Raw genomic sequence first — 144179 nt, 5'->3', positions numbered from 1 at the left:
TTTTTTTAAACAACGTCAACTCGTACACATTAATAATAGTGATTCATACAGAACTTATTGACTCATGTTAGTGTAGTTTGCTCTTGCATTAGTTTTCTTGAATGTACATGATGTGAGTTTTCTCAGCATTCATTTAACATTATGAAAGAATATGGATCATAATAAGTAACTTTCCCACGTCATTTTTGTTAATGTTTATTTAGCTATGCTCCTGAATGGCTTGACTCAGTTTAATGATTTGTTGAATATTTCTGGTGCATGGTGCAAACATTTTTTTTGCACATTTTGTTAATTCCTGACTACAGTTTTACTGGGGAGAACAACTTTTAAAGATCGTTTTAATATGGACAGATAACAGATAAACCAAACAAACACCACTTAACTCATATATGTCTGATATGAATATGATTATTTTATGAAGATTTTGAACAATTTCTACAATATTTGCTGTTTTAAAAGAATATGATTATATTGAATGCTGTACCTCATGTTTGTCTCAGCTCTTGAAGTTGTTGTCTGAGTCTTTTGTTTACTAATTGAAGTTCTGTTATTCTTGCATTCAGCGCTTCAACTTCATCGACATTCCTCGTCATCATCGCCCAGTTTTCTTGAAACTCATTACAGAATCTTTCCAATAAATTCTGTCTACCAGAGAGGTTCATCACATGCCGAATCGGCTGGTTATCAGCATGTTTGAAAGTCCACTGAGCAGAGATGCCAGGATATTGCTCTCGAAGTTTTCTTATCCACCAGCTGTCATTTGTGGGTCTGAAGAGCAGAACCTGCAGATGTTCTTCACAAACAATTTGGAAGAGAATATCTGGGTGTTGGTTCAGCTGATTTATTCTGTGTGCTTTTTCTTCTTTTTTTCTCCTTGCCGTTCTTTGTTCTGCATTTTCTACTGGTTTTCTATAAATACCATATTATCATACATGCCTCTCACTCTTTCCATTTCTAGTCTGCGCTGGTGTTTAAGGATTGTGAAGGTCCTGTTAAAAAAAACTCTTATTCACCAGCTCATCCTTCCTCACAAGCCAAACAGAAGATGACAGGATCTATTGTTCAGTCCAGCACATATTTGATTCAGTGCCCAGATCTACACCTGTCTGTCTGGACTGGTTTGTCCACATGATTCTGAAACTGAAACCATGGTGCATATGTAAAACATGGTATTTTACTGTAATACTGTATTTGCCACAAAATGATAACCATACATTCATGTCAACTATAGTAATCCAAAGCACTGCAACAGGACAATTATAGGTAGGATAGGGTTTTTACACACGTTAACCCGAGACATTAACAGAATCTTAGCTTAACTTTTTCATGTTTCACACTGTTCAGTCTTTATCCTGCATGGGTTATGAATGGGTTAATGAATCCTGGATTTGTAGTTTTGAGTTTGTCTGAAAGTCCCAGATATTGATTGATTGAGCTTTATTATCAACCAATGCTGAAACTGTCCTCTGACTTCTCATAAAAACACAGAAGTTCTACACATATACAATGAAGACGTGAACAATAATTATAATCAACAATAAATAAAACAAAGTTTAAAAAAAACTATTAAAAAAAGGGTTCTTATTCTCACAAAAGATTCTTAATTCCATTCAATATTTGGTAGCTCTTTATTTTGATGGTCCCTTTTGAACATTCTGTTGACTATTATACATACATCAACATGGCGTGCTGTCCGGGGGAGGGCTCCGAGCTCGGAAACTATCTCTCAGAGTATTAGTAGACTGTCTGCTTAATATCTGCTAACACTTTATTGTGATACTCCTTCAACAGATATTTTACTATAAGTATTTTTACAAGTACATGTCAACTTATTCTAACCCGTCTACTAATACTCTAATACTCATTTTGCTCATTTTCAATATCACAACCCCTTTAGAAATTACAAGTGAGAATATGGCTTTAATCTGGACTGGACAGACAGATAAGCAATGGTACTGTATATAGTAAAAAAAAAAAAAAAAAAAAATTTTGGGACCACTATGATTCAATCCGATATCTACAACATACCTAAAAGTGTCTGCCTTACATGAAAATAAAATATCTTTAAAAACTTTTCAGAGAAGAGCTGAAGGTTCATGGGAAGAGCAGAATCACAACTGAACTGCTGGAAACAAACTAAAGAAACAAAACAACACTAAATGATGAAGTGTGTAAATGAGACATATGGTTAAAATCTACAACGCTTGACCTCTATCGAAATGAACACAAATGCAATTAAACATTTACACTTATTAAGTTGACGCTTTTATCCAAAATGAGGAACATCGCAAACACAATTTATCATGTCAACAAGAGCATTTCTTTCATTTTTATAAATAGGAATTATAGTAAGTGTTGTGTGTCTTTAAACTGACTTCAAAAAAACAATATATATATATATATATGTTGTAAGAAGGCTAGACTTGTGAGGAGCTCTTGTCACTTTCATTGTAATAATTTTCAAGTTAAAAGAGAAAAAAATCAAAAAGCTTTCTACATTATCAACTCATTTCTCTGGATGCAGATAAACAAATAAAGTTGATATGAACACAATTACAGTTTTTCTGAATTGCTAAAACACATTTCTTGAAACCATCACTCACTTTCTCAAAACCTTAAACACAAAACCAAATTTTCAAGCCCTCAATTTGTTTTGTGATTAAAAATGTACTTCTCCCAGAGAACTATATGTTTTGAACAATGTGTTTTCTGTTTTTTGGTGTATTGTTTACTGACTGCTTGATAGTGTATATCAATTTTGATCACTTTATGATTTGAGAGCAGTGTTTGATTTTCTGAAATTGTGTTTTAGCAATTGAGAAAAACGGTAAGTGTGAACAATTCACAAATGTGAAAAAAGAGTCGTTGTGTGTAAACAATGACAACTGTGTTGTAGTTTAACTTTTGCCTGCCTGTGTTGAGCGTTTTGAAACACATTACAGTGAGAAATGTGTTTTAGTGAGTGAGAATGTGTTCAGAGTTTTGCTAAAAGAGTGCATGAGATGCAAACAGTGTTTTAGCGACCTGAACTTGTTTAATGTTTTACAGAAAGAGTGATTTATTCGACAAATTGGTTTAGACTATTGAGAATGTTTCAGAGAATGGGGTTTAGTGTTTTAGCAATTCAGAAAAACTGTAAGACGAAAACGTTAATTTTCTTTTTATCATTACAGTTTTTCTTCAATTGCTAAGAAGCGTTTGCCAATTCTTAAAATACTTTTTATAAAGTCTTATCACAGCAACACACCTACATCACACAATTAGCCAAATAGTTCATTTTCTGCCCAATACCAAAATTTCTTAAATAAATACAAACTCTACATTTCAAAATGAAAATAAACTTTTTCAGTATACACTAACTCTATCAAAACACTGCAAACCCGTTTAAAAATCAAATTTTTCGGTCAAAACTCTAACATTCATTTTCTATCGAACATGAACACATAGTCAACCCAAGTATTTTGACAGTCTTATGACTTATATACACAGACTAATTACAAGACAAGGAACACCTGTGAACAATGATCAGATGATTAACCAATGACAAGACACATGGCAGGATCACATGACAAGACACAGAAACATGACACAAGAACAAGAAACAAAACCCAAACCGTGACACATTACTTGTCATGTTTCAGTTCTATATGTATAGAACATACAGTATGAAATCCATTTTTTTTTATTCATTCAGCTGTGTGTGTGAATTCATGGTGCATGTGTACAACATAATATCTAAATGTGAAGGAGTCATCAATACTTTATATATTGTACAACTGAAGAAAAAAAACAGTAAGTGACAGAATTGCTGCAGTAAAGGCTTTATTAGCAATATGAAATTGCTGTCAGTGATCACCAAAACGAAACAAAAAAGACAAACATACATCCTTTGGTTTAAAGTGTGCAAAAATAAAACAAAATGACAGAAAAAAAGGCACAGAAAAAAAGAAGTCCTGTTCTAATCTATACGATCTTCAGCATTTGGCCACATGTTCTCGTCTACATCACACCGTCTGTTGTCTCTCGCTATACACTTTGGATAGAAATGCTTGGCATGTCTTATCCACCCTGAGATGTCTCTACAGCCAGCATCTATGGCATCCAGGAGGGACTTTTGGTCATGTGGCCGATGATCATATACTCTCCACCTCCAAGCAGAAAAAGATTCCTCAATGGGGTTGAGGAAAGGAGAGTCTGGAGGAAGGAAAAGGGAAATCACTCTTGGATGTGCTGCACACCAGTTTGTGATTGCATGTGAATGCTGGAATGCTACACTGTCCCATGTAATCACAAATGTCCTCATGTTTCCTCCCACCTGTTCTGCTTCTGGCACCAGTTGTGGAGGTGGAGGTCATCTAAAAACTAAAGAAGGCGCTCTGTGTTGTTGGGACCAATCTGGCTTTTCTGCGGGACCAAACCAGCACCTGGTGGCCAGTAGTTACTGTAATACAGTAAATAACAACTGCACTGATAGCCCTCATGAAATGCATGACTTACCTGTTGGTTTGTTGAAAAATCCAGATAATGGAAGCAATGGTTAACCATCTGAGATCAGGCTGGACTCTTTCAACAGCCTCTCTCAGTGATAGGCCATGGTTTACCACATGCTCTATGATGGTGGCTCTTATTTCATCTGTGACAACTGCTCTTTCTCTACTTTGAACAGTCAGACTAGAAGGTTTTTCCCTTCGTCTGGCAAAAGCTGACATTGCCATTGATGTGGACAAAGTCCTGAGGCCAGAAGCAGACGGAAGACATGAAGCTGAAGCAGAATCAGTCTCTCATTGACCTTGATTTTGCAGTTGCACAACTTACAGTATTTGAGTGTACCGTAACATGCTTTTCATTTAGAGTTTTATTTAACTTTTTTGTCTTTTGCAGTTGGACTGCAGTATTTTTACAGTATGCAAGTGCTGAATATACAGACATTCAATAGACCTACTATTCAATATTCAGTACAATACTATACTTGCAGTGCATACAACACATTTACCTTACTCAGTTGCAATTACTATACTTTATGTAATTGCAAAAAAATTGTTTGGTGTATACAATATCATTTTTTTTCTGTAATGTTCAGGATGCTGTGTTCTTCATTTTTTGTTGTAGGGTCTAATGAATGTTCTGTTAGTGCTGATTTTATTGATTAATGTGTGTATGATCTGAAAGCATTGTTTGATACAGTTTAAATTGTTTTGAAGCAATTGTTAGATTGCCAGAAGAGTCAACGGCTTTGTGAGTTTAGTTTGAAAATTTGGATTTGTGAAAAAATGAGTGAAGGTTTCTAGAAATGTCTTTTTCTTCTAAAAAGTGTAATATTGCGTTTAAGGAATCAGCTTTCTTGTGTTTGCACCTTTTCATGTAGATTAATGATGTAGTCCACTGTACTTATGAAGTGTATAAACTCAATGAGTCATTATGTCCTCTTATTATGCTATTAAGATTTATATGTTGGTTAGTATGTCTATTTCTAAACATTCTTTAATAACAACCAGGGCTAGTTGTCACACAGAAGAGTAATTATGAGGCTTATCTCTTTTAAAAAATGTGGAAGACTGAGGCTATCTAAAAACTCATATTCATGTCTTCTGCTCATTTTTCTTTATTTTAGTTTTACCATATATTCTCACACACAACCATTTGACCAATGACACTGTTAGAAACACAGGTCAAGTATTACACCACTGAAACAAATGGTGTTGGATTTACTTTGAAACTATTTTCACTCAGAAACTGATTGTACATTTCACAAATAATTACAAAGTAGCTCATTGAGTTAGACGTTACATTTTGAAGTAAGTCTGAAATAGTCACTTCAATAGTCTTTGTTTTATTTTTAACTGCAAATTGTTTTACATTGTAGATACAGTAGGACATCAACACTGTAGTTTGGACAAATATTATTGGACAAACTCAATCCAGAAGAGGGCGCTGTCTAATGCTTTTAATGGCGTGTCTTTGTGGAGATTTGCTCTATAGGATGGTGTGTGTGTGTGTGTGTGTGTGTGTGTGTGTGTGTGTGTGTGTGTGTGTGTGTGAAATACATTACATACACTGAAATACATTATAATAGTTTAATGGCAGGTTCCATTGTGACAAGTTATCCCATACAGCGAGACATCATGTCCTGTCATTGGGGTGTGTGCAAGAGGTTACTGTGTGTTAACAGTGTATTACAGTTTTTTTGTAGTTTAGACTTTAATAAAGTATTTGTTTATACAGAAATTGACTAATAACCACATCCTTAGGAATTTTCACTAGAGTAAAAAGTGTGACAGCTTTCTGACATTTAATCACAGTTGTTCGGCTTGAATATGACAGAAGAGAAATAGAAGTAGATTTATAATTGTTCTGCTTTAAATCTGGTCTAAAGCTGCAGATCTTGAGGTCTTCAAGGGCTTCTTTTAGGTGAAAACATGATCGCTGTGTGGAAGAGATAAAACAAATAAACTGCTGTTCTGTACAGTAATATGCATGGGGGGGGGGGGGGGGGGGGGGTGTTCATCCATGAGGAGGATGAATAACACATCAGCCAATGTGTTATTATAGGACATAAATAGAAACATTTGCTTATTTCCCAATGAAAAGAAAAAAAAAAATCAATATTTCTTTGAACAATATTTGATATAAAAAGGCTGACAATGTTACAATGTAATGTAACATACTAAGCTCAGCTATTCTATTTTAAATTAAATTTAGTTATAATTGAATAAATAATGACAGACAAAACAGAATTCCAGTAAAAGCCATCTAAGGTAAATTAATTACATTGTTTATCTACAGGCATATGTATATTTAAATGTTTATTTAAATCATCATCCATATTTTATTTATTTCACTCAATTAGCCTGTTTCCCTAAAAGTGAAGATTTCGTAAATGTTCATCTAATTAATGGAATTATTGAATAAATACCCCCATGCATTACAGAATTACATTAAAAAATAACAAAATCTTACAAATGTTGACATTCAAATGAAATGACAAAATTAATAATTGCGTAGGCATTCATCAAAAGTGTTGAGACGAGATTTTGTGCAATCATACTGAACTTATTGACACATATTAGTGTATTTAGTTTGCTCTTGCATTGATCTTATTGAATGTATGATGTGAGTTTTCTCAGCATTTATTTAACTCTATTACATGGCTTGGTTGAATTGACCCTTCGCAAAGACCCGCCCACCTTAGTTACTGTCGCTATGTCCGACAAGCTAAGCCGTTCTCACGCCACACCGTGTTCTCACGCAGTGAAAAATACATCGCGGAGCAGAGAGGAGACTGACAACACGCTGACAGACAGGACAGACCAGGTAACTTTTCGGTTACTTTTGATATTAAACATATTAAACAAAGTCTCACCTTTCAAATTTGGTCATTTTTTAAAAGAAATTGAAACGATACATAACGTTTTGTGGCTCTTGAATGTGTCTGACAGATCGCTGTAGAGCATCAGTTAAAGCTGCTCGTCAACCGATCACCTCTTCCTTCTAGTTCATTAATAGCATCAAATAAACATGAATGAACATAAGAAGGAATGTTGTTTTAAACCGCGGAAAGGCGTCAGTACATTCCGTTTTTCAAGTTAAAATCCTCCCATGTTAATCTGCTATCTCTCCTGCCTGCTTTGTCGGACAAAATGGCGGATGGCGGATTATGATTGGTTAGATCGCCTGTCAATCAAGCTCCCTGCGAAGTCATTTTATGAAAAAAGGTTGAACAAATTGCAACAGTAGCAAACTCAACTGATTTTATATCCTCAATATGTCCTGACTGAGTAAGGAAAAAAAAGTCCCGAAGAATCCCATTAGGGGAAAGTTTTGAAAAAGACCCAAATATAGCCTATTCATACACCTATTTATTATTTTTCTTACGTGAATAGGGTAAAGATTTAAACCTTTAGATATCACCATGAAAATGACTGAGTTGATTACTTACATCAAGACAAACAAAAAATGTATTACAAGTTTTTTTTTTTTTTTATTGTTTGTTAACATGGACAAACGGTGCATAATCTAATTACGTATGTGCTAATTTGCATAAATACCACAACAGATCTAAACACTGGGTATAGCCCGGAGAAAATGTCTTGTTGAATCTTGTTGACACATAACAGTAAAATACTTAATATTAAGGTCTGAATGGAACCCATTTAGGATACCCATGAGCATTAATACATGGCACTTTAAGGTACTTTAGAAACCAGTCTTTATACAAACCCAGTATACTTTCAAATAAAGAAAAAAAAAATCTAAATAAAAATCGTATAAAAAAGCAGTCAAAAAAATAATACATTTATAACTCAAATAACTAAAATCAAAGTAGCCTATGTAAATAAAACTGGGATGCTTTTCTAATATTATTGAATCAGTTAAATCTCAGACTCACTCAATAAAAGTGATTTGCTCTGATCTAGTGGCGGTTTTGACAGCAACTTTTTTGCCTAGTAACTGGAAAAAAAAACGTCATTATTGTCGATTAAAATAATGTATTAAACGTTTTTTTTTTTTGTGGAGGGAAAATGTCATTCTTTTATGACAAGAACCGTTTATGAATTAGTCAATTGCTTTTTATGCATTAGAAAATCAAGACATTGTTATTTGAGTAGCATGAAAAAACAAAAGGATTATGAATTAATATCTTATATCATATCTGCACTTTTCAACTCATCTGATTGGGCATTGCATCATTAGATCAACAGAGTCGTGTGTGATTGGCTGTAATGCTCAACAAAAAAAAAAAGTAAAAAAAAAAGTAATCTTGCATGCCATGTGAGCATCTACTGTATAACTGATACTGTAATGGCGCAACACTTTCCATTTATTTTCACATTTCATTTTGAAAGTGACAGTCGTAGATTTATTTTGATTGTGTATGTAGGGGGAATGTTTAACTCTATGCATTTTTGGAGGGAGCAGAGCAATGGTGTCTATCTATCTATCTATCTATCTATAACTCCAAACTAAATTCAGAGTTTGACTGTTGTAGAGGCCCATTAGACTCCATCAGCTGCCATTCTATGTACTATTTCTAATCCATCGAGACTCATTTTACATTCTCCCTAATATTTCTAAACTGAAAACCTTCAAACTTTAAAAAATACTAAACTAAAACTTGAACTATAAAAACCTTCAAACTTCAAGCTTTTAAAACTTCTTCAAACTTTCTGGCAAGGCTTTTTCATGCCAACTGTGGTGAGATCTGGTATTTATCTCATCCCCCTGAAGAACCCCTAGTATCAAAGTAGGTAGTCTTTTGCTGTCAGGTCAGATTATCACTAGCTTGTTTAATTTATACCAGTAAATCTAGGTGTGTCCCTTCACTCTCGTAAACAATAATCATTGACAACTACCTGTATATATGGATCAAATTCATGCTTACTCTCCAGCAGAATCGTTCCTGGATCCTTTGTTGTCTTTTGTCAGGCAAAGTATGATATAATGCTCTGTATATTACTTATAGAGCTGTCTTTAAGCTGAAGTAAGACTTAACAGTGTTTGTCTTTTGAAATAAAAAATTATTTAAACAAAAGGTAAAAAAATACTGGTTACACAATGATTAATATTTGTATATTTATATGAATATATTAAAATTCAAATAATTTCCTACACAGCGTAAAGTTTGTCTACAAACTTTTTTATCTAGTTCACAGTATATTCCTGTAGGCTATTTTCTTGAAAATGACAAATATAACCCAGAATGCATTGCTTTTTAAGGTACTGTTTTAATTGAAAATGGTATGATACTGTCAGAATTTTGCATTTTTTTTACTCCCAAGGGTTAACAGTGTATAGGATACTTGATAACATTTTGTTTTTGAATGCTTTAACAACAACCATTAAACATATAATTCCTAATCTAACACCTTTCACCTTTCAGTCAGTTCTGCTGACTACACAAGTTTACTACATGTACTGTAGAATCAAATATACAAGATTTATATAAGATCTAAAGTAGTATCATTTACATGTACAACATGATCGTATATCACACCCCGTATCCTCATATACTTTATGAAATATTCTGTAGATTACATGACTGCTCACATTTTTACACACATGCACATTCATCTTAGAAACCACATTCTGCTCAGTTGTGTATTGGCAAGAAAATGTAGCGGCAATTTAAAAGTTAAGCAAAGGCTTTTGGTTTCTGCATGAACACAAACTGTGTGACTTTAATGTAGATCAGGTGACTCTACAGAAAGTAGAAAGTGTCCGACTTCACAACTTCTTCATCACAATTCTGGAAAACATGCTGCATTTTTTTTTACATGTAAATTATCTTTGCATCTGAAAGTCTTCAATGATGCCACTTGGTTTGCCACAGAAGTGTCTTTCAAACAGTCAGTTAAATAAAGGTTTGTTACAGGTTTGCCACTACCAGTGAAGACTAGTTTGCAAATAACAAATGTACCACATATTAACATCACCTTTTTTGCAAATAAACTATTTAAACTACTTTTTTTCTCAAACTGCAAATCAAAGACCTTTAAACTTCTTTCATTTATACATTTAAAAGTATATATCCAAACTCTCAATAGCCTCCTTTTTTGTGCATTTTCTCCATCCATCTGGTATCTTACCACTCCCCTCAAATGTTTTGTTGTAGTGTTTTTCCAGATCTTTCTGGAATTTGCACACAAACCACTTCCAGTAGGGCAGCTCAGAGAGATCAGGGGTGATGCTCCACTTTGCAAATTCTCCTCCTGCTGTTCTGTATTGTCTAAATGGGACTACCTTATCTGAGGCATCAGGGTGAAATGATAGATTTTCGCTTGCTACAGATGATGTGCAGATCCAAGGAGACAAGTTTGTTGTATTCCTGAAAAACCACCCTGATATTCCATTCATTCTGTGGAAAGGAACACTGTGATCAGTGTGGTCTGATTTATCATCATTGTTTTGTTTATCATCATCATGGTTTTGTTTATCATCATCATGGTTTTGTTTATCATCATTGTTTTGTTTATCATCATCATGGTTTTGTTTATCATCATTGTTTTGTTTATCATCATCATGGTTTTGTTTATCATCATTGTTTTGTTTATCATCATCATGGTTTTGTTTATCATCATTGTTTTGTTCATCACCAGCATGGTTTTTTATGGTGCTGGTGCAGATGGCTTTACAGAACGGACACTGAACCCAACAGCACTTACAGAAGCAATCAATCAGAATCTCATCTGGTCTGAAATTGTGGTCCAGATTTACAGGAAATGTATTTGTGTTGAATCTACTGCTGATGTCAGACACTATAGCAGGAAGTTCTTGTGTTATCACATCTTTTAAGATGTTGAAATCCTCAACATCTTGATGTTTCACTCCACTGAGGTCTTGTTCAGAGAAGATCAGCTCAGCTGAGAGCTTCTGTGTGAAATTCTCCTTCCACAAACTGACATTTCCTTCGGTTTTTTTTACATATTCAGTAGATTCACTTGCTGCTTTTATTATTTTCTGCTGCAGGAGTTTAATGCTCTCCTTCATCTTGGGTAAAACACTGACACTGAACTTATCATTGATGTACTGACTGACTTCATCTCTGATGAAGCTCTCGAAGTAATCTCTGGGATTATGAATGTAGTTCATGTATTTGCCAAAATCCTTCTCTTTTGCCAGTACCTTCAGGATGTGTTTCTCCAGCTTTGATCTGTTTCCATTCAGTGCTGCAGAGTTTGATTTAATTTCATCTGTCAGATCTTTGGCAGTCTTCTTGTAGACGCTCTGCTCAATGGGCTCTTTAAGTTTCTGACAGATGATCTCACCAAAAATTGCAGCTGAAGCAGATCCATTGCAGTATTTCTGGAAAATACTATAGTACTCCTCTCTCTTCTTATCCAAATAGAGAACAGGATCATTGGCTTCCCTGAACAGTCTCTGTTGTTCAGTGATCATCTCTTTTTCTTTCTTAAAGATGGAGTAAGACAAATCCATGAAGAATTCATTCTTGAACACATATTTTACTCCTTCCTCATGTGCTGATATTCTAGCCTTGATGTAATCTGCAACTTGTTGAATGTAGCTCTTGTTGTAGCCCATCTTTGAAATGTTAAATGACTTAATCATTTCGTTTGTCTTCTGAGCAACATCTGCGACTAATGATCTTATTTGGGCGTCATCTTTTGGAGACAGAGTTTGAGTATATCCAAGTGTTTCTTTAACTGCTTTGTAAACACCCTTTACAGCCTCAAACTTTCCTTTTGTGGACGTTTTGTAAATAGCATAATCTGAGTAACTTGGCACAGTGAAAATGTTGTTGTTCTCACTGCTCTCGCTCCAGTAGTCTACAGGAGCACTTTCATACAGGTTACTGAGCATCTCTCTCACATCTCTCATTATATCAATGTCTTTGATTGCTGGATTGTCTTTGATGATCATCTTCATCCACTCTTTCCAAAACGTATCAAACTCTTTCTTCAGTCTTTCTTCATTGTTACCTTTGCCTTTGAATTGTAAGGCAAGTTCTTCACTCTTTTTATAGAGAGTGTCTTCATGCTTTTTCTTCTTATCATCAAAATCTTTCTTCAGGTCTCGCTGCTGAAGAACCTCATTTAATTTCCTATTTGTTTCTCTCACAATGTTTTCCTGAACATCCTTAATCTTGAGGTCAAATGATGTTTTCCACTGAATCAGCATTTCTTTATCTGTGTCTTTCTCAAAGAATTCTGCCATTGATTTTTTCACTTCTTCACTTGTCTTCTTCAGTTCTCTTTGAAGATCAGTTTCCTCAACCTTATGAATTGCTTTACTTCCTATTTGGTTGTGCAGTTTATTCTCAGTGTCCATCATGGCGCTGCGAAGACTCCAGGACCACTTGCTGTATTCAGTCTCCAGTTTCCTGTAGGCTGAAATCTCCAGAGAATTTCTGAAGCTGAAGACGAATCGTTCATTCAGTAAAGCCTCCCAGAGATCTTTAATACGATATTGTAAGTCTTTAGACTTTATTCCACCTGATTCTGAGGCATGAGATATAATAGTCTTCTTGAGGTCTTGAATATTCTCACAGTAGTTTGGGTTTGGTGGTGCCATGGGTGGGCTTCCCTCCCAGAGCTGAGCAAAATACTTCACATTATTCTGGACATCAAATCTAATAATATCACTGAAACGATCAGCATCATAGACTTCATCTTTAGCAGCGAGTTTAGTCATCTCATCCAGTGTCTCCTGCAGTCGTCTTCTTCCCTCCATGTTTTTCTCTCCAGCTGTGACGTCTGAGACGTTCTGATGCACAAACACACATCTGGGATTCAGTCTGACCTTCTTCATCCTCATGAGGGCCTGAACAACAATCTGAAGAACGTCCTTCATCTCAGATGGGTTTTCTCCAAAGATGTTGATCAAGGTCAGATGTCCAAGACCTACAACAAATGTGGCCAATTCATTGTCATGATGTGTTGTTGATCTTCCAGCCAGTTCTAGAGCACGAAGACCCTCAGTATCAACAACCAGAATATAGTCAGATTTCATTTGTGTTTTCATCTCGTCTGAGACTTTGACCAGCTGCATGAACGCTCCTCTGGTGCACCTGCCGGCACTGACGGCAAACTGGAGTCCAAACATGGCGTTCAGCATGGTGGATTTCCCAGAGCTCTGAATCCCTAAAATTGACAGCACAAAGATTCTCTGGTCTCCCAGTTTCTTTACGAGTTCATCTAGAACAGCAGAGATCCAGATCAGAGGAACATGGACAACATCTCCATCCATCAGCTCCAGTGGAAATCCAGAGATCATCATCTCTGCTGCAAGACTCGGGAGAGAAGAGAAGTGAACCTGCAGGCCTTTCTTGTTCTCCTTCACAGATGAACATGATTCATAGATCTGACCGATCTCCCTCATGATGTGCTCCAAACCAAAGCCTGCAGCCTGAAGATCCTCAGATATTCTCTCAAGTTCAGTTTGTTCAGCTATGAGTTGTTTAGATTGATCAGCTATGAGTTGTTCAGATTTATGTTTCTCTTTCAGTTTTAAGACTGTTGACCACTTTTCATCATATTTGTGATGTATAACAGAAAGATCAGCTGATGTATATTCATCCAGGAGGTTTCCGAGCCACTTAATGAAAAACATCTTCTCATGTTTATCATGTGAGTTCATTTGTCTAATGAAGAGCTTCATAAACTCACTGATGTTAGATGCATGCTGCTTTTTACGGATTTCCTTCAGGTCTGTTTGTTTTCTACTGCTTTCCATTTCTATTTCATCTCCTCGAGGTCGGTGTAGTTCTTTGTTCTTCTCACTCCACTGATGCCACAGTTTTCCCTGATGAGGCAGAATTGATTCTTTGATTCCTATCAGATCTTGCTTCTCCAGCAAACTAATCATCGACTGTGCTGCTTCTCTTCCTCTTCTGCAGTCTTCATTATCTTTCTCATCTACTCTGATGTCTGAGTGTTTGGACAAATCTTCAAGTCTGAAAGTGGAAGATGATTCTGAGAGACAATCATTTATAGCTCTTCTGAGATCTTCAGATACTTCTGATTGATTTCTGTCTTTCATTCCAATCTTGTATTTTCCTTTGCCTGTCTCAATCATAGTAGATTCATCTTCAGTGAAAAGAAATATGAGTGGCTTCGTGTTTGAGTACAGGTTTTGGATTGTTTTTGCACTTCTGGAATTCCTGTCAAGTTGTGCTAGAAGGACAACATTGACTGAGGACATTTCAGTGAGGATCAGCTGCTGTTTCTCATAGTCTCCTGCATCACCGTGTAGATTACAGAACGCAACACAGTCACTGAATTTATCCTTGTTTTTCCCAGAGGGGCAGAACCAGGCGATCTCCACCACTCCATCCATCAGGACTCTGGATCTGCTGCTGCCTGGGCAGTTCCTGTGGAAGAACGTGTTGTGTTTCTCATTGATCAGACTGTTCATCAGCTCAGACTTGGATGAAGACACAGAGTCAAACCTGAAGAATGACACCATTGGAGTTTGTGCCTTGTAGATCAGCTGAGTTTGACTGGTGGTTTCATCGTTGGGGTTTCTCGTCTTCCAGCTCTTGTTGATTTGTCTGAATGTCCAGAGAGGAAACTCAATCTGTTGTGTGAATGGATTAGGAACAAGCAGAGGCAGAGCGTACTGACACTGAGACAGTTTAGTGACCATCAGCTGCTTCAGGAAATCATCAGCACAAAGAAACACAGCCATCTGAACATCCATCGGGTGAATTTGATCAGATCGATTCGTTCCTTTGTTTGACAGAGACATTATTTCAAAAACATCATGAACATTTTCACTCCTGGTTTTCAAGGAGTCTCCCTGTTTTGTTTGATCCTGTTTACTGGTCTCTTTAATGTTGATGTATCTTGCTCTGTAGTTCATCATCAATAGTTTTTGAAGGAAAGTCTGAACCAGCTCTTCCTCAGCACAAGACTCATTGGACTGTAAAGAATGTGTAGTTATCTGAAGAACATCTGCTGGTCTCAGGTTATTGAGACTCCCGACTTCAAGATGAAGTTTGTGAAACAGATTATTCATTTTTTCCATGTCTTTGTCTTTTTCACTATTTTCCTGTTGTAGATTATTCATTTTTTCCATGTCTTTGTCTTTTTCAGTATTTTCCTGTTGTAGATTATTCATTTTTTCCATGTCTTTGTCTTGTTCAGTATTTTCCTGTTGTAGATTATTCATTTTTTCCATGTCTTTGTCTTGTTCAGTATTTTCCTGTTGTAGATTATTCATTTTTTCCATGTCTTTTTCAGTATTTTCCTGTTGTAGATTATTCATTTTGTCCATGTCTTTGTCTTTTTCAGTATTTTCCTGTTGTAGATTATTCATTTTTTCCATGTCTTTGTCTTTTTCAGTATTTTCCTGTTGTAGATTATTCATTTTTTCCATGTCTTTGTCTTTTTCAGTATTTTCCTGTTGTACATTATTAATTTTTTCCATGTCTTTTTCAGTATTTTCCTGTTGTAGATTATTCATTTTGTCCATGTCTTTGTCTTTTTCAGTATTTTCCTGTTGTAGATTATTCATTTTGTCCATGTCTTTGTCTTTTTCAGTATTTTCCTGTTGTAGATTATTCATTTTTTCCATGTCTTTGTCTTTTTCAGTATTTTCCTGTTGTAGATTATTCATTTTTTCCATGTCTTTTTCAGTATTTTCCTGTTGTAGATTATTCATTTTGTCCATGTCTTTGTCTTTTTCAGTATTTTCCTGTTGTAGATTATTCATTTTTTCCATGTCTTTGTCTTTTTCAGTATTTTCCTGTTGTAGATTATTCATTTTGTCCATGTCTTTGTCTTTTTCAGTATTTTCCTGTTGTAGATTATTCATTTTGTCCATGTCTTTGTCTTTTTCAGTATTTTCCTGTTGTAGATTATTCATTTTGTCCATGTCTTTGTCTTTTTCAGTATTTTCCTGTTGTAGATTATTCATTTTTTCCATGTCTTTGTCTTTTTCAGTATTTTCCTGTTGTAGATTATTCATTTTTTCCATGTCTTTGTCTTTTTCAGTATTTTCCTGTTGTAGATTATTCATTTTGTCCATGTCTTTGTCTTTTTCAGTATTTTCCTGTTGTAGATTATTCATTTTGTCCATGTCTTTGTCTTTTTCAGTATTTTCCTGTTGTAGATTATTCATTTTTTCCATGTCTTTGTCTTTTTCAGTATTTTCCTGTTGTAGATTATTCATTTTGTCCATGTCTTTGTCTTTTTCAGTATTTTCCTGTTGTAGATTATTCATTTTGTCCATGTCTTTGTCTTTTTCAGTATTTTCCTGTTGTAGATTATTCATTTTGTCCATGTCTTTGTCTTTTTCAGTATTTTCCTGTTGTAGATTATTCATTTTTTCCATGTCTTTGTCTTTTTCAGTATTTTCCTGTTGTAGATTATTCATTTTTTCCATGTCTTTGTCTTTTTCAGTATTTTCCTGTTGTAGATTATTCATTTTGTCCATGTCTTTGTCTTTTTCAGTATTTTCCTGTTGTAGATTATTCATTTTGTCCATGTCTTTGTCTTTTTCAGTATTTTCCTGTTGTAGATTATTCATTTTTTCCATGTCTTTGTCTTTTTCAGTATTTTCCTGTTGTAGATTATTCATTTTTTCCATGTCTTTTTCAGTATTTTCCTGTTGTAGATTATTCATTTTGTCCATGTCTTTGTCTTTTTCAGTATTTTCCTGTTGTAGATTATTCATTTTTTCCATGTCTTTGTCTTTTTCAGTATTTTCCTGTTGTAGATTATTCATTTTGTCCATGTCTTTGTCTTTTTCAGTATTTTCCTGTTGTAGATTATTCATTTTGTCCATGTCTTTGTCTTTTTCAGTATTTTCCTGTTGTAGATTATTCATTTTGTCCATGTCTTTGTCTTTTTCAGTATTTTCCTGTTGTAGATTATTCATTTTTTCCATGTCTTTGTCTTTTTCAGTATTTTCCTGTTGTAGATTATTCATTTTTTCCATGTCTTTGTCTTTTTCAGTATTTTCCTGTTGTAGATTATTCATTTTGTCCATGTCTTTGTCTTTTTCAGTATTTTCCTGTTGTAGATTATTCATTTTGTCCATGTCTTTGTCTTTTTCAGTATTTTCCTGTTGTAGATTATTCATTTTTTCCATGTCTTTTTCAGTATTTTCCTGTTGTAGATTATTCATTTTTTCCATGTCTTTTTCAGTATTTTCCTGTTGTAATGATGGTGTTGATCAGGACGGACTCCTGATTGTCCACAGTCCTTGTTTCCCCTGTTGATTAAGCAAACATTTAATTTATTTTGAGAAATAACTTTTATACGGAACAAATATACAGTGGAGAAAATAATGATTTGATCCCGTGATGATTTTGTAAGTTTGCCCACTTACAAAGAAAGGAAGGGTCCGTAGTTTTTAAGGTAGGTTTATTTTAACTGATAGAGACGAAATATCAACAATAAAATCCAGAGAAAAACACATTATATAAAGGTTATAAAATGATTAGCAGTTGATTGAGTATTTGATCCCCTACCAACCAGCAATAATTCTGCCTCCCACAGAGTGGTTATGTGCCCATGTGACACAAGATCTCTGAAGATCTCAGCAGAGGAGGATTAAACAACTCCACAACCAGCATTACCAGCTTTACTTATTACTAACCAGACTGACTTTATTTCTGTTAGTAGTCTACAAAAGTTGTTATTGCGAACTAAGAGAGGTTTAACTCTATTTCATTTGAAGTCACCATAACTGATTATTGTTTACATTAGTTGGGCTCTTAACTCTTTTTATATCTTTTGTATGTTTGACCGGTTTCTGTTTTGAAGTCTTTAAAAGTGCATCCATCCATGATAAAAGTGCTCCACACGGCTCTGGGGGGTTAATAAAGAACTCTTGAAGTGAAGCGATACATTTGTGTAAGAAAAATACGCAAGTCGACTCACGCCAAAAGAGTAACACTGGCGATGTATGTCGTAGGAGTAGCGTAAGCTGTGACGACTCACGCGGTTCAAACAAGCAGGGCTGGGCAACAAACTCAAGTTCCTCTGACATTTCTCTCAAAAAGTTCTCTATTTATACTTCTAATTCATGATTGATGTTTTGTTTTGCTCTATCCTCTGCGCTTTTGTGTTCGTCATTACGTTGTGCGTCAAGTTCAAGGGTTAGTCTTTCGCCGTAAATCGATGCGCACAGCTGTCTGTCAGTGCTAGTTATTTTTAAGTTTTAAATATGGATATTTTTCTTACACAAACACATTGCTTTGCTTCACAAGATCTTTATTAACCCCCTGGAGACATGTGGAGTACTTTTATGATGGATAGATGCATTTTTATGATGGATAGATGCATTTTATGGACTTCAAAACATTACAAAACTTGGAAGAGCCAGGGCATTTTTTAATATAACTCTGATTGTATTCGTCTGAAAGAAGAATGTCATTTACACCTAGGATGGCTTGAGGGTGAATAAATCATAGGCTAATTTTAATTTTTGGGTGACCTATCCCTTTAAAAGCCCTTTCACACTAAACTTGACGCAATAAAACAAGGCGAATCGCTGATGAATGGAGCTTTCACACTGAACGCGAAACTATAGATCTCCTTCGGCTAATTCACGCAAGGTGGCGCTGATCGACTGCATTTTTCCTTACACTGAAACCCCCCAAAAGTTCAGCTAACTCATTTCATTTGAGGACACAGATTACCTTAATTTGTTTAATTTTAGATATACATTGCAGTCAAGAAGTTAAGTGATTAATTATGTGAAAAATTAAGTGATTAATTAAGTAATGACAGAGCATTAGTGACGAACACCTGCTGTTAACCAGCAAAATTACAGTAAAATAATAATAAATAATTACAGTAATACAGGCTATGCCACATTAGAAAGTACACGTGCATAACCTAACTTATGTAATTGAATCCATATTGTTTGTAATAGTATCTATCCAGTGTGTTATCGTGAAGCACAGCCATGAGGTTTTGTGGCAGAACAGAGTTTGCTGGCAATGAATACAGTAAATGATTTTGACTATTTGACTGAATATACTGTAGTGGACCTTTACAGATGAAGGTTGAGTTACAGTAATGACAACCATGTCTCTACCATGTTTACAGCATCACATGGCGTAATGTAAAATGCTGTATTTGATGCCGCCCGTCTCCCTTCTACTGATGCATCTCTGATCAATCTGATGTTTTACAGTCATCGACTGTTTCCTCTCCCTTATACTCTATTCTGCTTTACAGTATTTGCACAAATGGCAAATTTCTCTGTATCTTTCTCTCTCTCTCACACACACACACACACACACACACACACACACACACACACACACTTTGTACATCATCAAACAAGTTCTATAGAAACTGTATATTGAATTAATATCTATAGAAATCTATAGGTGTGCCAAATGATTCATTGATTAAAGATTACGATCAGTTGGATTAAATAATAGACAAATGTATTAAACTGAACAAGAAGAGATGCAAATCAAAAGTTTGATAGTGAGAGCTTTATGAAAGGCTGTGACTGTGAATGAAACATTTATGTAGACGAAACACTTATTTTGTGTTGTGAAAAGGATACTTTGTGATTTTGTGAATTGTGCTAACACAATTGAAAACATGATGAAATGTTTGAAAAAAGAGCACTTTTGATGATCTGTTGTGATATTAGCACTAAGAGTTTGGAAAATGCACACCTAACTTGTGAAAATAGTACCAAAGCGAATAAAAAAAAACGGTAACGCTAGATTTTGTCATATAAGTTACAGACATGGCATCTGAAGACCATTTCTAATTTTTCTCAGTTATTTTGCTTTATTACCAGACTCAATATTTGGCTCGTTCTTATATAGTAGAGCACGTTCGCACATGCGCAGTCTTCAAAAACGGTGCTTTAAATCTCTTGACAAACTAAAAGACGTAAATTACATTTGTATGTATTCTAAATAAATAACACGGGTTGTTCTGAATGTCAGCTTGCTTATTTTGCTAAAGATAAGGATTTATTCAGTCTACATCTCATGTAAACTAGAAACTATGCTTTTAACCACAGCTCGAGAGCTGTCGTTCCAACCACACAAGTTTGAGATGCTGTTTGCAAACGTTCGTTGGGACGATGGTTTCGGGAAACACCAAATCGTTGAACTATCTGATAACGACGGAACTTGCGACCATAGCTGGCTAACGATGCTTTCGGGAAACGCACCCCAGACTGACTTTATTTCTGTAAGACGTCTACAAAAGTTATTGAGAATTAGCAGAGGTTTATACTGTATGATGATGATATATTGAGTTTCATTTGATATTACCACAATGGTGATCAGTGTTTGCTTTAGTTGGGTTCTTGACCCTTGATTTTATAACATCAATTTTACTATGTGTGCTGTTACTAAATTTAATAAACTATGTGTTTATTTTATTGCAATCAACAAATGATAACAATTAGTAAAAGACACAGTTTTAAAGCTTCGCAAGGTGCAATTTATACGACGAGTTGAAGTTTGCTGTGCTTTATATAGGCCTCCATGAAGTGAATGCCTGCAATCATTCAGTCATTGATGAATGCATAAAACGTGCAAATTAATAAAAATATTATAAACTCTACGAAACGATACACAATTGTAGTTTAAGTTCGCGCTGAAATATATTTACCTTTTTTGAAATAATGCATTAAACCTGCTGAGAAACGAGGAGCGTGGACTAAAATGATCAGATGCGCATGCCCGGGAAACTCATGAATATTCATGTAGGCTCCGCCCACTGCCTCTACAGATGCACAACTCACTTTTGCTCCACATTTCACATTTATCAATGGTGCAAAAGGGAGAGCGCGCGAAACTTGTCACTTGTAAGCGAAAAACAGTGTTTGAGACTCGTCGCAGCAGATTCAAGCAGTTGTAGTTATGTACTTGTGTTTGTGCTAGAAAAATATACAAGACATTTGTGAGAAAATATTCTACAAGTGTGCAACTCTCATCGGATGAATCCACATACTAATTTGCGGATGAGCAAAACTTCTCTGTGACTTCACATTTTTTGATGCGGGTGTGTGAATGCGTTTTGCACCATATTCACTGCAGCAACTTGTAGCAAATATGAGAGCATACGAGTTTCTTAATTTGTGATTTGTAGAATAGGATTTGTCCATCTGCAGTGAAGAATTTGAGAAGGTGTAACTCCTGTGTTGTGTTTGTGGAAGAGAAAAAAAAGTCTACAAGTTTGCAACTCTTAAAACATTTCTCAAATTTACTAACATGTGTGGCTATTCTCTACAACTACAAATTTCACTGTCACAGATTCACAGGCGTTCAGTTGATTTGCAGCAAAAAAACCTTCATAGGTTTGCATCATTGCTCAGTAACGGTGTGTGTCCACTACAGTGCTAAACTCCACTCAGTGCCGCTGGCAATGCTGTAACGTCTCCGCTTTGGGGTGTGTCTGTTGCGAGTGTGTTTAATCTCTGTTTTTTTTCAACACACACACACACACACACACACAGTATAATCATCAGAGATGCACGCGATTACATTCGGAAATAGACAAGCTTTGTTTCCAAATGATCCAAGCAAATATCCTGTCAATTTTACAAACTTTTATAAACCCAGCCAGTATAATCACAATGATAACATCCAAAATGAAATATTTATAACAACTGCAAAGCATCTAATTTGTAAACAAAATGATTTACGCACTAAATCTAGCATTTAAATTACGGCACATTTGCACATTTTTAGACAGACGTCACATCCCGAACCTCACAGCAATCTGCAATTGTAGTTATTTGATCAATTATCATCTTTACGTGGGTTGTGCATTGGCACGGCTCCTCAGTGCGGAAGAATCTCAAAAATCACACACACACATTCCAGCATTGCAATCTTGACATTGCAGCCTGTTCATTATAGCCTTATTAAAATATAATAATAAAATAGTCAACCTAACATATAAAAATTACACTGCTCTGTTTAAATAGTCAGTAAGTACAATTCGTACCATTCACAGTAAGCACCGCACATTTTTGCGTGTGTGAAGAGGATGATTTTTTTCTGAGATAATTTTTTTTCTAGTAATAATGAGTAATGAAGTCAAACCTGAGTGTGGAAGTCTTCCCTCTCTGTATCTTCAATTCGGTTAGGAGCCGCAAATGAATGTTCTCTGGCTGCTGTGTCTATTTATAAGGTTGTGACGTGGAATGCTGTTGTCTTTTTTAATTTTTTTATTCATGTGACACGGAAGAAAGAAAGTGAAACTGTTTTAGTGTTAGTTGTTTTTGTGTTGAGGATCTTGCAGCTGATTTGAGCTGAGGTTAACTCTTGTATGAAAATGTTTCTCTTTTTTAGGGGTTCAAGCATGAAGTGCTGAAAGACTATTGTAATTGACCGTTCGCAAAGACCCGCCCCCCTTAGTTACTGTCGCCACGCCCGACAAGCTACGCCGCTCTCATGCCCACTCCATGTTATAATGCAGGTAAAATACATCGTGGAGCAGAGAGCAGACTGACAACACGCTGACAGACAGGACAGACCAGGTTACTTTTCGGTTACTTTTGATAGTAAACATATTAAACAAAGGCTCACCTTTCATATTTGAACATTTTTAAAAAGAAATGTAAACAATAAATACCGTTTTGTGGGTTTTTTATGTGTCTGTCACCTCGCTGTAGAGCATCAATTAAAGCTGCTCGTGAACCAATCATCTCTTCCTTCTAGTTCAGTTATAGCATTAAATAAACATGAAAGAAGATAAGAAGGGATGTTGTTTTATCCGCGGAAAGACTTTAGTACACTCAGTTTCTCAAATTTAAATCCTCCCATGTTAATCTCCCATCTCTTCTGACTGAGTTGTCGGACAAAATGGCGGATGGCGAAGTATGATTGGTCAGATCACCTGTCAATCAAGCTCCCTGCGAACGGTCAATTGTAAGGGTTTTTATTATTATTATTCTCCCCTAAAACGCATCGTGCAGCCCAAACCGTAAATGCTGGAGTCTTGAAACTTGGCCAAATGGTAGTCCTCAATTTGGGGAGAAACTATCAAAGTATGACCCCGATTGGCCAATAGGTGGCGCTACAGCAAGCAAAAGTATCAAATTGCTCATAACTCCTAGACTCAAGTGTCTTATATCCCTGTGATCCTTGGCTCAAGCCGGACATAACGTATATCTCCGATTTCGATTCTGAAAAATTTTCTGCCATATTGAATTTTGTCAAAAACCTACTTTTGCGAACTAGTCCTAGGTTTTTCGCCGGATCAGAACCAAACCAGTGCAGAAATGTTCTCTGGAGTCTGAATATAAATAATTATCAAAAAAAAGTTGAAATTTCGATTCACGGTCGCTAAGGGGCGCAAAAGGAACGTTGTGGGAGGAGCCTATTTTAACTCAAAATTTGAGTTATATAACTCAAGAAGTGAATGAGATATCTTCACTAAACTTGGTACACCTATGTATGAGTTCAATCTGGGGTCACCGTAAAAACATTGCGACGATTGAACTCTAGGTGGCGCTATAACATGAAAAAAACATAAAAAGGGCTATGACCACCTGATCGTTTGTCCGATTTACTTGAAAATTAGTATTTATTAATAATTTAATAAATTGGTATGCAGTGTCTTGGTCCAAGGTGCCATGTTTGTCTATGAAAACATTGGCGTATCTCGAAAAACATGGCCGCCCTCGGCCAATGAAATTTGAGTACCAATTAGACAAGGTTAACGGAAGCCGATCAGAATGAAACTCGTTGGGCATGTTCGACTCATGGCCCTAGATGTCTGTAAGAATTTTGAAAGAAATCGGCCACTAGTTGGCGCTAATGAGTTTTACGGCTCTGTAATCACGTGGTGTTACACTCATCTACACAATATGCATATTGTCAATCAAACCGTTCATTAAATATTCACGAATATGTTAAAAATGTACTTTTGCGAACTAGTCCTAGGTTTTTCGCCCGATCGGAACCAGACCAGTCTAGAACAATTCTCTGGACTCTCTAGATCAATAATTATCAAAAGAAAGTTGAACTTTTGCATTTTTCTTATGGCTATAACAGGGTCATTTAGAAAATGGGCGTGGCAAAATGCACTCAAAAGCCAATAAATCCTAAATAAAAACTCTTTTCTTCTCGAAAATTAAACCAGATCATCTCCAGACCATGCCGACAAAAAGTTATGGAATTCAAGTTGTTTCGTCAAACCGTTTTCGATAAACCCACGAACAATTTTTACTTAGCACTTGCGAAAACAGACGTAAGGCTGTATCCCGCTACGCTTTATCGGATTCAGACCAAACTTGTCATCACAAGCATGACTTGAGGCTACATGCTGCGTTTCAGCGCAGTGCCGCCTACTGGTCCGGAGATATGAAAAATGGCTATTTTTGCTTATAACTTCTGAACAGTTTGTCCAAAAATCATAAAATTGCCGAGGGCAACATGCCGAGTCGACTGATATCCAATTTTACCATATCGGCCATTTTGGCTGTAGGCCATTTTGAATTTTGTACTAAAAAGCTGTAATGTAAGAAGGCATGAACGGATTGTTACGAAACTTGGTATGGATCATCAGCACGATGCCCTGAAGGAGTGCCACCTAGTGGTCAAAAGTTATAACAAAATGTCCAAAAAGGCTAATAACTTTTGAATAAATCTGGCTATTGAACTGTCACTGGTCTAGGGCTGCAACGATTCATCGAGTTACTCGAGTTACTCGATTTACTCGATTACAAAAATTCCTCGAGGCAAAAACTCTGCCTCGAAGCCTCGTTAAATTCCAATGACGCGCACTATACGCGCAGGGATCCGATTTCACACGGACCGTTGTTCAGTGTTCAGGAAGCACAATAGCGCGTGATACATTTTGAATTTAGTTGGCGCGATGGCGGAGAGTAAAGATGTCGATAAAGTTTGGGATCGCTTCCTTCCAGCGTCGCTGAAACAAGGTAACGATTCTGTCCCCCGCATTTTTTTTAACCCAGCGCCAACATTTCCGCCCGTGCCGAAGCCTATACATTGATGTTCGCTGATTTTAATCCCATACTGTATTTGTAGTGATGTCGTGATGCGGTTTGACTAGATATGATGTTTAGCTTTGATGTTTTAAAGTAGTAAATGTATTCATGTTCAACTGCAAGAGAGTATAGCCTTAAAAATAACCCCTTCACACACACACACACACACACACACGCACCCTCGTCTCTCTCACGCGCCGGCCAGTCAGACCAATTGCGGCAATGCATCACATATGCTCAAACTTTTATGTAGCCACGCAACAATAATTTCAGCATGCATTCACTGTATACACCGGGACGTGATGGAGGAACAAATATTGCATTGCAGTCTTTGCGAGACCTTGTTTGTCACGTCTGCCAAATAGTTACAGACAACAACAAAAAATTAAACTCCCCAGCCTGCTTCTCCAAATCCACTCGTACTTTTGGGGAAGACATAATCGGCTACCAAAGTAATTGAGCATAGAACATTTTCAATTAACAAAAAAAATATAATGCTACAAAACGTGCTACTATACTTCAACTAGCCTAAGCGAGAAACAAAATGCTGTTCTTTTTAACATATTTGCAATAAAACATTCGCCTTTTTAAAGCTACACTTATTTTTTTTATAAATTGTATACATTGTGTACCTGTTTGGCTTGATATTTTATATTCATTTAATTTATTTTTGTTCTCCGGTGGGTAATTTGCAGAAGGTGCAATCCTTTTTTTGTAATGTTGTATTAAGAAGACAAAACTAAGGCTAAATGGCCTTTACTATTTAAGTTTGTATTCATAGATTTACATGTTATACATGTTTTACAGTATAAAGTTGACTTAACTGTATTGTTATATAATTGTTGGCACTGGCACTTATAAACACTAAATGGGTAAAAAGTACAATAAATAGGCTTAGTTTTGGAGCCAAATGTTGGAGTTGGAATAAATAGCTCTGTTTTTTTTTTTTTTTTTTTTTTTTAAATAAAAGCCAAATGCTTGATTATTTTACAGCCACATCATTTTCGTTATGCATTATTTGTTTTGGTTGTTTAAAAACACACAATTTTTTTTATCCGATTACTCGATTAATCGATCGATAAAGTGCTAGATTAATCGATTACAAAAAGAATCGATAGCTGCAGCCCTACACTGGTCTTAATAAAATTTCAGTCAGGATTCAGGCCGCATCATAGCACAGAAACTGCGCTCGTTAAAATTACAAATTATTTACTTCTAGCTTCTGACCAAGGCTGTATCTCAGTATAGTTTTACTCGATCTTAGCGCTGAGTTCGACACTATAGAGCACAAAATACTATTTGATCGACTACAAAACTACACTGGTGCTCATGGACATTAAGCTGGTTTAGATCGTACTTATCTGACCGCTACCATTTTGTCTGTTTAAATGGGGGAAAATCGAAGATAACAGGGGTGTAACGGTACGCAAAAATCACGGTTCGGCACGTACCTCGGTTTTAAAGTCACGGTTCGGTTTATTTTCGGTACAGTAAGGGAAAGAAATGCAAACATTAAACTGCAGGTTGTTTATTACTATAAACTTTTTTTTAACAATTTGTTTACACTTTTTTAAACACTTTTTAATAAAATATAATAATATATATATAAAATAAAATAAAAGAATAAGAAATAACATACTGCTGCAAAGTTCTCCACTAAATAAAATTCTCTCAGTCTCAAACCAATATCACATAATAAATTTAATGAAAAATATAAATAAATAACTATGATTACAGTGCAGCATTAACAATCCCAGCTTGTAGGCCTGCTCATATTTAAAAATTAAGGCTGGGAATCGATTAAAAAAAATTAACTAATTAATTGCACAATTTGCTGTAATTAATTGCAATTCCTCCAAGCTTGTAATCATCAATAATTAAACTTAGAATCACCTAATTAAATGAAACACCATGGAAAAAAAGGAACAGAAAATAGCCCTATATTAAAAAAATATTAAACATAATTATATCAATGTATATATTTTTCAGTAATCAATCAACATAATCAATTTAAGATTTTTTTAATATATATTTTTCTAATTATCAAAATAAAATATAGTCCTACAAAGCTATTATTACCAGAGCATGTGATCAGAGCCCATTGTTGCCAGCATGACTATACCAGCTCAGCAAACAGAAGTCAACTACTGAGAAATTTCACGTTATTTGAGCGGACTTTGCTTTTCCAGTGCATGATCGGTACATGATTGGAGTGTTTGGGCCATTAACGAAAGAGCAGAACGCGCAGCGCAAACACGGAGTCGAACATTGAACATTGAACATTGAGCAGAGAGCGCAGCGCGCAGATACACACACACACACACACACACACACACACACGGAACGGAGAGTGCGGCGGCGCACACGGAGTGGAAAAGCTTTTTTTCGGCCTGCAGTCGATTTCATTGGCGTAGTACGGGTTACAGTGACGACGGGTAAAACTTTAGAATCAGCTGCAAGGCGGGATATGCGCTGAACCCGGAGACTTCCGCCACTTAATATGTTCGTGTGGAAACACGAAAATGTACCTATGTTCCGCACACAAAATATTGCATTCGGTCATTCGGTACACACGTGCACCGAACCGAAAGCCCTGTACGAATACACGTACCGTTACACCCCTAGAAGATAACTCCACTAAACTATGGAGTGCCGCAAGGATCTGTGTTAGGCCCTCTGCTATTCTCAATTTATATGCTGCCACTTGGTAATATTACAAGAAAACATGGAATTAATTTCCACTGTTATGCTGATGACACTCAATTATATATTTCATCACGACCAGATGAAAACGCTAAATTATCTAAATTGACAGTGTGTTAAAGATATAAAATACTGGATGACGTGTAATTTTCTGCTATTAAATTCAGATAAAACGGAGGTATTACTTATTGGTCCATAAAACCGCCCACAAAACCTCTTACAATACAACTTTAAATTAGAAGGATATCCTGTTACTTTATCCACTACAGTAAAAGACCTGGGTGTTATATTAGACCGCAACTTGTCTTTCGAAAATCATATTTCATATGTTACAAGAACAGCCTTTTTCCACCTTAGAAACATTGCTAAGCTACGTAATATGCTATCTGTTTCTGATGCAGAAAAGCTAGTTCATGCATTCATGACCTCGAGACTAGATTACTGTAATGCCTTATTAGCTGTTTGTCCTGCATCCTCAATAAACAAACTACAGTTAGTCCAAAATGCAGCTGCTAGAGTTCTCTTATTAGGTCAAGACTACACTGGTTACTTATTAAGTTCCGTATCAATTACAAAGTATTACTACTGACCTATAAAGCCCTAAATGGTTTAGCTCCTGGGTATTTAACGGAACTTCTATCGCCCTACAATCCATTGTGCTCTTTAAGATCACTAAATTCAAGGTTTCTGGTCATTCCTAGGATATCTAACTCTACTAAAGGAGGGAGGGTGTTTTCACATTTAGCTCCTAAACTCTGGAATGGCCTTCCTGATATTGTTCTAGACTCGCTGTCCCAGTTTAAAACTAGATTAATGATGCATCTCTTTAGCCAAGCATTCACATAATACTTACCTTTTATACTACAGTTGAATCAGATCGAATGCATTAATATTATGAACAGCAGCTATGCTAATTATTTCCCATCTGCTTTTCTGTTGTTAGCGTCCCGAGGTAAAAAGAGTTCGTCAGCTCCAGTTTGTATCCAGCCTCTCATGGAAACTTCAGATGCCCAAACACCCGTGAAGAGACGACTCGACGCTGGCGATATGTTATGCCCTAAATAAATACATGATTAACTAACTGTATTTTTCTATGTACATCTCTGAAATGCACTTTCTGTAAAGCTGCTTTGAAACAATATTTATTGTGAAAAGCGCTATACAAATATATTTGAATTGAATTGAATTGAATTAATAGATTCCTTGGGTTACGCCGAGACATATACCAAGTTTTCCTTATTTGGCTGAACGTCCTGTCCGCCATCTTGATTTTCATTCAAAACCTACTTTTTCGAACTCCTCCTAGACCGTTTGTCCGTATATGATTTTTCAGCCATTTCGCCTAAAATCCTTTTTAAATGTCTTTAATTGCTCATTGTTGCAGTTGGTCTGACTCTTTCAGCCATGTCTTGTCATCTTATTCTGCTTGGCCCCGATAATGGCTGCTTGCCATTAGCTATATTCGCTGCTGGATTCATTATGTGGTGAGTTCTTCTGTGACGAAGACGGCTGAAGCAGATGCAGAAGCAGGATCCAAGTGCAGCAGGTTTTATTAAAGAAACTCAAAAGATAGCAAACTCAGACAGCGACTCAGGAACAGCCAACAGCCAACATACAACATACAACGCCAAGAACTCACCAAGACTGAAACAAGACTAAACAAGTTAACAAGGGGGTGTGGCTAATGAAAAACACCTGGGGAGACTAATCGACATAACGGGGAACTGCTAAACATAGGATAAGACAGGGGAACACAGACATGAATCGTGACAGTTACATTTGGATGGAGAGAAATTTGAGCTAATTCTGTTATGGTGTTGACTACAGACTGACCACTGTCACAATTTAAATGACTTTCTCTGTTGCACACCTACAAGCAAGCAGTTATTATAAAATTCATAAACATAAATTGGGTTGAAGATATATGGGATAATTATCGACAACGCTCATGATACAGAAGCAGAGAACGCACATTATAAATGCACTTTCTGATTAGAATTATCTGCAGTATTTCTTAATAGTATTTATTTTTACTTTTACAGTGTGTCAGATTTGCACTGACATGTTCGCAGTTCACATTGTGAGCGTATACCGTTCTACCAAATTCTCGTGTAAGACTGGAATAATGAACAGAACTGAAACTATTCACAACTATTCACTTAATCAGCATGTGAACAACTGTAGAGCTTCCTATTAGGGAGATTATGTGATCCCTTCAATAAAGGGAAATACAATTATTTGTAACTTTCCTGTAAACCACTGATATTCAGAACAATAGTTCAATAAACAAGAAGCGAATATTGAGTGACATATATTTTAGACACAGAAGAGGAACCAGAACAAGTTTTGATTTTCCATATCCTAAAATAACAATCTTTCAGAACACAATCCACCCACTGTCACGTCGCATAAACCAGAACTAACTAATGATGCATCTTTAGTGCAGTATTTGCTTGATTACTAATAACATAAATGTTAATGTTTCCAATACACAATACCAATACCCATAAGGATTCATGCTTGAATAACAGAAGCCTTAACTACATGTTAGTACATGTTAGTGCATTTATTAACATTTAGGGGTAAACTTAATCAATTAGGCTCCAAAAGAATAAATAAGATGTAATCTAAATTTGAATGAAACATATTATTTAATACTACTGTAATTTAAACTGTAATATCATAATCTGCAATCTGCAGCTTTGTGAAAAATAATTGGAATGGCACATGATTATTTATCCATTCATTACATAGATCCGTCTATGTAATAGACTACACACTGTAGTTCTGGGAAGAAAAATTGCTATTACCGGTACTAAACATTGGCCTAAATGAACTATGAGAATCAGAAAACGGTTAAGATAAAAAATAATAATAATAATAAAGTATTTGTGATAGTTATTAGTCTAATTAAGTTTGGTTAGACGCATTTATATGTAATGAATGGATAAATAATCATGTGCCATTCCAATAATTTTTTTATGCCTTTAACCTTGAGATAAAAGGCTAACAAGTTACAGAATAAGATTCAGAAACCTTCTGAGACACGTTTACACCTGGTGTTAACATCTGTGTCTGGGAATAGTAATAACTTTTTTTACTCTGCACCTTAAATATATAGTGTACAACAAAATACATCTTTAAAATACACCGTTAAAAATGTGCTCATTAAGATTATTTTTTAATTGATCAAAAGTAACAGTAAAAAAAAAAAATGTTACAAAGGATTTGTTCTTTTGTATTTTGTATTCATCAAAGAATCGTGGAATTTTCTTTATCACGGTTTCCACAAAAATGTAATCATTTTTTTTTTTTTTTACTGTATTTTTGAAAAAAACAAATGCACCCTTGATGAACAAATTAAGAGAACATAATAAGAGGCTTTAAAAAAAAAAAAAATCTTACCAACCCCAATCTTTTGAATGGTATTTTGCCAGTTTTTGTTGCCAGATTTTGAATTCATAAATACCACTATGTATATCAATAATCAATAAAATTAGTTTTTGAAAGGTTTCTATCACAAAATTGTACATCCTGAAAGAACCGTGCCTTGCCAAATTAATTGATATTTTTAAGAGCTTTACTGATCTTGACGCTTTATTTGACAGAAGATACATTTGAGATGCAAGTCAATATTAGATGTACAGTAAACGGCAATATGTCTCATTTGAACACTTGTGATCAGAACACACAGCGTTTTTACTGGAATACCAGAGAGACAATGATCTAGTCTCCTTTGTATTCCAAATTTTAGCTGTTGACATGCTTAGCTGTTGCTGTTGACACTCTGTTAGAGTGAGATGCTAAATAAAATCTCTCTTTGACAGTCACACTAATTTATATAGCGCTTTTAACTATGTAGATTGTTTCAAAGCAGTTTTACAGAGATAAACGTATAATTTAAGGTAATAGAGATTGTTTTGGCTTTATAGTGGTTCTTTAATAAAGTTATTTTCCAGCTAAAGTTAGTTTTGATTGACTCGCTTCAATCCCAACGATCATTTGTTATTAAATTAGGGGCTGCTAAGACAACAACATTCTTTCTACACAGACTTTAAACGCGTACCTGTGAGAAACGCTGATGGCGTTCACATGCGCATTAAGAATTGGTTCTATAGTTATGTGCGTTTGAATATATGTGTGCAGGTTTGGAATTCCCTACAGACCAAGCCTAAACAAAGTACTGGTCTTTCCTTGTAAATTTTGATACAGAATTTTATTTTATTTTGTCACTTCGGGGTAGATACGCGAAACAAATTTTCCCGACAACGCTTTATCTGTAGAGTGGTAAAGGGATCCTCCATAGGGAGAGACTAGTTGGCACTTCAGCACTGCATTGTCATCGGTCCAGGTGAAGGTCCTTCGTCAGATCTGGATACGGCCTGGATCCGGCCGGCTGCGGGAAAACCTTGGGATAAACAAAGACACTAAAATTAGCATAGATGCCATTCTTCTTATGATGTAACGTGTACATCAGGATTTATGGGAAGTGTTCCCGGTTCCAGCTGACCTAATCTATGCAGCCTAATATGGAATTATAGAAGTCTATAATGTGTTATGTGTATGCTAGGTCAAAGAGATGTGTTTTTAGTCAAGCTGACAGAGTGTGTCTGCTTCCCGGACAATGGTAGGAAGACTGTTCCAGAGTTTTGGTGCTAAATAGGAAAAGGATCTACCGCCAGCAGTCGATTTTGATATTCTAGGTATTATTAACTGGCCGGAATTTTGAGATTGCAATAGACGTGACGGACTATAATGCGTTAAGAGCTCGGTCAAGTACTGCAGAGCTAAACCATTTAGTGCTTTATAAGTAATCAGCAATATTTTAACATTTATACGATGTTTAATAAGGAGCCAATGCAGTGTTGACAGAACAGGGCTAATATGGTCATACTTCCTGGTTCTGGTAAGAACTCGAGCTGCTGCATTTTTGTTTATTAAGCGTGCAGGGCAACCACCCAGTAGAGCATTACAATAATCTAGCCTTGAGGTAATGAACACATTAACTAATTGTTCTGCATTTGTCATTGAGAGCATATGGCGTTCCCTTATCGTTCGGTCACTCTCGACGTCTTGTCGTGACCGACGATTTTGGGATCTCGCTCAGAGGACCGATCTACTTCGAGTGTAATTAAACAAGCCAATTTCACATTGGCATGCAATCATTGCATTCAGCTGCTCTGCCTCGTCAGCGCGGGTATAAATGAGCAGCTGGTGCATGATGCAATCAGTCTTTTTGCTTCGGAGTTGAGTTGAGTCAACAAAGAAGGTCTACAACAAGCTGTAAGAGAACGAGTTACCTGCTCTTCTTGAAAGTGTTGGCGATACGGCGTGGCAGCGACTTCCCTCACCGCTCCAGTGAAGATTTAAAAACAATAGCTGTTCTAACAGCTGGTAACAGTAGCGCACTGCGGGATTCCCCTTAGCCGTTGGTGACGCGAGTGGGCGTTTCCCCTGCGTGCTTCAGCACAAACGAGAGAGCAGTTCTCTAAAAGAGCGTTTCTGGTTGCGGTCGTTCCCTGACGACAGGTGATGGTCACGGACGTTGCATTGTATGTTTGGGCATTCGGCATGCAATGTCAGCGTTCGTGGATTAGTTCTCACTGTGTTCTCACTGTGGGAACATGACCATCGCGGAGCTCCGATCGCGGCTCTCACTCCTCAATGGTATGGGAGCCCCCTCGCCTCTGCCTCGATCTAACCCTCCTCGGGGGGCTACTTCGGGCCGTTGCGTGGGAGATCTCAGGGTGAGAGTGAGGTCCGGTTCCGCAGGGCCACCACCCCCGGGACCCCCTCACTCCCCTGTTCCGCAACCAGTTGGGCCGTCGGAGGAACGGGCTGGGCCACCTTTGATTTCTGCACCAGTCGTATCCTTCGGCGCCCCGCCTGATGATCAGATGTCGATCGCAGCATCGGAGGGCGAGCCCTCTCTCTCCGGGGATGATGACTCTGCTGCGCTGCCCCCTTCGGGTGTGGCAGTGTTGCCCGAGACGGACCCAGAGATGATGGCTATGCTATCTCGGGCCGCCGAGAGTGTCGGGCTCATGTGGAACCCTCCACCGTGTCCCGAACCCTCTCGGTTGGATGATTGGTTTCTCGGGGCAGCCCGCGCTGGTTCTCAGCGTCCTGCCCTGGTGCCATTCTTTCCCGAGGTGCATGAGGAGATCACTAGGTCATGGACGGCACCTTTTACTGCCAGAAGTGGTCCTAGGGCCCCCCTAGGGCCAAAGCCCTGAGGGACCTGCACGAGGGTAGTTGCGACCCAGGGGTTCTCCAGGAACTTCGTGCCGCAACGGACCTCGCGCTACGAGCGACGAAGGTCACCGCGCGGTCACTGGGTCGAGCGATGTCCACCCTGGTGGTCCAGGAGCGACACCTCTGGCTGTGCCTGGCAGACATGCCAGACCGGTCTCTTTGGTGAGGCTGTCGAGAGCTGCGCCCAACAGTTCTCGGCAGCACAGAAGCAGACGGAGGCTATTAAACACATCCTGCCCCAGCGGTCGGCTCCAAGTAAGAGGCCGTCGGAGCCAGCGACTGTCGGAGCCAGCGCCCTCCCTCCCGGACGCGCCGCCCCGCCCTTCCAGGCCCCCGCCAAACCAGGAGGGAAGTGTAAGGGTAAGAGGCCCTGAGACGGGCGACCCAGAGGTGGAGAGGACTGCTCTTTGGGAGATGGCGACAGGACCACTCCCTCCCACGGAGGAGGACCGGCGGGAGAATTTTTTTTACAGTTTTCTTTTGTTCTGCCGCTGGCCCAACAGCCAGCGGTACCCACATTTTCAATAAAAGAGCAGTTTCTCTCCTCTCTGGGTCCCAAGAGGACTCGAGGAGTGGTTCATGGTACACTACCCAGACACACTCCCCTTCCTCTGTCGCCAGAGGGCAGTATCAGACAGGTTCAGGACACATTCAAGCATCCTTACGTCCCATCTGCCCTACCACGGAACCAGGTAAGTGACTCACAACACACTCAGACCCCGCCTTCGGCCGCCTCGACAGGAAGAGAGCCCCACGGGCACTTTGCTGCCCCACCCCGGGTATGCCTGTAGTTCCTTTGGTCCCGCTTGTACAGTCTCTGCGAGCCTGGCTAGCGCTCCCCAGGCCGTCTCGCTGGCTCATTCGAACCATCAGGCTCGGCTATGTGATTCAATTCGCCCGGCGTCCCCCAAGGTTCATGGATATTCGGTTCACATCAGTAACCTCAGACAATGCCCCTGTCCTGAGAGCGGAAATCGCGGTCCTACTGGTGAAGGATGCGATAGAGCCGGTTCCTCCAGCCGATATGAAGACAGGGTTCTACAGCCCTTACTTCATTGTACCCAAGAAAGGCGGTGGGTTATGGCCGATCTTGGACCTGCGAGTTTTGAATCGGGCTTTACACAAGCTACCGTTCAAGATGCTGACGCAGAAACGCATTTTCGAATGCATCCGTCCCCAAGATTGGTTTGCAGCGATAGACCTGAAGGACGCGTACTTCCATGTCTCCATCCTCCCGCGACACAGAATATTTCTGAGTTTCGCATTCGAGGGCCGTGCATACCAGTACAAGTGCATACCAGTACAAGGTCCTACCCTTCGGGCTGTCCCTGTCGCCTCGTGTCTTCACCAAGGTCACGGAGGCGGCCCTCGTCCCTCTGAGAGAGCAGGGCGTTCGCATCCTCAACTACCTCGACAACTAGCTCATACTAGCACAGTCCCGAGCTCAGTTGTGCGAACACAGGGACCTGGTGCTCAGTCACCTCAGCCAGCTGGGTCTTCGGGAAAAGAGCAAACTCTTGCCAGTGCAGAGGATCTCTAGATCAGGGAACATTTAGAAATATCAACAGTGTGAGTTTGACAACTATTGATAGAGTCCTTAAACGAGACCATGTCAGAATAACGGAGACGAATCATGAAGGAGGCAAAGTTCCAGTATGTGCGGGTACAGATTTGTTATTGTAATGCCTTGTTATCCCATACATGCAACTGGAATAATTTGCTTTATGAATTATCTTTTTTCTTAGAGAATAGTGGAGCTGGAGGGTCACATCACCATTTCATGTGTGTGGATGAAGTCGGTTTGAAACCTCAGTAAAGTCAGGAGACGTGAGAGGAACATGATTGTGTGCCAGTCTCACCATGTGTGTCGCCATCTCCAATGATCACCAACTATCAGCCCTTACAGTACAGAACGCCTCCTCACATTTCCTAATGCTCTGAACGAAAGACTGTTGGGGGAAACACTTTATAATACTGTTCCTAAATTAATGAGTAACTACACAGGAACAGATGAGTAACGCACTATTAACATTCTAGTAACTACTATTAACTAACAACAAACTGAATGAATACGTCACAAATAGATGAAATGAGAGAAAAAACAGACAGTGTCAAAACATATTTAGTTCTTCTTCTTTCAAAACACAACTCACATTTATCTGACATTACTATGACATTTAAATAATTTCTACAATATTTGCTGTTTTGAAAGAATGTGATTGTATTGATTGTTTTACCTTGTGTTTATGGCAGTTCCTTCTTCAATTGTGTCTTCAAAAGTGTGTTTTCTAATTCAAGTTCTCGAATTCTTGCTTCCAGTTCTTGTATTGTTGCTTTCTGATCTTGTATTGTTGCTTTCTGATCTTGTATTGTTGCTTTCTGATCTTGTATTGTTGCTTTCTGATCTTGTATTGTTGCTTTCTGATCTTGTATTGTTGTTCTCAGATCTTGTATTGATGTTTCCTGATCTTGTATTCTTACTCTCAGATTTTCAGCTTCGACATTGTCAGCAAGTGACATCAAACGATTGTTTGGAAACTCTTCACAGAATCTCAGCAATTCATCCTCATCACCAGAGAGATTCATCACATGCCGAATCGGTTCGTTTTTAACATGTTGGAAAGTCCACTGAGCAGAGATGCCATGATATTGATCTATAATTCTTGTTATCCACCAGTGGTAATTCGTGGGTCTGAAGAGCAGAACATGATTTAGTCGCTGACTTCTGTGAGAGAAACAACTACCGGCAATTCTGAAGAGAATATCTGGATTTCGGTTTAGCTGATATTCTCTGGATGCCTTTGATCTAAAAACCTGCCCTTCATACATATCTCTGACCACTTCTATTTCTGTTTCCATTTCTAGTCTGCGCTGGTGTGTGAAGATTGTGAAGGTTTAAAACCTCTTCTTTACCAGCTCACACTTATAAACTCTAATGATTGCGCAAACCAAACAGAAAACAACAGGAACTTTTGTTCAGTCAGCACATATTTGCTTCAGTGCCCAGATGAACACGTGTCTTTGGACTTTGACAGATCTATTTAAGAAAATACATTACAACATTTGTCCTTTTAGGGAGTGCATTCTTAAATTTAAATATAAATTTTGATTTGAACATGTACATAACAGACATCTTACAATCATTTTATTTTGGTTTCTTGTAAAAGAGAAAAGACAAAGAATTATTTTCGTTTACATTATACACTATTCTAAGAGTAGTTTTCCTGTTTTTCCTGCTCCTTTGCAAAGAAGAAATGCTTGCTTTTTTCCACAATGAAGTACGCTTTTTAATAAAATGAGGAATTGCTGTGTTGATAACCAGATAAGATTTTTATTTATTATTCTGTAGGTTTAATGTGAGTTTTGCGGTTCTCTGAGTGTACAAAATTTCAGACACCTTGTTGAGTAGGGATGACTGCAGAAAAACAAAAGAGGAAGTGGGGCCTGCAGCTCCCCTCCTGAAAGAGGAAGTTGACCCTTCTGAGATGGGTCAGAATGGACAGTTCAGCTGAATGACAATCCAATGTATCTTCTGTGTGGGCTAGGTGCTGCACTTTCAATGATCACTACAGAGACTGCTTCAAATTTGATTATTATTTAACTTGCTTATATTTTGATTATCTATATTTTTGTCCATGGATCGAAAATTGTGTGAAGATTTCCAAATCTTTTAAATAGCTTATGAGACAAGGAAATATTGTTGCGCTCAGATGAAGGCTAGTTGTAAGTCCAGGTGCGTGAAAACCAATAAAATGTAGAAGAGACTGTAGAAGGTTCGCACTCTGAAAAACTAGACAAAGTCTTTAACAAAAAGAATCAATTATTTTAATAGAGCAAGAGCAGACGTTTCAGCCATCCAGCTATTCTCAATGCTCATAATGAATCAACACCAGACATGCAGTCAATTAATACCCGATAGGTAATCAGGTAACAAGTAACAGGTGCAAAGGGATGGGCTTCAGCCCAGACCCAGAGAACAAATAGAAACACAATTCTTTTATTAGAAAAGTGAACAATATTTATCTCTAAAAAAGAATAAAAGCATTTACAGAAAACATGAATAGTTTATCTCTTCATTCATCCCTTTCGGGAAAAGGGTGTTGAGTTCAAAAATCCAAAAAGATTCTCTCTGTAGCAGTTTTTTTATCTACATCACCACCTCTCCTTTTAGGCAAAACTCTTTCAATCCCCAGAAATTTCAGGTCAGAAATTGCATACTTAGCTAGTTGAAAATGTTGGGAAACAGACGAAGTTGCATCACATCTCCTGATTGCACTCAAATGTTCCAAAATTCTTGTTCGTAAAGCCCTGATAGTTTTGCCTACATACAACAATGGGCAAGGGCAGATCAAAATATACACCACGTGGGTAGATTTACATGTAATCAATTGCTTGATTTTATATATCTTACGTGTGTGCGGATGTGTGAAAGATTGGAGTTTAAGGTAATGTGAACAGGAAGTGCAACTTTTGCATGGAAAATTACCCTGGGCATTAGAAAGAGTATCAGAAGGAGGCGTGGCAATATCAGCATGGACCAGCCTATCTCTAAGGTTTGAGCTTCTGGACCAGCCTATCTCTAAGGTTTGAGTTTCTAGAAAAGACACAAAGAGGCAAATTTTGAAAAAGTCCATTCAGTTGATAATCACTTTTAATTATATGCCAATGAGAATTAACAATGTTTCTAATTTCTCTGCTCAAAGGACTATGGGTCAATTTTAGAATGCAGCGGTTCTCATTTTGTTTGGAGACCAAATTAGACGAATGTGTACCAGAGGCACGTACTTTGTTTAGTGCTGTATCAAGCCAACTGTTAGGATATCCCCTAGAGTTAAAATCTCTATATAGAAGTCTTGCTTTTACCTCAAAGTCATTTTTGTCAGAGCAGATACGATACAATCTGGTGTAGGTGTACTTAATAGAAGATCTTAAGCAATTCATGTATAAGACAAACAGTTCAAATTCAGATAGTGAGCCATGAAAAATCACAAAACAGTCGTCAATGTATCTCTTGAACAATATTATCTTATAATCTCCAAAAAAGGATTGTTATTGAACACATACTGTTCTTCCAAAAAACCAAGATATCGATTGGCATAGTCAGGGGCCATAGTGGCACCCATAGCTGTGCCACTGATCTGAAGGTAATATTGAGGTTCAAACAAGAAATAGTTTTTAGTGAGCACTAATTCAGACATATCTACAATGAATTTAGTAGGTAAACCATCATCATTAGTCCGAAGATCAAGAAAATACTTCAAGGCAGTCAAACCATCAGTATGAGGAATGTTTGTATATAAAGAGGTTACATCCATAGTAGCAAGCAAAACACCCTGACCTAGATGACCAATCTGAGACAGACATTTAAGAAAGTCAGATGTGTCCTTGAGATAGCTTGGGAGCAAAGTAACCAAAGGTCTGAGAATGAAGTCTACAAAATTAGAAAGAGGTTCAGTAAGACTATTATTACCTGCAACAATTGGGCGACCTGGTGGATTAGATAGATTTTTATGAACCTTAGGCAAAATATAGAAAGCTGGTCTAGTTGGGGTACGATTGAACAAATATTGAAATTCTCGTTCAGAGATAAGAGAAGAGGAGTGAGCTTGCTGAAGGAATAGTTCTATTTCCTTTTGAAATCTACTGGTAGGATCAGTGGGCAAAGCTCTATAATAAGACAGGTCTTGTAATTGTCTTAGAACCTCCTGATCGTGCAGGGTTTTAGGCATAATGACTAGACCACCTCCCTTATCAGCTGGCTTTACCACAATGTTTTTATCTTTGCAAATAGCTTATGAGCAACAACAAGAAGTTTGAAAAATTTAAATTGTGCAATGAATGACTAATTGCATTTGACTCAACAGCAACTGTACGTCTATACGGTTATTATTTAAAGTGTTTAATCTATTTGATTTTGAAAAGGTTTACGTTCACTGTGTTAAACTTAAACACATGGCGACTGCATCGGACAATTGAAAATAAATGTCCTAACGTTTAGACACTGTCGCAAGGGGAATGCCACAGTGTGTCTACGTTCAGTAGCTTCGCCGGAAAAGTTGTTACCGTTCGGATTTGGTGGCATTCCACTCCTAATATCTTCCCCATTCAGTTCATAAACTGCTAAAGCAGACAAAAGGTATAATTCTCTGGCCAGAGAGGGGTGTATGAAAGTGTGTGAAAGATGGTGTTCTGAGATACGCAGAGACAAATAAATTGTCAATCAAAACAGCTGTATCTAAATTTATAAAGTGGGCTCACAGGGTAAATTATGACCTGACAGGGAAGAAAATATGCCCAATAAAATAACGGCCATGGTTGAATTTGAATAACTATCCTGGTCTGGGTTTATTATTGTGGCAGAAAGAAACAATGCCACACCTGCACAGCGTATAACTTTGGGAAGGCAGAGAGCAAGCAAGCTTGCCCTGTCCACCCCACATTAACTTTTTCCTTTTACAGGATGTCATGATGGATTTCATCGAACAGAACTGATTCTGTTCCAAATGTATATAAAATATTGTCTTGTTACTGTTTAACATGAAATTTCACAGGTCTCATCAAAAAAGGACGACCGGCCAGACGAGCAGTAATACATGTTGTCACTAACAAAAATAGTAAAGGTCTCCATTAGCAGGTGAAAGCAGCCAGGAAATGGCTCAGTCCACAAACAAAGTCCCATCTGGGGTGCAGTGACACCTCCGTCTAAGCATCTCGACTTAAACTACACGAACCAGCCCTCAGCAACCCCAAACGATCAACACACCTGGGAGAAAGATGTGGACCAACTAATGTTTTAAGCTTATTTGTGTGATTTTTTATTGATGTTTTTTGATGGTTCAATCAAACTGTACGACTGAGAATTGATATAGATCTCATGATTTGATCAATTACTGATTAATCTGAAAATATTTCAGGTACTCTTTTAATTCTGTAGAGTCAGGGCCATATTAAGACAGTGTGGTGCCCCTGGGCACTATACCTAAAATTACATTTAGAAATAGACAAGATTTGTTTCCAAATGCACCAAGCAAAGATCCTTTCAATTTTATAAACTTTCATAAACCCAGCCAATATAATCACAATGAACACATCCAAAATAAAATCTTTAACACATATATAACAACTACAAAACCACTCAATTGACATCTGTCCATTTTGAAATTAGATTCATTTTCTGAGCCGTTAAAAAAAAAGACACATTTGCGCGTACTTGTTGTGGACCAACTTAACTCAGATTGAGGGAGGGAGGGGGGGGGGGGGGGTGATAGTGGTCATGTAATCTTTATTTATAATTTATTATTATTATTAAATTAGTGTTCATAAATGAGTTATGTATAGTCTTTCAAGAATTTTAAGTTAATAATATAACAATTTATGAAAAAATATTTTTAAAGCTTGTGTCATGTGGTGCCCCCCTAGTGGTTGTGAATGGTTGGTGCCCCTGGGCACTGGCCCAAGTGCCCTTATGGATAATCCGGCTCTGTGTAGAGTATAGGGACTCTAACTAGGTACATTACTGTAAAAATAATAAATAATCTAGGGACTATTTTTGAAGAAACTTGAGGGTTTTAAATAGATGCTAAAATTATTATTAGGGGTTCAAGCACGAAGTGCTGAAACCCTATTGTAATTGTACTGATTTTTATTATTATTATTATTCTTCTGCCGTAAAACGCATCGTGCAGCCCAAACCGTAAGTGCTAGAGACTTGAAACTTGGCCAGAAGGTAGTACAAAAATCGAGGAGAGGTTCAGAGAGTATGACCCCGATTGGCCCATAGGTGGCGCTATAGTGCCAAAAACCAAAAAAAATCACGGTTTTGCTTAAATCTCCTTAACCCTTTGTCACAGACTCAAGTGTCTTATATCACTGTAATCCTTGGCTCAAGATGGACAAAATGTATATCTTCAATTTCATTTCCGGTATGCAAATTTTTCCGCCATTTTGAATTTTGTCTAAAACCTACTTTTGCAAACTAGTAGAGGGTTTTTTTGGCCAATCGGAACCAAACCAGTGCAGAAATGTTCTCTGGAGTCTGATTATCAGTAATTATCGAAAAAAAGTTGAAATTTCGATCCACGGTTGCTAAGGGGCGTCAAAACGTTCGCAGGAGGCGGAGCCAGTTTACTAAAATGGTTATAACTCATGAACGAAATTAGATATTTTCACCAAACTCGGAACACATGTGTATGAGTTCAATCTGGGGTCACAGTAAAAAAATCGCGACGATTGAACACTAGGTGGCGTTATAACATGAAAAAAACATGAAAAGGGCTATAACCACCTGACCGTTAGTCCAATTGACTTGAAAATTGGTATGCAGTCTCATGGTCCAGGGTGCCATGTATATCTATGATGACATTGGCGTATCTCGAAAAACATGGCCGCCATCGGCCAATGAAGTTGAGCACCTATTAGACAAGGTTAACGGAGGCCGATCGGAACAAAACTCGATGGGCATGTTCAACTCATGGCCCTAGAGGTATGTAAGATTTTTGAAAGAAATCGGCCACTAGTTGGCGCTAACGAGTTTTATGGCTCTGTAATCACGTGGTGTTAAACTTATTGTCACATTATGCATATCATTTGATAGATCTGCTCATGCTGAACAACTTTGCCTCAAGAACCACTACTGTCAATCAAACTGTTCATTAAATATTTGCAAACATGTTAAAAACCTACTTTTGCGAACTAGTCCCTGGTTTTTTGCCCGATCAGAACCAGACCAGTCTAGGGTAATTCTCTGGACTCTCTAGATCAATAATTATCGAAAAAAAGTTGAACTTTTGCATTTGGATGGCTGTAATAGGGTCATTTAGAAAATGGGCGTGGCAAAATACACTAAAAAGCCTATAAATCCTAAATGAAAACTCAGAACTTCACAAAAATTGATGAGCATATGTGACATAACATGCTAAAGAAGCATGGAAATTTTTATGGAGATCGGAGCATAGGTGGCGCTATAACTGTTAAAATGCTTTAAAGCCATATATTTCCTATGGTAAATTGCCTGTATTTGCTGTAAGTGGTGTCTTCTATCTATTATCGTATAATGTTCATATCATAATGTTCAAAACCAGTGCAGCACAATTCTCTGAACTCTCTAGATCAATAATTATCAGAAAAAAAGTTGAACTTCTTCAAAAGGTGATTTTATATGAATATAATGACATATTAAGCCAATAAGTGGTATTTTACTGCCCCCTGCTGTCATTTCATCATACTACTCCCTAATATTGTTATAAAATTCATATTTAGACTTTATAAAATCATTATTTTAACATTTACAATCACATTTTGTCAAAACTCATCTATTGAGTATTACTATTGACAATTGTGTTACACTGAGATATGGAAATGGACGAAAGTAAGTGAATGAAATGAAACGAAAGTATAACGGCATTTAAGCCACGCCCCCGAATACAAATTCATTCATATCTCGAAAACGGAAAGTCGTTGCGCGCTCAAATTTTGATGGTGAGGACCTCTCCGGGCTCTTGATCGAAACGGGTCGTCGCGGGCCTCGGGAGCGCGCCCCCCGCGCATCGCCAGCCCGCGGGACCCCCGATTTTCAACGGCCATTACTCCCGACCCAGACCACCCCGAACATTGTGTAAGAGCTCGTTGGAAAGGGCACGTCCTTGGCTAGCTTCGATTCAAATGTGGTGTTATCTGCCCTGGGCATTCCAGAGATAATAGCCCGAACAGATATGCCTTATAACAGTCATAACTCCCAGCCCCAATCGCCCAAAAACACCTTGATGGTCTCATTCAACAGGGCTCCTCAAGCACTATCTATGCTCTGAGTTTCAGAATTTTTCGCCTTTTGGTTCCTGAGATATAAGTAAAAAAACAAATTCCCATTCATTCATTCAAACACCTCAACTGTAAAATGTAAGCTATAATACCACTGTTGTCCACTAGAGGGAGCAGCAGGATTACGCATGATCTTTTAATTCGCTTCAGTATTGGGAAATAAACAAATGCTTTAAGAAGCAATCTTTTTTATTATGATGTTTTTTTTATTATGATATTTGTATATATTTTATTTTTTTATTATGATTATGAACGGTTTGATTGACATTAGTGATTCTTGAGGCAAAGTTGTTCAAGATGAGGAGATGAATATATTTTCACAATATCACATCCTAAAAACATTGAAAACATATGTCTTTGTGTGTGTGTGTGTGTGTGTGTGTGTGTGGATGTGTTTGTGTTTGTGTGTGTGTCTGTCTGTGTAAGCATGCTTAATGGAAAGAACATGGAGAAACTGCTTTGTTTTACTGGTGGATAAAAAAGTCTTTCAAATGAAAGTGAGTCAATTAGTGGTCTTCTACTGCCCTCTGCAGGACATTCTACTTAATAAAATATTTTCATCTGTGCTTTTGCATTAGTTTTTGGACTATATAAAATTACTTGCATGAAAATCCCCTATTATAACACAGTCATGTTTTGTCAAAGTTTATCACTTCATTTGTACTGAGCTCTCAGTTTGAACAATTCTGCCTCTCAGTGATTAATTTGAAATCTGAAAATGGTGTTATACAGAGGAGATTTGCAATTATCATTTTGTTACCTATCTTTTATTTTAAATATCTCCATCTACAACAAAATGTGTGTGCATGTGTGTGTTCAAGCATGGTTAGTGTATTAAGTATTATTGTTTAAGTATTATTGTTTTCATTTACATTTTAACCACCAGATGAAGAACACTCATTGGTTCATTCTGCTCACTAAAATATTATATTTCATTTTTTTTCCATTTGAAATATTATTTAAACTTAATAAAATCATTAAAATAACATTTCAAATCATATTTTGTCTGTTTATAAATCCCAGACTCACATTGGCTGCAATACTAATGTTTTTGTAAAACACAGACCTGATAATCTGTGTATTGTGCATATATTATTGATATTATTACTATTGCAAATCATGTTATTGTAACTCATATCTTAATAGAATATTATTTGTAATTTTAATTCTTTATTTCTTAATTGTTTTTTTATGATTACTACAGATATTATCACCAAAGATATCAACTACACCTTCACTTTTAGTATTGACACGCTGCACACACAGCACAATCACACACTCACTAATGCATTCAAATAAATGTAATCTTATTGTGCTACTTTATTTGTACATGATTAGAATGAACAGAAATCTAAGAATATTTTTCTTCTTTTATTAAAGCCATTTCAGACTCCAAGTAAGCATTATATTACTAATCATCTATTTTAAAGGTGCCATACAATTGAAAACTGTATTTATCTTGGCATAGTTGAATGATAAGAGTTCTGGACATGGAACTGACATACCGTGAGCCTCAAACACCATTGTTTCCTCCTTCATGTGTAAATCTCCTGTTTGCAAAAGACCGCTGAAAAATGAGTGAATCCCACCATAACACCGACTGTGACGTTGGAGTCAGGATCATTAATATTTATACCCCCCAAATTTGCATTTTCCAGTCCATGTTCTAGGCCAGGCAGTGTTAATGTGGACCTGCACAGCCGAATCATCAGAAGATCTGCAGGTATTGTGAAGAAGCAAGCAAGGACAATAGTGAAAATGGCAGATCATGGATATAAATGTTATGTGCTGTGCTGCGGATTTGAGAACTTTTCATTCCCTTCCCACAAAAGAGAACTGTCAACAGGCATGGTTGATGTTTACAACAGGATACCTCACCATTTTAATTCAAAGCTGTTAGTTTGCTCTTAACGGAGGCCGATCAGAACGAAACTCGATGGGCATGTTCGACTCGTGGCCCTAGAGGTCTGTAAGAATTTTGAAAAATCAGCCACTAGTTGATGCTAACAGGTTTTACGGCTATGTAATCATGTGATGCATATCATTTGATAGATCTCCTCATACTGAACAACTTTGCCTCAAGAACTACTGCTGTCAATCAATTTGTTCATTAAATACTTGCGATTATGTTAAAAACCTACTTTTGCGAACTAGTCCTAGGTTTTTCGCACGATCGGAAATATACCAGTGCAGTACAATTCTCTGGAAGCTCTAGATTATTAATTATATAAAAATTTTTTTACTTTATCCATTGGGTAGCCATAACAGGATCATTTAGAAAATGGGTATGGCAAAAAACACTCAAAAGCCTGTAAATCCTAAACAAAAACTCAGACAACTCACTAAACTGCCTTATGTGCTTAAAGACCCTAAATGCTTGAACCCCGCTAAATGCTGCTTGCAGCTTTAATTTTTTTTTTATAATTGTTCTCTAATAAGAGAGAATGGGTGATAAGTTACTTTGCCGGACTAGGTCCAAATGGATAGTAGGTTTCTATAGCGATTAATTAATGACTACATTAAATATATTTTAGGTGTTTCCATTTGCTAAAATAGCAAAAGAAAAACTTTCAAAAGGAGATTGATTTTGGGAAACATATTTAATTTCTTGATTATTATTAGTTAAAGAAGTTACCAGTGTGATTATTGAAATGTTCCTTTCATGTATTGTCTAATGTCTGTATTTGATATCTGAGAGGTGACTGCAGGTCTAGCTAGCTAGGAATACAGTAACAGTGCTTGCTTATTTAGCCCGGCTTCCAGAAATGAAATATGGACTCGTTTTGTTGAGAAAGGTCTTCAACGTGTTAAACAAAAAATATGTAGGGGGCACAAAGTTAAAACCAAGACCAAGAGAAATGTGACACAAACATGTTCAATTTAAACTAAAATGAATCTAAACAGTTAAGACATTTCAGTGAAATAGAATATTTGCTCATAAAGCAAAATTCTAAAAAGCTTTCTTAATTCAGAATGAAGTTACAGATTTAATGATCTGGATCAGTGGATCCATTATGAACTATTATTCCACATTGCCAACAAATAGAGCCAGGACATGTTATGTCCATCAGTTAATTCTGGAAAAATAGGATTTTAGGATAGGGAATTAATGATGAAATGGCATATCAGCTAAAGCTATTCTCATGGCAACAGCTGGGTGAGAGTTAATTTTAAAATAATGACATTGTTTGAAACAAAATAATAAAATTATTGATATTTGGTTAAGGATAAAAGAGCCCGATCTCACGGGAAAACGTACAAATTCTACGAGGTGGCTTATTCGTACGAATTCATACGACCTGACTCGTACGAATTAGTACGTTTTGTGCAAAATCGTACATATTTGACGAATTGGCCAATTCGTATGAATTCATACGAATGACCTACCCCTGACCCCGCCCCTAAACCTACCCATCACGTGGGTTTAGACAAATCGTACAAATTCGTACGAGTCAGGTCGTACGAATTAGTACGAATTAGCCAACTTTTTATCATTCGTACGAATTGGTCGTGAGATAGCGTTGGGATAAAAATGAAAGATTCTAGATTTTATTACACTGATCCTTAAATAGATCTAAGTAAAAAATAAATTGCCTGCCTGAATTAAAAGCTAGTAAAATATGGTTAATAAAATTGGTCCAGCAGCAGTATCAGCCTGTTAAAGGCCCAATCGATCAATGTGATTTGAAATTTAGCAAAGGATAATGAAACTTGACTCAAAGTTAAAAAGCAATGTACTATGGTATGTTTAGTTTTTACTGAAAATAGAATTAGATTGCTTGAAGATAGAATGTTGAGAAGGAGATGAAGATCAGAAGATGGTATGTTTATGTTGTAACATTGTAAATTGGTTGTATTTTCATTACAGCTTAGGATGCTAATTGAAGGAATATCTTACAGGTATTATAAAGTAGATGATGAAACATGGAAATGATTAGAGATATCAGGTGGTATTATAGTCACTGACTTATAATGGGATGATTTGGTAAAGAGCAGGTAAATCATGCAGGTATGGAAAATTGATTAGAAGAATTCAATTTAATAGTGGTTGTGTTTGATTACGACCAGAGAGGGGAAATTTTAAACTGTATATTAAACTAACCATGTTCCTAACATCTAACCTTATTTAACATCTAACATTTGAACAGGATGCTGTATGAAACCAATGGAAAACTTGTGACTTGATTGTGTGCGTGTATAAATAACACAGTTTGGGAAATGAAACTAGACAGTCTGTTAGAATCTTGAGATTAACAAATATAGTCATCATTAAAACAAAGTTTGCTTTACCTAGTAACAGAGGGGTTTGCATATGAAGAACCAATCAAATAGTGGGGAAATTATGTAATGCAGCCTGACATTTATGTCATACCTCTATACTATAAAAACTGTTGTATTCTTGTGTACTGTGGGATTTTCTCAATGGAATTTGAGAATGGAGATCCTCCGGCCTTGATTCTTCTTGGGAGAGTTTCTCTGAGAACTGCTCGAACACTCTCCCGGCCGTTAATAAAGGCATTTAAAGGACATTTGCTGAAAGTCTGTCTGTTATTTCTGCTGAGCAGCAGGGGCCTGTACCATGAAGGTAGCTGGACAAACTCGGGGTTACAGGATTGGTTTTGAGTTGACAAATCCAAACCGATGCGATCAGGCTTTATTGGTACCATGATGCAGCTCATCAACTTTCTCTGTCAACTCAGGCTTTGATCTTTAAGCTATGATTACTCCACGCGCGCGTGCACATAAAAGAGTGACGTCGACACTGAACAGCCAATCGCGGGTAGTAGAGCGAGAGCGTTATATTTTTCCGCGGAGGAGCAAGAGATAATTATTCAGAATTACGATGAATTTAAATATGTATTTCAAGCTCGAAACAATACGGTCTCTGTGCCAAAGCAAGAGAAGACTGTTGGAGAAAGATTGCTGATTGTTAATGTGTAAGTTAAACAAATACGTTCTATATTTATGTAAAATTATGTATATGTATGTGTAGCCTATATGTTTACTATACCCTATAGCCTATTTGTATAATATATAAAAAAGGTACATGTATGTACTAAGAAAGATTAATATTCCTTGATTTTTAGATGCAACCCCAACTCCAAATGTTCTTGGCAGCAGATAAAGACAAAATATAAAAATAACAATTCAAAGTGGTGAGTATTTACCACAACCTTTTATTACTTTTGTGAACATTTAATCACAAACACTTGTTTGCAGCAAACAGAAATAAAGAGTTAAATTCAGAAAACCAGAATACACTGTGGCGGAGGAGTTGGCTCTTAGTAGGCGAGGGGCGGCCGATTATGGATGTGATTACAGGTGCTGTACAGTCTGACCCTGGTGCTGGCTCCTTTAAGTAAGTAACACTGGGTACGTGTGCAATACATTACTACTTTTAAGTTGTAAATATGGCTGACTGTATGTTCTGCAGTAGAGAGAAATACAGTGTCCCTGTTGAAGCCAGCACACACAGTCTCCCACACAGAGGTCAGTATGCAGCAGACAGAACACCAGAAACATAACCTGCTTTACAACAGTTATGCTTTACATTGGCCTATTTTTATTTATTAGGGTGGAGGAAATGAAGACACTCTGTCTGTGTGTTCTCAGACAGTTGCTGATGTGAATGCACTGGGTTTTTTACTATGGCAAACATTTGAATGTGTGGCATAGAAAAGGGACTGGCCCTTACACATCTCTTTTATTGTAGGATTTTTCACAACCTGCCCCAGAAACTGAGGCCTCTACCTCAATGGGCTTCAGAAGAAATGTGTAAGGATTTAAAACCCTTGACATAGATTACAGTCAGTCCTGTGTTTGTAGGAAGTTAAGGAACTTTTTGTGATTTGATGAGCCTCCAGAAAACTTGTAATGATCATGTTTGTGGTGGAATTATGTTTCAGGTGGAAACAGACTCAGTCAGGGCCCTGTACAAAAGGAGACTTGAACTAGACTGCACACTAAGACTTGAACTAGACTGCACACTAAGACTTGAACTAGACTGCACACTAAAGGAGACTTGAACTAGACTGCACACTAAGACTTGAACTAGACTGCACACTAAGACTTGAACTAGACTGCACACTAAAGGAGTCTTGAACTAGACTGCACACTAAAGGAGACTTGAACTAGACTGCACACTAAAGGAGTATTGAACTAGACTGCACACTAAAGGAGTCTTGAACTAGACTGCACACTAAAGGAGTCTTGAACTAGACTGCACACTAAAGGAGTCTTGAACTAGACTGCACACTAAGACTTGAACTAGACTGCACACTAAAGGAGTCTTGAACTAGACTGCACACTAAAGGAGACTTGAACTAGACTGCACACTAAAGGAGACTTGAACTAGACTGCACACTAAAGGAGTCTTGAACTAGACTGCACACTAAAGGAGTCTTGAACTAGACTGCACACTAAGACTTGAACTAGACTGCACACTAAAGGAGTCTTGAACTAGACTGCACACTAAAGGAGACTTGAACTAGACTGCACACTAAAGGAGACTTGAACTAGACTGCACACTAAAGGAGACTTGAACTAGACTGCACACTAAAGGAGTCTTGAACTAGACTGCACACTAAAGGAGACTTGAACTAGACTGCACACTAAGACTTGAACTAGACTGCACACTAAGACTTGAACTAGACTGCACACTAAAGGAGACTTGAACTAGACTGCACACTAAAGGAGACTTGAACTAGACTGCACACTAAAGGAGACTTGAACTAGACTGCACACTAAAGGAGTCTAGAACTAGACTGCACACTAAAGGAGTCTTGAACTAGACTGCACACTAAAGGAGTCTTGAACTAGACTGCACACTAAAGGAGTCTTGAACTAGACTGCACACTAAAGGAGTCTTGAACTAGACTGCACACTAAAGGAGACTTGAACTAGACTGCACACTAAAGGAGACTTGAACTAGACTGCACACTAAAGGAGTCTTGAACTAGACTGCACACTAAAGGAGTCTTGAACTAGACTGCACACTAAAGGAGACTTGAACTAGACTGCACACTAAAGGAGTCTTGAACTAGACTGCACACTAAAGGAGACTTGAACTAGACTGCACACTAAAGGAGTCTTGAACTAGACTGCACACTAAAGGAGACTTGAACTAGACTGCACACTAAAGGAGACTTGAACTAGACTGCACACTAAAGGAGTCTTGAACTAGACTGCACACTAAAGGAGACTTGAACTAGACTGCACACTAAAGGAGTCTTGAACTAGACTGCACACTAAAGGAGACTTGAACTAGACTGCACACTAAAGGAGACTTGAACTAGACTGCACACTAAAGGAGTCTTGAACTAGACTGCACACTAAACACTAAAGGAGTCTTGAACTAGACTGCACACTAAAGGAGACTTGAACTAGACTGCACACTAAAGGAGTCTTGAACTAGACTGCACACTAAAGGAGACTTGAACTAGACTGCACACTAAAGGAGACTTGAACTAGACTGCACACTAAAGGAGTCTTGAACTAGACTGCACACTAAAGGAGACTTGAACTAGACTGCACACTAAAGGAGTCCTGAACTAGACTGCACACTAAAGGAGACTTGAACTAGACTGCACACTAAAGGAGTCTTGAACTAGACTGCACACTAAAGGAGACTTGAACTAGACTGCACACTAAAGGAGTCTTGAACTAGACTGCACACTAAAGGAGACTTGAACTAGACTGCACACTAAAGGAGACTTGAACTAGACTGCACACTAAAGGAGTCTTGAACTAGACTGTTCACTAAAGGAGACTTGAACTAGACTGCACACTAAAGGAGACTTGAACTAGACTGCACACTAAAGGAGTCTTGAACTAGACTGCACACTAAAGGAGTCTTGAACTAGACTGCACACTAAAGGAGACTTGAACTAGACTGCACACTAAAGGAGACTTGAACTAGACTGCACACTAAAGGAGTCTTGAACTAGACTGCACACTAAAGGAGACTTGAACTAGACTGCACACTAAAGGAGACTTGAACTAGACTGCACACTAAAGGAGTCTTGAACTAGACTGCACACTAAAGGAGTCTTGAACTAGACTGTTCACTAAAGGAGACTTGAACTAGACTGCACACTAAAGGAGACTTGAACTAGACTGCACACTAAAGGAGTCTTGAACTAGACTGCACACTAAAGGAGTCTTGAACTAGACTGCACACTAAAGGAGACTTGAACTAGACTGCACACTAAAGGAGACTTGAACTAGACTGCACACTAAAGGAGTCTTGAACTAGACTGTTCACTAAAGGAGACTTGAACTAGACTGCACACTAAAGGAGTCTTGAACTAGACTGCACACTAAAGGAGACTTGAACTAGACTGCACACTAAAGGAGTCTTGAACTAGACTGTTCACTAAAGGAGACTTGAACTAGACTGTTCACTAAAGGAGACTTGAACTAGACTGCACACTAAAGGAGACTTGAACTAGACTGTTCACTAAAGGAGACTTGAACTAGACTGCACACTAAAGGAGACTTGAACTAGACTGCACACTAAAGGAGTCTTGAACTAGACTGCACACTAAAGGAGTCTTGAACTAGACTGCACACTAAAGGAGACTTGAACTAGACTGCACACTAAAGGAGACTTGAACTAGACTGCACACTAAAGGAGTCTTGAACTAGACTGTTCACTAAAGGAGACTTGAACTAGACTGCACACTAAAGGAGACTTGAACTAGACTGTTCACTAAAGGAGACTTGAACTAGACTGTTCACTAGGAGCTGACTGTGAGCTGAGAAAAAAAAAAGGAGATCAAACAGCTGAATAAAACTGATCTCAGTATGTGAACTTATTTAACCAAGTAACACTTTAGTATGAATATTTATTAATGAAACTTTCTCTTGCTCTCTTTCTCCCTCTCATCCCACAAAACCAATAAAACAGTTTGAGACCTATCTGCAGTTTCAATGTGCTTTTATTAAGTGTAATATTGTATGGTGATTGCATCTACATCTGCACCAGCTGGGTGGTCAAGTGTGATCGGGTCAGTTTCATCGGGGAGAAGCTGGTTTGTGGTGGTTCTTGCTCTGTTCTACTGGTGGCTATAATGTGCAGAATGGCACATGCATGCAGCCACTATCTGTGATGCCCGCTCTGGTGACTCTTAAGGGCTGAACATAGTTGAAACGTGCCTTTAGGATGCCAAAGGTCATCTCGATCTTCACTCTGGTTTAACTGAGGGCCACATTGAAGCGGTGCTGTGGTCCTGTCTGAGGTCAGGGGGTTATTGTGTAGGTTTTTCTATCTCCGTTCAAATTAACAGTGTTTTGTACTGTACCAAATTTAACTTGCTTTCCTCAAAGCGCTGACACAACACAGACTCATGGAAAATTCGTGAGTCAAGCACTGGAGCCAGGCCATTTAGCATCCAAACTTGTGATCATACGTTCATGACCACAAGTCATCAGCAGATGAAATGTTTAGTAGATCATTTTTATATCTGTTAATGTTACTAATTTAAAGATTCATCTCACAGAAAATAATCATCTCACAAATTTACATCTCTACCTGAAGTGATAGGATTTCCTATTAACATCTGCCTCATGTTCTCTTAGAGCAGTGGAGACTGGAGCAATAGACTATAGGGAATCCTATTATAAGATTAACAGAATAATAATAAAGATTTAAAATAATTCTTAACATGTATTATATTGTATAGTACATTTGTGAAATGTGCTTTAAAAAAAAAAAAAGTGTTCATGTGATGTCACCCTATCAATATATCTTACCGGCAATTTTATAAAAGCCCTCTTTTATGGACATAGTCGATAAATGTCCGGGGAACAATATTAATGAAACTATTCATGTAGCTACTCCTGCAGAGCGAGGTCCACCTTGCGAATGGTTCGACAAACCGTGTTTTCCCCCAGCTTCTGTGCATCACCCACCGTGCAGTATGTACCACTTGCAAAAAAACACAAACGCAATACCATTTGCGGTACAGTAAGTGCATGAATTCGACGTGTTAAATTATTTATGTGCGGCTCAAGAAGTTCGCAAAATAAGACATTCCTTCCGCGGAAAAGCTGTATCTTTCATACAAGTAACTATCAGGAAAGGCAAGGGGATTTTGTCAGGCTAAAAAAATCTTTCTTTACAAAGTGCTCGTCTAACAATTTGCGCTGAGATGTCCACCGGATTTGGAAGAAAAGGTGAAGTCATTGCAACAAACACTTGGAATAAGTTACGTCACCTATATGTTTCTTTGCTCTCAGCTGATTGGTCAAACTTCAGTCTGAGATCTTGAATCCAGAACATAGCCTGCCCCGGAGCAGGTTAGCCGTGCAGCGTAAGATACCATGGCAACGAACACCGATTAAAGCCGAGCTACTTTCATAGTACCTAAAACCCAGGGTTGGCGGAAACTAAGCTGAAACATAGCCGGCTAGCCACCTAATCCAGCTTCATGGTACAGGCCCCAGGTCAGTTTAGGGAAGCAAGTAAGTTAGAGTAAGAGACTCGGCCAGTTGTCGACGGAAGACACAGAGAGCTAGAATATAAAGGTTATTAAGTGTCGATTGGAAGACGCCAGATTTATTTATTAAGTGTCGATTTGCAGATGCTAGATAGTCAGGTTTAGGAAAAAATCCACTACACCCAATATTGATATGCCTTTCCCCCAAAGGCATATCTAACCTGAGGTTTAGTATAATGCCACCTTTATACTCAAAAACATCTATAGAGGATGCATTACATATGTATTACCTTATTCAGATTTAAATGAGTGACCATTTTAGAGGGTTCATACACAGGCCTCTGTTTGGGCTAATTCAGAGATGTTTATGATCAAAGTTATACAACTCCAATTTAAGTTACTTTTGGGTGCAATAACTTTTACATTGAATGTCAAGTGTGTGTGTTTAGCAAAAAAAATGGTATGTGTCCAAAAACACGTACTGAGTAGGAGTTACATGACACAGGCTAAATCGTTTACATCTCTGGTTCACCCCAAACAAACATAAAACCTTACAGTTATCTCACAAAATCATGTATTCCATAAGTATGTAATCATGTCAGTACAATTTAGACAAGTCCAATGGATTCATAGACCCATAAAACATGGGGTTAGACACCAAGATTACTTGGCTAGGTCAAATAATGAAGGAATTAGGATATTTTAAGGGCTTCCTGCCCATCTTGGACGCCATCTTGAGAATTACACCTTTCTAGTGGTCAAACTTTGGTAAACTTTTAGTATGTTATTAAGGACACCTAATACCACAATAAACAGCTGAGAAACCTTTTGTTACGATGGAATCCAACGGTGGGCGAAGGAATAATGCGTGTATATCTTTTCAGTGCTCCAGTGAAGTTCACTTAATTTATTGGAATTTAGTTTCAATATTGCTTTAGCTTAATCTGACTCCAATTTCAAATGATAATCAAACTTAGATCGTGTTTCTGATTAGAAAATAGTCATAAATATTGATTATGAATTAATTTAGATCTTTGATTATTCTGAGCATCCCGTACTTTCAATTATTCCTTCATTAAGGGACCCGATGCCGCACAGAGTCACATGCCCCGGGTTTACGTGGATCTCTCGGACACAGCCTCGCCAGTCTGATCTTGGTCAGAGGGTGTAGAGTTTGCTAATACCTCTTAAGTCGGTTGCCTACTGCTCACGCACACAAAAGTGTAGTTTATTTAGCCACTTCTGTACAACTTGCCAAGTCAGTGATAGACAGAAATTAGAATCAAAGAGATGCTCTGTCTTTGCTATCTTCTGTGGGTGCGATTTATGGCTTTATTGCAGGGTGAGTTTTGTTTTAGCAGGAAAATCAGTTCTTACATTAATGGCACCTAATACCACAAAAAAACAGCTTGAGATGTTGTTGATGAACCTTTTGTTAGAATTTTTTTAGGGTTAGGTGTTTTTTTTTCCATATATGCACCTATCTAATAGAAAATGGTAATAAAATATGACAAGAACTCAGAGTTATCGCATCAGTTGATATTTGACTGGTTTTGTCCGTCCTTCTGTTAGACTGTCTCACACATGAATTATGTTGAATATCTGTCAGCTGTTAAATTTAACTACACAATTAGATAATACCAGTTTAGCTCAACCAATCACCAAGCAATGCTTCATTGTGTTCAGTCTGTGTGTAAAAAGAGCATTAGCAATTAAAGAAAAAAACACTTCAGCAAAACATGATCAGCTCAAAGTGTCAGAATCATTTTTGGTCCCAAATTTTTATAAATTTTACTGGTAGTCACTGTATGAAGAATGTTTGGGTATAATATGTCACAGTTTACTTTATTTTGCTCTCCTCACTTACATAAATGAACTATAGTGTCCTGCACACACTAGTGAAAAAATATAAACAATGATATCTGGTGTCTGAATAATGTTTGGTTTGACTGTGTGCAAGAATCTGTACTTTATGGAAAAGCAGAAATTATGATCACAGATCCACACATTTCTGTTCAACCTTCTGTGGAAACTGCCACACCATTATCTAACACATCTGTGTTTTATTGTTCATTTTTAGACAAATCTGCCCCTAAAAACATGTAAAAACAAAACAAACGTCATTAGTGAGTCAGACGGTGTGTTCTCGTCTCATGCGGTTCTTGGCCAGAATAAGCTGAATAATGTAGATCAGACTTTCTGCTGCTGATAGTCCGAGGTCAGGCCTCGTCATCTCCAGTCACATTTCAGTAAAAGCTAAAGAGTAACTCTTAGTTCAGTGATCTGACCAGGAACAACAGGCGAGAAGAATCCCAGTTCTATTAATATCCTCCACACTGAACATGGAGATTATGATTATTCATGTTTTATCATGTCTCTCTGAAAGCAGTTTTGCTCCTAGTATTTCGTATTGTGACTCTCTTTGAGTCTTTGTTTAAAGCTGGTTTGATGGCGGCCATTACGGCTCTGTCTCCCTGATATGATCCCCACACAAAAACTAATACTTGCATTTATTCATTTAGCAGATGCTTTTATCCAAAACAAGGAATATCACAAGTCAACAATAATCATAGTAAACCAAATGATACCAAGTTTATGGTATAAACTACATGAAGCAATAGCAGAAAATATGCAAAAGAGAAAATTATGTTTCTTTATTTTTTTATTATTAATGGGAATTATAGTAAGTATCTTTAAACTGACTTCTAAATAAAAAGACAGTTTGCTGTTAGAGAGCAAGGCTTGAGACTCTGTTTCTTTTGTTGTGATGAATTTCAAGTTGACACTGTGGTAGATTTTTCCCTAAACCTAACTATCTGGGTCTCGTCTACAAATCGACGTCCATATTCAATAATAGTCACCTAACTAACTTGTTCCCCTAAACTAGCTTCCTTCCTAAACTAGCTTCCTGCGCAGGAATAATCGACAAACAGACTTCTGCAAATGTCCTTTAAATGCGTTAATCACGGCCAGAAGATCTTCCCGAGCAGTTCTCAGTGAATCTCTCCAAAGAAGCAAGGCTGGAGGATTTCAGACAAATTCCATAGTGAACTCTGTTTTTGTGATTACTTATCACAAAGTTTGAGAACTAGTCATCTGTCTAGTTTCACTTCCCGTTTCTGTTATTTATACACACACACTCAAAGTCACAAGTTTTCCCCAAAGACTTTGGGAACATTTAAAAGCACTAAAGTAATACTGAAAGCACTTCAGTAATATTTCAAACAGCAGTAAAATCTGACGATGATGGTGTCATACATTTAATTTCTTCAGCTCAAATCATGCATGAACACTTTAGGGTAAAAATCAAAAGGTGATTGTGTCGTTGAACTGTAAAAGCGCTTCATTCATACAGTCATATTATTGAGTGTCAGGATTTCTCTCATCCGTCTCTGTTTACTGCTATTCCCACACGTTTAGTTCGACAAAAACAACTCATATGAGATTTAAACAACATGACAGAAAGTTATGAATTAGTAAATAAAAGGTTGCACACGATTCTAAATGATGCTAGAAAAATCAGATGTTTATTAAAAATAAGCATTGCATTTTCTTACAAACTTGCAAAAAGTGTAGAGGATAAAATGCAAATGAATTGAGTAAAGTTTAAGTCAGGCTAAATAATGTTCAGAGATGCTTTTATTAAGAATCAAACTCTGAAAATGTTACACAGCTGCTACATGAAAGCATAAATGATCCGGTAATTAATTTATGACACTGATTTCCATAAGTGAAGTCATACAGAAGCGGTCACATGTTGTGTGTTTCCCTTTATAGAATGAAATATCAAAGATACTCATTTACTTAAAGTTTAAAGTCTGATATGTTGAGGAAAAGGAGTGTCATTATAATCATCATCATCATAATCATAACCTCAGAATTTCTGGCTGCTGATGGGACTGAAGGGTTTGGACGTTTCCTCGGCCATGAACGCCTCAATCTCCTCCACGGTTCGAGGAACGCAGGTCAGAAGCTCCACGCCGTCAGCCGTCACAGCGATATCATCCTCAATGCGCACCTGAGACACACACACACACGATCAGCAATATTCATGTTTGCATTTCATTTTCTCATATACACTTTAATTCCCCCATCTCATCATATACTGTCATTTCAGCATCAGCTCTTTTCTCTCAGTGTCTGAAACGCTTCCATCAAGGATTCAGTCTCTCTAAGCTCCGCCTCTCTGAGAGCTGCTCTGCTGTGATTGGTCAGAAAGCAAACGCTCATTATCATATCTGAATCTCAGCTCTTGATCTCAGTGATACGAACAGTAACGATGGCGTGGGTTTTACCGTATCAATCTCAGAAAACAGCGTCTTCTCGACACGAACAACCCGAACCAAACTCTTCCAGTCTCAGATACACTACAGTGTTTGAGGGCGGAGCTAAGAGACGCTGTTCAGCCAATCAACACCACAGGTGGGCATTATGCTAATTAGTTACAAGTGAGAATAGAATTACTGACGACTCGTTTCAGCAGTTCAGAATCTCTTCTTTGATCTTTAAAACCTTGCAGAACTTTTACATTCACAAAACGCTCTATTACACACTACATGAAAGATCATATTTGAAAAAGCATAAACATTCAGAATATTCACTTATAAAATCTGGATGCATGGAACTTTAGTCCTTTTGATTATAAAGTGAAAGATAAAAGAAATATACATATATAGCGTATTATATATGTACAGTATAATGTATGATTTATATGATATGTATTTTTTATATGCATACATTATAGCATATACTATTATATATTGACAGATCAACAAAATTATCAGCAAAAATGATACGATGTTAAAGAAAGGACTGGTTATGAACTGATGTGTATCTGTATATCTACTGGAATGTATATGTTAGTAGTAATTCTGACCCCGCCGAAGCCGCGGAAGCGATTGAGGACGTCTCTGTTGATGAAGCCGCACTGAGTCGGGGAGTCCAGCGCTTTATCCAGGAGATGATTGATGAAATATATTCCCGGCTCCACCGTGAGGACCATCCGCTCCTGCACCACACGACCCATCCTGAGACTCTTCAGCCCCGGCTCGTCCACACGCTCGATGCCCTGGACAACACACACACACACACACACACACACTTATAACCGCTGCTGCTGCTGGTCATCATAAGCAGAGCTCCTCAACCCTGTCCTGGAGGCACATTCATACAGCTGTGTCCCAAATGACACACTATACACTTATACACACAACCGTGTAGTGTATGAACTTTATACATTTATTTTGTCTTTCAACATCGCAGTCTGATAGCCCCTCCCCCTCCACTACGCTATTAAAGCTGTGACAGTCGAGTGCATGAAGTGCACACTTCGTTTCACACTTCGTTTTTTCGGTTAAAGCTACAATATGTAAGAATTTTGTAAAAAAATATCCAAAAATCACTTGCACAGTGTGATATATATCCTGCAGTTGTGTTCTTACAATATCCCAAAAGTTCCCAAAGATTTTTAATTTCAGAGAAATTCCAGTTTTAAATAATGGCTTGTCCCAGTTCAGTGTCGCCTGTCAATGACGTAATATCCGCGTTATCCCTGGTTTCCGCTCGTACTGCCATAATAACCATGGCGACAGACGTGGACAACTGCGTTACGTCTAGCGCACGCTCACGCTGTTGTTGTTTAGTTTAAACATTATGGACCATGGCAAGCAGACTTTGGGGCAAAAGGAGAACTAAAACGAGGATCAATATCAGTTTGGCGTTTTCGAGATGCCGAGAGCTAGCGTCCGCGGCTAACTTAGACTTGACAGGGACGCGCAAATGTAGAGGTTAACAAATGCACATAAAACGAATCAATGTTATATACTGTAGCTCAACATGATGAGATGTTAGAATATGATCAGTGTGTTATGCTAATGTTGATCTCGCTCACTGCTAGTGTCATACAGACAAACTAACACACAGAATAACATTATAACTTTAACACACTCAAATGCAGTTTAGTGTGATAGTGTAGGCCAAGTGAAACAGTGCTGCGTTACCTCACAAGTTTCATTCGTCTAATAAACTGTCCTGTGAGTATTAATTCAGCACTTGCGGGTACGTTAGTTCAGTAAAATGAAATGTCCTCATTCCTTTACATCCGCGGGACTCGCGTGTGGCGCTGAGATCTGTCTCTCATTAGCAATCGTGCCCTGCTTCATTCCACAGTCATGTTAAAAACATCAATGTATTCACTCATCCATAAACATTATTAGATTAATCGGCATGACGACACGTTCCATAATTCCGCTTATGCGTCATCAACCTACGCCTGTGTTACTGTAAGGGGTTAGCGGCGAATACAATGACATATTGTAGCTTTAAAACTCCAGAGTTGGGATTATTTCAAGACACTGGTAAAAAGGCACTCTACATTGTGTGTGTTAAAGTGTCTCATCACACTGTTAAAGAGAGGACGCTGGAGATCTCCTATTGAGGAACAGCAGAGTTACAGTGGAGACTGGTGTATGGTGTAAGAGCTACAAACACACACGGCGCTCCTCAATCCAGAAGGAGGGAGGGAATGTCCTTTTTTACGGGATGGAAGGAACGGTTGATCATTTGTTTATCCAGTGTGGGAGGTTAAGAGGTCTTTTTTTATTTTTTAAGGGTTTGTTGTTTAGAAAGCATGGCTGAGGAGTTTTCCTATCAAGTTTTTATTACTGGTCCAAAGTACAAAGTCAGTGAACGAAGAAAAGTGGTTTTGCTGAATTACCTTTCGGGATCAGCCAAGATGGCAGTTTGGAGGACACGGACACATCTTGTACTGGTTCAGTCGATGCTGAAAGGGATGGTGCTGCTCCAATTAAATAAGTGCATCATCCGGGTCATTAAAGTGCACTTTTTCTTTTAGAATGTTTAGTGTGAACGCACAACTCGCACTAATTATACTACAAAATGGCATAGAATAGTGCACAAGTACACGATTTGGGACGCACTTAATGCCTCCTCGTCTAACATAGACCTGACTAGAGAATACCCATAATGCACTGTGAGAGTCGCACACTGAATGAATTCCCGAGTCTTGCCAGGAGATGGCGCCGCAGCTGAATCAATCATTCAGCCATTCTCCAAACTGCACTGGTCCAGTGTAATCTCATACGCTGATATCAAAATTCCCTTTTAATTGATAATTAAATTGTTTAATTATGGTTTATACATGCTAGTTTCCATGACAGAGTTCAGGATAAATCTTCTCATTACTACTGGAGCTGCCAGTTTGCTGTGTTTCAATGAATTATTAAACAGCGAGCACCAAATATGCAGAAGCGGCTCACTCAGTGTCCAGATTCACTCACTCGTTCTCATCATATTAGTGCAGTAATGTAGGGAATAGTGAATGAGTGTGTAGGAGGTGATCTTGAACAGTGTGTCTGATGAGTGTGTCAGTGATGAGGGTCTTCAGGACAGGGGTGAGAAACACTGCTTTTAACAACATTTGGTTTTAATCAGGCGTTTAAATGATTCATTCCTTCCTTTACAGAGTCAGTTCATGAGGAAAATATTTCCCTTGATCTTTAGAAATAAAGAAGCTTGACTATGAAAGCATAGATTAAAATGTAGCTTGATTTTTTTTAATTACAAGAAACATACAGTTTTGTTTGTATTGTGCCTGTCATAATACATGTATCAAAGCAGCTCTACGGAAAATCTAAATGTTAATGTTCATAATCGTAATGTTTAATAGTCTTCATTGAGAAGTTCAGTACTTTGAAGCTAAATCTGGAGACAATATAAATCATCAAACAATAGAGATGTGATATATAGTGTACAGTATATGGCTTTATGTGACTGACTATGTATGTGCATAAAATTATATACATGTACAATATAAAAGTTATCAAATGACAACACATTGCAATGACATTGATGATTATAAGATCTGTATGATTTTGGTTTTAGTTTATAACATTTTGGTGTTTGTTACCATATTTGTTAGCTACCATACCATGGCATTTTTGAGAAAAATGTTAAAAATATAAAAGTTTAAAAGTATAAATGTAAAAGTTTTTTGAAAAGCTTTAAGATTTATCTTCAACAAAAATCTAAAATCATATCTGGCCTCTAAACATTTTGGCGTAGTAACACATAATTACTATTAACTGATGTTATAACAATTTCCAATCTCAAAATTACACATATTGTTTGTTTGTGATTTTTGTCTTATCACTCACCGTTAAGAACCTGATTATACATTATACATAGATTATACATAGACTTCAGGGAAAAAATAGAGGAAAGAAGAGTCAAAAGAGTTTTCATGGCGAGAAACATGTTAAAATGCAGGAAAAGAAGAAGAAATAAACAATAAGTAAAAGTTTTTAAAAAAGTTTTAAGATTTATCTTCAACAAAAATCTAAAATCATATCTGGCCTCTTCACATTTTGGCGTAGTAACACATAATTACTGATCTTATAACAATTTCCAATCTCAAAATTACACATATTATTTGTGATTTTTGTCTTATTACTCACCGTTAAGCACCGGATTATACATTACACAGGGTAAAAATAGAATAAAAAAGTGTGTGAATGTGTTGTACCAGTGAAAGCTCAGAACTGACCTCTGGATACCCCCCCACGTCGTGGACATCGATGCCCAGTAAGTGTCCCAGTCCGTGAGGCATGAAGACGGAGCCCAGATGAACCTTCATCATCTCCTCCACCGCCCCACGCAGGATCCCCATCTTCAGCAGCTCCTCCAGGTGAACCCGGTCTGCCAGACGGTGCATGTCGGTCCACTTCACACCTGAGCGGGACATCAGACACATCACTGAGCTGAGACCCTCAGTACATTATTGCCTTTGTCCAGAGCGACTTACTAATGAGGACTAAAGCAAGCGAGTCATCGTGAAGAGGCAAAAACAACGCAAGAAGTCTCAAAATACACAGCTCAGGCATTACTCAGAGTAGAATAAGCCAGACAAGGGAGGATTAGAGGTAAACACTGAGGTCAAAGGTCATTTTACAGCTCTCTTCGACTTTAAACCAAACACACTGTGTCTATTTGACTTTTTAGGAAGTGCATTCTTAAATAACAAAACTCAAATCTCAATATACACTACCATTCAAAAGTTTGGAAATTAAGAAATTAATAATTTTATTCTACAAAGATGCATTACATTGATCAAAAGTGACTGTAAATATATTTATAATGTTACAAAAGATTGTATTTCAAATAAATGCTGTTCTTTTGAACTTTCCATTCATCAAAGAATCCTGAAAATTACCTTGTTTCCACAAGAAATGAAGATTTTGAATGTTTTCAACACTGATAATCATCATAAATGTTTCTTGAGCATCAAATCATCATATTAGAATGATTTCTGAAGGATCATGTGACACTGAAGACTGGAGTAATGATGCTGAACATTCAGCTTTGATCACAGGAATAAATTACACTTTACTATATATTCACATAGAAAACAGCTATCTTAATTTGTAATAATTTTGCACAATTTTACAGTATTTTTTATCAAATAAACGCAGCTGGTGAGCAGAAGAGACTCTGACTGACCCCAAACCTTCGACTGTTAGTGTAGATCAGAGTTTCAGCTGATAGTCATAGATTGGGTCAGAAAAGACTCAGTTTTGCTCCTGATCTGCAGTATTGTGACTCTAGAGTGTGTACCAGGTTTGATGGCGTCCATCACGGCTCTGGAGGACTTCAGCACGGCTTCATAAACGGCTCTCTGGTCCGCGCTGAACTTGCCGTTGGCCGGGAAAGAGCAGGTGATGTCGGAGGAGTAGCAGTAATACTCGCCGCCCATGTCAAACAGACTGTCAGGACACAATCACAGAGTTTAGCTTCATCTTTATATTAATCAATCAGTTTTCAGATTAATCTTTGGACCAAATCTAAAACCACTTCTATGACTTGTTTTAGTTTTATGGTTTGGTTTGATGACATCATCAAATACTGAGTAGCCCTGGTTTATTATTATTATTATTATTATTTATATGTTTTACAATGAACAGTAAGTATCACCAAACATCACATAAAGCTTATGGACAGTTCCTTATCCATAGTTTTTTTTATTATACTGTATATTTCAATAACCATTTAACATACATTTTCAATGTACAGGATATTAATGCAATAAATGACATAAAAAAATTCAGAATTTCACAAAATACTGAAATTCTGCACATCTACGCATCACTTTAATGCATTTTTGTTTATGGATACAGTTTTCAATATGGATACAGTAGTTTTCAGCTGTGATTTAAAGACAGATGATGCCGGACATAAACATAATCTGATTGTACTAAATCAGCTTCTACTTTAAATAATTCAACCATCGTGATTTTCAAATCATATCTCAAAGATGTGCTTGCAGAAAGTGAAAGTGTGTTTGTAAGTCGTGTCCACCAGGGGTCAGTGTGCAACTGCTCATAACCAGACCATAAACCTGAATATTACTGGAAATATGACTGTACACCAGCATGAACCAACAAGACAACTGACACTGAACATGATTATTAAAGTAATATGTGTGAAAAGCGGCTCATAAACTCACCACATGTCTCCATCCTGGATGGTTTTGTCATTGGGAGAGCCGGCGTGTCCGTAATGCAGGACGGAGGAGTTGTTCCCACTGTTGGAGTGATAACATACAAAATAACTCAAATAAATGACCAGAATTATTGACCATATCCACTACATACTAATGAACATCATCTATCTTTATATCTTTAACTGTTGAGGATGTTCAGTCAGTTAGGTGAGTGACAGATGCATTATGGGTAAACGTTTTTCAATGCTTCTATGTTCATGAGAGTTTACATTAATACTTGTTTTGATTTTAAAATTGTCCCTTTAAGTATTAAATTACACTTCACCCACAAAACAACAATTGTGTCAGAAAACCTGAAATGTAAGTTATTATTCACTGAAGATCTTGCATCATTAATGACTGAGATGAGCAAGGTTTGAATATTCATGAAAAATTAAGATCTGCAGATACAAAAAAAGAAAGTAATTTTAATCACACAATCATATGATTTTAAAAGACTTGGAAAATAATGTCACGTGCGCTACATGTTATAGAAGTGCAATAGTAATTTAGGTGAACTGTGCTTTAAGATTGAACCCGAAACACGTCTGAAGTGTATTATCAGTCCAGATGTGATTGAACTCAGACACATCTCTCGCTCTGAGGACACAATATCAGACACTGAGAGTCTCTCACTAACAGGACGGACACACACACACACACACACACACACACACACACACACAGACAATCACGCACCGACTGTCACACACACACTCAGAGAGACACACACAGAGACATACACACACACACACACACACACACACACACACACACACACACACACACACACACAGAGAGACACACACAGAGACACACGCACACTCAGAGACGCACACACACACACACACACACACAGACAGACAGACAGACAGACAGACAGAGAGACACACACACACACACACACACACACACACAATCAGAGACACACTTACATACACACACACTCAGAGAGACAGACACACACACACACACACACACACACACAGAACATCAGTAATAGTGCTGTACCTTCCACAGATGCAGGTGTACGAGGTGTCACACACACACACACACACACACACACACACACACACACACACACACACACACACACACACACATTAGTAATAGTGCTGTACCTTCCACAGATGCAGGTGTACGAGGTGTCACACACACACACACACACACACACACACACACACACACACACACACACACACACACACACACACACACACACACACACACACACACACACACACACACACCAGTAACAGTGCTGTACCTTCCACAGATGCAGGTGTACGAGGTGTCACACACACACACACACACACACACACACACACACACACACACACACACACACACACACACACACACACACACACACACACACACACACACACACACACACACACACACCAGTAACAGTGCTGTACCTTCCACAGATGCAGGTGTACGAGGTGTCACACACACACACACACACACACACACACACACACACACACACACACACACACACACACACACACACACACACACACACACACACACACACATCAGTAACAGTGCTGTACCTTACACAGATGCAGGTGTACGAGGTGTCACACACACACACACACACACACACACACACACACACACACACACACACACAGTAACAGTGCTGTACCTTCCACAGATGCAGGTGTACGAGGTGTGACGCACACACACACACACACACACACACACACACACACACACACACACACACACACACACACACACACACACACACACACACACACACACACACACACACACACAGTAACAGTGCTGTACCTTCCACAGATGCAGGTGTATGAGGTGTCACACACACACACACACACACACATCAGTAACAGTGCTGTACCTTCCACAGATGCAGGTGTATGAGGTGTCACACACACACACACACACACACACACACACATCAGTAACAGTGCTGTACCTTCCACAGATGCAGGTGTACGAGGTGTGACGCATTCCTCCGCGAGAGTAACAGTAATGCTGGAACAGACTGAAACACACACAGTTCACACACGTCAATTACATTTTGCATAGAGAAAATGCATATTCTTAGGTTTAATTTGGTTCTTTTTGCATTGTAAGATTGACATTAATTCCCCAATTCTTATTTCGAATTCAATCAACAAAATACAAAAGAAACACACGAACAAAATCAAAAAGATCAGAAATCCGTTGTTCTCATTTCTCCAGTGTGACCATAGACTGTGACCTGAGCTTAAACTGTACAATACAGCATGAAGAGCCTGAAACACCGTCACTCGACATAAACTGAAGTGGCAGCCTGAGAAAACCTTGAGTGATAACTTCATAACTTCATATCTCCACATCAACAAAACAGACACACACTGATATAAAGCACACAGAAGTGAAACAAGATAAACAAGTGAAAAATCACACAGATGCACATTAAAGGAGCCATAAAGATCAGATCAATATTCAATGTCAACAAATCTCATTAATATTCAGTGTCAACTCATTAATATTCAGTGTCACCAAAGCTCATTAATATTCAGTGACTTCAAACATTCAAGCGTTACATTGTATCACACAGTAAGTGGCATCACCACTCAAGGTTACAATGTTTCTAAAACCCTTTTTCAACTTTGGTCAGTATGAAGTGTTGCTAAACCCGGAGTTAAAGGTGTTTATAGCTCGGGGTTAAACAAACAGGCAACATAAAATCAATTATATTGTATAATACTACCAGAGGACACAGAAGTGTGAATATTGCACATGAAGCCAGTTTTGGCCAGAACTGTTGTTCTCTTGGGAAAGAGCAAATAATAATTGATGGAGCTGTAATTAATTTCAGATCATGTCTCATACGCAGCGTTAATGTCATGAAGGTCATGTGACTCTTCATTTGTCTGATTTCAGACCATTCTTTCCGACGGTCATGAAAATATCACTTGGTTTCGTTCCCATTATGAGGAAATGAAGTCAGTGATCGGGAAACGCTTCCTTCAGGGTTTGATCTCTCGGTGTGTTTAATATAGATTGTATGATCCAGTTATGCTAGATTAAATCACATCTAACTGGAGATTTGATACGGAAAGTACTTTTAATTGAGGGATAATTGTAACCAGCATTCAGGAAACAAACAACTTCATTTCCTCCATTCAAGCTCTTTTCATACGACAGAATATTACACTATTGTTCAGTAAAAAAACAACAACCATATATATATACTTTTATTCATCAGGGAAGCATTAAACTGATCAAAAGTGGCAGTAAAGACATTTATAATGTTAGAAAAGATTCTATTTGATAAATGCTGTTCTTTTGAACTTTCTCTTCATCACAGAATCCTGAGAAATAAAATGCATCACGCTTTCCTCAAAAATCTTTATTTCATTGCAAATGTAACTATATTATTGCCCGGCTCTTTATACTGTATAAAGTTGGATATGTAAGAACGTCCAAATTTGTTCTCATACATACAGTATACTCGCAATGTATGTTATATCAATGTATGTTATATCAATGTATGTAATATCAATGTATGTTATATCAATGTATGTAATGTATGTTATATCAATGTATGTTATATCGCAAATCACGACTGCTTTATTGTTTATATGGTTGCAAAATGTAACTATATTAACGCTCAGCTCTAATTTGCTAAATGCACATATAAAACATGAAGATATTAAAGGGGACATATCATGAAAATCTGACTTTTCCCGTGTTTGAGTGCTATAATCAGGTCCCCGGTGCTTCTCCCAACACAGAAAACGTGAAAAGTGAAACCCAGTAAGAGTGAGACCAGTTCTAACAGTGAAACCAGTTCTAACAGTGAGACCAGTTCTAACAGTGAAACCAGTTCTAACAGTGAAACCAGTTCTAACAGTGAGACCAGTTCTAACAGTGAAACCAGTTCTAACTGTGAAACCAGTGAGACCAGTTCTAACAGTGAGACCAGTTCTAACAGTGAAACCAGTGAGACCAGTTCTAACAGTGAAACCAGTTCTAAGAGTGAGACCAGTTCTAACAGTGAAACCAGTGAGACCAGTTCTAACAGTGAGACCAGTTCTAACAGTGAAACCAGTTCTAACAGTGAGACCAGTTCTAACAATGAAACCAGTTCTAACGCAATGGCAGAAGATCCAGCAAAGCCTGAAGCTGTTCTGTGGTTGAGCACAGACGAGCACTGAACACTATTGACCAGAACATGTCACCGCTGTCTTATAAACACCTCAGGAACTGTGGACACTTGTGGAGAAGTTCAACATGATGATGAGATGATCAGTGTAACTCCACAACAACTACACAAATGTCTCCACTAACATTCAGAAACTCTTCCTGAGTCTCTCCCTAAGGCTGCACTCGCTACTGGTTATTCTGGGATTCTGGATGAGTGAGATTGGCCTGTTCTGTTATTCCCGGAGTATCTGAAGCTCCGCCCTCTTCTGAAGCAGCAGCTCATTTGCATTTAAAGAGACACACACAAAAACGACGCATTTTTGTTCACAGCCAAAAATGGGCATATTTGATAAGCTATAATAAATGATCTGGGGGATATTTTGAGACACATTCTGGGGACACCATAGATTTATATTACATCTTGTGAAAAGGGGAATAATATGTCACCTATAAGATAGAAACAGTGACATCATAATTTTTCTGTAAAGCTGCTTTGAAACATTGTGAAATGCACTATAGAAATAAATGTGCCAATGAAAATAATAAGCAACACCAAATAGCAAACCAATGCATAAATTCTGAAATGCATTAAAACAACAGAGACCAGGTAAAAACTGGTTTAAAATGATTCTTCACACACACACACACACACACACACACACACACACACACACACACACAGCGTCTCAGAATAACCTCGCTCGCCCAGAGGAGAGAGTCTGAGTGGGCTTGTGCTTTTCTTTGAACCGCTTCCATTCCTCCGGCATCCCAGACTCCTCTTCTGCACAGGGATCGGGAATATCACGCCAGACTCAAACACACTGATCTCGGTCCAAGACCAGCTCTCTGCGAATCAAAGTCTGACGAGAGACTCACACGTGGGATCACCTCGACTGCTCTCTGACATTCACACACGCTGCTTTAGTCCCAGAGAGCTGCACTGAAAACATGCAACAATAGTGTGTAAGAAGGTCAATTTATGAATTTTACTGTCTTATTTATTAGGCATCTCACTAGCGTTTGGAGCAGAGATATGTTTTCTTATTAAAGCATGGATTCACAAACTTACTTAAGCCTTTTTTTAAGATTTACGAATTTCAATTTTATAGTAAAATTCCATCAAATTAAATGGAACAATCCATACATTTCATTAATTTTATGAGTTAGGAATTGTAAATGAGTAAAAAATATCGAGCTTAAAACATTTTGTATTAATCTTAATGGAACAAGGGAATGGACCATTTAGTTTGTGATTCATATGCATAAATAAATTAAAAATGAATTTATGAATACGAATCACACACAAACTAAACGGTCCATTCCCCTTGATCCATTAAGATTTATATTAAATGTTTTTTTTGAGAGTTTTTTTTCCCTAACCATGAGTTTTTAAATTAATATTTCAATAATTTAACCACAAATTCAAATGTTCCTGGTTCTCTGATGACGGTTAATGGTCGAAATCACTTACTGTAATTATAAGTACTTATATAATGAGAAAAAAACCCTTTTATTTGGACTTTTTTAAGATTTCAAGTGTTACATTTGTGAGTTTTAATACATTTTTAGTAAATGCTTTATTTTGACTTTTCAATTATTTATTTTAACTTTACATATTTATGATTTAATTATTTTATGAATATTAATTTATACATTTATATGATTTAAATAATTTTAGTAAATGTTTTTTATTTTTTCATTTATTTAAATATTTATTAAATGTATTTTTAGTAAGTGTTTTATTTTGATTGTTTTTATTTTAACATGTAAACAAATTACTATAATTATAACTACTTGTATATAATGAAAAAAGACCCATTTTATTTGGACATTTTTAAGATTTTTAAATTTGAGCAAGTGTTTTATTTTGAATGTTATTTTAACTTTACATATTTAGGATTATTATAAATATATATTTTTATTTTTTATTTTTTTACATTTATATGATTTCATTAAATTTTTTGTAAGTGTTTTTATTTTTAAATAATTTAAATTTAATTGATTAGCCTTATTTGTATTGTTTTTGCCCCATCATCAGCATCGAGTACTGTCGACGCACCACGAGGACTGCTATCCCATCATGCTCTGGTGTTTCGGGGAAGGTGGATTACCACACACACACACACACACACACACACACACACACACACACACGGAGTCGTCGCATTACACAGTCTCACCATCTGTGTTTCCTCTTAAATGAACAATCACACAGACTCTTTCACACGCGGTCCTGTGCGCTCCTCAACATCGGGCCGGTTCCGCCCAGGTTTATCTGTTCAAACCTGCTCTAAAAACACACAACAGAAGTCCAACTCATTCACAGGTGTGGCGATGCATAATACATTCAGCCTGAACATGTGTGACGACTCCTTTTGCTGACCCAAAAATGAATATTGCATCCGTATTTCACAGAAATGCTGGTAAATCCATCATGTGCTTCCAAACTCGCATGATTTTCTTCCCTAGAGACGTTTTTAAGACTGAATCAATGAAGCTGAACGGCGATGCATGCTGAGTTCACGCTTTAAAAAAAGAGTTGCATGCTCCATATCTTCTCATATGATAACTTGGTGTAAAATATCTAATGCTTTAGTGTATAGCTACAAACAAAAGGCTCAATGACAAACACCGTCACTCAATCCCATGATGCACTGCTGTCGGCCCACACACCAAGGGCAAACGCTCGTCTTCATACTAAGACGTACATGTGCTTAAAAATGAAACCAAATGCGGGGAACGAGGCAGATGGTGCAGAGGGATCAGGTTGGATAATCTAATCTCAGTTCAGTAAATCCTAATCAAATGCCGTGTTTGTGGCCGGTTAGAGTGACATTTCCCATCGGTAACCCGAGACAGCTGTTTGTTATCGCCTGGATTTGCATTTTTAGGACAAGCCGTGCTGTCCTTCGCTCAAATTTCATCTGGATTTATCCACGGTCAGTCTTATTTTCCGGCGAAGGGATTCAGAGATAAACCCAAACGTTTCAGCTGCATGAAATCATTTAGCTGATTATGCAACTAAATCTCCACAGGATAATTAAAGCAAAACAGTGTTTCCATGTCATGCACACACCTGTCAATCAAACTCCAAACTTTTATTCATCAAGGACGCATTAAACTGATTCAAAGTGACAGTGTAAAGACGCTTATAACGTTACAAAAGATTCGATTTCGAATAAATGCGGTTCTTTTGAACTTTCTATTCATCAAATTATTATGAACCGCTTTCAACACTGATAATAATCATAAATGTTTGTTTAGCATCAAATCCTCATATTAGAGTGATGTGTGAAGGATCATGTGACACTGAAGACTGGAGTAATGATGCTGGAAATTCAGCTTTGATCACAGGAATAAATTACACTTTACTGTATATTCAAAGAGAAAACAATTATATAAAATTGTAATATCTCAATTTTTACTGTATTCTCCTCTTTCAAATTCATCATCCTCTCATCCTCTCTCTCTCTCTCTATCCTCCTCTCTCTCTCTCTCTCTCTCTCAGTAAATACAGTGGGCTACCGTTTGTGTGTCTGTTTTGTGTACGAGCGTGTGTGTGTGTGTGTGTGTGTGTGTGTGAGCGCATCACTGATTAGTCGTCAACTCTCTCTTTTTGTGACAGGCATCAATATCTCTCTCATACAGTATCCTCTCTCTCTCTCTCTCTCTCTCTCATACAGTATCCTCTCTCTCTCTCTCTCTCTCATACAGTATCCTCTCTCTCTCTCTCTCTCTCTTGTTCTCTATCTCTCTCTCTCGTTCTCTCTCTCTCTCTCTCTCTCTCATACAGTATCCTCTCTCTCTCTCTCTCTCTCTCTCGTTCTCTATCTCTCTCTCTCTCTCTCTCTCTCTCTCTCTCTCTCTCTCTCTCTCTGTAAATACAGTGGGCTACCGCTGTAATTAGCGGCTCCGGGGCACGTCTTCGTTTCACAGGAACTTAAATCACCCTTAAATATGTGCTTTAAAGGCCATTTTAACAAGACGTCTTTATGTTCACACAAACTGCAATTAAACTAAATGAGGAATGGAGATTTAACGAGAGGTTATTGAACACAGTGGCGCTAGCGTCTAAGATGACACGTGGACGAATTAATTGGAATAACGATTGAAAACGGAGCCAAGGTGCCGTCTAAGAATAACCTGATGATGCACTCGGAAATACGTACGGAAACGTCTGACTTTAAAAGTCAAGATGAAACATTTTTCACAACCACATTTTACTTGCAATGTCTTTCTGAATGAAACAAGATATTTAACGTGAAAAAAGCAGCGCAGGAATTGATTGGATAGTGAAACTGTAGTCTTACGTTCCAGAATGAGTCATGTGGTTGAAGGGGAGGGGCTTAAAAGTAGGAGGGATTAGTGATGTCACACGAAATGGAAAGTCTTTTCTGTTCTAAATTTAAAATAGTTTACTCTGTAATTTTTTTTACATCACAATCACAATTTAATCTTTAACCTATAGAAAATTCCATAAAAGTCCCATCCTACATCAATTCACAATCACTGTTGTTATTGTTAACTAAAACTATTAAAATGTATTGTTATTCATTATTGTTTTCGGTAATTGAAATAAGCCTGAAATAAAACGTTAAAAGAAAACGAATTAAAAAAAAAAACTAACTGATAAACGGTTAAGTTCGGTAACATTTTACAATAATGTTTCATTAGTTAATGCATTAACTAATTTACTTTATTTATTAATCTTTGTAAATGTTATTTAATAAAATACAACTGTTTATTGTAAGTTCATGTTCTGGTCCACTGAATAATATTAACATACACAACTTGAAATTAACATGAACTAAGATTAATAAATGGTTAATAAATTAATAAATGAAGTAATTTTCCATTGTTGCTAAAGTTAAAAACCTTGTTTTAAAATGTTACCAAAAACTAAAACTTGAAAATAAAAAGTAATTAAAGCTAAATATAGATCAATATGTATAGCTTCATATATCTTTATCATATCAAAATAACAAAAGCATTATTAGTTATTAAAAAAGTAAAGTGAAATAAAAATTAAAACTGAAAATATATAATAAAAGCTAGTAGTATATAGTAAAATATACTGTAAATAATGAAATAAATAGCACTGTTCTGTTTCAGTCACAGATGTGTCAAATTATGGAAGTTTATCCAGGGGATTTAACATTTTTTAATGGTAAATTGAATTATAAATTACAAATAAGATTAATTATAAATAATTAAACGTATAAATGATAATGATAATACACACACACAAATATATTACACATAAATGTACAAATATATATATATATATATATATATATAGAGAGAGAGAGAGAGAGAGAGAGAGAGAGAGAGAGAGAGATCCAGTTGTTAGTTTCTGCCTTTATTTTATTACCAAGTTATTTGTTTGTCTTTAACTCATATTTTCTATATTTGAGAAGGTAGAAATAAGTTTGCACATCATTTTAATAATATCATGACAAACTACAGTGTAATTTAAAGCCTGTATATGAGTGTGTGTGTGTGTGTGTCCTGAATCCCCTCATTAGTGCTAACTCTGCAGAGCAACGGCTGAAGCTTCAGAAGGACCGAAACTCAAGCGAATCTCTGGTTTTGTTTCCCCTGATGACGCTCACAGAGACTCAGAGCGGCCGAGAAGCACCAGCAGGCATCATTAATGTGACCGAACCCCTGATCGATGAGATCTGTGCACACACACACACACACTCAGAGAAATGAGAATCTCAGAAGCCGCATTAGCCTGAAGCCTCAGTAAATATGATCACAGGAGGTCATCTCTAACGCTCATCATAACGCCGCTCCACAGCTAATACTAACACTTCTTCATTATTTGCCATTATTATTGTATCCTTATTAAATCAGCATTAACCTACATTAAACGACTGTGTTAAATATCGGCAAGATTTGAGAAAGTACATCTCAGCCTAAAACAATGACGACTAAATAGTTACTGGACCAATAATCTATGAAAAATGAAAGATTAAAGGGCCATTTAACCCTGGATCATACTTAACCCAGGGTAAACAGAAATGTTCCTGTTTCATGTTCATGTTTCATTTACCCAGGGTTATCAATTAATCCACACTGTACATTCCTAAGCCTTGGGTTACGGTTCTTATTTGCATATTTGCAGTGTCAGTGTCATTGATTGGATGACAGAACACGACCTGTTTTATTATATATCGCTGACTGTACAGTTACATTTATACTGAGTAGACTATAAAGGTAAGATTGAAATCTGTTCTTCACTCTAATTGTCGTGCTTTGTGTTATTCCCTCAAACGTTACAACGGCTGTTTATATACAACACGCCGTGTTTCTGTGACTGTCCAAATCATGCGAATATGAGCCACGCGATTGGCTGTCGGTTGCGAAGTTGTAACATTGTAACACATCGTTTCACACGCAAATATACTTTACCAGGGGTTAAAAGCGGGGTTTAGAACGACTATAACCTAGGGTTAAAGGGTTAGTTCACCCAAAAATGAAAATTCTGTCAGTAATTACTCTCCCTCATGTTGTTCCAACTCTATAAAACTTTCGTTCATCTTCGGAACACAAATGAAGATATTTCTGATTTAATCTGAGAGCTGTCTCACTCCTCCATAGGCTTCTCTGTTACTGAAACTTGCCGGTCCAGAAAGTTAGTAAAGACATCGTTAAAATAGTCCAAGTGACTACAGTGGCTCAACCTTACGTTTATCAAGTGACGAGAATACTTTTAGTGCGCAAAAACAAACACAAATAACGACTTTATTCAACTCTTCATTTTCTTCTGTGTTTCTCTGAGTGAGTTCACGTAGTGTAACAGCGCAGCGCTTCTGGGTCGTACGTCATGACCAGCGTCGGCCAATAGTGAGCCTACGTTCTGTCTATGTAAATATATATTTTTTTCTTCTCCTGTATAGGTTATTCAGCTATCCATCTGAATTAAATCACTGAAAACAAGCACAGGAAGGTTAAGTTGTTGCAGAAAGTGTTTCAATAAATTGCCTGGATGATAAAGAATCAGATGTTTCGAGTTATTCCACACGCACCGTCTGAAGTCGATTGAATACTTTCATCAAGTTTGGGCAGATTTAGAAGATAAACATGAGCCATTTATACCACAATGACTAAGTGTCAAAACAGGGGTTGCACATCACCTTAGTCTTGAAAAGCGAAGACTTCTGGTTTGTTATCTTGATGATTTTGAATCTCTGACTCGAGCACAGTTTGACAACAGCACAAGCCAGACGTGTGGATGACATGCCTCAGTTCAGAGATACCTGGGCTTTCTGAAGGCCATCATGTCTCTGACGGCCTGTATTGATCACAGGTGCAATATCATAAACATAACTATGTTTCCAGTGGTGTATTAAGAGCTAACTTAATGAACCGTTATGTTTTTATTACCTTAGAATGAGGCATTTCTCTCTACACACACACCGCTGGTCCGCTTACATCGACATGTTTCTACGGTGGCCCTGAGCGGACAAACGCGTTTCGTCACTATGTTGTTCTTCATGTAAAGAAGCTAGCTAAAGTCAGCGGATAAAACACTGACACAATGATGAACAGGTAACAATAATATTCACAATAACATATCGCTTCACTGAATAATTAAGTAAAACTAATTTCTTAATTTATCTTTGTAAAGAAAGCTCATTGTTTAACTGGCTAGTCTCTGCTGTCTCAGACAACGACATCACTTCCTGTCGGCCACCGTGCAGTTCGCAACCTCACCACTAGATGCCGCTAAAAATCACACACTGCACCTTTAAAGGCTCGTGAAAAAGCCTGGTTTCTCCTGAAGACTCTGTGAGACATCGCACCGACATCAGAGCGCTTTATAATCAGGTTTTGAGGAGATGTCGATCTGATCATGTTCTGGTCGAAACTTTCAGCCGAAATTTTGGAGCACATTATTCGGTTACATAAAAAGTGAAACTCATGCATAAGCAATCCTATTATAAAACTTACATAATAAATCTAATTATAAAACTGCTGGATGCAATTGGAGGGGCATCTCTCAGCGAGAAGAGTTTTATCTGTGGCCCAATGCATGAAGGACAGAAATCAAGTGGGAGGCAATCTCATGTGGGGACAGATATCTCTCTCTCGCTCTCTCTCTCTCTCGTCTTTCATCAGAAAAAAACATTGAAAATGAATGCAGCATGCACTCAGTTTCAGAGAGGAATAGATTTGAGGCTGGGAAGTCTCACATCATCTGAGTATTTTTAGAAGCATTTGAGGTGAGAATGAATTTACTCGAATGCAAAGGGATTTTTTTTTCTCTCAAACTATGCAGTCTTGAAGTCATTATGAAATCAAACGATTCATCAGTGCATGTTGTTCTAAACAACAAAGACTTAAACAAAGTCTCTTATTGCGATATAACTATGCTATTTAACTGATAAATACATAAATGATTCATAAATAAATAAGTACTCACCTAGGTTGAACATGCTATTAGCTAATGTTAATTTAATCTATTTTCTTTTCGACGGCTGTCGCAAACCTTCATTGCAAAACATCAGTGATACTAAAAATACAGAGGGGATTCTGGGTAAAGCAATTTTGTTTATTCCACAGTTTCATCTAACCCAGAAAGTTTAATATCTCACAATGAAAACTGTCTGCAATCACAGACTCATATCAAAGGCACATCAGGGCATAACGCTTCCTAAAAGTCACACATTTCCACATTACGGCGAGCCTGAAACTTAAAAGAGTTTTGAAATAAAAAATTCATCTGGTTCTGTGTGAGATTCCATCAGGGACCCCGACACGAGAATAAGAGGAGACTGACTCGGTATCAAGCAGGAAAGACACAGAGGATCATGTTGAAACGGTGCATTGCAAAATAGTGCAAATACTGAGTGAAACATGGCATTTTTAATTATATAATTAAAAAAATATATATTGTTTACTATAATAATAAGGTCCCATTATTTTAGATAGTTAATGCATTAACTAAAATTAACCAACACTGATCAACACATGTTTTGGTGTTTATTCTTCTTCGTTAATGTTAGTTAATAAAAATATAGCTGTTCATTTATGGTCCATTAAATAATGTTAACTAGTTTTTAATAATGTATTAGTAAATGCTGAAATTAGAATGAATAAAGATTAATTGAAAGATTAAAACATTTTAGAATTGTTTATCATTGTTAATTCATGTTCATAAAGGGTTCCATCACGTGCTTCATTCAGTATGTAGAACCTTAAAGGGTTCCGTCAGGCGCATCATATGTATAACCTTAAAGGGTTCCGTCAGGCGCTTCATATGTAGAACCTTAAAGGGTTCCGTCAGGCACTTCATATGTAGAACCGGGTTCAGTCAGGCGCTTCATATGTAGAACCTTAAAGGGTTCCGTCAAGCACTTCATATGTAGAACCTTAAAGGGTTCCGTCAGGCACTTCATATGTAGAACCGGGTTCAGTCAGGCGCTTCATATGTAGAACCTTAAAGGGTTCCGTCAGGCGCTTCATATGTAGAACCTTAAAGGGTTCCGTCAGGCACTTCATATGTAGAACCTTAAAGGGTTCCGTCAGGCACTTCATATGTAGAACCGGGTTCAGTCAGGCGCTTCATATGTAGAACCTTAAAGGGTTCCGTCAGGCGCTTCATATGTAGAACCGGGTTCAGTCAGGTGCTTCATATGTAGAACCATAAAGGGGTTCTGTCAGGCGCTTCAAATGAAGAACCTTAAAGGGTTCCTTCAGGCGCTTCATATGTAGAACCTTAAAGTGTTCCATCAGGCACTTCATATGTAGAACCTTAAAGGGTTCCGTCAGGCGCTTAATATGTAGAACCATAAAGGGTTCTGTCAGGCGCTTCAAATGAAGAACCTCAAAGGGTTCCTTCAGGCGCTTCATACATAGAACCTTAAAGGGTTCCTTCAGGCGCTTCATACGTAGAACCTTAAAGGGTTCTGTCAGGCACTTCATATGTAGAACCTTAAAGGGTTCCGTCAGGCGCTTCATATGTAGAACCTTAAAGGGTTCCGTCAGGCGCTTCATATGTAGAACCTTAAAGGGTTCTGTCAGGCCCTTAAAATGAAGAACCTTAAAGGGTTCCTTCAGGCGCTTCATATGTAGAACCTTAAAGGGTTCCGTCAGGCGCTTCATATGTAGAACCTTAAAGGGTTCCGTCAGGCGCTTAATAAGTAGAACCATAAAGGGTTCTCTAAGGTGCTTCAAATGAAGAACCTTAAAGGGTTCCTTCAGGCGCTTCATATGTAGAACCTTGAAGGGTTCCGTCAGGCACTTCAAATGAAGAACCTTAAAGGGTTCTGTCAGGCACTTCAAATGAAGAACCTTAAAGGGTTCATTCAGATGCTTCAAATGAAGAACCTTAAAGGGTTCCTTCAGGCGCTTCATATGTAGAACCTTAAATGGTTCCGTCAGGCGCTTCATATGTAGAACCTTAAAGGGTTCCGTCAGGCGCTTCATATGTAGAACCTTAAAGGGTTCCGTCAGGCGCTTCATATGTAGAACCTTAAATGGTTCCGTCAGGCGCTTCATATGTAGAATCTGAAAGGGTTCTGTCAGGCGCTTCATATGTAGAACCTTAAATGGTTCCGTCAGGCACTTCATATGTAGAATCTGAAAGGGTTCCTTCAGGCGCTTCATATGTAGAACCTTAAATGGTTCCGTCAGGCGCTTCATATGTAGAACCTTAAATGGTTCCGTCAGGCGCTTCATATGTAGAATCTGAAAGGGTTCTGTCAGGCGCTTCATATGTAGAACCTTTTAGGGGTTCTGTCATGTGATCATTTTATGGATTTAGTTTAAATTAATTCTTTAAATAAATGTTATTTAATTGTATTTAATTTTATGAATTAAACAGCACTATAACATTTGAAATAACCCATTAAACAAGACATTTCTCCTTATATAGAACCTTTTTGACATAAAGGGTTCTTTAAAATGGAATCAAGAAGAAGAATAGAACCCAGTTGAACCGTTTTCTAATTGGGACCCAAAAAGTTCTCTTTTGGCAGCATAATAACTTTCGGGACAGCTGAAGACGTTCAGGATGTTGGGAAAATAGAGCAGCGCAAATGATGACTTCTGTCTTTTTCTGCCCTGTGAATATATTCACAGTCATCATTTGCGCAGCTCGACTTTCCCATCAGCCCCTCTTATATCACACTATATATACAGCAGTGGCCCGTTATCTTCCCTCTGTGATGCAGCTCATATCGGGCGCTTTGAAGACACAGCCAGTGGCCATCGCAAGAGAGTCGTAATGAAATCTTCAAACTGATGCTAATTGCAGCAGTATCTGGAGTCTTGGCGAGGGTTGGAGAGAAACGAGGGAGAGAGAGGGAGAGAGAGAGAGAGAGAGAGAGAGAGAGAGAGAGAGAGAAAGAGATTGCAGAACAATGAGCACCAAGGGATCATCAGGGACAAACGGCACCGCAGCGAGAAAAGCCAGAACACAAATAACAGCAAACTTCATCTTTAGCATATTTATAACGCAAACCCACACATCTGTGCGTGATTATTCTTGTGCGGATTTAATTAAATCAATTAAGAGTCACGGTCGTGCTGATACACGAGGGGCGGCCGGTCTTGACTAATGCACGTTATTAATTCAGACAATAAGGTCATGCCTTCGCATTTAATAAAGGCAAACTTGGAGAATTCACTCAGAGAGGAGCAGGGAATTGTGGGATAGATTTCAACGGCGTCTTTCATCCCGTGTTCTCGGTTCCCCTGTCACCTGTGCTGCCTATTTATAAATTGTAACCATAACAACAGCCGTATTGCTTTACAAAATATCAGAGAATCCCTGTCAGAGAGCAGGACGCTTTGCCTCGGAAAGATGTTTACAACGTCTTCATCTCCATCTTAAAGGCAGAAATCATTAGATGAACAGAGGAAGAACAAAATAAATCAGGAGCATGTGACACTTTTACTTAATTTAGAGAACTCCCATGAAATCAAACCAAAAGAGGAGTGAAACCTTCAGAGATGCTGAGACGAGGAAGATAAAGAGGCACAGACGCATCTGACAAAAAAATGACTGGCTCTTTGTTATACTTTCTAAACTTAAAAAAGCCTCTCATGCTTGCAGATGAAGTACCTGACAACATCCAAGACGCATTCGAACCGGATTACAGGAGACGAAACCTTGCCACAAAAGACAAGACCCTAAAAACGACATATGAACACATTTGCATACACATGAAAACTGATTAATATTGGAATTTGGTTATATTCCAAAACAAATGCATTCAACTGACTGTAATAACCGACAAAAACACGCATACCTTTAATTTAACACATGCACAAACTAATGTTACCATAAAATACCTGTTATGGAGACAATTTAACATTCCAAAATGTATGAAGATTCGTAACTGTATTTGTATGTGTTTCAATCTGTAAATGCATAAAATAATGCCTTTTTGCCATGTTCGATTAATGACAGTTTAAATAAGAGTATAATCATAATTACAAATTGATAAAAAATATAAATGAAAAAAATGCATCACACACACACACACACACACACACACACACACACACACACACACACACACACACACACACACACACACACACACACACACACACACACACACACACACACACACACACACACACTATATAATGATGATATATAGTGATGGCTCTTTGCTGGAACGATCCAGCTTTGATTATAGACATAGGCCCCGTTTACAAGTACATGGTTATTTTGAAAAATGAAGACATTTCCCTTCGTTTGTGCTCTTCGTTTACACGCAAACGGAGAATTCGCCTCTGAAAACGATTCTTTCTAAAAACTCCGGCCGGAGTGGAGATTTTGGAAACCTTCATTTGCGCGTTTGCATGTAAACAGACGTCACAGTATGCGACAGAACTTGCACCTGCGTCAAAAGTGCGACCTATCTCCCAGTCGATGTTCTCCTGTAATTTTCTGGTTTTGTAATCTAAAGTTACATTTAACAGGAGCTCTACCGCCTGGTCAGTCCATACGAATGATGATCCTGACGCCATCTTTGTTCAGAAGAGAACGAGGAAGTGATTCGTTGCTGTTGTTGCATTTTTCGGGATTCTGGGGCCGGTTTCACAAAGATAGACTTTGACTATGGCTTAGATATAGTAGATAGTCAGACTTCAGATAGACATCAAAATCAGACCGTTGCACAAAGCACTTAAGACTCTGACTATCTTAAGTAGGACTACACTGCAATGCATTCTAGGTAAAATAAAACAAAAAACATGGCGGGTCGAGTAAGCGCATTCAACCGCTCAGTGCAGTTTACCCCAGCGGAGAATATGTGTTTGTTGGAGGAGTATAACAGTTACAGGGACATTTTACTTGGGAAATTTAGCGGAGAATGACAAGAAGAAATGTTTAAATTATGAGCCATTTCCCTTTTCTTTTGGCTGTTTGTAATGTAGCTGATTGTTACTGCTGGTTGCCAAGGTAACAGAGTCTTAGACCTGAGTTAGCCTGGGGGTAAGAGGTGTCTAATGTTTTTGGTCTAAATTAAGTCAGTCTTTATTTTTGTGAAACAGTCTAACTTGCATTAGCCTAGTCTATGAGCAGATTTTAGACTTGTCTAACACTATAGACCGGTCTAAAATAGCTTTGTGAAACCGGCCCCTGATTGGCTACCGTGGGCTTGATCTTCTCGTTACACTGCCACCTACAGGTTTGGCATGCTCTTGACGGCATATATACACAGGTATAAACGAACACTTTTCTGAAAACTGACAGGTGTGCACGATGTTATTTTTGAAAATGGAGAGGGTGAAATGTCCGTTTATGAAAATATTCTTAATTTTCATCTCTTATCAGTACCAGGTGTTGGACTTATCTTCCAGTTCACGCTTTGATTAGTAAGTTCAGCGAGGGAAGCAGAGGCCCGGAAGATTCTCCGGTTTATTTTCACCATCGGGAGTTACATAAGATCTGCTCATGAGAGCAGGTGCAGTCGGGCTGTTTCTGATTCCTCAGCTGCTCTACCTGTTCACTCTTTCTTTTTTCATTTTTTCATTAATATGCATTTTTATAAATATCTTTGGTGAATGTGAACCATTTTGTATTTTTTTGCTGGTTGTTTAAGTGCTTCCAATACTGGAATGAATGAAGGCGTATTCAATCCATACCCTTAAAAATTAAATGATTTGGTTATGGGCCTTAACACTCACTGAGTCCGATCGACCCTAAGTAATAGATTGGGACCCGACCCGGACCCGGCTGACCATTTAAAATATAGACCCAAACCCGTACGTGTCCCGGGTCATCGGGTGCTCCGTGTAGACCTCTACTCTGAGCTGAGTGAGTGAGTGGAGGCGGGGCTCATTTGCATATTCATAGAACCACGCATACTAAATGAGGCAAGGGTGTCGAGTTACATTCATGCTATTTTAAGGCATGAAGAATTTCTTTCAAGGAAAAAAAACGTTTAAATATGTCATTTTGGTGATCAAAGGTGAGTTTTAAGGGATCAAATGATTGACTACAGGGGGACTTTCAATATCAAAAACGAAATATTTCAAACATATGCTATTTTTATGCTTTAGAACAGTCAAAAAAGTGACATACAGCACCTTTCAACACATTTCTTTTATGTTCTACAGAAACTCATACAGGAGGGAAGAACAAAAAAGGTGAGAAAATGACAGAATTTTAACGTCTGGGTAAACTATCCCTTTAATGTGAAGATAATGTGCATGCAAATGTTGTCACCCATAAATTATTCATAAACTCTTATTCCAAATTGCCTAGTTTCTCTCAAAGAGACAGTCTTCCTTAAAGTCCTCACAAACAGGGAGGATTGAACTCATCGAGGGCCAAGTGAAGGAAATAGAGTGAGAAAAATCTACTTTGCTTGTGCAACGGCAGGTAATGGAAAGAGCGAGCGTGAAAGTGGACCGCTGTCATACGGAGCTAACAAGCGTTTAGCTGACAATGGGTTAAAGCCAAAGGTTTGACGTCTCTCAACTTTCTCGGCCCACAGACACTTTAGTTGGACTAATTGCTCTCCGAGGGACCAATCCTGCGGTCAGACCCTGCTGAACACGGCACAGTGCATGCTGGGTAACTTTCACCTCTCCAAAACACGGATCCATAGCAGAAATATTCACAGTTTTGGGCTAAATACTGTGAGAGCTCCCCGTGATCACAGCAGCTGAGCTCATTCTTAATCCTGTTATTTTCCAGGAGAGATGAAAAACGATGTCTCAAGTCTCACGACACAAATTAAATCTCATAATCCCAAATATTTCAAACGCCCTGGATTAAAGGGAGATGAAGAACTACAAAACATGTCAAACCAAATGAAAATCGCATTTAAAATATGGCAAAACCAAAGTAGATGTTTTACGTTTTACGCCTGAAATGTGAGGGGATGCTTCACCACGTTAGATCGGATCTCCAGACTCTTTACAAGATCCCATCGGAAGTATTGTCAGGCATTCAAAACTGCAAGTCTTGCCTGATACCCAAAACCATTAACTAAAAGTCTTCTATTAGCCTGAGAGGTTGACAGAGGAAACCAAGAAAGAGCAGAAAGCAGGAGACGCAGTGATTTATAGATTAATCTTCATCTGAATTTCATCCCTACTTTGTAAGGACTTCGTCCTGTACCAAATCTGATCTACAAATCCAACATTGTGTTATTAAATCAAAGCAAAAGCAATGGAAAATGACTGATTTTCCTCATATTCCCAATTGTTGCGGCTCCTCTCTTCCCAGTCTGTCAGTAACGCTCTGTTTACTTCCTGTCTCTATGAAGCCCCTCCTTCTGAAAAGCACACTGTGCTCTGATTGGTCGGCTGGATCAGTGTGTTGTGATTGGGCGAGCGCTTCGAGTGTGTTTGGGAAATGCCCCGCCCCTTTCCATAACCGCCAGTTTCAACACACTACTAACTAACTCAACCAGGCCCCGCCCCTTTATTCTGCGTATGAATTATTTAAATGAGGAATACTGTGACGTGTTCGTTCCCGGAAGAAACTCAAGACTACAGTGGAGGCGTTTCAGGAGTTCAGAAACACTAATATAGAGAATAACTGGAGCTTTGCAGAGTTTTTTCATGCTCAAACAGCAACATTACACACTAAAGACAGATGAACATATGATTAAATGTTTATAAATGAATAAGAAACTAACAGATTTATGGTTGCCCTCTCTTAAAGCAACTGAGAATCCCATGATCCTTCAACCAATGCTAAGTGTTTAAAACCTCTGTTTCGCCACATTAACTGCAAATCTGCGTGAACTTTGACCCGCCGTCATCTGTAAACTTTCAGTTCTTCATGGTTTCAACCCTCATGACACAGCAAACACACCATCGCCTCGGCGTGAAGAAAACCTCCACTTCATTTCTCTCACCTTTGAATATCTTCATCATCCGCTGCCCGGGGACAAGGCTAAGTTTGAGTTTCATTTTTACCACATTCATTATTTGCTCTTGAAAATGTCCGCAGGACACGAGCAACAAAAAAAAACAGTCCTCGAGGAACAAAGGCAAACTTCATAACAACACATGAAGTTAAGAGAGACATTCGTCAGCCTGCGGCTATAGAGAGGAAGCATGAATCATAAATCGGAGAAAGCTAGTCTTCTAGTTTCTGCTCCTAACGCTCACGTTTCTCCAACTTTAGCGCTCCGTGACCGAATACAAATGCAGCATCTGTACAAATTAAAAGAATAAATTAAGTACAAGTCAACATTTCTTCACTTCCGTTCTTCTGTGCAAGACAAAAGGAGAAACTACGGATCGTCAACGGTGCTCAGATATGGCATGTCAAGACACGTCACGGCTAGTTTGATGACTTGCAACCGATGATATCCGACATCACTGACGTCCAACCGGGTCCGACGTGTCTTGACACGCCATATTTGAACTGAACATTGTCAGTCATTTGGTCTTATGGGTTTGGTGCAACATGACGGCACAACAGACAGTTCATTTTCTTTTGTCTTGACAGTCTGAGACCTTTCAAACTTTCAAAGGAGCCTCAAGATGACTTCGATGACAAAACAACCAAAAATCAAGATATCTCTTAATTTAATTCACCCAAATCAACCACTGTTTTTGTCCGTGAAGAACCAGGATACTTGGAAAACCTGGATATATGAGAAAGCCTCATTTGAAAAGTGTAATTTAAGTCATGTTATATATATATATATTCTGCAGCAGCTTCCAATATAAAGTTAAGAAAACTAAACAACCGAGAGAAATATATGTCTACTACCTCAGATTTAACGTTTTATCTGTTCATCAGCATCGGGGAATAGCATAATCTCGGTCCCGATAGAGAAAGCAACGCAAAACGTACATGTACAAAAGTAACAGTGAAGAGTTCAATGTAAACACAGCTTTTGTGTCTTTATCAGCCTTTCCATATACTGACCCTGATAATCATCACAAACACTGACCGCTTGCTCCACTTCTGTAAATCCGGTTTTATGAATGAATAAGTCTCTCACCCGTTGCTCTATAGGTTTCTTCATCTACAGCACTTGCACCCCCTGCTGGTGAGGAAGACTAACAGCTATGGAGATTATCAATCGGCAATCTACTGATATTCCTGCCGTTCCCGGATGTCAAATGTTGAACTTTCTGTTGAATTTGAACCACTGAATTTGTAAAGCGAAATAAAATGGACCGAAAATTGCCTGTCGAATATTATAGGTTGTATTTTTAAACAGAATGAACATTTTGGAAGTGAAACTAGTTGCTTATCAGCATGCATATTACTAGGATATTGGCTGTTTACATATTCAGTAACACTTTATTTCGATAGTTCACTGTAGACATTCTACTAACTATAAGTAACTTTGCAACTACATGTCAACTAACTTCATTAGAGTATTAATAGATATTGCTTAATATCTGCTAACTCTTTATTTTGATGGTCTAACCCAACAGATATTCTACTGACTATAAGTAACTTGGCAAATACAAATCAACTTAATCTACTAACCCGAACTCTAACACCTAACTATAACCCAACACTCTACTAATACTCTAATGAGAGTTAGATAACATTGAGCCGCAAAGTTACTTATAGTTAGTAGAACCGTCTAAAGTGAAACCCCATATTCTACATCCCTTAATCACTCAATACCTAAACTTAACAACGACCTTACTAACTATTAATAAGCAGTCATTAGGAGTTTATTGAGGCAATAGTTAATAGTTAGTTAATAGTGAGAATTGGACCCTTAACTAAAATGTGACCCTGTGTGTATGTGTATATATACAGTACCAGTCAAAAGTTTGGAAACATTACTATTTTTAATGCTTTTGAAAGAAGTCTCTTATGCTCATCAAGCCTGCAGTTAAAAAAAAAAAAAAAAAAAAAAAACAACAGTAATATTATGAAATATTATTACAATTTAAAATAATGGTTCTCTTTTTTAATATACTTTAAAATGTAATTTATTTTTGTGATGCAAAGCTGAATTTTCATCAGCAAGTACTCCAGTCTTTGGTGTCTTATGATCCTTCAGAAATCATTCTAATATGCTGATTTATGATCAATGTTGGAAACAGTTGTGCTGCTTAATATTTTTTTATAACCTGAGATACTTTTTTTCAGGATTATTTGATGAATAAAAAGTTAAAAAGAACTGTATTTATTTAGAATAGAAATATTTTGTAACAATATACACTACCGTTCAAAAGTTTGGGAACAATAACTATTTTTTTTTTACGAAATTAGTACTTTAATTCAACAAGGATGCGTTAAATTGATAAAAGGTGATGGTAACGATTTATATTGTTAGAAATGTTTTTATTTTGAATAAATGCTGTTTTTATGAATAAATGCTGTTAACGTTTTACTCATCAATGAATCCTGAAACAAGTATTCCAAAAAAATATATTAAACAGCACAACTGTTTCCATCATTGATAATAACTGAGTATCAAATCATCATATTAGAATGATTTCTGAAGGATCATAAGACACCAAAGACTGGAGTACTTGCTGATGAAAATTCAGCTTTGCATCACAAAAATAAATTACATTTTAAAGTATATTAAAAAAGAGAACCATTATTTTAAATTGTAATAATATTTCATAATATTACTGGTTTTTTTTTTTAACTGCAGGCTTGATGAGCATAAGAGACTTCTTGCAAAAGCATTAAAAATAGTAGTGTTTCCAAACTTTTGACTGGTACTGTATATAAAAATACAATTATTATTATTATTATTTTATGTGATTTTCTCTAAAGAAATATGAAGTAAACATGTGAATAGATCAATATTTCCCCAAATGTGCTCACTGATGGATGTTAGTAATCACAAACAAACCGGAGCAGATGTGAATTAACATGTAAATGAAATATCAATAACTATAGATTGATTTTGATTTTGGCCTCCTGACAAAATTTGGAAATTTTGTCACCGTAACATAAAAAAACCCCACAAATAGCAGTCAAACACTGAAACTAGAGTCCTAAATCTTTCTAATGACACACATTTTGTAAAGATTAATTAAGAACGTCACAGTGAATGTGCAGCAACGATCATCTTTGGCCGTCACCGTTCTTCCAGTGAAACGGTCATGTAGAAACTAGGATTTGGTTTTGAAACACATGATCGTCTGGAGGGAGAGCTTTGAACACTCGTGGACAATGAGGAGCCTTGGAGTCAGAAAGGAATGGGATTCACCGCTTTAAGATGAAAGAAATCGACTGCTAGCTATCCTCTCATGTTCCTCATGTGTTCAGTAAACGCATGTTCTCCAAACGTCCTCTACACAAGATGAAAACGCCTATGACATCAGCGTGCATTTCATTACTAAAGCATCCCACCGCACACATGCACGATTCAGAGGAGTTAAGAGATGAATAATTAAGTTTCCAGCATTGTGCAGCGCTGAGAGGCTCTGCAACTAAACTCAATTTAAATCGATTCTGTGTCTCAAATCCTGGATGGTTTTTCCCACGGGAAGCAGCCGCCACTAATGCACATTCAGTGCGAGGAAGAGATTCTCAGTGTTTTAATCGTGAGGTTTGGCACTAACAAACACAACACACTAAAAACACGGAAACGCAAATCAGGATGTGCTGCATCCTGAACAGGGATTTCATGCAATTAGTTGTGCTTGCAGAGTGTTGTCCACAGACACTGCAGTATTAATCTACTATTTAAAGTATATCGTTTCTAAGCCAAGAAGTGATGCTATGCTGTTAAACATCTCTTCATTTCTAAAAAGCAATTTTGCGGCAGATTTCGGTGTCATTCCCACTGAGGGGCATCAGCTGCTTCGTTTAATAAGTAATTACAAATGTAATGAAGCAAAAATGAGTGTTAAAAATGAGTGTCTATGCTGTGATGCATGATAAAATGTGATGCATAAAAAAATAAAAATCACATAATTCCCTACTAGTCTCTCTCTCTCTCTCTCTCTCTCTCTCTCTCTCTCTCTCTCTCTCTCTCTCTCTCTCTCTCTCTCTCTCTCTCTCTCTCTCTCTCTCTCTCTCTCTCTCTCTCTCTCTCTCTCTCTCTCTCTCTCTCTCTCTCTCTCTCTCTCTCTCTCTCTCTCTCTCTCTCTCTCTATATATATATATATATATATATATATATTGTGGTGAAGTGACGCAACTGACACTGGAAGGTCACATGATAATGCCAACATGGCGAATGTAGTACGTCCAGATTACATTCATACTACACACACTCATACTTTTGAAGTAATTTGTGACCCTGGATCACGTCACCAGTCTCGAGTCGCACGGGTATATCTGTGGCAATAGCCAACAATACATTGTATGGGTCAAAATTATCCATTTTTCTTTTATGCCAAAAATCGTTCGGATATTAAGTAAAAATCATGTTCCATGAAGATATTTTGTACATTTCCTACTGTAAATATATAAAATATGTATTTGTGTGAGTGAATGCAGCACAATCGCCAACATTAATGAACAACTTTAAAGGAGATTTTCTCAATGTTTAGATTTTTTTTGTACCCTCAGATTCTAGATTTTCAATATATTGTCCTATCCTAACAAACCATACACCAATGGAAAGCTTATTTATTCAACTTTCATATGATGTATAAATCTCAATTTCATAAAATTGACCCATGTGACTGGTTTTGTGGTCCAGGGTCACATTTCTTATTCAAGGTAAGTACCTACTCAAGAGAGTATGTGATTCGGACGCAGCCACCGTCTATGCTGTCATTTATATGTTATATTATGCCGTCTATTTATAAGTTTGTCAACTGCAAGATGTGTGTTTTGGTCATTCTGACTGCTTGACGGAAAGAGAAAAAAAATATAATAATATATATATATATATCTGTAATCTTCTTTAACCAACCGGACAGCAAATAACCACCAACACATCCCACTGTAACCAATCAATCACAACATTAAAAATGATTGTTTTGTGGATGTTCGTTTAAATGATGTTGCAGTGTTCTGTTCTTCAAACAACAATACATACGGCATAATTTCATCCAGATGTAAAAACTACTGAATAATCTAAATACAGTACAGGTTCGGGTCAGTAAGTTTTGCTTTTCTTGAAAGAAGTTGGTTGTATTCATCAAGGATGCATTAAACTGATCAAAAGTGACAGTAAATACATTCATAATGTAAAAAACATACTATTTCAAATAAATGCTGTTCTTTTGCACTTTCTATTCATCAGAGAATCCTGAAAAATAAAATTTATCACAGTTCCTACAAAAAAAATCTGAAGCAGCAAAACTGCTTTCAACATTGGTAATAAATGTTTCTTGAGCATCAAATCATCATATTAGAGTGATTTCTGAAGGATCATGTGACACTGAAGACTGGAGTAATGATGCTGAACATTCAGCTTTGATCACAGGAATAAATTACACTTTACTGTATATTCACATAGAAAACAGCTGATTTAAATAAATAAAAAGTTTCACATTTTCTACTCTTTTTGATCAAATGAAAACACCCTTGTTGGGCAGAAGAGCCTTCGTTCAAAAACATGTATAAAAAATAAATATAAAAAACCCTTTTGAATGGCAGGGTAGGTTCACACTTGAGACACTTGTTTGCAAACTTTTACGAAACAAGCCAAGACCACTTGCAGAAAATAAAGTCCATCAATGTTTCCCCTCACTTGAGCTCATCCCTAGTGAGTGTGCGAGTAACACTGACTGCTGTGAGTCAAGACCTTGCCTGCGGGTCTATCCTGTTATAACACACACACACCTACACCTGTTCGCCCCAATCTCTCTCATTACGTCCAGTCATCAGTGAGTCACTGGCCTCTAATGGTCTAATGCGACTGTGTGACACACAACGAGGCTCAAAGCATCTCTCACATTAATAACCCTCATGATCCCTGCAGGAAACTGACATTCACAGCCAAAAAAAAAAGAAAGTTAGGAGGAAATTGGCTTCTCCTGAGAGATGAATGGAGTGATGTCACGAGAGAAGGTCACTTCCCAGCATGCACTTGTGTGTCCAGAGCTGAAAGCTGATTAGAGGAAGTAGATCTTGCATCACAATCTCTGAAGGTCTGGAGAAAGCCCCTGTTGCACGAACCCGTTCGAGACCTTCGGACGCTTCTTTAGAGGACAAGCGGAGGGAGTCGGTCTTATCTTAGAGTTCTCGAACGGAAAGATTCTGAGGGAAAATCCCTGTAAAAAAAAAAAGCTGCAGCTTATCAGAGCTTTTGTTTGGAGAGGAGAGAGCGGGTCGACTGGTCTTATCAGACACAAAACACTATCACAGCTAGAAGATCAACACCTCACACAGATAACACTGCAGTGTGGCGGAGGACTAAAGCTAAACTACAAGATACGCTTACATTTATGAATGAAAATACAGTCAAATGTTAAATATTATTAGAATTTAAATCAGCTATGTTATAGATCAAAGCTGAATGTTCAGCATCATTACTCCAGTCTTCAGTGTCACATGATCCTTCAGAAATCACTCTAATATGATGATTTGATGCTAAACAAACATTTATGATTATTATCAGTGTTGAAAACAGTTGTGCTGCTTCATTTAAAAAAAATATATATATATTTTCAGGATTCTTTGATGAATAAAGTTCAAAAGAACAGCATTTATTGGAAATATAATCTTTATACGATAGATATTATTATATATAAGATAGGTATTATTTATAACATTATAAATGTCTGTCACTTTAGATCAATTTAATGTGTCACTGATGAATAAAAGTATCTATTTTTGCAATCAGAACAGTATTTATCTAGATTAACAAAAACTTATATGACAATTTTAAACGCAGATCAACAGCAGCAATTAACAAAAAAAATTCACAAACAAAATATCAAACTCAAATTAATCTCACATTAATTATTTGCACAAAAAATAACTATCAAAAACAATCAAATCAACCTGGTTGATTTCAATGAGGCGGGATGTAGAGTTTCCAAAACAACAGCAATGATATACTGACACAAAACAAATGATGTTTTCGGGTGTTAAAGAGGACCTATATGCACTTTTATTACTTATTACTCTTGATGTTGTTTCTGGGCTCTACTAGAGCAGGTTTTCCTGCTGTAATGTTGATTATTTTCCTCATATTCTCCATTGTTGCGGCTCCTCTCTTCCCAGTCTGTCAGTAACGCTCTGTTTACTTCCTGTTTCTATGAAGCCCCTCCTTCTGAAAAGCACACTGTGCTCTGATTGGTCGGCTGGAGCAGTGTGTTGTGATTGGTCGAGCGTTTTGAGTGTGTTTGGGAAATGTCCCGCCCCTTTCCATAACCGCCAGTTTAACACACTACTAACTAACTAAACCAGGCCCCGCCCCTTTATTCTGCGTATGAATTATTTAAATGAGGAATATTGTGAAACTCAAGACTACAATGGAGGCGTTTCAGGAGTTCAGGAACACTGACACTGATATAGAGAAGACCTTTTTCATGTTCAAACACTAAAAAGCACTAAAACTCTCTAAAAAAACCTTTGCTGGTAAAGCAGACATTTTGTTTGGTTCCCAGTGGAAACATAGACTGGTTCTGACAGTGAGTTCACAGAAAAAAAAGGGGTGTGAGTTTCTTCATTAGGGCTTCACTTCAGGAAAGGATTTAATCATGCAATCTGAGACACTGGCAGCTCAATCAATCAAACTAATCAATCGATCAATCAATACTCACCTCTCCATCTCATACTCTTTCAGGCCCGGCTTCACACGCTTCATCACCTGCAAGATAGAAACAGATATAACAGATAATATAAAATATTCAATTATCCATCCATCTCCATCATCACACTGAGGGATTCCCTTTCCCCTCTCCAGATCCAGTCTAATAATCTCGATGAACTCTCGCAACGAGAGCCGCAAAATGGCTCTGAAAATGACCAGCAATTGCCTTCAAATTACAGAAGGACTCATCCATTTGATGAGATAACAGTCATTTCCAGCGCGGCGGAGAGGAACGAGTGCGAGTGTGTGTCGAGGGCGGATTAGAGGGGCTGTTTGATGATTGCAGGTTAGGAAGCTTTTATTTTAATCGGGAGTCTGAGTCACAGCAGCACTGAAGGATCCCCGGGAGCACGTGGAGATCAGGTTGTTTCAAATAATGGTGGAGTGTTGGGTGACACAGGCAATATGATACTTATAGGAATAAAGAATATGAAAAAAGAAGAAGAATAGCTTTCAGCTAGGATGCATTCAACTGTTTAAGTGACTAAAGAGATTTATAATGTTACAGAGGATTATATTTCAAAGAAATGAAATGAGTTCTTAATGCATCACGGTCTGTATACAAATAATCTGAAGCAAAGTTTTCAACATTGATAATCATAAATGTTTTTTGAGCAGTAAATCAAGTCTGCATAATTTCATGTAAAAATGTAAAAAACACTGTATAATCTAAATATTGCTAAGTATTAAGAAGTTGATACTTTTATTCAGCAAGGACACATTCAACTGATCGAAAGTGACAGAAATGTTACAAAATGTAACAAAGATTCTATTCTAATCCTGAGAAAATTATATATATCATGGTTTCCTCAAAAATCAACACTGATAATAATCATAAATGTTTCTTGAGCATCAAATCATCATATTAGAGTGATTTCTGAAGGATCATGTGACACTGAAGACTGGAGTAATGATGCTGAAAATTCAGCTTTGATCACAGGAATAAATTACACTTTATTATATATTCACATAGAAAACAGCTGATTTAAATTCTAATAATATTTCACAATTTTTACAGTATTTTTTATCAAATAAATGCAGCCTTGGTGAGCAGAAGAGACTTCTTTCAAAAACACTACACTTTTTAGTGTCGTTATCTCCTACATCCCGAGTTTAGTTTCATTAGACACATTCAAATAGAAAATGGTTATTTGAAATTGTAATAATATTTCACAATATCACCATTTTTACTGTATCATTCTGAGAAAAGAGAGCGAGGAGGAGCAAAAAATGACAACTTGTCTCGTCTCGCGCTGCATTAAACGCTCAGAGTCTCCTGAGAAAGATCACCTGGATGCGCTGGGAGTTTGGGAATGACGGGAATGAGCGGATCAGGTGTCGAGCGCTGGGCTTTAATGACGTCCCGCGAGAGGATAGACACGCTCATGCTAACTTCTCATTGGTCCCTATAAGTTCTTCCTGTGCTGAATATAAATGACTCATTAAGAATAAAAAAAGGTCCAGTGTTCTGATGCATCTAGTCAGAAACATTAAGAGGGTTAAAGGCATGTAAAAAAAACACAAAGAAAGCAGGGCACAAGGTCAGAGTTTCTACAAGCGACAAGAAACCCAATGCAATTCATACAGTAAACTAATGCAGCTGTGAGCAGAAATACTAGTGAATTGTTCAAGGCTACAAATCGTGTGTACCAGGAACAATCTATTAAAACAAAATGAATTGAATCAGTTAGTAGCAGTATTCGGATGGGATTCGCTTTCTAGATTACTCTAAATGAGTTACAATTAAAGAATCTAATGTAATGCATGCCTATTTTAAAGAGAACATGGGTTTGATTACAAGGCATAAACCGATAAAATCTATATCTTGAATGCAAAGCAAGTTGCTTTGGTTAAAATCACCTCAATCCCAAGTTAGCAGAGGAACCACAGGTGAAATAGTCTAGTTTCAGAAGCAAAAACTCAATACATTTTCCTCTATAGTGAAATTGATTTTTAACAACAACTTTTAAACCTTTAAAGACAGGCTTACTGCGAGCTACGTGGTTGTTAATCGATGGTATTTGATTCTGTTGAAGCTGTCAGTCTGCATTATTTCAGCTTAGTTTTAAAATAATCATGTTTATCAGTGGAATTCCTGGCGAAAAACTACATTACCCATGATGCTGTGCAGACAATTACACCAATCAGAGGTGAGTAGAGCTCTTTAGCTCCGCCCACTCTAGTAAAGCACTGCGAATGTAATCAAGTTGATCTCGCTACGCTCACAAAATACTTCGTTTTATATACCTACATCATTTTTAATTCTATTATGCTGTCTGCAGTGCTTCATGGGATTGTAGTTCTTTCCCTCAATAAAGCCGTTTAGTACACAGTCTTGTGCCTTTATATTTTTGTCTGATTTAAAAAAAACTTTTTTGCTTCAAATCAAAGTTGGTAGTGTTGTGAATCTCTTCGTAGCTAGCTGGTTTGGTTCATGGCTTATAACGCTTTCATTAAGACCTTTTTTAAATCCCTAAGGGAAAAAGGAATGGAAGATACACTTCCAGAACCAGCGCCGCTAAAAAAAAGGGCGCACTAATGCACTGTATTTGCTATAATATGCCAGAAAAACATGAATTGACTATGTTGACATCCTCCTAAACTAGTCTTGTCTGAATAGAGTTAATGAAACTGCACTATATGTGTGGGATCAAATATAAAAATGCTTGATTGATTGAAAAAACAAATGTTATTTGATATGATATATAACCATTGCATTTCAAGCATCTCTAAACTGATACAGAACATCAAGATGTTAGTTTCTCTTCAGAAATTTACATTATGCATTTTGGCATTTTGCCTTTATTCAGAGCAACTTGCAGTGCATTGAAGCTGAAAATCGAACCATTGACTCTGGCATTATTAGCACCATTCCCTACATGCTCGAAACCACATCTGCATATAGTCCATTATTCATATCTGTAAGGTTAAAGGTCAAATAAATGCTGTCCGCTCTTGTCAGACTCAATTAAACAGTAAAAGCCTCTGGACTGGAGCTGAACTCTTAATCTTCGTTCGCCTCAGCTCTCCTCAACGCAAAGACAAAATCAGCATTTAAGTCGGTCATTTACATTTCAAACTAGCAAAACTTGCTTCTGTAAGCATCACTGACAGACCGCTGCACATTCAGATGGATCTCACGTAACCCGTCAGGAACAGCTCACATTTCACCCCCCAAAAATAAAGACAGTCATGTTTTGCTTAAAGAAACTGGAGCCTATTTTAAGGCCCACTGAGATTCTCAAAAGAAAAATAATGTCCATTTTTGAGTGAAATATGACATTCAGTCAAAGCTCCGGAGAGAGAAAGAGGAGAAAACTCATCCAGAATGTGTTCTGAGATCCTCACCGACATCCTCACCTTGTTAAATCGAGCCGACAAGCATTTTAGACCATGCATGAAACTAAGAAAGAACACATTAATTTTTCAGACAACCTCTGAAATATTAATTAACAAAATATGTTAATGAAGACGAAACTGAAAATAACTAAAAAAAGATGACTAACTCCAGGAACACCACTTGATTCCTTGGGACTCAAGGTTTTTATTTCACTTAAAGTGTGCTATTTTAAAGGTTCCTAATTTTGTTTCTGGGGTCTCCTACAGGTTTACATTCATCCAAGGTCAAAAAACACACATTTTATCATCATATACTGTAATTGCAGCATCAGCTCTTTTCTCTCAGTGTCTGAAACGCTTCCATCAAGGACTCAGTCTCTCTAAGCTCCGCCTCTCTGAGAGCTGCTCTGCTGTGATTGGTCAGAAAGCAAACGCTCATTATCATATCTGAATCTCAGCTCTTGATCACAGTGATACGAACAGTGACGATGGCGTGGGTTTTACCGTATCAATCTCAGAAAACAGCGTCTTCTCGACACGAACAACACGAACCAAACTCTCCCAGTCTCAGATACACTACAGTGTTTGAGGGCGGAGCTAAGAGACGCTGCTGAGCCAATCAAGACCACAGGCTGGCATTATGCTAATTAGTTACAAGTGAGAATGGAATTACTGACGACACATCGCTAAACTCTTAAAAACCTTATTACCTTTTGTTTTACTTATTTGGAAATGAGACATTTGTACCAGTCGCACTGAGACATTTCAAATGATACCAAAATGTACAATACTCGATGATAATCGTTCACATTAAACTATACATTTTCTTGGGTGAATTCAGGTGATCTGAGCATGAGAGAGAGAGGGAGGGATGAGGGAATGAGATGTAGATTAGGATGACTCGGAGGTCTCGATAGCGCACGAGGAGGAGTTCAAATGTTAATTTCCAGAGAGGTCCTCTGTCCTCTCAGGGTCTGATCGCTCTTCAACCAGACCGTCCGGCGCTTTCTATTTTCTCAATTCTTACACTTCTTTCTTTTGGGAGACAAAAATGCCATTTATCTGCACTTTGATCTGTGAAACTTTGCAGAACTTTAACATTCACACACTATTACTCTATTACACACTGCATGAAAGGGAATATCCAAAATTGCATAATAGGGGCGATATAATGGTAACGATTAAAGCTTCTATTGATGATTCTTTTAGAGTTCTGAGGAAGAAAGATCTCTGGAAACGTTGCTCCCTCCACATCAGCACACGGACAGAGACGCTCCACAACCATTAGCGGAACCGAATGTCATAAAAAATGGAAGCGATTCTAAATAAAAAATAGATTTAGATTCTCAACCCTCGTCTAAACTCTTGGTTTCTCGTGGCCGTACAGTGAACTCTTCCATATCCCTCGTTCCTCATTTCGCCATTCAAAAAACAATTTGTTCCCATTGTGGCCGTGACTCATGTCCCTCTTAAACTGAATATCCAGTAATAAAGGAAGACGAGAGGTTACAGGCGTGAGATGTTCATGGCTAACACTGGCACTTATGAAGACCTATGTGTGTTAATATGTGCCGAGGCCTTCGTTGCTGGAAACGAGAGCTCAAAGGAGCCGCAAAACCGGTCCTCGAGACCTTCAACCGAGGATCGACCCGGTCCGCCAAGGCCATTCTCCATTTGATGAGGTGCTGAGGTTATTTTCTTCAGATAATGCAAGGACAAGCGTTCACTGCGCTTCTACAATGCCGTCTACACACGTGGCTGAATCCTGAACACTAATGACGGAGATGGAAATCTTTTTCAGCAGTGTTAGAGGAAGAGTTCACCCAAAAATGAAAATTTCTCACGCTCACGTCGATCGAGACCTGTATGATTTATTAATTTTTTGGGGGGTTATAAAAGAGGAATTCTGAAAATTCAGTCAAGCTCCAAAAAAGGACATAAATGCATAATTAAAGTATGACAAAAACAGTCCATACGCTGTAAAAAAAATAAAGATTATTGGAGTGTTTTACAAGAGAATACTATTTCAGTTTATGTTAAAACATTTCTGTATGATTTTACTTAAAGCCTTTATGTATAATGCATTATAAAGGTATTCAGAATGTACGTTATAATGCATTTTTTTATATTTGCATAAATACCTGATAAATGCATTGTAATATTTGCAGATTCATTCATTCACAGATTCGTTTCAGTGTCACAATAAATAGATAAGTATTATAATGCATTATAACGGCTTACAGTTATTCATGAGATCGTACAATGCATTATAAGGCAAACACTTTTATAATGCATTATATACAACGCCTTAAAGTAAAGTGTAACCAGAAGTAAAGCCTTTATCTATAATGCATGAGAAAGTTATTCATAATGTACATTAGAGTGCATCATATCTTTTCATAAATAATTGTAATCAAAGTTAAAATACATTATAAAACTTGCATTGGTTGTTTCTCATGCGTTTTAATGCACTATACTTTCTAAGCATTATAATGTAAACTATTTACAATTATTCATGAAACTATTATAAGGTGCAATAAATACTTTTATAATGCATTACATATAAAGGCTTAAAGTAAAGAGTTACCCATTTTTTAGTGTATTTTTTAGTGTAAGTCTTTATTATCCAGCTATAAAAACAATTGTTTCAAAAGCTTAAGGTTTTAAAACAACATGATTTAAGTGAAGTAAATAATGACAGAAGTATAATTTATGAGTGATCTATTCCATTAAGAACAATCTGTTTCCCAAAGAGTCGTGTTGTGTGGAAATCTCTCAATAACTGCGACATGAATCGATGTTCAGAAACCCTCGTGATGTAACGATCAGTGTTAAAGCCAGCCGTTACTATGATAAATATGATCTTAGCTTAAACACACAGTATTAATTCATGTACAAACCACAGACTGGCCCATTAATATCCAACACTCTTAAAAAGGCTTTTTATTCATTACTGGGTATCAGGAACTTATTCTGCCACGAAGCAGCACCATCAATCTCGGGTTATTAAATTATTTTGAGTCCCTCAGAGTTTTATCCACGTCGGCCGCTCGACTGCCGTGCATTTGAAACGTCATGTTCCCTTAATAAATACCGTCTAACAGCGCATATATCAGGAGTCTGCGTTCATCTGGAGGCGGAGCGGAATAATATACATTATGAGAGCGGCGTGCGTTGCATGATTAATGACACAGATCGACACTTTAGAAAGTAATTTACAAGAGCAAATTGTGCCCTGATTGCATTATTTTTTTGTTTGTATTGTTTCAGCATCTGATTCAATAAGGAACTGTTAGGTAAACTACACTGTAGAAAAAAATAATCATTTTGATTTTAATAAACTAAACTTAATTTAACTTCACTAAACTTGATTTGTCTAAATGATTTGTCCATTGTATTTGAATTGGCTCGGCTTTTGGGAAGCAAGTAAAACTCAAACCAGCCCATGGAAAAAAGAAACTAAATATAATGAAGTGATATTTTGTACAGTGTAGATATAATGGGTCTTCTGGATGCAAAAATGATTTTCTTACTTTTACTTACATTTTATCTTGCTTTTCAGTACAAATTGGGGATGCACTGATATGAAAATTTGGTAACACTTTATAATAAAAGCATTAGTAAACAGTTAATTCATAATTTATAAAGCAGACATTAATAAGCAATTTAGAAATACAGCTATAAATGCTTTATTATTGATTTAGAAGCTATATATATAATGTGTTTAATAATTGTATTTTCATACTTTATTAGTGATCAATTTATCCTTTCTAAATGAAGTATAGCATTATTTACAAAGCAGTTATTTGGGAGTTGTCAGTGATTCATAAGATCACTTTAGTGTAAGTAAATGTAGTCAATTCAGGTAGTTATAAAGCATTTAGTAGTGGTCAGTTAACTATTTTTGTAAGTTAATCTAAAGTGAGGACTAGTTATGCCTTGTAAATCATTTATAAAGGAGATTTATAGACTCGGTTATCTTCTAAACAGAAAAAGGAAACACACACACACAGTGATACAGAACATACAAATATTTAACAGCCTTTAAATCTCCTTTATAAATGCTTTACAAGGCATAACTAGTCCTCACTTTAGATGAGCTCACAGAAATAGTTAACTGACCATAATACAATTATTAAACGCATTATAGATATGTGTTTAAAACAAGAATAAAGCATTTATAGCTGTATTTATAAACTGCTCATTAATGTATTTTAAATATTTATAAATGAATTAACTGTTTACTAATGCTTAACTAATGATTAGTAGCGTGGAGTTGTTATAAAGTGTTACCGAAAATTTTGACCGATATTGATAATTCTTTATATTTGAAAGCCGATAACCGATATATTGGCCGATAAATCTAAATCCAAATTTTCATATAATTGTTGAGAGCCTGATTACAAAAACAAAAGTCTTACCATTAAAATTCCCAACACACAATTATAATGTTCTCATTGTATGCAGCCGATATGACAGACTTGTGCTGCATGTTGTACTGAACTGCATTTTCCATTTTTGAAGTGATTTCAATCATATTTCAAGCAATTCAAAACCATCATGTTGATCAGTGCGCATCTGAAGTGTCTCAGCTGAAGGAAACAATCCATTATTTATTGTCTTTAATATATATCGGCCAGATTTTCTTAACAATAACATTGAAAATGAACATATATCGGTCGATACCGATGTGGTGGCCGATATATTGTGCATGGCATGCCTAATACGAATACATACAAATTCTTAAATCAAGATACATTTACTTGACAGGCAAAATTACTTATTATTATGATGATATTTAGTCTTGTTTTCTGAAAAACGCATCAAAATTAAGTGAGTTTGTGCTTAAAACATGAACAAATATCAGCCAATGGGGTCAGAACAATAATCTTAATTCAAAGGGAAACCAAGAATATGTTTCTGACCCCATTGGCAAACATCTGTTCTTGTTTTAATTGATCAAAAACTCACTTAATTTTGATGCATTTTTTCAGAAATAATATATTCAGTCATTTTGCTTCTCAAGTAAATACATCTCGATTTAAGAATGTTTAGATATTTGTAATAGAAAATGTTTTTTTTTTTGTTTTTTTTTTTACAGTTTATAAAGCTCTGCTCCTCATTTGACCATTTCTTAAATTACGGCCATCATGATAAGCATGAAATGCACACAATCATCTATTTTATTAATCTTCCATTTACTGTATAGTGAAGATGGACTGCAGGTTTCTGAGCTGAAATATCAACTGTTTAGCATTCTGGTATTGCCTTGTCCCAGTGAAGGATAAATGCAATGCTGGCCTAGATAGTGATCAAACGAGGTTTAAGATTCTGGAAGCTGCACATCAAGAGTTTACTACACACAACACACTAGACTATTCACTGTAAAACACTGCTGCGCTTCCCAAAACATCAAAAGCACAAGGAGATCATAGAAGGCTTATGATGCTACCAATCATCTAAAGTCTGCTTAACTTTGAAAAATAAGTTTATATGCTTTTTTTTTTAAGCATGCATTTAGGGCATGTAACTAACTAACTCATTAATAAACGTGCGTTGAGCTTTGTGGACGTGAAACACACAGATGTTTTACCTCTTTGTGGGCGTCACTGGAGATGCGGTTGGTGTAGCGCAGGACTTCCAGCTCCATGTCCGTCTTTAGCAGACGACTACAGACACACAGAGACAGAGATGATCAGAATATATTCATGTGCATATGAAGATATAACATCTTAAAGCAATAAGAGGCTGTACGTTACAGTGATACAACTTAAAAACTGGTGGACAACTTTAATACAATAATGCAGAGTTCGACGGATGCGTTCACACTACTTTTCAAAGTTTGGGGTTGGTAAAACTCACCAAGGCTGCATTTATTTGAACAAAAATACCAGATTTTAAAAAATATATATATATTATTACCATTTAATATTTATGGTATGTTTTCAATGTGAATATATAGTAAAGTGTGATTTGAAAATGGGTCTTCTGGATGCAATTTGAGGTCATATGTGAGATACGTTACACTGCAAAAATGATTTTCTTACTTTTACTCACATTTTATCTTGCTTTTCAGTACAAATTAGGAATGCACTGATATGAACATTTTGACCGATATCGATAATTCTTTATATTCGAAAGCCGATAACCGATATATTGGCCGATAAATCTAAATCCAAATTTTCATATAAGTTTTGAGAGCCTGATCACAACAACAAAAGTCTAACCATTAAAAGTCCGAACACACAATTATAATGTTCTCATTATAATTTTATGCATTTAATATTTGTGGTATGTTTTCTATGTGAATATATAGTAAAGTGTGATTTATTCCTTCTTCAGTGTCACATGATCCTTCAGAAATCACTCTAATATGATGATTTGCTGCTCAAGAAACATTTATGATTATTATCAGTGTTGAAAACGGTTCATATTTTTGTGGAAACCGAGATTTACTTTGTTTTTCAGGATTCTTTGATGAATAGAAAGTTCAATAGAACAGCATTTATTTGAAACAGAATCTTTTGTAACATTATAAACAAGCATGTAACATCTCATTTGATCTTTTTAAATGTGTCCTTGTTGAATAAAAGTATCAGTTTCTTTTTAAATCTCACTGACCACAAACGTTTGAAAGGGAGCGTGTGTCCCGCATGTACACGGGCTCATCCGGATCAGGAAGTTTAATGAAGAACTGAACATCTCTGCTAAACTCAGCGGGACTGACGTCAGGGAAATCAGCACTTCGTCTCTCGTTCGAGTGTTTTCTTCACCTCCTCTGTCTATTCCTGTCGAGCATCTTCGTTTGTGTCTTAATGATGCCGTCTGCATTACTGAAGTATCTTGACATCACCTCCTATGACTCAGTGTGAATGTGCCAACTTACTAATAACACGTCTAAATATAACACCACACACACACACACACACACACACACACACACACACACACACACACACGAGAGCGGTAACCCATGGTTACGATCAGCCATGTGATTTTTATCAGCATCTCTATTCCAGAGCACTGAACGTTTAACTCACGGATCACGGGATCTCGTTCATCAGGAATTCTACAGTAAATATAGGGTTTGTTAAACAGAATGAGGACTGATGTTAAACACATTTATTCGTCTGATTTGACAACTCGTGTTGTTTGTGTGAACGCCTTGATCAGTCAATATTGACACTGTTTATTTTTTAATGCATGTTCCCGGTCTGTGAATAATTCATCAGTGCAAGTTATTTGAAATAAATATATTTTTTTATCTTCGTTTTTCATAAGTTTTTCAGCTGACATCACTATCAATATCTCAGCTCAGATATATCAGTATAAAGCAGAAGTACACCAGATTTCAGAAGCAAATCAGGCTGTGAATGCAGTTTTACTTTCAACCACTATTTTTGATGGGAACCCGCTTTTCTAAAAGCACTTACAGACTTACTAACTCATGGAGATATTAGTAAATAATGTTTGTTTCAGAAAATGAAGGGTATTTACTTGTCTAGATTGATTATCAATCCAAAGTTTAGGGTTCGTAAGACTTGCTCACCAAGTTTATTTGCATTTACAGTAAAAGTAGTGTGAGAAATATTATAACAATTTTAAATAACTGTTTTCTGTTTGGATATATTGTCAAATGTAATTTATTCCAGTGATCAAAGCTGAATTTTCAGCATCATTACTCCAGTCTTCAGTGTCACATGATCCTTCAGAAATCACTCTAATATGATGATTTGATGCTCAAGAAACATTTATGATTATTATCAGTGTTGAACAGTTGTGCTGCTGAACAAAAAGTGTCTTTCAATCCACAAATTATGATGGAAACCAGCTTTTTTGATCACATACTTTATGCAAATCTATCAATAATTCACCATCTATATCAGAAAATAATTGTTTTGGAGAATAAAGGATATTTACTTGTCTAAACTGATTTGAGCCTGCAGAAAGGTGTCAGCCTAGGGTGTTTGTCTGGTCTCAGTCGGACACGAAGCTGGTTTATTTTGCCCTGTCGACCAGCTCAAAAGCTATAGGACGAGATGACCATCTTAGGCTGTTTCTCCAGTGACGGAAACACGTGGAGAAGCAGACGGCAAATTCTCTCTGGAAATCTTTTGGGTGATAAGTGAAGGTGAGGAAGAGAAGGAAGCGACAAAGTTAGCAGGCGACCGTAATGAGCCGCTTTCCAGCGAGTAATAGAGGAGGGAAGCTAATGCACACGACAGCGAGAGAAGCACGAAGACCATTACACAGGCCTTACAGACCTGCCGAGAGAGAGAGAGGGAGAGAGAGAGAGAGAGAGAGAGAGAGGGAGAGAGGGAGAGAGAGAGAGAGACAGAGACAGAGAGAGAGAGAGAGAGAGAGAGAGAGAGAGAGAGAGAGAGAGAGAGAGAGAGAGAGAGAGAGAGAGAGAGAGAGAGAGAGAGAGAGAGAGAGAGAGAGAGAGAGAGAGAGAGAGAGATACACTTACACACTTCTAAATTGTTCACAGAATTCTGAAATGTTCTATAAACTGTTCAACCTTTTTTTGTACTAAATGTTCTAAATCCTTTCTATGTTGTTTTGATGCTTTGGCAATACAAAATGTATTTTTTTTGTCATGCCAATAAAGCTTTCTGAACTGAATTGAATTGAGAGAGAGAGAGAGAGAGAGTGATTGATGGCACATTGTTAGTGATGTGGTCGAGCGGCGTGAGAGTGAAGAGCTCTCGGTCATGACCGTCTGGTTCTGCTGAGACGAGCTCAAGCGTTTCACGAGCCTCTCAATAAAGAGCATTTTGTCTGAATTCCATTTGTTGAATATTTGTTTGATGGGAACCAGTTTTCTAAACACACTGACCACAGACTGACTAACTCATGGAAATATATCAGTAATTCACCAGCCGTATCAGTAAATAATGTTTGTTTCGGAAAATAAAGGGCATTTACTTTTTTACTTGATTGATTGAAATTAGACGTTTAGTTGATAAGATTTGCATTTACTGTAAAACAGTGAAATATGATTACAATTTAAAGGGGTGGTTGAATATGATTTGACTTTTCTAACTCTAGTTAGTGTGTAATGTTGCTGTGTGAGCATAAACAACATCTGCAAAGTTACAACGCTCAAAGCTCAAAGCAAAGGGAGATATTTGCTTTTACAGAAATCCCTTTTTAAGGACTACAACAAACGGCTGGTAGAGACTACACCACATTCCTCCCGGGTTAGTGACATCACCAACCCTAGAATTTACATAAACCCCACCCCCTGAACACGATTTATAGATTATCAAGACAGCATATGCTAATCAATGACTAGAAGATAACTACACATCAGCTTCATAAATTCATCAACTAACCATTCAGAAATGTCCTGTTGCTTCTACATGTTGTCACTTCTTCTTGAGTCTCTCCATTATTGTCTGACTTCGGTTTGAACATAAAAGGCTAAACGTTTTCAGTGCGTGTGTGTGTGAGGTAAAAGGACACAAGCTCTTGAAGCTCCGCCCCCTGTGCCGGGAGCAGCGGCTCATTTGCATTTAAAGGGACAGACACAAAAACAGTCTGTTTTTGCTCACCCTCAAAAAGCGACAACTTTAACATGCTATATACAAATATCTGTGGGGTATTTTGAGCTGAAACTTCACACACACACTCTGGGGACATCAGAGACTTATTTTACATCTTGTGAAAAGGGCATTATACCAGCCCTTTAATAAAACTGTTTTCTGTTTGGATCTACTTAAGAATGTAATTTATTCCTATTTTCTAATATGATGATTTGATGCTCAAGAAACATTTATGATTATTATCAGTGTTGAAAACAGTCGTGCTGCTGAACAAAAAGTGTGTTTTTGATGGAAACCAGCTCTTTTCTAAACCACTGATCAAATCTATCAATAATTCACCACCTATATCAGTAAACAATTTGTTGAATATCAATTTTCCCGACAGAAATTCACCTTATATGAAGATTAATATAATGAAGCAATCCGCTTTCAGTAGTGTCTGAATGCTTAATGATGCTCCGCTAATTAAATACAAGAGTGATTAAACAAGCTTTCTCAAACACATTATGAAACAAACTTAAGATGCAATGACAAGCAAAACACAAAGAGATGAAACAAACTTCACCAGTAATGAAGCGCCAGTAATTGCCCTCTAGTTTATCTTTCATCGGTGATCAAACGTTTGCTAATTGGAGTAACTGACAAACTTGCTTTGATTTTGTTAATTGGACTTTAGTAACGAGCGCAGGTTTTGTGCTTTAGTTATTAAGACATCAATCATGCATTGGATGCAGAACAAACGTCTAAATCGTGTGAAACACACAGTGTTAAACGGATCAAATGTGTGTGATTTAAATGACACTCACCACTCCACAATCACAGGGTGCAGCAGGGAATTATTCACCTGAAACCTGCAATAACATGATCAAAACAACATGAAAATATGTCTTCATTTCCAACATGGCATTTATTAGTTTAAAGTCCCCCTGTAGTCAATCACTGTATCCCTTAAAACTCGTCTTTGATCCCAAAAATGACATATTTCAGAGTTTTTTCCTTGAAAAAAAATAAAATCTTTATGACTTAAAATATCTTGAATGTAACTCGACACCCTTGCCTCATTTAGTATGCATGGTTCTATGAATATGCAAATGAGCCCCGCCTCCACTCATTCACTCAGCTCAGAGAGCCACTGGTTGACGATCACACGTTGATCTGATTGGTTACAAGGTAGTTTGTGACGTCAGAAACACCAGCGATTTCAAAGTGTGTTTTTGAGACTGTCTTTGATTCACTACAGTTTTAATGGTGTCGACTTATGAACTTACTAGGGGTGACCCCGAATAGTCGAAGATTCGATGCTTCGATAGGAGCAGCCTGATTCGACTACCGATCTCACGGTCGAATCTTCGCAGAGCTGTTATGAAACGAGGATCATGCCACTTCGGCTATATGAGGGCGCTCAGTGTCTGATTTCACATAGAACTACCGGTTTTCTGTCAATACGTTAATATTCAGCCTATTATGATAATGCTGTATATAAAAATGTGCAAAGAAAGAAGCTTTTAATAAATATTTTTTAACGTGCGTGAATAAATCCAAACACCCCGTGACAGATTTAAGTTTCACTTTCAATCCGTGACCGTCAGAGGAGCGTCTTGGTGGCAAGGATTTACATCTTTAACAATGTCTGGGATAAGAAAATCTAAAGTGTGGATGTACATCATCAGAAATGATATTCTCCAAGGCTGGATTTAGCATCAGGAAAACCATGATCGCACTTCTGCCGGCCAACGTTAACAAGTTGGTTTTCCACGGGACATTCTAAAACGCTTAACGTGAAAAAAGCTTTTAAAACGCTTAAAAGGCACTTTAACGTGTTACACAGTACACACTTTATTAAGAAACCATACTATGTGATGAACCCAGAATATGAACGCAATGCGTTCCTCCTATAGTAAAGCGTTTTCATATTTTTATTTAACTATTTTAGGAGATTAAGTTGTTAAACGTTTTTCACGTTAACCCCCGGTTTCACAGACAAGGCTTAAGTCTAGTCCTAGACTAAAATGTAAATCTGAGCTATTTCAACTGAAAGAAACTTGCACTGACTGATCTTAAAACATGTCAGTGCATTTGTTTTGTCTTAAGATGCACACCAGTAATGCCTTTTTCTAAGGCATGTTTATAAAAATTACTTAAACGCCTAATTGAACTATGACCTAATCCTGGCTTAATCTAAGCCCTGTCTGTGAAACCAGGCCTAAGTGTTTTAGAATGTATTTTATCCGCGCGCGCTAAAGACTCCAGCGGACACAGAGTGAAAGACTGGATTTGTTCTCTCGATCAGGTAATGTTAGGGTACACGTGATCTCAAAACTTTTCAGCCGGTTCTAATGTGATTTGTGGATGCTGTGAACATGTTTAGCTAAAAAGACCGGATCCAGATTAGCATTTATTGTTGTTTCTGCAGTTAAAAAGACAACGTTGAAAATTCTGGCTACTATCGTTATTTTAATAATTTCTTTATTTTAATTTTATTGATTGATCTGTCAGGGTTATCTAATCTAACTATTTGTGGCTTGTGTTTTGAATATTATGTTCCCCTGCACTTTAGGCATTTTGCACTCATTTGCTCCTCATCTTGTGACTTAATTCTGATTTATTTCGTTTTGTATTTTTATTTACTAGAAAGGTATATTCTGTTCTAATTTAATTTTGTAATTTTTGTTTATTTTTTCGGTGCATCAATGTTGTGCTGTACTTAGAGCCTGCTCGCACAGGTAATTTAGCCGATTTAATTTGATTTGCATGTGAAATATAAATCCTGTCTGCAGTGTGGCCTTTCTGGAGTTATTTATGTTATTTCTTGACATTATCCAAAATGTTTGTATAGATTTTCTTATATATTTTTGTGTGATTTTCTGTACTTCACGGCTTTGAAATGTTAAAGCCCCGCCCCCAGCCCCAGCCCCAGCCCCATACACATGATTCGACTATTAGTCGACTATAGGCAAGACTTGACGATTCTGATTCGACTATGAAAATCCATAGTCGGGGACAGCCCTAAAATTTACACATGCTTTGTCTTAAAGGACATTAAAAACACCACATAGACACATAAACAACATTAAAAGCTGGATTTACACCACAGGGGGACTTTAACATTTCAACCCTCCTAATGTTTGTTTGTACTCTTAATACCGATGACATTTGCTTTGAAATTTTGTATCTAATGCAATAACATTCATTCATTTTAAATAATATTTTCTCACGTATAAATGTTACAGTAACAGGTAACAGGTGAAGATCTAATCACTAATCCCTCAAAATGTTTCTCATTATGAGTGTTTCCGTGCATCAGGCTTTTTATCCGAGCACATGGAGGACACGTGCGCTCCTTTCCCTGGAATGAGTTTCAGGAACAGAACTCTGAATAATGGATGAAACTCACTGGCTGATGCCTTCAAAGGAAGCCTCACGACAGGTGCTGCCGCTATCAGTGTTCAGTCCCCGCTACACACACACACACACACACACAGAGACAGAGACATTAAACCTGCTCATTATCTCTCTATCCAGAGTCATAGAACAGAAGTAAAATCACACTGTTACTGGCAGTCTGGATGTCTGAATATCACAATTCACTGTAATTCCTAACAGAAGGAGACTTATGAAAACATACCCTGGCCACTGCATGCATATATATATATACACACACACACACTATTAAGTTTTATAGTATATAAATTTATAAAGTATTTATAAAGTAATTTTAGTTTTTTTTATACTAAACTATTTACAAATTTTTTATTATTATATATATATATAAAAAAGTTAAATCATAAAAAGGTATACATACAAATATAAATGTATCTATCTATATACAAAATCGTAATATATTGATAATGTAAATATAATAATATTATTATAATATATAATTGCCATTATTATATTAATAATTTTATTATATTATAATTTAAGAATAATATTATGATTACAATATAATTTAATACAATTATAATTTATGATATAAACATTTAAATAAAATAATAAATACAAAAAAATTATGACTTAAAAGGTGAAACTAATATATTATATAGACTCATTACATTTAAAGTGAGATATTTCAAGCCTTTATTTGTTATAATTTTGATGATTATGGCTTACAGCTTATGAAAACACCAAATTCAAAATCTCAGAAATTTTGAAAATTTTCATAAGCTGTAAGCCATAATCATCAAAATTATAACAAATAAAGGCTTGAAATATCTCACTTTAAATGTAATGAGTCTATATAATATATTAGTTTCACCTTTTAAGTTGAATTACTGAAATAAATGAACTTTTGCACAATATCAATTTTTTTTCGAGTTTCACCTGTATATATATATTTTATGTAAAATATATCAGTGCTGTCAAATCGATTAATCACATCTAATATGAAAGTTTGTGTGAAAATTTGTGTGTATATATATATATATATATATATATATATATATATATATATATAAGATATATATATAGATATATATATAGATATATATATAGATATATATATATATATCTATAGATATATATATATATTTTTTTTGAGTGAATCTCTTGACTGAATGATTCAGTGACAAATACATTTTTAACAGTCACTTGTCGCCACCTACTGGAGTAACGATGTAATTGATCGCCATCTACTGGTGTAACGATGTAATTGATCGCCACCTACTGGAGTAACGATGTAATTGATCGCCATCTACTGGTGTAACGATGTAATTGATCGCCACCTACTGATGTAACGATGTAATTGATCGCCACCTACTGATGTAACGATGTAATTGATCGCCACCTACTGATGTAACGATGTAATTGATCGCCACCTACTGATGTAACGATGTAATTGATCGCCACCTACTGATGTAACGATGTAATTGATCGCCACCTACTGATGTAACGATGTAATTGATCGCCACCTACTGATGTAACGATGTAACTGATCGCCACCTACTGATGTAACGATGTAATTGATCGCCACCTACTGATGTAACGATGTAACTGATCGCCACCTACTGATGTAACGATGTAACTGATCGCCACCTACTGGTGTAACGATGTAATTGATACAATGGTTATTTGAAGTGCAGTGCTATTTTCAAAAGGTGATTTACTTTTTTTACTTTTTTTCGCTTCCGTAGACATCAGTGTTTATATCCGTATTCATATCCATATTGTATTTGGCAGTGCCAATACAAATCTAAATGTGCCGGTATGATTTTATCAAAGGTTTAATAGACACAGGTGAATCGTTGTTGTTTAGGAATGAGATCACATGGGTGTTTGAACTGAGATTGAGATCTTTTAACGATTAATCATGCAGCTCTAATATACATACATGCACATGTATATAATATTAATATTTATACATTATATTAATGTATTTAATGCAAGTATACAGCATTAATATTTATACATATTTACTCCAATTAACAATAAAAGATATGGTTGCCATCCTGAAAAACTTGAAATAAAGAAGAAAGAATTTACCAGTGTAAGGAGGACACTTGGCTTCATTTTGCTCAGCACATCAGCAATCTGTGAAGAAAAGCTTTCATTAGAGTGGATAACTTAAGCGAAACATCTTTCGCCTCTAAGAATACCAGTGAAAACCCCAGGACGCCACAGACAGGTACACTAATGAACAAAAGCATATAGCCTTTGAGGTGAGATTTCCTCATGAAAGAAGAACCAGCGGTGGTGGCAGACATCTTCACACACACCTTAAATGTCAACCAATGAAAGAATGAATCATCAATAATCTTCAGCCAGCTCTACTGTGTGAACAAAAAGAGCAAAGGATTCTGGGAAAGAACACCTGAGCTGTCTTATGTGCTCCAGACTATATTACCTCAGGGCAGATTTCTAAGCAGAATCCACATTTCTGCCTGCAAGCTCTACCGAAATCCATACTGAAGACACCAGCGCTGAATATTAAAGGGATATATTTCTTCAAAAAACGTAATTACTCAACCTGATGTTGCTCCAAACCTGTAAAAAAAGCTGTTATTTATATGCACGGACCACAAAGCATTATTAAACATCTCGTTTTGTTCATGCAAAAGCAATTATTCAAGAAAGTCCAGGCTCTATTATCGAAGCTGTCATGAAAACAGATTGACCAATGACAACAGTTTGATGAGTAAATGAAGCTTTCAGCATCTCTCTCCGTCCTGAACGAATGATCCCAGCGAGAACATCAGATTAATGCCACGCGGGGGGGGGGGATGCTTAACGTTCCTTATCCGACAAATTATAAACATGCCATGTCTAGAGAATATGAGCTGAGGGACAGATCAGGAGATGCTCATGGAGTCAAAACTAGATATGGCCAGCGTCGACTACACATACTTACTTTACTTTTATACTTTATTGTCAAATTTTCTTGCATAACAGTGTCTATGTTTACAACATCCAACATCCATTCTACATCGACATCCACTTAAACCTCACACATTATGCATTCAATACAACACTTATGCATCTACAACACCTTCACAATACTCTTGATTTCTGATTAAGTGTTTTTGTTCAATGCTAAGATAGCCTGGTGCACAAAAGAGTGTTTCAGCCTCACTTTGTTAAATCTGGGGACTCTATACCTCCGCTTTGATGGTCGTAGTTCAAACTCTATATCCGCTATATTATTAGCCAGCCTTAGCATAACACAGCCTTGTATACTGTATACAAAATCATTCAAAACTAATCAGATATTAAACCACTGGTAAAATGGGCTTTCAGGAAAACTTGCTGCCTATGCAGTTTCTAGTCGAAACCATTTCTGACCAGAGAAAAGTTGTTTTCCCTTTTGCCAAATCGGTGGGAAAACTTCAACACCCATAATGCACTGGGAGTATTGCCGTACAAACCACTCCCAGTCTGCTATGAATACGCTTGACGTTTTTTTGTTGTTGAGTAAAACACTGTAATCGCATACTTCCCTACTACTGTATATAGTAGGCGAAAAACAGTATGTGACAAAATAAGTATGTCCGAATTCACAGAACTCATAAAAGAGTACCTGGGTGACCTACTACTACTTGATTGTGAAATGTTACTATGTGACGCAACTGACGCTGGTAGGTCACATGATAATCACAACATAGCGAATGATGTATGGGTCAATGACGTGACGTGTCATTTTTTTGTCCTAAGTAATAATAATAATAAAAAAACAAATATATAACATCCAAAGTATGTAAGGTAGTACAACTTGATCTCTTTTACTGAATCCAAAAGGTTTTAATTATATTTGACTACATATAAAGGTATTTTAAAGATTTTGAAGTGTCAAAAGGTCATTCGGTAAAACCGATTTAGTAAATATTTAAATGGCATAATATTGTTTTTAATAACTAAAAGGAACTACAATAATACAAATATACAGCAGATAAGGCTCTTTTTCTCCTTTCCCTGTGCAATGTTTTACTTGAATATGTTGGAGTGTTTAGAGCAGTCCAATAAATGATTACATTTATGAGATCAGTGATAATTGTATTTAATATTTCTTCTGTGGTACACACTATATACTATCTCAGCATCAATGTCAAATCAGTTTTTAACTTTCAAATCAGTGGTTAAACCGAATGACTTTTTTGGTTTGTTCATTGATTGTACAAACCACAAAATCTTATTGTTAACACCTAGGTAAACTAAAAAATGGTTTCAAATATAGTTATATCTCCATTCTATTTTTTTACACTTTTAAAAACCTTATTCGTTAATGACCCGTATACGTTCAGATTACATTCATACTATCTAGAATGTAATTTTTAAGCGCTTGTTTCTTATTCAAAATAAGTACTTACTCAAGACTCAGACCCCGGGCCCTATTTTAACGATCTAAGCACATGGTCTAAAGCACAGGGCGCAAGTTCACTGAGGGCGCGTCCGAATCCTTTTTTGCTAGTTTAAGGACGGGACAAATGGTCGGTGCTCCCGGTGCATGGTCTAAAAGGGTCGTCTCTATTCTCTTAATGGGTAATGGGTGTGTTTTGGGATTTACGTGCGTTAAACCAATTAGAGTCTCATCTCCCATTCCCTTTAAATGCCAGTTGCGCTCGTGCCATGGCGGATTCGCTATTTACATGACGGAATTTGATAGTGGAAAGACCGAACGCATCTCAGAGCGCAAACGGATCTGCTCGTGCGCGAGGTAAAAGTCCATCTACGGGACAAGCCAGATTCATTCCACCATATCTTTATGTACACAATAATACTCTTTTATTTTGTAATCCTTTTATTTGAAATATTTGGTATGTTCTGCTGTGCGTCTCTGTGTGTTTAATAAGCAGAGTGTGGACCCGCCTATAGGCGTACATTACTAACATGCTCTTTAAATAACAACAAAAAAATATTGCGCCATTGATTTTAGACCAGGTTTCAGTCGGTCAATGGCTCAGTCTATTTCTGTTCCTCAAAATAGCAACGGTCCAACAATGCGCCAGAACACACACTTCGTTCTCAGACCAGCAGCTCATGGGCACAAATGCATTTGCTATTTAAACAACACGGCGTAGGACGTGAAAATGATAACTGCGTCGGGCTGAAACTAGCAAAACACACTTGCGTCGCGCTCGGCGCTGCATTGAGCCGGGTGTAAGATAGGGAACCCCTTCTTGCTTTAGTAGGAAATAAGTCTTGGTAAACTTTTAGTCATAATGGTGTTGACTTGTATTGTTCCCGAGCGCTAGAATTCGAATAGAGTAAACGTTTGGCAGGAGTGAGTTACTTTCGGTTTCCAGTGAAGGATCCAGCGGATAAAGGCTGCAATGAATCATAAATATGGAGAGAACGCTGTGAAGGAAAATCTGAAAAACCTCTGGGTATCGTTGTTTACGATTCTTATCGATTCCAATAAGGTTAAAATAAAAATAAAAATAAAAAATAATTTATATACTTTATATTTAGTCTTATTGCAAAACATTTAATTGTAGCTGAATATCATGAACAAAAAAAAATCAACAGGTTAAAGAATATTTACACAAGGAATGTTTGCCTGTGGTTTTAAAAATACCATAGAAAAACAACAAGCCTAACTAATATAAATTTCAAGCATTAATAAAGACAAGTAAACACTCAGTAATTAAAAAAGAACAAATAAACAAATTAGCAATCGCAACAAATAGACACAACTGAACAAAGATACGATTGAAATAAACAGTGTTTTGAGATTTTCATGCACAGCAACTAATCAAATGTAAAGTAACACTGCACTTTACAAATAAAATATACATTAGAAATATAGTTACAAAGGTTATTCAGTCTCTAACTAATAATCAACAATACTCATGTATTACTCTTAGTTAATGTGCATCTTAATATTTACTGATACATTTTTAAGATAAAAAGTCGCATCTGTTAATATTAGACAATGAACTGTGAACTAACATGAACATTAAGGATAATAAATGCTGTAAAACATACAGCATTAACTAATGTTAACAAATTAGAGAGTTAGCTAAACTTTACTGACCAACGGCCTAATAATTGATTTACTCACTGAAACCTCGTACCTGTAGAACAAATGCAGACGGCGTGCAGCAGCTGTTCATCATCTTAACGTTTCAGAGCTGTAAATATTTGATTATTTTGTAAGCAGGCATAGGTTTGACTTATGACTCTGAAAGAAAGTCAGAGGTTTGCAAATAAAAAGGTGCAAAAATATCAGGAACACTTTTAGGATTATTAGTTCACATGAACTAACAATGAACACAAAAACAAAAATAATTATATATATATATCTTTGTTAATCTAAGTTAATAAAAATAATGGCTTTTGTTAGTTCAGACTGCATTAGCTAATGTTAACACACAACTTTTGATTTTAAAAATGCATTAGTAAATGTTGAAATTAACATGAAATAAGATTAATAAATGCAGTATTGTTTTTTTAACTCATGTTAACTAATGTTAACAAATGTGATTATTGTAAAGTGTTACCACAATATAATTTGCATTGTTGCATCTCCATCTTAAAAAACAAAAAGCAACACCTGAAGGATTGTTTTCCCTCCAAGCTTGAAACAATTTAACATTTAAAAAGCAAAAGTTTGCAAATAAAAAGGTGGAACATTTTCAGGAACTCTTTATGGTTATGATTAATGCATAAGATAGATAACATGAACTAATAATGAACAATACATATTTTACAGCATTTATTAATCTTTGTTCATCTAAGTTAATAAAAACAGTGGTTCATGTTAGTTCAGACTGAATTAACTAATGTTAATGCACAACTTTTGATTTTAAATCATTTGCACTGTTGCATCTCCATCTTAAAAAACAAAACAAAGCAACACCTGAAGGATTGTTTCCCTCCATGCATGAAACAATTTAGCATTTAAAAAGTAGTTCAGGCGTAACTAAACTGATATTTCATGATGCGTAGTGGTGATGATACCAGATTAACTGCTAATGTGTTGCTTGGCTGTGGGTGAGATTGACCTGATGTGGTAAAGTAGTTTAACCCATAATGCATACGGGTGATCATGTGACACCAGTGCAAAAACAGTCAAACTACGAGGCCTTTTATAAAACAGACTCATCGCTACACAAAGAAATAATGTAAAGCAGCTGCAGTTGTGCAAATACGTCAACTATAGCAAACGCTATGACACACGCGTGATTTAAATTATATTGTAACACTTTACAATAAGGTCAATGTAAGTAAATGCATTACCTAATATTAACTAACAATGAGCAATACATCCGTTGCATTCAGGGATGCACCGATATGAACATTTTGGCCGATATCGAGAACCGATAATTCGTTATAGCTGAAAGCCAAAAACCGATATATATCGACCGATAAATTTAAATCCAAATTTGTATTTAATTTTTGAGAGCCTGATTACAAAACAAAAGTCTCACCATTAAAAGCCATGTCCCAAGCACACAATTATAATGTTCACAATATAATTTTATACAGCCTATGTGCTGCACGTTGCACTTTACTGTATTGTTCTTTTTTGAAATTATTCCAATCATATTTCAAGCAATTTGAAACCATCATGTTGAACAGTGCGCATCTCAAGAGTCTCAGCTGAGGGAAATAATACATTATTTATCGGCTTTAATATATCAGCCAAATTTTCTTATCAGGCCGATAACGATAATTAAAAAAAAACGACATATATCGGCCGATATCGATATGGTAGCCGATATATCGTGCATCACTAGTTACATTATTTATTAATCTTAGCTAAATGTTCATGGTTAGTTCATGTCAGCTCAGGTCCATTAAATAATATTAACAGATGCAACTTTAGATTTTAATAAGGTAGTTTAAGCTAGTAAAAAGTATAAGCTTGAAACATTAACAAGGATCAATAAGTTATTTCTAAGTATTTTTAAAAGTTGACAAATTAAACCTTATTTCAAAGTGTTACCATAAAAATAATACCTAGTCTTGTATATAACCAATAAAATCTTGCACTTTGTCTTAAATGGATCAAAAGACTTGAGATAATTTTCTTAATTAAGTAAAACACACTGAAGAGATGGCAGAGGGCTGAAATATTGCATTAATCAGAGTTCTGAAAAATAAATAAATTAATAAAACACGACAACACCAAAACTGAGACTTTTTAAACAAACTGCTTAATCAGAGATATTGTTGAGAAAGCGGATTATTGAAGACATGGCGAAGGAAAAAGTGACATGCTAAATGATAAATGGGCAACTTTTAAAACATTTAAACAAAAATCCAAGTTTAATTGAGTCTGGCAGCCGTGTCAAACACCCTTCATTAATCTAATTTTATGAGTGATCAAGATTAATGGTTTTAAAGTGTCAAAAAAATCAATGTAAACAAAATCAATAGTGTTTTCATTTGACATTCTCGCCGACTGAGCTGAATAGCAACACATCTCAATGTAAGTGGAAAATTACTGTCATTAAAGCAATCACTACGTGCCTGATTGAATATTACGGAGGAGTCAAGCAGCTGCGAGTGCAGCGGGATCAGATCGGGACAAACGCCGGAGAACCGAGCGTGATCCCAGAATCATGATCTCATGTGACTCTGCTGTCAAATGTGTGATTTAAAGGGATACTTCACCTCTGGAAAGATGAATGTGTATTTAAAATGGGTCATTTATGTAGAAGAAATGTGAAATTATTTTTGAATTTGGAGCTTTCTAGACTGAGAAAAGCCAGAAAATGTATTTTTGGCTTATGTGGATGAAAGACAACAACTCCCAGAATGCACTTGCTTCGCTGCCCTAGGAGGCCACTCCAAAGCCACGCCTACCGGTAAGAGCGCGCAGTTAAACAACAAGACAAGGCTACAAGTGAGTCTCCGTGACGAGTCTGCCCGGGATTTCGAGATCGCCCAAAATGTCCGGGATTCGGCTTTTACGTTCTACAGTCGCCATTCATCATGTTTACTGTGGCGAGCAGGACGAGGCTGAGGGTCGCGGGAGAACGGCGCGAGGCCGGTGGCGTGATTACCGATGAGCGACACCTGTGAGACGCACCGGTCTCGTATCTCTCACGGAGGAGCGGGAATCTTCTTAGCAATGTTAAAACGCACATCACTTGTTTAGCGTTCATGTAAACACCACATTCAGACTCACCAATCGGAGTGAATTCAGTTAGATTGAAACAAAAGGTGTGCATGTAAACAATGAATGGCGACCGCAGAAAGCAAAAGCCGAATCCAGGACATTTTGGACGATCTCAACGGACAGACATGTCCGGGAAAAAGAGGATGGTAACTCCTACTACTCAGCTTTCTCCACAGAACAAGAGCCTGCTAGCTTAGCTTCCGAAGAAAGATGGCTGACACTATGTGTACATTCTGTGAGTGAGCTCCCCCTATGGGCGGGTTGAAGACATGCGGGACAGCTCCCCCTACTGGCTGGAGTCTCTCGCCTCTGGCCAAAAAATCCTCCGATGATGCAAAATGGCGATTTTTTGCGTCAGAGGATTTTTTTCCAGACAAAAAATACATAAATCTCTCGTCTCAGGGGGACATGAGGGAGGAAAGCACGGTCACTCGAAAATACTACAGGTTTTCTACTAATACAAAGCTTAATGCTAAATCCTGAAGTATCCCTTTAAATGAGATGATCATACAGTAAGAATTAAAATTGCTTTCAATGAGGTTCCATTAGTTAATGTGAGTAAATGTAACAATGAGCAATACATCTGTTACATTTATGGATACACCGATATGAACATTTTAGTCGATACCAAGAACCGATAATTTTTTATATTTAAAAGCCGATAACCGATATATTGCCCTATAAATTTAAATCCAAATTTTAATATGATTTTTTCAGATCAGGACCGAACTCATGATGTCATGTGACTCTGCTGAGCTTGAACTCTCAAAAAAATGAATTATCTGCAAAAAATATGCATTTCTACACCATTAACATCACTAAACAGAACTGCAAAAACGACAGGCTTTCTGAAATCTCCAGTTTGCCATTGGATGGACAAAAATGCTAAAAAAAAACAATGGAAATATGGTAATTGACATATGAATGACCCCTGTATAAATGCAGACGCCGTGCAGCCGCAGCTGTACATCATCTTTACGCTTCTGCGGTTTAAATATTTCATCGTTTTGTAAGCAGGCTAGGTTTGACTTATGACTCTGAATCACTTATTTATCATTCAACGCCACATCCGCATCAAATGCTTTATTCATGGCAAACTCAAGAGTTATACAATTGAAAGTAATCACAATACACTGCAAAAAAGGGTTTGTCTTGTTTTACAGTACAAACATCAAAACACTCTTAAATCAAGATGCATTTACTGGAGAAGCAACATTACAAAAGATCAAGAAATCAAGCTAATTCAAGGGGAAAACAAGACCACTTTTCTTACCACTTTGATACTTGTTCCTTGTTTTATGCAAAAACTCACTTAAATTTTGATTAGTGTTTTTCACATAAGAAGATTTTATTTCGCTTCTCCAGTAAATGCATCTTGTTTTAAGAATGTTTAGATATTTGACAGAAATACTGAGGAAGAACATCATTTTTTGCATTATTTTATAATTGTATACAATAACTTAACAATAATATATCTAAAAAAAATTTATAAATAAAATAAAATAATATAATATAATATTATATATATATATATATATATATATATATATAAACAAACAAACAAAAGTAACAACAATAATCTTAAAAATAACAGTTGTATAAAATCTTTCAATTTGATAAAAATAATATGTGTGTTTATTAGTGTTCTTCCTGAATAAAAACGTTGTGTAATATAATTTAAAGCAGGATATGCAATAAAATATGCTGCTTTACAGTCTAGGAAGAAATAAATAAATAAATAAATAAATAAAGTTACTTAATTAAATATTTACTTCCCCTTTCCGTGTGACCAATTCGACATCTCGTACGTACAGTCAGGATGAAAACAATTGTAAGGCATTTCATTTATAACTAGATTTACTTCTAATGAATCTGACAGTAAGTCATACAGGTTTGCAAATAAAAAGGTGAAAATTAGCCATATATTTGTACAGTATTTTACAGTATTATTAAAACTGCATTAACTAACAGTGCATTAAAACACACAGTCTTTAATTTTAAAAACGGAATCAGGCTTCTTGAAAATCTCCAATATGCCAACAAAAAAGATGCTCAAAATGAAATGAAATCAACATATGCATGTATTTGTTTTTGCATATTAAACTGAAGTTTGCTTTAGCAACAAACAAACCATCTTATGATTAAGTTTGCATAAACTCAACAAATGCGAGGACTCTGAAAGTCAAGCTTGCGTTTATTATCTATCAGCTGAGGGCAACGAAGACGAGGGCGTTGTGAATGTCACGGACCCTCAGCGTGTCGTGAATCCCGATGCGGACCGTCTCAGGGTCTGTTAGCGCTCGGGATTAAACGTGCCGTGTTTGTGGGTGTTGTATTTGCCTTGGAGATTTCATTTGTTTTGTAAGATTACAGATATCTCCCTGTGTTTTCTGCTCGCAGCAGCTCTGTTTGCCTTCTCAAATGATCTGTTTAAGCAGCGCTGAGAGGATCCTCAGGAGAAGGTCATTAACGCTCAGGCTCACAGAACAAAAGAGCTGAGGAGGAACTGAGAAGCACTTGTGCATTCGAATGAAAACGGGAGCACAGAAAACACAAAACGCAGTGTCATCACCACCACTATATAGCCTATATGTATTTGAATATATTTGCATTGGCCAGAAACCATTCAAATGGAAGTATCGACAGTGCACTTTTTTCCGTTAACAAAATTTCAGACCATAAGGATGGATAACTTGCTTTCTAAACATTCTGCTATCATACATCAGAGTAAAAACTCACTAAAGTGCCCCATTATGCCAATTTAAAGGTCTCGATTTACAGTCATCCAAGGTGAAAAAACACTATCCACTGCAGCATCAGCTCTTTTCTCTCAGTGTCTGAAACGCTTCCATCAAGGATTCAGTCTCTCTAAGCTCCGCCTCTCTGAGAGCTGCTCTGCTGTGATTGGTCAGAAAGCGAACGCTCATTATCATATCTGAATCTCAGCTCTTGATCACAGTGATACGAACAGTGACGATGGCGTGGGTTTTACCGTATCAATCTCAGAAAACAGCGTCTTCTCGACACGAACAACACGAACCAAACTCTCCCAGTCTCAGATACAACTACAGTGTTTGAGGGCGGAGCTAAGAGACGCTGCTCAGCCAATCAAGACCACAGGCTGGCATTATGCTAATTAGTTACAAGTGAGAATGGAATTACTTACGACACATCGCTAAACTCTTAAAATCCTTATTACCTTTTGTTTTACTTATTTGGAAATGAGACATTTGTACCAGTCGCACTGAGACATTTCAAATGATATCAAAATGTCCAATACTCGATGATAATCGTTCACATTAAACTATACATTTTCTTGGGTGAATTCAGGTGATCTGAGCATGAGAGAGAGAGGGAGGGATGAGGGAATGAGATGTAGATTAGGATGACTCGGAGGTCTCGATAGCGCTCAAGGAGGAGTTCAAATGTTAATTTCCAGAGAGGTCCTCTGTCCTCTCAGGGTCTGATCGCTCTTCAACCAGACCGTCCGGCGTTTTCTAATTTCTCAATTCTTACACTTCTTTCTTTCTGGAGACAAAAATGCCATTTATCTGCACTTTGATCTGTGAAACTTTGCAGAACTTTAACATTCACACACTATTACTCTATTACACACTGCATGAAAGGGAATATCCAAAATTGCATAATAGGGGCGATATAATGGTAACGATTAAAGCTTCTATTGATGATTCTTTTAGAGTTCTGAGGAAGAAAGATCTCTGGAAACGTTGTTCCCTCCACATCAGCACACGGACAGAGACGCTCCACAACCATTAGCGGAACCGAATGTCATAAAAAATGGAAGCGATTCTAAATAAAAAATAGATTTAGATTCTCAACCCTCGTCTAAACTCTTGGTTTCTCGTGGCCGTACAGTGAACTCTTCCATATCCCTCGTTCCTCATTTCGCCATTCAAAAAACAATTTGTTCCCATTGTGGCCGTGACTCATGTCCCTCTTAAACTGAATATCCAGTAATAAAGGAAGACGAGAGGTTACATTGTTACGTAGGATCAGCAGGAAGTGAGACTGGAATTACTGACGACTCGTTTCAAGCAGTTCAGAATCACGTCTTTTCTTTCAGGAGACAAAAACGTATCAATTTATCTTTGAAACTTTGCAGAACTTTTACATTCACGAACAACTATTCACGAAGCAATGGCCAAAGATGGCCATCTGACAGGTCTACATCAACATGCAGAACCCCAACGGGAACATAATAAATCGACTAATATCATTAAATTATCTTTTTAAAATAGCTTTTAGTTCCATTTGAACCTGAAAAACGAGCAGCAATTACAGTGTCAACTGCTCTCTGAGACACTCTGACCTCCGCACAATCACATTTCAAAATGACCCTCATTTAGACAAACCCAAGCACAAAATTCTCAAGGACAGAAAGAGTGCGTCCCTTTTCTCAAGCTTCATCGTTTTATACGGTACATGTCAACTCAAGACAGGAGGAGCATCACCGGACCAGCATGCATTGCAGCCCTGGTCTCATTGAATCTGTATACAAAGAGAACCATTTTAACTAGTGCAGTTTGAAGTGGTCACTGGAGGAGGAATCAATATAAAGTGCAGTGGTTGTCGTCCATCAACTTTTAAGGCGAGACATGGCAGACAAAAACATCGTTTTTTTTACTGGTCAATTTTGAGATTTTTGGATATTTGTCTTCAATAACACATCTTCTTTCAGACTTGTGGGGGAAAAAAGTCTGAAATACACATTTAGGTCTTTATTTTACTACACTTTGTCTGTTTGCGTCTGTAGATTTCTCCTAAATTCAACAAAAGTTGGCGTTGAAAATCCTCCCGCTGCTCCCTGTCATCACACACACCGCTGGAAAGCTCTCTCTCCTGTACAATGCTGTCGGATCCAAATATTGTCATTTCCTTTTTATCAGCAACCAATCGTGAAAGTAAAAGGGCTGAATGCGCAATCTCATTGGCTGATGATAAATCTTTAAAGCCCGTATTCTCAAAATGACTTTTCTCTCATACAGTCTGAAATCTCCACTTCAGTAGCACCAAACTCTCCAGTCTTGTACCTAGTTATATTATGAAGACATGTGCAGAGGGATTTGTAAATATATTATTCCTAGCCTGATTTATATAACATTTTATTCCCAAAAATTGCCTTTTTTTAAGGCTACTGACAGTATATTCTGATTTACAGGATAACAGAAGTAGATATCCATAAATCCCTCTGTAATTTTTCCCCATCTAATATGTGAACACAATGAAAAAATAATTTTTAACATGGCTTTATCCAATACTCAGATTTTGTTTTTTAAAAGATATGCAAATTAGCACATATTTAATTAGATATTGCCTAATTTGCATATTTAAACATTAAATTACAGAAATAAATTTTTTCCTCATTTTAATGTAGGTAATCAACTGGGAAAGTTTCATGGTGATATCTGCTAGTTAAAAATGTTACCCTATTCACCTGTAGTGTCTCGCCTTAAACTGAGCTGATTGAAATGCACTGAAGAACTGCCTTAGTTTGGCCAAAATTAGGCTTTTTAATAATTTGAACTGATAAAAAATATGTATGTCACTTTGAATAAAAGCATCTGTCAAATGCATTGATATGAGAGTAATTTTTTCGCCTTTTGGAAAGGCCTTGAAATGCTGTCTAGGAAGCTCACTTGATTCTTGACAAGCAAACAGAAATAGAAAAAAAACCCATCTATCAGGGCATTTTAAAACATAGCGAATTATTCATAATGCAAGCATGACTGCTTTACATGTGGAGAACTGACCCATGGCTAGAGGCGCCGATATCCCAGCTAACAACTTACAGTTACACTTAAACTGCTGCATCTTAGCATGCTGTGTGTGTGTTTGGGACGGTATCAGAGTCTGCAGGGATCTAACGTGCTATATGCTCTTATTTCATTTCATTTAATTTATTCTTCTTGCTGCCTTTAGGATTTTAAAATGTGAATTTTCTATAAAGGTTTCATTAGAGCAAATTGAAGCACACTGACCTCGCTCTCTCTTATACATACACACTATTGATGCACTATATCAACCAGGCTGATTAATCTGCCAATGTTCGGCCACTCCAGTATTATTGCACATCACACAGAAGTGTAGACAGTGCATTTGTTCTGTTACAGAATCTCAGTTAACCAGGATGGACCAGCTACATGATTATTCTGCTATTTTACATCAGTGAAAAATTTAGTGTGTGTGCGTGTGTGTGTCCTTTATATTATTTTTATATTATATTTTATGTATTATATGTTAATTATATATTGATTGTGTGTGTGAGTGTGAGTGAGTGTGAATGTGTGTGTGAGTGTGAATGTGTAAGAGTGTGTGTGTGTTTCTGAGAGAGTGTGTAATTGAGTGTGTGTGTGTGAGTATGTGTGTGAGGGTGTGAATGTGTGATTGAGTGTGAATGTGTGTGTGAGTTTGTGTGAGAGAGAGTGTGAGTGTGAATGTGTAAGAGTGAGTGAGTGTGTGTGTGTGTGTGTGTGTGTGTGTGTGTGTGTGTGTGTGTGTCTGTCTGAGAGTGTGTAATTGAGTGTGTGTGTGAGAGAGTGTGTGTGAGTATGTGTGTGAGTGTGTCAATGTGTGTTTGTGAGTGTGTGAATGAGTGTGTGTGTGTGCGCGAGAGTGTGTGAGTGTGTGTGTGAGTGTGTAAGTTAGGGCTGGGCGATATGGCTGAAAACTGTATCACGATATAAGTGTTTCATATCGGTCGATATCGATAATTATTGATATTTTTTATGACATATTTAAAATAAGGACCAGTCCAGGAGACAAATACATTACATTTAAAGATTTTTTATTTTAAACTTTCTGATTATAATCCCATCAGTTATAAAGGCAGAAATGTCAACACGACCATGGAAAACTCAAAAGTCTAAAATCACAATGAACACTTAACAATTATCTCTTAACATTAAGGTGCAAAATTAAAGAATACGTAAGAAATGCTTTATAAAGGGGTGGGCGATATGGCAAACATATAATATTAAGATTTTTTTCAGGAAAATCACGATTAATGATTTTATCACGATTCTTTTTTATGTTGGTTTTACTATTTTGTGGCTGTTTTTAAAATATGGACATTTGTTTGGCTGTAATGCTCAAAGCCTTAGGTAACAAAATGTCAAATAAAAAAGAATGGCAGACAGGGGCGAAGATAAAAAAGTTCTCATTATGTTCTTTGTTATTAAATATTAAGATCAAAGATACACATTACACGTACACACAACCTAATATACAGATTAAATAAACAGTGCTTTATGTTTTCAGCTACAGTAGGTGTATTTAACAGTAGCATTGAAGAAATTAATTAAATGAACAAATATGAAAATAAAACAAAACAGACTTCACTGTATAAATTATACATTGATACTTATTAAAGCTACTATTAAAGTTATCAGTCAAGAGCAGTGAATGATTTTCTCTTTGCATTTTGTTGTTTTATTAACATTAAAGGGATAGCTCTGTTTACTGTTTGGATAGCCACATTCTTCAAAATATTAATATTTGAAAATATAAGAAGGAAATTAATACAGGTTTGGAACAACATTAGAGTGCGTAAATAATGAGAGAATTTTTATTTTTGGGTGAACTATCCCTTTAAGGACAAGCGGCAGCGTGTTTACTATTACTATACTGTCTCTTTAAGAGCTGCGCGCGACGCGTCTAATATACACGCATTTGACAAGCAGATTTTCTCTCAATTTTCTCAAGTTTGCTTTCACTTTAGACATATCCGACTAGTTTATGTAAACTTTGTGTATTTAACAGTATTAGCACAATAAGACTCGAAATATAGTCCAGTATCCAGGCGCTGGTAGACAGAGTGCATGTGAGCTTCACATGTACGCGCTGAGAAACGCACACGTTAAAACAGCTCATAAGCACGCGAATAACAGAGAAACTGACGATGGTCTTGCATAATTTGCAGACGACATGGTCTGACTACGGTCAGACTTTAAGTCAGGCGAGCTGACTTTTCCTGTTTTATCAACAATCGCTGTATCACTACACGCCGGTTCTGTTACTGAAGAATCCAACACGAGACAACAATATTGCGCAACCATACTGACTGGCTGTTGCGTGTCACTCCCTACGTTGCAAGGTTACCAGAGAGTTGAGTGCCTTTGTTCATGCAACCAAATTTGCTTTCGCAACCTCTGGTTTCTTCCGACGAAGAAAAAAAAAAAAAAAAAATTATCGAACGTTTTATCGAACGCATTTTTTATTGATATTGATTACGTGTCTATCGCGATACATATCGTTATCGTTTTATCGCCCAGCCCTAGTGTAAGTATGTGTGTGAGTGAGTGTGCGAATGTGTGAGTGTGTGTGTTTGTGAGTGTGTGTGTGCGTGAGTGTAAGAGTGTGTGAGAGAGTGAGTGTGTGTGTGTGAGAGTGTGTGTGTGCGTGAGTGTGTGCGCGAGTGTAAGAGTGTGTGTGAGAGTGAGTGAGTGAGTGTGTGTGTGCGCGAGTGTGTGTGTGAGAGTGTAAGAGTGTGTGTGTGTGTCTGAGAGAGTGTGTAATTGAGTGTGTGTGTGTGTATGTGTGTGTGTGAGTATGTGTGTGAGTATGTGTGTTTGTGAGTATGTGTTTGTGAGTGTGTGAATGTGTGAGTGTGTGAATGAGTGAGTGTGTGTGCGCGAGTGTGTGTGCGCGAGTGTGTGTGCGCGAGTGTGGGAGTTAGTGTGTGTGAGTGAGTGAGTGAGTGAGTGAGTGAGCGAGCGAGTGAGTGAGTGAGTGTGTGTGTGTGTGTGAGTGAGTGAGTGAGTGAGTGAGTGAGTGTGTGTGTGTGTGAGTGTGAGTGAGTGAGTGAGTTAGTGAGTGAGTGTGTGAGTGTGTGTGTGTGTGTGAGAGTGAGTGTGTGTTTGTGTGAGTGAGTGAGTGTGTGAGTGAGTGAGTGAGTGAGTGAGTGAGTGAGTGTGTGTGTGAGTGAGTGAGTGAGTGTGAGAGTGTGTGAGTGAGTGAGTGAGTGAGTGAGTGAGTGTGTGTGTGTGTGTGTGAGAGTGTAAGAGTGTGTGTGTTCTTCAGTTCCATACAAACAAAACTCTAATTTTAAAGAAATAAGGCCACCGAAAACTACAAACAAAAGCGGCCCAGTAAGAAACCAGCTCAAGGCCACTTAAGGAACTTCGTTATCCGCATTATGTAAGAGAAATCTAACGAGCACAAACGAACGAGCACAAGAAATATTGAGCTGCATACTAATGCAATTATTTAAAGCCAAACACTACTCACGTCAGTGGTGTAATGCACCTCATCGACGGCGTATTTCTCCTTGAAGTGTTCACGCGGGTAGATCCTGTCGACACACACACACACACACACACACACACACACATACAGAAAGAGGTCTAATGAGAACATCCTGAGGAGTGACGCACTTTAGTTTGACGTGATCAAACACAACCTGTCCTCTCCTCATGTTTAGCTCGTTTAGGGCTGATTACTCTGATGTGATTTTAAAGCAGTGAAACTGATCCTCTGCATCTGAATGTTGAACAAAGCCTGAACCCAAATCCTGATTCTGCTAATGGTCTCGGCAGCGCTCGGATAATCAAGCAAATGGACTCTCGACGTCAAGTGTTTTAGGTTCTCGGACGGGAAGTGTTCATGCAAACACACTCCAACCTCATTTTCAAATTGCACATCAATAACTTTGAGAGCTTTAGTAATATAGAAACACGGCTATGAAGTTTGCAAACAAATTTGATTTTGCGCTTTGTTGACATGCTGCAGAAAACAGTGATATCTGGGTAATAGAGCACAGCACAAGCTTTCCAGAAGTAACGGTTAATAACCAAATAACCCATTCATTTTCTCTTTATATGCACTACAATTCAAAAGTTTGGGGTCGGTAAGATTTTTTTAATTATATTTTAATAATTGTATTAATCAAGAATGCATTAAATTGGTCAAGTGTGACAGTTAACACAATACATTTTTTAATTTCAATTAAATGCTGTTCTTTCGAACTTTCTATTCATCAAAGAATTCTGAAAAAATAAATGTAATTAAAATCTGAACTGGTTTCAACACTGATAATAATCATAAATGTTTCTTGAGCATCAAATCATCATATTAGAGTGATTTCTGAAGGATCATGTGACACTGAAGACTGGAGTAATGATGCTGAAAATCCAGCTTTGATCACAGGAATAAATTACACTTTAATATATACTCACATAGAAAACACTTATTTAAAATTAAAAAAATATTTCACAATTTTTACTGTATTTTTAATCATATAAATGCAACCTTGGCGAGCAGAAGAGACTTCTCAAAAACATTTTAATTAGGGCTGTGAAACGATTAATCGCATCCAAAATAAAAGTTTGTTTACACATAATATGCACTCACCTAAAGGATTATTAGGAACACCATACTAATAACTTAATTCTACGTGGCATTGATTCAACAAGGTGCTGAAAACATTCTTTAGAAATGTTGGCCCATATTGATAGGATAGCATCTTGCAGTTGATGGAGATTTGTGGGATGCACATCCAGGGCACGAAGCTCCCGTTCCACCACATCCCAAAGATGCTCTATTGGGTTGAGATCTGGTGACTGTGGGGGCCATTTTAGTACAGTGAACTCATTGTCATGTTCAAGAAACCAATTTGAAATGATTCGAGCTTTGTGACATGGTGCATTATCCTGCTGGAAGTAGCCATCAGAGGATGGGTACATGGTGGTCATAAAGGGATGGACATGGTCAGAAACAATGCTCAGGTAGGCCGTGGCATTTAAACGATGCCCAATTGGCACTAAGGGGCCTAAAGTGTGCCAAGAAAACATCCCCCACACCATTACACCACCACCACCAGCCTGCACAGTGGTAACAAGGCATGATTTCTGTTTACGCCAAATTCTGACTCTACCATCTGAATGTCTCAACAGAAATGGAGACTCATCAGACCAGGCAACATTTTTCCAGTCTTCAACTGTCCAGTTTTGGTGAGCTTGTGCAAATTGTAGCCTCTTTCTCCTATTTGTAGTGGAGATGAGTGGTACCCGGTGGGGTCTTCTGCTGTTGTAGCCCATCCGCCTCAAGGTTGTGCGTGTTGTGGCTTCACAAATGCTTTGCTGCATACCTCGGTTGTAACGAGTGGTTATTTCAGTCAAAGTTGCTCTTCTATCAGCTTGAATCAGTCGGCCCATTCTCCTCTGACCTCTAGCATCAACAAGGCATTTTCGCCCACAGGACTGCCGCATACTGGATGTTTTTCCCTTTTCACACCATTCTTTGTAAACCCTAGAAATGTTTCAGTTTCTGATGCAGAAAAGTTAGTTCATGCATTCATGACCTCGAGACTAGATTACTGTAATGCTTTATTAGCCGGTTGTCCTGCATCCTCAATAAACAAGCTACAGTTAGTCCAGAATGCCGCCGCTAGAGTTCTTACTAGATCAAGAAAATATGATCATATAACACAGATTTTATCATCACTGCATTGGTTACCTATAAAGTTCCGTATTAATTACAAGGTATTGCTACTGACTTATAAAGCCCTAAACGGCTTAGCTCCAGTCTATTTAACGGATCTTCTATCGCCCTATAATCCATCGCGCTCTTTAAGATCACTTAATTTAAGGCTTTTGGTCATACCTAGGATATCCAGATCCACCAAAGGAGGGAGAGCATTTTCACATTTAGCTCCAAAACTCTGGAATAGTCTTCCTGATAGTGTTCGTTGCTCAGACTCGCTCTCCCAGTTTGAAACTAGATTAAAGTCGCATCTCTTCAGCCAGGCATTCACATAATATTTTTAATCTTACAGTTCAAATTACAATCCGGCCTCTAGTTCATAAACGCCAGAGGAGAACTGGCCCCCGACTGAGCCTGGGTTCTCCCAAGGTTTTTTTTTCTCCATTGGGTCACCTGATGGAGTTTTAGGTCACCATTTGGTCACTTGATGGAGTTTTTCGGTTCCTTGCCACTGTTGCCTTTGGCTTGCTCAGTTGGGGATATTCTGGGGATATCTTATTTGATTTTATTACATTTAAAATCATTTTAAGCATTACAGTAAATGATGTAATCGAGGGATCTAAAACTACTGTCTATATCTGAATATATTCTATTAAACACCTTTTTGTTGTGAAACTTACAATCAGTGACTTTTTATTGTAATGGCTGATCTGATTACTGTAGTTCATTAATTCCCTCATTATGCAACAGTGTGCATTATCGTATAACGGTTCATCTGAGAGCTGGCTTGTTTGGTTTGAGGCTTATAACGCTTTACTAATGAATTTTTAAAATCCGTATGGAGAAAAAGAACGAGCGTGAATTAAGCAATCATTCCCGTCTGTAGCACAAACAGTGAAGGACGAGTGTCATGCCGAAGTGTAATATTAAAGGTCAGGGGTTTGAGCAAATCATTAACTCCAGTATGAGCACAAGTAATAGTGATGACACCAATTATGCCATTAATTATGCATTACGCTGTTAAATAAACATAAGTGCATTAACCCGATGTAATCGATCTCATTCGTAGGTTCACGTAAACATCGGCAGCCACGGGAATAACGCACATCATGACATCCAGAAACTCTGTAATACCGAGAAGAACAGCGGGAATTGAATGTCGGGTCACTGATCAAAAACAGAAGAACTGCTGACCCGAGCCCGTAGCAAACTCATCAGATGAACCGTGTGTATTAGATTAGGGCGGCTTATCCAGCATGAAAAGGAAGAGAGTTTACCGCAGAACCTTTGAAAGAAAGGTTTAAAAAGCGTCTCAAAGCTCGACAGCAAACTCCGACTGTCCGTCTCAAAGCCCATCTCTGCACTGGAGCTTCAATAGACCATCATAACCGCCAGGCTTTACGCGTCCTAGAAGCTTCTGAGCTCGATTTCATGCCTGTCTGTTTCCACATTATGAGGAGGACTGGGAGAGGACGCTTCTGTTAATATTACAATGCGATGCGGACAGGTTATTTATATATCAAAAGTGTGTATATAGATCAAAAACTGGTCAAAAGTTTGGATACATTTTTTTTTTTTTTAAATCTTCTGCTCACCAGCTGCATTTATTTGATAAAAAATATAGTTAAAAAACACACAAAAATTGAAATATTATTCAAATTTAAAAATAACTGTTGTCTATTGTTATATATTGTAAAATGAAATTTATTCCTGTGATCAAAGCTGAATTTCCAGCATCATTACTCCAGTCTTCAGTGTCACATGATCCTTCAGAAATCACTCTAATATGATGATTTGATGCTCAAGAAACATTTATGATTATTATCAATGTTGAAAACAGTTGTGCTGCTTCATATTTTTGTGGACAAATATATATATATATATACATATACATACACACACACACAGTATCTAACACACGTGCATGCAGGCATGCACGCACACACACATTATATATATATATATATATACATATATAATATATGTGTGTGTGTGTGTGTGTATTCAACAGCATGTCACCTATGTATTAAACTTCTGCTGACTCCGGAGAATTTCAAAGCCATCGTATCAGTGACATCAGTGAGCATGAAAATGACACATGCACATCAGAATTCCCTCATCTGAGAGAGTCACTCACTCGCCCATCCACGTGGCGTAGCTCTCCGGCAGCTTGGGAACAAACAGGAGGGATTTCTTGGAGTTGACGTCGATGGCGCCGTAGCAATCGGCCTCGGTCACACCGAAGGTCCAGTGGAAGAATGACTCCTGCAGAACAACACATGCGAGTCAGTGAGAGGTTTGAGAGCCTTTTCTAATTATACAGTATCGTTACTGTAACTACATCATTCTTCTAACTATACAGTGAGTGGTTCATTTCCATACACAAACATGTGCAACTGTGTTTCTATGGACTGTATTCCTGAAACGAGTATCCAGTGTTATTAATACAAATGGTTAATAATGCCACGGAGATATTGTTTGTGCATTTAGGCCTGAAACATCTGCAAACACTTAACTGTGCAAGCTTGATGCCATGCATTGCTGTGCTACCAAATCTGCCAGAATGCAATTCATAATGCAACATTAGTGCACACAAAGCATTTTTATCACAGTTGCAAGAGGAGCTACAGTGGACACTGACATAAGCGGACATTAATTGCATCTAACATAAAAGTTTGCGTTTATATAATATATGCGTGATAAATAATATGCATGATATAAAATGCCAGAGAACTAGTTTATGAAGCAAGTGATAAAATATTCCATATTAATTTTTTTGCTTTTTTGTGAGGGTGCAAGTATAAACTTTTGATTATTAATATGCATTTATTTATTTTTAATTGTTGCAAATCTCCACTGTTGTGCGACCGTGTTGCATGTCTTTGAATTGCATGTCAGTAAATGTGCCTTGTATCGCTGCAATTCGACATCCTTTGGGTTGTGGCCAATTTAATTCAAAGTCACACTCAATTCGTCCTCAATCTGAGCGATGCACGATCAGATAACCGAGTGTCTCGTCCACAGAGGATGATTCATTTGTGATTTTATTGTCTTGAGTGCATTTCAGAGTTCACGTCCCCCCTGTGCATGCGTTCTGCACGGATTGTGTAACGGAGCGATAAAATAAAACCACCGCAGGATAGGTGCAACTTCACACGCACTTAACCGTGCGCAATTAGACACGTGCCATGAATCTGATTAAGAAACGTGCAAGTTAACACTTCAAAAAGAAGCAGCAACACAAGACAAGCAAATTAATGGCTATGAATTATTAACAGGTAAAATACGATGAAAGCAGGAAGCCCTCAAGTAATAAACATCACAACAAAATCCATGAGATGCGGCACGCAGACTCTGCCAAACAACGCTGGATGTGGAGGCTTCTGTAGCTAATGAATGAGAAACACGCTCCTCATTATGTTCAATCAACTTATGTAAATGCAGTAAATTACGAGGCTCTATCAAACACCCAACCGCAGCGCAGAAATAAAAGGTCTGAACTCGCACGCCTCCTGCCAACACAAATTACCATTTAGCATAACATAAACGAGAGCCCCACTTACGGACAATTATAATGGGGAGACGAACACTCAATAATCATTTAGAAACAAAACTGTCGAGTCATCGAGATGTTTCAGCGCGCGATGCATGCGGTGTGTGTTTGCATGAACACGTGACGTCTATGATTGCTATCAGACGTCCACTGGCAGGACCAGGACAAGGATTGGCTGGTAAATGCTGTATTCTCTATTGGTGGACATTCAAAAGTCACATAAATCACATTAGTTTTGGCACTGAACATTTTAGGGCTCTTAAAACTGCATCTGATGCAAGTCTCCAGGCTGAAGGTGGAAGTGGAAACACAAGGTCTAATTTGTTTACATGCGTTAACTAACAATGAGCAACACATTTCTAACAGTATTTATTTATCTTTGTTAAAATTGGTTAATAATTTTTTTTTTTTATGTTAGCTAAGGTCCAATAAATAATATTAAATAACAGATTTTTACTTTTATAATCTTTTAGTTAGTTAGATCATGAATTTTGTGCCGATAATTGATTGTCACAAATAATTGCAATTAAAGATTTAATTATGTTTTGTTTTTGTCACATAAAGTGTAAGCTTTTTTTTTTTTTTTTTTACTTGGAATTGTATATAATAATAGAAAATTATAATAAATTAGGCCCATATGATTTACTTTAATGCTGTGAAAATAAATGTGTACACAATTAATATAATAAATGATAATATAATAATAAATGATAATATAATAAATGATAATATAATATAATATAATATAATATAATATAATATAATATAATATAATAACCTGATTAAACCCACAAGCCTGTATTTCATATGAAGGAAAACCTTTGATTATCTTTTTGTACTTTATAACCATGTGTTTTTTTTTATTTATTTCTATTCTTTACTCTCTGCCAGATTATGATTCTCCTGCTCCGCTCTTCCACACCGGAATAGGAGACACGATATTGTGCATTTGATGGCATTTCTTTAAGATGGCATTATCTGGATGGCAAAATGTGAAATTTAAACTGCACAATTATTGCAGTTATCTCGAATAATTGCAATTAGATTGAATAACCATGAGCAGAATCACAGAATCAACATTAATAAATGTTGAAATTACCATTTACTAGATTAATAACATTGTAGTCTTGAGTTTCTCCCTGGGAACGAACACGTCACAATATTCCTCATTTAAATAATTAATGCGCAGAATAAAGGGGCGGGGCCTGGTTGAGTTAGTTAATAGTGTGTTAAACTGGCGGTTATGGGAAGGGGGGGGGGACATTTCCCAAACACACTCGAAGCGCTCGACCAATCACAACACACTGCTCCAGCTGACCAATCAGAGCACAGTGTGCTTTTCAGAAGGAGGGGCTTCATAGAGACAGGAAGTAAACAGAGCGTTACTGACAGACTGGGAAGAGAGGAGCCGCAACAATGGAGAATATGAGGAAAATAATCAACATTCAAGCAGGAAAACCTGTTCTAGTAGACCCTGAGAACAACATCAAGACTTTATAAAAGTGCATAATAACTTAATGTGTGTGCAGCACCTGTCTGAAGATCACATCGGTGTCGGTGCAGTATCTCTGCTTCTGTTCTCCTCCTTGAAGAACTATAACAGATCCAGCCTGTAGATCCTTCTTAGCTTTCAGGCCTTTACACAAACGCTCTCGGTTTTCTGCAAACAGGGCGGCCGATACCCTCAGCGTATCCTTTCCCAGCCAATACACCGCCTTCCTGAAACAGACATCACAGACACATTCACGTTACTCACACTGCAAATCACACTGTGACGAGAGTCTTTTCAGTCTGCTTATTCAGTTTACACCCACAGATGGTATAAATTGTTGATTATATCTTGATGAAAAAACCTGCTGAGATGAAATTAATAGCTTTGTGACTGTAACACAGCTGTTGCGCAAGAGCTGGATTTGATCCCATGATAACAGGGAAGAATGTTTTCTGCTGATGTCTGCCAGAAACACTGAAAAACACTGACCGCAGGCCAAACTTAAAGGGATATTCACATGTGATCTGCTGTTTTTGCCGTCAAATATATGCCTTAAAGAAGTTTTGAACACCGTAATGCTGCTTTTCTCCTAGTTTATAGTAAATACGTCTGTGTGAAGATACAAGAAAGAATAAAAAAGCTGCAAAGTTTCATAACAGCAGTGCTATATTCTGTTCCTCAATCAAAACCAAGTCATTATTCTCTGACGATACTTTTACCTCCGTCATTCTTGATGTTCAGATTAAAAATTATGCCTTGACATCTCACACCAGGTTTGATATTGTTTATACTCACATATGCAGAATGGAGAATTGATTTTGAGAGCTGCATGATTTTCAATATGAAAAAGACCTATACTTTAGTATGTTTCTCACAATAAACAATCAAAGAAAATAACCAGAACTAGGTCACTATGAAGAGCTGTAGAAAATTATTTAGCATTAAACAGAAAGAAAATAATAATAATAAATACATATCTGGTTAATAAATAATGAATTCTTCTTTCAGCCGAACACAATCAGAGTTATATTAAAAAATATCCTGTCTCTTCCTAGCTTTATAATGGGAGTGAATGGAGCTTGAGATTTTAAAAGTGCATCCATTCATCATAACAGTAATCCATACGACTGCAGGGGTTAATAAAGGCCTTCTGAAGCGAAACCATATCTAAGAAGAAAAATATCTATATTTATAACTTTATAAACTATAATCACTGGCTTCCGGTAACGGATAGATGTGCTTTTTTGGGCTTCAAAATCTCAGGTATTTCACTCCCATTATAAAGCTAGGAAGAGCCAGGATATTTTTTAATATAACTCTGTTTGTGTTTGGCTGAAAGCAAGTCTTGTACACATAGGATGGCTGAAGAGTGAGTAAATTATCAGATCATTTTCATTTTAGGACGAACTAACCCTTAATATCCATTCAACCATCCATATCAGAAACAGATTATGCTTTTGATTAGACCCTGGCTGAGATGTAACTTTCTCATATCTAACATTAAAATCGTGCTTACACTGGACTAAAAGCGATGTTTTATCACTGATGGAGTGTGTAAAGATTAACAGTGATCAGGGGCGTCTGTACAGTGTGTGGTCAAAGGTCACAGCTCACATTCATGTCACCGCACATTAAACGCTCACTCCTCTTAAATCATCCTGATAAAAAGAGTCCAATGTCAGGGATAATGCACAGTCAGCCGGTCATTATCGCAAAATAACCCCCAGCAAGTGATCAGTAGGTGAAGCGGAAAGGCCTGGGTTTATTTTATGATAATAACAGGAACATTACTCTGCTTATTACAGGGATATATAAAAAATATATAAAACTAGATGGACATTAACTATATTATTTGAGTTGAAAGTACAAAAATAAATCTATTAAACATATAAAATGGTCTAACAACATACAACATGTACATAATAATAATACTACTATGCAAATTTGATCTAAATTCCGTGCACTAAAACCACAATCAGTTATTTTTGCATTTTGCATATTTGTGTCAAAAGCAGTCCATTATAAAATATACTTAATATACAACTATTTTAAACGACGTTTTATTGACATTTTGACAGACTACTGAAATATGTGTAACGTTACTTAGTACAAATACACAGCACAGGATAATTTAAATGAACTGCAAAAAGCGATTAAAAGTGTTAAACTTATAAGGAAACGATGACCAGTCATATCACCTCCTGAAATATACATTTGGATATATTTAACCTAAAACTTTGGAGATAAAACAAAGTTTAGACATAATTGGTCAACATTCACCTGGCTAGCTGCTAACATCGCCAATGTACCATGGTATTACTACAGTACATTTTTGTAAGGGAACGTACACTACATAAAATAAAGTAGTAGCCAGAGTTTATTTGCAAACATAGAAACAAAAACTGTAACGCCAATTAAAGAAGACAAACGTCTGCAAAACATCTGCCAGAAACCTTAAACACAGCGCTTCTACATGTAAACACCGAGCTCCGCGCATGCGCAGGAGCAAACGCCTCTGCATGCGTATACTGTTGAGTGATTATGAATAAAACAAATATCCCAGAGTTAAAATAAAACACAAGAAACTCACTGCTGTGATGATGCCATGCTTCTGTTGCTCAGCTGAGAGATTCAGTCATGTGATCAAGAGCAGCTGATCACTCCGTGCGCGTGCACACCACGCACTCGATCACATGACCGCGCTTTTTCCGCGTGTGTGAGTGAGACCAAACCCACTAGAGAAGTTACTGCAGAGATTTTATCCAGCAAACACATTGAACCTTGAACATAGAGATATAGTGCAATGTAATTTAGCATATTTGATAAAAACGGAGGATAACTGTGAGCCACGTGGCTCTCTTCAAGTGTAAGTAGCCTATCAAACAAACACCTTATTTAACAACACCTCTGACACAAGATGTTGAATTGGGATTTGAATTAGACTGACAGACAGAAGAATTGGACGAATTCAAAGAAACTGGAATTTTATTTGGCCAAAACAAAACTTAAATAGCCTAACATCATTGATTTGGGCTAATCTAGCTTGTGTATTCCCCTAATATGCAAAATGCATATTTTTTGTCATCCAATTAGACATTTCTTTACGGTTCAGTACAGTCAAACTAATGTTAATGTTATGATACAGCACCACAAAATGTCAGTTACATTATTTTCAAGATAATATAGTCAACACATTAACATTTTATGATGTCAAAATATGTAGAGTAGAGTAGATTCTGGAATTAGGTTTTATTCCAATGTAATGTTTTAAGTTAATTTATTAATTATAACAGGAATTGATTTAATATAACCTTCTATAGGCTTCATATTTATGAGTTATATTGAAAAATGAAAATGCATTTACACAACAGCTACATTTACAGTCAACTGCACAATTCGTCAGTCAACTTTATTCTGTCAAAATAATGCTGGTTTAATGTAATAAAGGATACAGCAACAAGAATATAGCAGATAATGATAAAAAGACTCTGAGGGGAGAACTTGACCTACAAAACCTGCACATCCCAGTCACAAATATATAGTTTTATACTACAAAGAACATAGAAAGTAAGTTCAAATTCAAATGTAGTTCTTTATGCGAGTTCAGATGCAGCATCAGATGACCTTTGAGATGACCTTTCGCATCATCCTCTCTCTGTTGATGTCATATTCAGCCTTCTCGGTTGTCTTTTGTTGGGAGTAAAGCATTCAATAAACCATAACACAAAGGAGTGAGCAGAGCAAAACCATCTGTTAAAATGAGTTTTTCATCTTTCATCGGTTCATAATTCCTCTGAATTCCTTCAAACCCGAGAGAGGTATTTTCTGCGACACAATTACAAGTTTCTCTCCTCAAGGAAATTAAAAGACAACTTGAAGATGGCACAGTACAATCTATCGCTGTATTATCCCTCTTTTTATCATTTAATCCTTTCAGGATGCGTCCCTTTACGTCAGGGTTAGATTTGTGGATCTTATCATCAGCTTTTCTCCAGGCCCAAACTCTAAAATAATAATATAACAACAGCAGAAAAAAAACACATGATTGTGTTTGTCTCACATTCCCTAAAGATGTTGCATTACCAGTCTAATAAAAGTCTGTGAGAAACGGATAGATGCATTTAAGCAAAAATCTCATCCTGCTGTCCTTTGTCTAATGTTTCTCATGACAGAAAACCAACCGCATGATTCCATCAGGGATGAGTTTGCATTCAGTTTCCTCGATATGCTGCTGGTAAGCACTTTTTTTCTGGTGGTTTTTAAGGAGTCCTGTGGCTTTGATGTTGTAATTGCATCCACATAATCTGGCTGATTAGCTTTTTCCTGTGTCTCCATCCAATCGGAGCATCTTTCTCAAGGTCTGTCTGTACATAATGAAGCCACTGTCCTTCACGGCCCTGTTTTACATGCAGATACACATGCTGTTTTATGCTGTCATTTTTCTCTGCCTTATTCTGCTTTTAGTCGACATGAAATCAGTATGAATCCTGTTTACTCTCTAAATATATCCTCAAAGTAAAGGCCAATCGTTTTTTGTTTGTTTGTTCTGCTTTTATTTTTCAGAATTTGGATGGACCGTTTTGATTTAGTTTTCTAATAGGGTTCTATTTAAATCAGTCAATATCAGTGTTATTTCAGTATCGATGAGATACTATAATAGTTTTTAATATTTTTAAATCAATTTTTATTTTTATATTTATATTTTCTGTTTTCATTTTAAGTTTTGTTAAAGTTTGAGTAATTGTGATTTTAGTAATATGTTTAAAAATATGTCTGTTGTTTTTATTCATTTTTATTTAATTTTAGTTATTTTAGTACATCAAATTAAACAAAATTAAAATGAGAAATGTTGCCTATCTTATAAAATAAGTTTTTCTATTTAATTTATTTTATCTCAGGTAGCGTTAATTTTTTTTCTCAAGTAATAAAAATGTTTTTAGTTACAGTTTTAGTTAACTATAATAACCCTAGTATGTATGTATATATATATATATATATATATATATATATCTATTTAAAAAAAAAACATAATAATAATAAAAAAAAAAAATAATTATATATATATATATATATATATATATATTAGGGCTGTGAAAAGATTAATCGCGATTAATTGCATCCAAAATATGACATAATATATGTGTGTACTGTGTATAATTATTTTGTATACATAAATACATACACTTGCACGTATATATTTAAGAAAAATGTTATTTATATATAAAATATTTATATATAATATAAATATATACAGTAAATATATACAGTACATATACAGTATATACATGCACATATTTCTTAAATACATGCATGTGTGTGTATTAATATATACAAAATAATTATACAGTATACACATATATTATGTAAACACAAACTTTTATTTTGGATGCGATTATTCGTGATTAATCTTTTCATAGCCCTAATTATTATTATTATGTATTTATTTTTTTAAATAGACCCTTATTCGATTTTCATCCACATTCTGAAAAATAAGAATTTAGGGGGAAAAACAACGATTGCCGTTTTTTTTGAGGACAGTAAAATTACTCCACTATCAGCTTTTTAGTGATCAGTATGAGCCCTTGAAAAGCACAGATCGGTTAACCACTAGTATTCGGTCTGACTGGGATTATATACAACCCCAAACCAGGTCCACCTCAAACCCTGCAGTGCATTAGGGATCGTCCAGCATCTGAACTCTGAGTGTGAGTGCATGAGCTCACGACAGAATGCTTTTATCATCTCTCCACATGGGTCTGTTCTGGACGCCAGCTGCACTTTCATCATCATAAAGCTCCTTCTCTGCATCTCTTAAGGTCATCGGCACCTGCAGAGCGCTACTGGAACAGAGGGATTCATGACGCATTCAGGTATAGCACTATCACTGTTTGTGCAATATGCAAAATGTTTTTCTGTACAGTTCGTTCCCTGGTTTCACAGACGAGGCTTGAGTCTAGTCTCTGACTAAAATGCATGTTCGAGCTGTTTCAACTTAAAGCAACTTGCACTGACATATCTTAAAGTCCCCCTGTGGTGTAAATCCAGCTTTTAATGTTGTTTATGTGTCTATGTGGTGTTTTTAATATGCTTTAAGACTAACCATGTGTAAATTCATATAAGTCGACACCATTGCTGAGTATTTCCTCCTTAAAACTGCAGTGAACCAAAGACAGTCTCAAAAACACGCTTTGAAATCGCTGGTGTTTCTGACGTCACAAACTACCTTGTAACCAATCAGATCAACGTGTGATCGCCAACCAGTGGATCTCTGAGCTGAGTGAGTGAGTGAAGGCGGGGCTCATTTGCATATTCATAGAACCACGTATACTAAATGAGGCAAGGGTGTCGAGTTACATTCAAGATTTTTAAGTCATGAAGAATGGAAAAAACATTTAAATATGTCATTTTGAGTTTTTATGGATAAAATTATTGACTACAGGGGGACTTTCAAACTGTTTTGTCTGAAGATGCCCACCAGTAATGTTTTCTTTCTAAGGCACACTTATTAAAGCTACTTAATTGAACTAAGCCCTAATCCTGGCCTAATCCATTTTTCATGTTATTTAAAATGTTTCTAGTGATAAAGTATTTGTGTTAATTCTTACAATTCAATTAAAATTAAAAGAACCCCCTCAAAGGTTCTACATATGAAGCACCGGACGGAATCCTTGAAGGTTCTATATAGAACCCTTTCTTCTAAAAGTGATGCAACCACATAGCAACACCCTGGCAACCATCAACAACCAAAGTGTAAACATGTGATCAGCACTACAGTGACGTCCAGCAGTAAATGTGAACGTGCTGTTTGACGGATGTCTTCACGCTGGAAACTGCTGGAGAAAACTAGAACAGCGTTCACTGTGTTTCTTCTCTCGACACGCACACACACACACACACTCATGTGGGAGAGAAGACTGTCTGGTTCAGTGTTGCTCACGAGGGCTTGCTGGCTTTGATTTCGAGTCTCAAGGACTCCTTTGATATGAAAGCATCTCCAGCAGCGTAAGAGTCCCCGTCTCCTCTGGACACGTGCGGCATGTCCAAACTTCTGATTCTGCGGTGTGGAAAGCATGAGTCTGGTGTTTGAGAACATGTGTATCGCAGCTGCGTTTCTGCCGTGATCAGGACAAACAGCTGAAGCTTCGTCTCAACCATCTGTGTGAGATACAAAGACCCTCTGAAACCGGCATGAAGCTTCTTCCCAGTGTCTCAAAAGTCACGGAACGGCATTTACCTTCTTTACGTCTGGAAAAAAGGACATTCAACGAGAAGAAAGAGTTCTTGATTTTATTCACAAAGAATTGATTTGATGGTGTAAAGTGTCTCTATCATTCACAAGAAGACCAGGAAGAAGTCTATTGTGAATTTAATTCATATTGACTTTAACATCTTAAAAGCAGAAAGAGATTGAATAAAAGAGGGTCACGGTCAAGCGTTTACTTTAAAAAAGCCATGTAATACTCAAGGTGTTGCATTATTAACATTGATTCAATAAACCGTTGGACAAATGAACAGTTTCATTTCATTTTAAAGCTGAAAGGAATTTTATGTTTCAGGACACACTCGTCTAATTCCTCCAGGAAGTTTTTATCCCATCGCACTGGATGGAAGATCCTGCATCTCGGGCTGTGAACGGAGGTAAGAACCGAGTCATGGATGAATGCAGTTGTTCTTTGTGTTTTTTTAAAGGCAGCATATGTTTATGAAAAAATAACCATGGGCTTTTCTCTAAAGCTTATTTCAATTTGTTGCATGTGACATTATGGTGCTTTGGGCCTTGTTCAACTATAGGCTTTAAATGATTTACTTATTTATTTTTGCCACATGAACACACATGAAATCAGATTTTCTCAAGCTTGATCCAAATCCCCTTTAAAATCTGGTTAAAATCTGATATCTGTTGGTGCGTCTGATTTCATGTGTTTTTTTCCTTTTGATAAACGACAAACCCACAGAAAAACACATTTCACATTGTTTTTAAAGCTGTTGTCACAAATGTGGATTTGGAAACTCAACTGCCATCATGAAAATGAATCAATGCCAGAATCCATTGCTAATTTTTCATCAACTTTCAATGATTTTGTTTCGAATCAGTGCAGAGCTTATATCATCACACTTGCCAAGTCACGTGATTTCATCGAACGAGGCTTCATTACGTCATACTGTTTCGAACAATGGTTTCAAAGGTTTGTCTAATGGTTTTACCTGATCTTAGTCCGTTTTATAGGCCTAATGTAGGTTATTTTTTTAATAATTGAATGAATTTGTAATACTTAAGCATGTATACTGAAGAAAAGGAGGATGATACTGGCCTGGATATTGGATGATATGTTTATTTATTTATTTATTTATTTATAGAGTACTTTTAATACAATACGCTTTCATGCATACATTTGTAGTTGATTTTTAAAAGGTGTTTGGGTTGAGTTTTTTTTTTTTTTTTTGCATTTACATTGTTTCTACCAGCAGGTCCCATCAGCCTGTGATGTTGTAAGTGCTTCAAACAGTGAATCATTTTGCAAAGCAATTTAGTTAATTGATTCAGAGTTTCTAGAAGCTTTATTTCTCCCATCACTGATTGCAACCAGTGCAGACATTTTAGCAAACGCAACTGCAGTCTAAACAGCCAGTCTAAACAAAACACCAGAGCAAAGCCTGGAAATGTGAAACTAGCTTTTGCAGCACCTAAAATATAGGGATAATTGTTTTGAAAATGATGTTTATTTGGCATAGATTCATTTGAATGAATTGACTGAGT

The 144179-nt window shown here is 37.1% G+C and overlaps 2 protein-coding genes across 2 annotated transcripts; both read right to left on the bottom strand.

Moving 5' to 3' along the window:
- Positions 1 to 9717: 9717 nt before the first annotated feature.
- Positions 9718 to 22574, bottom strand: LOC311290894 (interferon-induced very large GTPase 1-like). Its single transcript, XM_084409637.1, has 2 exons — positions 22496 to 22574; positions 9718 to 17670 (listed from the first exon to the last, which is right to left on the bottom strand). The coding sequence occupies exon 2, from the start codon at positions 17590 to 17592 to the stop codon at positions 10513 to 10515; it is 7080 nt and encodes a 2359-aa protein (XP_084265763.1). The 5' UTR covers positions 17593 to 17670; positions 22496 to 22574; the 3' UTR covers positions 9718 to 10512.
- A 35551-nt stretch (positions 22575 to 58125) lies between these two features.
- On the bottom strand, positions 58126 to 138141 carry LOC311290896 (xaa-Pro dipeptidase-like). Its single transcript, XM_084409639.1, has 15 exons — positions 138012 to 138141; positions 135462 to 135648; positions 132514 to 132641; positions 128184 to 128247; positions 111860 to 111907; positions 109776 to 109837; positions 107188 to 107232; positions 102427 to 102502; positions 93445 to 93491; positions 67127 to 67195; positions 65140 to 65217; positions 64251 to 64399; positions 63184 to 63368; positions 59497 to 59688; positions 58126 to 58638 (listed from the first exon to the last, which is right to left on the bottom strand). Exons 1-15 carry the CDS (start codon positions 138026 to 138028, stop codon positions 58495 to 58497), a joined length of 1491 nt encoding a protein of 496 aa, XP_084265765.1. The 5' UTR covers positions 138029 to 138141; the 3' UTR covers positions 58126 to 58494.
- Between the last annotated feature and the right edge of the window lie 6038 nt (positions 138142 to 144179).

This window comes from Rutilus rutilus (assembly GCF_951802725.1).
Source record: "Rutilus rutilus genome assembly, chromosome: 5".
Lineage (NCBI taxonomy): Eukaryota > Metazoa > Chordata > Actinopteri > Cypriniformes > Leuciscidae > Rutilus > Rutilus rutilus.
This window is presented reverse-complemented; position numbering and strand designations above follow the sequence as displayed.

Coding starts and splice junctions, on each gene's coding strand:
- LOC311290894 (XM_084409637.1), bottom strand. CDS start 17,592: ATGGAAAAAATGAATAATCTACAACAGGAAAATACTGAAAAAGACATG.
- LOC311290896 (XM_084409639.1), bottom strand. Junction 111,908..128,183: donor AGGTGCATTACACCACTGAC/GTGAGTAGTGTT, acceptor TTTTCTTCACAG/ATTGCTGATGTGCTGAGCAA. Junction 63,369..64,250: donor GATGGACGCCATCAAACCTG/GTACACACTCTA, acceptor TGTCCCGCTCAG/GTGTGAAGTGGACCGACATG.